Source organism: Amblyomma americanum, chromosome 7, assembly GCF_052857255.1.
Source record: "Amblyomma americanum isolate KBUSLIRL-KWMA chromosome 7, ASM5285725v1, whole genome shotgun sequence".
In the NCBI taxonomy this organism is placed as follows: domain Eukaryota; kingdom Metazoa; phylum Arthropoda; class Arachnida; order Ixodida; family Ixodidae; genus Amblyomma; species Amblyomma americanum.
The window spans coordinates 30,772,951-30,915,519 of NC_135503.1; the positions used below are offsets into that span (position 1 = coordinate 30,772,951).

At 44.9% G+C, this 142,569-nt stretch overlaps 6 protein-coding genes and 1 non-coding gene across 7 annotated transcripts; 4 read left to right on the forward strand and 3 right to left on the reverse strand.

Annotated features, from left to right (window-relative positions):
- The first annotated feature begins 13,342 nt into the window (after window positions 1-13,342).
- Window positions 13,343-20,817, forward strand: Mic26-27 (MICOS complex subunit 26/27). The gene is made up of 9 exons (XM_077631656.1): window positions 13,343-13,446; window positions 13,835-13,971; window positions 14,259-14,384; window positions 17,323-17,377; window positions 17,443-17,538; window positions 19,538-19,684; window positions 20,274-20,362; window positions 20,541-20,575; window positions 20,704-20,817. The coding sequence occupies exons 2-8, from the start codon at window positions 13,864-13,866 to the stop codon at window positions 20,550-20,552; spliced, it is 633 nt and encodes a 210-aa protein (XP_077487782.1). The 5' UTR covers window positions 13,343-13,446; window positions 13,835-13,863; the 3' UTR covers window positions 20,553-20,575; window positions 20,704-20,817.
- A 1,102-nt stretch (window positions 20,818-21,919) lies between these two features.
- Tace (ADAM 17-like protease Tace) lies at window positions 21,920-46,481 on the forward strand. Its single transcript, XM_077631657.1, has 21 exons — window positions 21,920-22,069; window positions 22,275-22,416; window positions 22,493-22,626; window positions 22,749-22,941; window positions 24,680-24,923; window positions 25,798-25,992; window positions 31,328-31,466; window positions 33,383-33,493; window positions 34,681-34,799; window positions 35,367-35,436; window positions 35,545-35,677; window positions 35,914-36,015; window positions 37,168-37,230; window positions 37,704-37,777; window positions 38,529-38,644; window positions 39,103-39,181; window positions 39,605-39,693; window positions 39,763-39,819; window positions 40,439-40,704; window positions 43,700-45,819; window positions 45,978-46,481. The coding sequence occupies exons 1-20, from the start codon at window positions 22,003-22,005 to the stop codon at window positions 43,911-43,913; spliced, it is 2,607 nt and encodes an 868-aa protein (XP_077487783.1). The 5' UTR covers window positions 21,920-22,002; the 3' UTR covers window positions 43,914-45,819; window positions 45,978-46,481.
- Window positions 46,482-47,313: 832 nt separating this feature from the next.
- On the forward strand, window positions 47,314-60,275 carry LOC144098789 (dihydrolipoyl dehydrogenase, mitochondrial). Its single transcript, XM_077631659.1, has 14 exons — window positions 47,314-47,602; window positions 48,048-48,135; window positions 48,413-48,492; window positions 48,639-48,777; window positions 49,206-49,306; window positions 49,399-49,542; window positions 50,033-50,134; window positions 50,674-50,898; window positions 52,514-52,650; window positions 55,583-55,644; window positions 57,102-57,229; window positions 58,668-58,805; window positions 59,353-59,442; window positions 60,018-60,275. Exons 1-14 carry the CDS (start codon window positions 47,561-47,563, stop codon window positions 60,081-60,083), a joined length of 1,542 nt encoding a protein of 513 aa, XP_077487785.1. The 5' UTR covers window positions 47,314-47,560; the 3' UTR covers window positions 60,084-60,275.
- Window positions 53,880-53,955, forward strand: TRNAT-GGU (transfer RNA threonine (anticodon GGU)). Its single transcript has one exon. It is a non-coding gene; the product is annotated as a tRNA-Thr (tRNA).
- Window positions 60,276-66,844: 6,569 nt separating the features above from the next.
- Window positions 66,845-79,634, reverse strand: LOC144098788 (pelle-like serine/threonine-protein kinase pik-1). Its single transcript, XM_077631658.1, has 15 exons — window positions 79,294-79,634; window positions 78,726-78,911; window positions 78,156-78,286; window positions 77,468-77,592; window positions 76,763-76,995; window positions 75,726-75,889; window positions 75,071-75,144; window positions 74,849-74,963; window positions 73,844-73,968; window positions 72,311-72,500; window positions 71,600-71,662; window positions 71,206-71,361; window positions 71,086-71,128; window positions 69,344-69,506; window positions 66,845-68,042 (listed from the first exon to the last, which is right to left on the reverse strand). Exons 1-15 carry the CDS (start codon window positions 79,439-79,441, stop codon window positions 67,484-67,486), a joined length of 2,475 nt encoding a protein of 824 aa, XP_077487784.1. The 5' UTR covers window positions 79,442-79,634; the 3' UTR covers window positions 66,845-67,483.
- Window positions 79,635-83,531: 3,897 nt separating this feature from the next.
- On the reverse strand, window positions 83,532-86,605 carry LOC144098791 (protein kish-B-like). Its single transcript, XM_077631660.1, has 3 exons — window positions 86,471-86,605; window positions 85,917-86,048; window positions 83,532-84,347 (listed from the first exon to the last, which is right to left on the reverse strand). Exons 1-3 carry the CDS (start codon window positions 86,478-86,480, stop codon window positions 84,265-84,267), a joined length of 225 nt encoding a protein of 74 aa, XP_077487786.1. The 5' UTR covers window positions 86,481-86,605; the 3' UTR covers window positions 83,532-84,264.
- A 3,587-nt stretch (window positions 86,606-90,192) lies between these two features.
- Window positions 90,193-94,285, reverse strand: LOC144098792 (uncharacterized). The gene is made up of 3 exons (XM_077631661.1): window positions 94,005-94,285; window positions 93,093-93,176; window positions 90,193-90,525 (listed from the first exon to the last, which is right to left on the reverse strand). Exons 1-3 carry the CDS (start codon window positions 94,033-94,035, stop codon window positions 90,389-90,391), a joined length of 252 nt encoding a protein of 83 aa, XP_077487787.1. The 5' UTR covers window positions 94,036-94,285; the 3' UTR covers window positions 90,193-90,388.
- Window positions 94,286-142,569: the final 48,284 nt, after the last annotated feature.

The following is a 142,569-nucleotide window of genomic DNA, read 5'->3' on the forward strand; positions in this document are numbered from 1 at the left end:
GCTAAGGAGCGAAGTTAACTTTTCGAGGAAGTCCAACAACCGCGCGCCGCACGGGATATCTTTGTAGCCGACGAAGTTATCGCCTCAAATCCGCGCTGACACACCGCCGCCGTTCCGGCAATATTGATATCTAAAGTGCCTGCTTGGTGGGAACCAGTTCGCACTTCCGTTCTAATCGGTGCCTTTTCTGGCCGGGCGCGAAGCGAACGTCTTCGAGAAGGCGCGCTCATCCCTCGCGAGCCGGTCCATCTTGTTTCTTCTACGGCGGTCGGCGTAAAATTACTCTTCCTGTCTTCTTTGTTTTTTTTTGTTCTTCCATTCACTACACGGCCACTGCCAATCGTCCCTTTTACCGCTTTTTGTTGCTCATTTTCGACCTCACTTCTTATCTCGGATTAAACCTCCGTTCTTTTCATTCAACCAGTCCTTTCAGACTCCTTTTTATGCGTTTTGGGGCTTCCGCTCAGCTTATAGCGCAGTAAGTATGTATACATACTTGGGGTCCAGATAACGGGCAGACGTCGGTCGTTCTTGGGAATCGGTCTGCTCCTGCAAATGTCCACCGTCCGTCGACGCAGGAAGTACGCGTTAAGGCTGGCCCTGTTTCTTCTTAATGAACCGGGCTCGATCTGTTTTTTTCTTTTCCGGAAACTCGGCTCAGCAACGTACACGTTAGTATGTACGCAATAAATAAACCCTTAAACAAGCGCGTGTTATACACAAGCGGTGCCAGTTTGTAACGGTCGGAAGGAAAGGACGATCAGTGAAAAAAAAAAAAAAAAAACGGACGAGTTAAACGTGCGTTGAGGAAATCGGACAGCGTTCTTGTGCATGCCAGTTTTTGTAGCCGTGTGATTTCTGCTCTGTGGAATGTATTTACTACTCCTGGGGTGTCTCGGGTGAACGAGACATTAGAATACATAAAGAAAATAGTCAAATAAAAAGAAATAGAGTCTGCGAGCTATTTGTAGTCGAGGTGCGTAGCGTTGTTTGTTTTTCGCGAGCATAATTAATAATAATAATAATTGGTTTTTGGGGAAAAGAAATGGCGCAGTATGTCTCATATATCGTTGGACACCTGAACCGCGCCGTAAGGGAAGGGTAAGGAGGGAGTGAAAGAAGAAAGGAAGAGAGAGGTGCCGTAGTGGAGGGCTCCGGAATAATTTCGACCACCTGAGGATCTTTAACGTGCACTGACATCGCACAGCACACGGGCGCCTTAGCGTTTTTCCTCCATAAAAACGCAGCCGCCGCGGTCGAGTTCGAACCCGGGAACTCCGGATCACTAGTCGAGCGCCCTAACCACTGAGCCACCGCGGCGGGGCGCGAGCATAATTGCAAAACTATATATGTAATAATTGGTTTTTGGGGAAAGGTAATGGCGCAGTATCTGTCTCGTATATCGTTGGACACCTGAACCGCGCCGTAAGGGAAGGGATAAAGGTGGGAGTGAAAGAAGAAAGGAAGAAAGAGGTGCCGTAGTGGAGGACCCCGGAATAATTTCGACCACCTGGGGATCTTTTAACGTGGTCGAAATTATTCCCGATACGAAGGAATAGCCCGATACAAAGGGATAGCCATCGTCATCGTCATCATCACCGGCTTGAAACCGATTACAGTGTTTTTAGAAGGTTTTTGTAGTGGCAAAAGCGGCGCTCTCCCCGTGAGGCTTTAGAAGCGGTTGCCGCGGCGCGGCGCTGGCGTAGACTCCTGGAGCAGAAACAGCGCGTAGTCGCTACGCGCGCTGGGCGGCTGCGAGGGGCCGACAGGACAGTCGCGCTGTTTTTTATGGTGTTATCAAATCAGTATCCCATTTTTTTAACGCATCACCGCTTGGCTGCCAATGAAGATGCAAAAAACGAATGGATAATGATTTGTAACCTTTCAAAGGGAAATCAGTGGCTGTGTTTGAGTGACGGCGCCAACGGGAGGCAAGGGATGGCGGCCGCTACCTCGAAAATTTGCCCGGCGCTCCTTTCTGTCACTGGAGGAATTGACTTTGTTCGCTCACAAGAACCTAAGCGGCTTAATCTTTGCGCTGCGTTATGTGAAACCAATATATCGCTGTCTCAATGCCGCAATTTGTTCTTTTTATTTTGTCTTGAAGAGGAACAATGCCCAAAAATTAACTCCGCCTTCGACCTACGCTACCCCCTAGGATGTCCTAGGCAACCCTTGGAATGGTAAAACCATAACCTACAACTTTTGGCTGCAAGTTTGTTCTATTTGAAAAAATTCAACTGCCGATCTTGGTGTTCCCGGAGTTTTGTTTCGTTATTTTTTTTTCGAGAAGGTCAGGTGGAATATCATCCAGACAAAATAGGATAGCGCTGGAACGATGAGTCCGCAAGTGCCTTTTACTGTTTCGCTCACTCGTTGAGGTTCAGAACGCATGGCCCCGGATCCTTGATTTTTTTTTCCTATACAATAATTCACCACCGATCTGACTGTAGTTTTATTCGTGAAAATTTTATAATGCTATTAAAATATCATGCGCTTAAGGCGTTCTTATAACGCTACTAGGAGATTTTACAGTTACCCTTCCATAGTTGGACATTTCATGGCTGATGGAACGGGCGGATGTAGCATCAGCTGCATGGGAGTACGGCGCCCACTATTTAATGAAGTCCATTCACGCATTCCATCATGCAAATCGCCTTATAGTGCGCGATTTTCTACCCATGGTGTCATTGCTTATTCTTTGTTCAAGTTCATTTAAATTGGTTGCGCCATTAATTATAATGGCCAACGCATAGTGTTACTGGTTCTTCTAATACTCACTTCTCAGAGCTTTGTTTTTCAAATTAATGCAGGCCTTATAATTGAGTTCCATGTCGCTCCTGCCTAATCTTAGAAATGACTGTTTTCCACCGATATGTGTCCGCCGATATGCGAGACAGATACTGCGCCATTTCCTTTCCCCAAAAACCAAATTTCAATTTTTTCCATCTAGCGCTCATCATCCGCATTGACCGGAGCATCATTCGCCATTTAGACTTTTCGCTAATACATCGTTCCATAAACTTTTGGCGGTGGGTTTGCTTGGCAGGATACCCCAGGCAAAGACGATGGGGGCGGCAGCTGTACTAATTGCTTGATCGATCGCTCGATCGGCTTCACCATTGCGTGCGCACATCATGTGCGAGCAGCGCGGCTCGTTGCGTCGCCTCTCCATAAACATACTTACGTAAGTATGTTTCTCTATGGCCTCTCCCTCAAATGCGGTGAGAGTGCAGAGGCGAGATTCCCACGGTCGAGCTTGCTCCGTGCAAGTCTCACCGAGTGCGCGCTCTATCCGCATGGCGGCACTGGGGCGGCGCCGAGACGCGAAACCCGCCTCTTTCGCCGCGGCCTAGGCTTGGCGGGAAGGGGTTGCCGTCGAGTGAACCGGCGTTTCATTAGCGCCCACTTTTCGTGCACCGGATCGGGCGCCGATACACGAGCGGGCTGTGGTTCAACGCCCTCGGCGGGGGCCGTCTCCTTCCGGCTACTTTGTTGCACTGGCTCGCATTGCACCGGGCGCGCGGAGGGGCGGCGCGTGAGTGCGTGCTGAGGGTGCAGATGTGCACTGCAGTGCAGCGGGAAAGAAGGGGCGTTCTTCCTTATCTTCTCAGCTTGGCGCTCGCCTGGAGCGAATAACGTGTACGGGACACTGGCGCCATTCGGAAAAGAATCCGGGGTACTCGAGTAACGATCACGGATGGATTTAAGAAAAGTGTGCTTGTGTGGGATAAGGGGTGGAGGTGGGGGGACAAGAAGTTTTCCATGGGAAAACCTCCTTAGCCGTCAGTTTTTCGAGGAACAAGGTTGAAATACATTGTACAAGTTTACAAAAGCACTACTGATGTGGGAATAGAATCCCCTGATACAGTAAATGTATCTTTGGGCAGCCGCTTTCAAGTGTACTGGATCCCAAGATAACTTTTTAAGTTTCGCATAGCGCTGAGGGCAGCCACGCAAGCCTTCTAAAGATAGGTTTGGCGCGATTTTCGCGTGTCATTCAGTCGGTCGGTCGGTCGGTCGGTCCGTCGATCCGTCCGTCGGTCGGTCGGTCGGTCGGTCGGACGGTCGGTCGGTCGACTTTATTTCGGAGTCAGATCAAGATCACATGAGGTTGGTCGTCGCCTGTTCGGTTGGAGCCCGCGATTCCTCCACCTAACTGGACGTGTAGACTGCAAGCTCTCGTTCTTTTCAAATCCTTGAGACTGCTCCTTGTACACTCATGCAAAATGGTGCTTCTGGCCCTACCCATGAAAACATTGAAAATTGGTTCTTGAGGAAAGGAAATGGCGCAGTAATTCTTTCAGACATGTCGGTGGACACCGGAACTGCGCCGTAAGGGAAGGGAGGAAGGTGTGAGTGAAAGGAGAAAGAGGTGCCGCAGTGGAGGGCTCCCCTCTTTCCATGCTACAGAAACGTACCCTTTCCATGGTACGTTTCTGTAACTGGTACGATCCAACCCCGTTATGACGAAACGGCTTTTAACGAAATAATTGTTATAGGGAAGAAGTAGTGATTCCCCTTGGAAGCTCCCACGCATTTAGCATGTCGTTTTTGCGAAGATTTTCCTATATTGCATACAACGAACCTCCACTGAACCCCACTGGCCATTTAACGCCGAATACGTCAACATGTAACGGTGCCCAGGACTTCCGTACCGATTCGATGCGGCAAACTGCAGTCCTTGCGTCGTACCCCAACCTCCTCGCTCTCCTTCTCTTGTTCAATAATAATAATAATAATAATAATAATAATAATAATAATAATAATAATAATAATAATAATAATAATAATAATAATAATAATAATAAGTGGCATTTGGGGAAAGGAAATGGCGCAGTATCTGTCTCATATATCGTTGGACACCTGGACCGCGCCGTATGGGAAGGGATAAGGGAGGGAGTGAAAGAAAGGAAGGAAGAAATAGGTTCCGTAGTGGAGGGCTCCGGAATAATTTCGACCACCTGGGGACCTTTAACGTGCACTGACATCGCACAGCACACGGGCGCCTTAGCGTTTTTCCTCCATAAAGACGCAGCCTCCGCGGTCGGGTTCGAACCCGGGAACTCCGGCTCAGTAGTCGAGCGCCCTGTTTCCATGTGTACTTCCCGTTTTTGCAGCATGGTCACGTGGTTAAAAAAGCTTGGCAGTGCTCTTGGTGTGCGCCGTGGTATCGAAGACCCGTTGGTTTGTCGGGGAAAGCGGCGGAAAACGACAGCGTAAAACAATTTCCGTTGACCAGAAGGCGGCCGTCATCAAGGCCTTCGGTATGGCGTAGGCATCATCCACAAGCCTTTCCTGTCATGCGGAGAAGTGTTATTGCCCGCGTGGTCGGGAGCTGTGTGGCGAAGGCAGCCAAAACGGGCACTCGCGATGGAACCGCCGCTGCGCAGCTTCTTTCACAGCGGCCCGTATCTGCTTTTGCATGAAGAAAAATTTGAGAGAACATTTAAGATCCTCCTTAAGGGTATGACGTGATAGCGTACTGGTTAGGCTTTCCATTCTGAGCAGTTTGACACCTTTGAACGCATTTTTATTTTTTAATTGATCAATTACACACACTAAATTTTTTAATTAGCATAATCAAGCATTGGATTTTCATTTTGAGTACGTTTACAGCTTCGAACTCGCCTTTTTAAGAAAATTTCAATTCTTTAACTAACCAGTTAATTACAACTATTTCATTTACTCGTAATCGCCTGTCACACACACCAATCAATTATCAATCACTAGAACCGCAAATTACCATGATGCAATTTTTTTTTACGCAGCCCTCGATTATTTCCGACGCGCGGTGCCGGCTACTACGCCGACGGCTTTTCTACCGAACGAGCTGACACGCTGTCGCGTAAAACGCAGGCAAAATTCCGAGTCCGCTGACACTATTCCTCCGAGGCCCGTTTTCTAGGCTTCGAAGCCCATGCGGGTTGCGGAAGACACGGATGCGCGTCGGCAAGGCCGGGTGTTTCACCTAAAATGTTTTGCAAATTTTAAAAATAGGTTTTTGAGTTAGAAGAGCACTTTCTGGGCATAGCGCTGTCAGCATTGTAGCGCATCAGGATACAGCTAAGACATGATAACTGGTAGGCTGGTTAACTAATACTGAATAGTTAACTTCTTAGCTATTATTGTTAGGCTCCTTATCTATTGAGAGGCATGTAGCCCACCATAAGTTATATATATATATATATATATATATATATATATATATATATATATATATATATATATATATATATATATATATATATATATATATATATATATATATATATATATATATATATATATATATATATATATATCACTTTTCAGAACTTCGAAAACTCAGTTACGTTGCCCCTCCAGCGCACGTAACTCGTCAAAATTGCCGAAATTTGTTTGTCCACAGCGCCGAGGGTAACTACGTTTTCAAAATTCTAAAAACTGATAAGGATATTGCTTACGATGGGCTACACTCATCTCAATAAGTAAGAAGACTAACAGTAATATTTGCAAAGTCAGCTGTACAAAATATTATTTAACCAGCCTGCAAGTTAGCCCGCCTTGCAGTATTTTGATGCGCTACACCGCTGATAATGTTATGGCGAAAAAAGCGCGCTTCGAACTCCATAAGCCCATTTTTCAAAATTGCAAATTATCTTAAGTGAAACGCCCGGTATATTTTGGCGGCCGCAGCGTCAGACTGGCCTTGGCTTCACGTTTTTTTTTTTTTTTGCGTTTCACGCCTTGCGGGATAGCCGCGTCACCGTTGGGAGCATCGCACGTGGCTTTGCGCCACAAGAAGACTGCGATAACAACGGAATCAAGATTCAACTGTACGGCCGACGCCAGAAGGCGGACATGCGTTCTGCGAAGGCTCTATGAAGGGTGTGTGTTGGAGCGGCCAAGCATTCGATGCCAGCGGCATCGGGCTGGCCTTCACCTTACGGTTTTTGCACTTTAAGCCTTGCAGGTTGGGGAACATTGAACTTGTCTATGTGCTCTCATTTCATTCCTGGCGTTGCCGCGGATGTGTAACTTGCACTGATCTTGTGCGTACCTTTATTCCGAAGATATTCTTTTTATGTCGCTATGAGTGGTTAAAACGAATCAATTTGTACTGCTTGTTGCCAACAGCTTGTCGATGAGGATCAGCCAAAAGTTTGTATAAAATGTGGCAGGGGCTACCATGTAACGTGCTGTGGAGAAACAGCACCACAGCTTCGGTCGAAAAAAGAAACTTGGCGGAAAGTTTGGAACTGTCCCTCTTGTGAGGAAACTGCACCAGACGCTGGCCAGCCCCCAAAAATTTAATGTGAACGGCGACGTTCTCACAATACTGGCTTGGGATCAACGCAAAGCTGTAGATCTTAATTCATTTGCCACTGGTAGAGACGGTTTGCAACATTGAACAATCCATTGAGCTATTATCTACCAAATACGACGATGCGCTGAGACAGGTCTCTAGGCACGAGATCTATACAATCCGTAACGAAACGCCTCGAGGTTGTTGAATTGTCTGCCTCTGTAAAAAAGCTTAAACCCGAACTGAACGCACTTGAATCGCACAATCGCAAGCAAAATCTTAATCCATGGGATTCAGGAAACGGAATATGGGAATCTCCTTGCGAATTTTGATGAAGTTGCTTCGAAATTGTTGTTGCCGACCTCCAGGCCAGCGAAGTTGTCGCTTTACTCAGGCTTGCAGCGTAATAGGGAAAACAGCGTGACACAATCATTAGGTTCGCCAGCCAAGAAACTCGAGATAACTGGCTGAAGAATAAGAACAGTCTTAAAGAACCGGAATCAAACCTCTTTGTTGTCGAGAAGGGACGTGGCACAACAGCGACCTGCTATCAATGGCCAAAATGTGGGCAACTTAGCATGATTATCGGTACGCCTGGCACAGCGCCGGCCGCGTTTACATCAGGCGCCAAGATCGGGAACCGAAGCACGTTATCAAGCGTGAGGAGGACTTGCGAGCCCTTATCCGATCGTGCTTGGTCAATTACAATGTTTCAGTGGTTTTTCAGGCGCTATGGCTACAAAATGGTACAAAACTACGAGTTAGAAAATGATCGTTTTATCTGGAAGCTATTTTTGCTGTTTTCACCTGAATGTTAGATCTGCCGTGAATAAGGCTGCTGCTCTGGAGCGTATGTTCGCACGGCTAAATATGATACAAAATCTTTATGCTCACAGAAACGTGGTATGCTAATGAACAAGATGTGATTAAGATACAAAATTACGGCAAATAATTTGCAAACCGCGCAGCCAAGCGTGGTGGTGGTGTCTGCATTCTAGTAAGTAAAAATGTGGAGTGTGACCTGATGCGAAAGCTTGCTTTAGTAACACCGAACTATGAAATCGTTTGTTTGATATCCGATAGTACGGAATTTGCTGCCTGTTATCGTCCTCCTAACGGCTGTCTTGAGCACTTTTTTTGCCTTTTTTTTCGACTGCTTTCTGAACTTTATAAACAGGAATAAGTGTGATGTGGTTTTAGGAGACGAGTTTAACTTAAACCTGCTGGAATACGATGCGGCGGCTAGAAATTTTGTCTCATTTCCGCAATGGATGCGCAAATGCCGTTGACAAACCGGCCATCTTTAATTGACATTTTTGAGAGTGACCAATTCCTTTCAACAGTTTTTTGCTACGAGATCAGTGACAATCTTCCAATTCTGTTCGTGCTTAGAGCAAGTGTGAACAACGTCCCGTAATACCCTCGTATACGTTTCAAAGCATCACTGACAGAAGCCTTACAGCCTTCAAAGAAGCCATTGCTGATACGAACTGGCATGATGTTGTCAACTTTGACGATGCGGAAACGGCATACAATACATTTTTTTTATTCACATTTACGAAACACTTTCCAAGTAGGAAGCATGGTACAGCAAAGAAAATTCGAAAAGAATGGATTAGTCCAAAACTACTGCGTAAGATTGAAACAAAGAATAAGATTTTAAAACCTTTGTCGAAACACGTGAGCCAGATGTTTTGCAAAGTTTAAAACTTATAGAAACAAACTGAACAAGGAATTACGAGAGGCCAGGAATCGCTATTATGCCGCGTTTGAATCTTGTTGCGGGGATTCGAGTAAGACGTGGGAAAAAAATACTAATAATGTGCAAGAGCCATGACTCTTCTCCGGCTGAGATAGTCATATATAATAAAACTGTAGTGAGAAAGGACATGTGTGAAACGTTCAATGCATTTTTTTTTTGTGAAGCGAAACTTGAAATGCAGTTCATCTGTTCCGGAATGCACAAAAATTTCTCAATTCAGTCCATGTTCATGAACCCATCTACTTGTATTGAAGTGTTCTCAATTTTCATGGCTATGAAAAATTGCCGATCATGTTGACGCTGATAATGTTCAGATAAGACCTGTGAAATTTGTGATGGTTATTTTAGCTCCTGTTCTAGCTGACTGATATATACAACTTGTGCCGTCTAAACGGTGTTTATCGTCGGCGCATGCAAGCAGCTAAAGTTACTGCTCTATTTAAGAAATGAGATAAGAAATGTTTATCCAATTACAGATCAGTGTCTGTTTTGCCAATATTCTCGAAAGGACTTAAAAAAGTAATTCATAAACGAATGCCTGCATACTGTGAAACTCGTAATCTAATCTCTGACGCTCAATTCGGTTTCACAAAGAACAAATCCAGAGCTAGCATTGCTACATCTCAACCAACATATTTGACAGTTTTGAATATAGGGAAGTCATACTAGGAATATTGATCGATTTTACGCAGGCTTTTGAATGCATTAATCGTAGCCGGCTTTTGATTAAACTAGACGGATATGGTTTCCGGGGGCCCGTTCGCTCATTACTTGCCTCGTATCTTCCTTACCGCAGACAGTGTGTTACTGTAAAAACCAAAAACCAGCAATCTTCACTTAGACAGATAATGGCAGGTATCGCGCAAGGCAGCATCTTAAGACCTCTTCTTTTTAATTTGCATATTGTTGGGTAGGAGACAAGCACAAACCAAATTCTCGAATTGTAACTTCGAGCAATTGTCTACTTAAGGAAGAGAAGCGGAGAAAGAATAGAGTATCTATACTGTTTCTTGCTCAGCATAGTATGCGCGTGGAGTATAAAAATATATGAGCTGCGCTGTGCTTTAAGCAATAAGAATAATGGCAGTGTCAGCTGTGTTCGAAAAAATATGCTGCAAATCGAATATTTAAATGATTACCTGACTCCGTTCAACTCATAATTAATAAATTATCCGACCCTACTGAAAAATGCATATAGGTTTGAACGGGTCAGCAAATAGGATTATGGCACATTTGGTTTGGCTTTATAGGATGGACGTCCCAAAGCGGCTCAGTCTACGAGGGACGCCGTAGTGGAGGGCTCCGGATTATTTCGACCACCTGGGGTTCTTAACGGGCACTAAAAATGCACAGTACACGGAATTTTCACATTTTTCCTCCACCGAAGTGCTACTGTAGTGGGCGGGTTCAAACCCACGACTTGCATGCACTGGGTGATGTAAGTGCACGGTAATTAACCACGGGTAATCGTAGTTATACGGAGCCCTCCACTAAGGAGTCACTCAAAGGATGAATCGCTTTGGAAGCTTCATCCTATAATGTTAAACAAAATGTTCCATAATCCTATTTGTCTCCTATTCAAACCTGTACACATTTTTCAGTAGGGGAGACAACACACCAACACAATTCCTAAGCGTTGCGTGTACAGTGCTGAGCTCAAGAAGAACGAAGGGATGAAAAATTTTTGGCTCTGAGAAAAGTAATCTAATTGAGCTCGCACCCTCATATGCTATGGCATTGAAACTGGAAGAAGCAAGGTGACGACCGCAAAACATCAACGTATAGTTACTGCACAGTGCATACCATGCTCGTTAAAAGATGCTAGGAGAATAGAAGACAGGTTAACTACTAATTACGTGTTCTGGTGAACTGTGTATATAGAATCTCTGCTTTTCCAAAATTGAATTTTGGTTTAATCCGTGGACGATTTACTACTCAGTGCTGGGCAAATACAAGGCGAAAACACGCAGTACAAATGAATTGGAAAACTCGGAAAATTTTCCGAAATTTTTGTTTCCAGTAAGAGGTACACATAAAGCAGAGGCGTATCTAAAAGTTATTTGAAAGCTGTGCCTGAGAGACAATCTCTGCTTTGTCCCTGAACAACGACCGAGAAATGCGACAGCGCCTCCTCTATTGTAAAAAGAGAGGAGGCGATGACTGCGACAACCACTGACCGTGACGGTCTCTGGCCGTGTAGGCGCTTGCAGGGTGTTTATCGAAGAGGAAATGTGATTGAAGAAGCTCAAATGCTATTGATCTCTTAGATTACCTTCTTTTCTCCATAACGTCGCATTTTGATGGTTACCGTCAAACATTTAGCCATTCCGCGGACAAAATACAAGGCCAAACACCGATTTCGCTCGTACTCCCATCAAGAGGAATTTCCAAGCTTTGTGCTTTCCAGTGGGCTGAAGGAAGTCATAATACTTCCTTCGTCCCAGCAGTGTATTCCAGTCATTTTACGTCATTGTTTTTTTTTTACAACACCTGCAGCAGTGTCGTGTCAAGGGAGGGCACAGCGCTTGATTGAAGGGCGCGGACTGAGGCGCACCATGTTGACATGTCAAGCACAAAGAACACTGCATGTTTATCCCTTCCTTGTTTCCTTCTTTATACGGTCGAGTCTGGATCTATCGAACCTAATATTATTTCGAATTATTGCGTATATCGAACACACAAATTATCGATTTGAAAAGCTTGTGTAAGTGTATAGGAAAGTAGCGCTTTATCTAGGACTACAATTTCGCTGGTGGTTAAATATATCGAACAGCGCGCCGTCGACCTGCAGGTGGGAGTTCTCCTAACGGCGCTTTTCGATCAGTTTACGCGTGCGGAGATTGGTCGGCTGCACGGCCTTGGGCACCTGCTGGCAGGGCTGCGAAACCATGAACGTGAGGTGTGCTTTAGCTCGGCCTTCAGTCTCTTGTGTGCTCATTTTCCACACCATGTCGCTGTCATGTGGGGAAACCAACCTAACTAAATCCAGTGGCGGCTCTCGCGTGGCGTGTTTTGCTGCCAAAGGCGATGCGAAAACAAGCTGCGCCTTAATTTTACTAAGTTTATTCTGTTTATAGTGCACTGCATGGTAACAGGATGAGATACGTAGGCAGTGGATAGCTACAAAGCCCCGCCCACAGCTGCTTCGATGCAATACCTAACGAGCGGTGCGCTGCCAGCATGCCATCTGGCGGCACGTCGCTGCAAAAGGCGTGTCACTATCGCGTAGGTGCATTGCACGTATTCTTGCTTCTGTGTTACAGCTGAGCTTGTTAACTGTCATTTTTACGTCGCATTATCGCAATAACAAACTATATATTTCGCATAATATTCCCTTCGAGTTCTATGTACCCGGGTTCGGCAAGGTACGCTAGTGGGGGTGCGGTCATCAGCGTTCGCAGTCCCTTCTCCCCCTTTAAATCTGGCCCTGTCTCATGAGCACATGACCGCACATATGCATGTGCTCTCTTTCCCACACAAACACGCTGTGATGTCTCAAAGCTGCATCAAGCTCAATAGGCAGCTCATAAGCATGCCGTTCGAGGGCTCTAGTCTAAAATGTGTGAATGCAGGCTGCGCCTTTTCTTTTGCAAACCGGTGCCAAAATTGGCGCGTGGTTTTAAGCCGTCGTCTTTGAGCCGTCGTCTTTGAGGCCTCTGTGTGCGCCCACTGGGATGTAGGTAGGTGGCTGGTGGTCCACATAGGTCACGTGACCTTGTGACGTCACCACAGCCTGTCCACCCGATTGTGAGCAAACTGCTCGGAAAGCAACCTGGGTCTCTCAAGCTTCAGAGCTGGCAGCACCTGTGATCGCAGGGCAGTGGCACATCGCTTAAGCTCTGCACCACTGTGCCAAGAGTGGTATGAGCTTGAGTCTCAGCGACCTATGAATGTAAGTAGAGAATTACCAATTTCGCATATATGGGCATTAACGGCCATTAACGCTGTCGCGTCATGCCCTAAGGGGAGCCCTTAATAATTAAGCTAAACAGAGAACACCAACTAGGGCTAGCGCACGTTAGGTCTCATTTGGCCTAACCACATAATCGAGCTAGATCGTTTGTCATTTTTTCGTCGAGCGGTTCCAGCGCATTTGGCACTAACTACGCACATGCACCGGATCTTCTCGTGAAAACTCGACACTATTCGCTTCCCTTCATGCAGACTTATTTCTCCGTGTAAACCATCCAAATACGCTTGCTTTGTTTTGAAATAGCGCACGGTTTTTAGTTGTTATCGAAGAACCCCGCCTCCAACGTTCCCGCCTCTGCGAGCGCTCAACAACACGCTCCGCTAGCGCTATCGGCATCGCAGGCATCACCGTTTACGGCTTGTGCCATCCAGTCGCTCGTGGCGCGGCTTGCTAGCCTTCGTGCCTGCGTTGCCTTCGTCGCATGTAAGTGCAGGCGCAGTTTCGCTTCGCGTGCATTATATATTGACTCTGCTTATTGTTTATCATGGGTTTCTGCCTTAGATTGTTAGTGTAAGCTGATGGCAAAGCTGCGCTTGTCGTCTTTCGTCTTGGTCAGCGAAGTGACCTCTTTTTTAATTATATTTTAGCTAGAGGACAATCACCGATTGCCTTTCTCTAAAACTTTTTTTTACTCCCTGCCGTGTCTGTTTGCCTTCAGTGATCAATGTGTACACTTGCTTGACGTTGGTAACTCAGCGCTATCTAGCGAAAGGCCTGTTAGTGAAGGGGTTAAACTAAAGCGGTACGGTGCCCGTTTGCCCTTGAAGGCCCCTGTTTACATCCCACTGACCGGACTCTGTGTACTGCGCAGATTAATGTAAGGCTGTGCTTCCTAAAATCATGGACGTCACGCCCAAAGTCCATGCTCAAGCGGCAGCGCCTGCCGAGGAAAAGAAGCCTGCGTGTAAGCCGTGCTGCCGAGGAAAGAAACTGAAGAAGCCAAGCGAGGTATATATTTTTCTTCAGGTTGACGGATGCTTTTTCGTGTAGCATTTTTTGGTTTTATAGAGCTTATCTAAGGAGCTATTCATGCCGCTTAAAACCTTCGAGTTGCCCTTGAAGTTTCAACTTGTTTATTGAAAGCAGCAGCCTCTGTTCTAGCTTATTTGTGACCATTTTTTGCTGCTCTTTATACGTCACATTATGGCGTTAGTTGTGTTGGACACACTACCATCATGTAGTAGGTTGGACTTTCTTACTGAATCACTGCAGCCTTTCTGTTGCCTCTTTTGCAGCTGTCAATATACGACTGTGCTTCCGACAACGTTGAGTATGAATTGGTTGAGGAACCTCCTGGTCAAGTTGAAAATGGTGTTCATTATGTGAGGACAAGCCTGAGCCCGTACTACAGCGCTGTTGAGGTGAGAGTACTGTGAAGCATGAGTCAAGTCTCCAAGCTAAATCCAGGGTGTTTGCCACCTGATAAACAAGGAATTGTTGGGGAGTTTTTGGACAGCTGCGACATTTTCGGAATTCATGGAAGAAACCTCCACCAAGTTGTATCTTGGTGGACTGTCCAAAGCAAGCACCTGTAATACTGCATTCAGTAGTAACATGACATGTGCATGAAGCACCATGTTGTGCTTGAATGAGTCTCCATCTACTCAGTGTAACGGAGTTGACAGCCATTCAGAGTCATGGGAAGATGTTCATGGGAGTTTAAGTACCCCTAGAATGTACATGATAATATGCATTGTGTTCAGTTTCTATAGTTCTTACTTGAGTGCTGCTTGTTAAATTCCATTTTTAATGGTCATTGAAATTTATTGAAAAGAGCTACAAAAAACATGAAATGCCAGATAAACAGATGGTTTAGCAGGCATGGAATTTTTTTTTACTTTTTTATATAAATATACTGTCAATCCCCAGAGGGATTGTAACAGGGGTGGGTATAGAAAAACAATTTTACAGTATTATTAACAAAGAATTATACCAGAGAGAGCGGCACAATCGACTAGTTACATTAATACAGGACTTGTCAAGGGATATGTACAAGGAAGTCAAGAGGCAACACAGAAAACTTACTGTGTTTCAAAATACATAAATAACAATGGTAAGTACACAATTTGTAAAATTAGGATCATAAAATACATGCAAGTAATGCAGCACAAAACAATGAAAGCAAAAATGATCAATGTGATAACAACACAGATACCATACAATAGTTTTACTCTGCGTTTGGCCACAATAGTGCTTCTTCTACAAGCTGGGTAAACTTTTCAGGCGAGCTTTGTTGTGCAATTACTGGATCAAGTTTGTTCCACTCGCGCACTGCGAGAGGAAAAAAGGAGTAGAGAAAGGCGTTGTTTTTACACGAAAATTCCTTAAATGCATTCTGATAGAGCTTTGTGGAAGACATAAGCTCTTGTGGTGGTTTGAAGAGAGAACACATGTTGAAAGAAGGGGGAGAAAACTGATTGGCTGACCACGTTATTTCTGGCCCTATCGGCGGAGCAAGTCATGCTACTATGGTGACTTTATGCTAGTGTCAGAATGCTGCCACTGCTGATGATGCCTATGGATGCAGAACCTGAATGCGGCATGTGTGATTTGCTCTCTGAACACCTGCTTTGCTACTGTCACTAAATCTTTTGGTGCCCGAATTACTTAGAATATATTATCTCCATATGCCTGGCAATAAAAGGTGTCTCTTATAGCATTCAGTTAGGGCATCATTCTTTACGTAATTTTGAGCAAAGTTGTTTTTTAGTTGTTGCATTTTCACAAATTCTTGCATATATCTGCTGCAGTCATTATGTATGTTCTCTAGGAGGAAATCCTTAAATTTTCAGATTTTTGCAAAGAACATGCCTAGACAGCATACAAAAAAATTCAGCCTTCTCAGATGATCAGTGACACAATTTGTGGGGTCCTGGTATCTTTCTTCATGACTCTGCACTGTTTATAGGATGTCTGTTGCACTTCTTTTGATTCATTCCTCTAAGAAGTCATTGTGTACACAGTTCGCCTTTTTTAAGACTTTTGAAAACATATGTACGGATGCACATACATTCTGCAGCTGCACCGATGCTTGCTTGAAATGTAGGGATATGCATCCTAAAATTGGTTTTCTGCACTTACTTTGCATGCCTGGCTTAAGATGGTTCTGTGCAGCTTATTGCAGAGAGTCCGAATTATAAGCTGCAGACATTGGTGGCACATTTTATCCTAGCAGTAACAGTGGCAGACAAAAACAAGTTTCGTACACATTTCTGTACATCGTGACTGAAAGGGTTACAACCCTTAATGCTTAAATTATGAAGGAATCAAAGAAAAAAACTCGCAGGATGGTTAAGACTGTGTAATGCAAGGTTCAGCGATAGCTGCTTAGGCGTTTAGTTTTGGGGATATTTTGCTGACGGACTGGTGTAGTGGTCATGCGATGCACCCATGCACTGGCAGTTGGCTGTTCGAAACAGCCACCCTTAGGCTTATGCTACTCAAATTGACCGGCGCGACCGGTGACCGGTTATGCCGCTGGTGGACGACTACGATGCGAAAGTCAGGGACTGGCGCCTAACAGCCATCGCTGTAAAAATTGTTACCCGCACATTATGGTACCTTGATATACAAGCCCATATAAAAATTTTTTTACCACTGTTAAAAATTGAGAAATCAAAATGTCGGTGAAGCGACAAAATTAGCATTTGATTCATTTTCTGTAGCAAGTTCCAGTTGTATGAAAGGCCAAATGGATGTCATTGAACCAACTTTAAGGCACCAGATGTCCCACCAGATGTCTTGTTATTTTGCCCGCAACACTTGTCAGAAAATGAGACATGGAATGGTTGGACTCTGGCTTGAAGTCTCACATTTTCACCCGCTTTTTTTCTTCGCGCAGCTTGCTCACAGTGACATCAAACATTTTGGCCAAAAGGCGCTGTCTGCTGTAACTGTGTTGACATCAAATGGAAGCTCGGTGTAGTAATGAGTATGAGTGCAGATGTTATGTCACGAATTCGCTACACTGTGCAGTAAAGGGATAATGCTGGTGCTGCTGGCTGAAACAAGTTTTTTAGGTCCTGCTATATAAATGAACAAGCATGGAATCTGAAAACAGTGTGTAAGTTGAGTGCATAGAGGAGTGCAATTTCTTGGTAGTGGCTGTTTTATTCAGTGCTGACATGTCCGATGCATAGGAAATTGTATTTCCTGTATTTCTGGTAGACCTGGGAGCATTTACTTTGAGTTGTCATTTTTTTTTTCAGCCTCACATTTCTGTAAGCATTCTGCCCTCAGTTTAATTTTTCTGTATGGATTGAGCCAGACATTCATTATCTTTTTCATCTTTCCTTACAGTCAGCCAGTGAAAGGTTTGGAGATATCTACACAACAGCTGTCGAGCACTCTAAATGTGAGTCTCTCTTCATGTCCAAGACAGTTTACTGCCTGGAGTGCCTATGTTATTCTTACTTTCAGCGAGCTACGAGTATGTTACGAGGGAAGAAAACACGGTCGCAAGGGCCATGGCCATATCCTTGGGAGGCCTCGCAGGAATTATTCTTGGAGCCAGAGGTACGCTTTGCAAAGTGCTTCTGGGAATACCACCATGTATTTTTCTGTTTGTGTTTAGTGGTTTATTCTTTTGTACACCTTAATGGGTGCATAGTAAATCGTTGCTCTTGCCCGTGTACTCTGCATTGGAGTCATGGAGCAAAAATACTCAGGAGCAGAAATCTCGCTCTATGGAATGGTATGGAGCACCTCAGATGCACTGAGCGGCTTAGAGCTTACAACAGAGACGTTTACTTTTTTTATGGGTCTAATTCTTAATGCAGTAGATTTATTGTGTTGAAGGGTGCGCAGTTAGATACTTCGTAGAATGCCTGCTGGTGTGCTGCTCTTACTGCAAGAGTAGCCTCTGTTCTGTGCCCAGTGGGAGCATGTGCCTCCACCGGTATGTTTTTCTTTTGTGACATTATTTGACAGCTGGACTTAAAACGACGTGAACCCAGACTAGGTGCAAAATATGGGCAAGCACGGTGCTGATGCAATTCGTGGCGTTGTCTTGCACAGTATTCAGTTGAACATGTAGCAACTGTTTCAATGTCACTGTCATCCTATTCTACTGTGCCTATTCAGCTGGCAGCACTCTCACAAGTTTCCACTCTAGCATATCTGTGCTCCATGAATGGAGGGATGGCAAGGAAGTTGTAGTCTACTACTAGATGGGTCACTGTTATGTATAGATGAAGCTCGGAGCAACTCAGGTAAGCTCGGAGGAGTGTCGCACCAGCTGCAGCCGAGTAGAAGATGAAGAGTGAGAAACGGGGTTATGTTCACATGCAGATGTCAAAAATATGAGGTGAAGGATACGTTGCCGGACGAATGTGCAGTTCAGCAAACTGTAAATTATTGGTGAAGCCAGTCGTTAGACAGATTTTGAAGCTGAATGACATGGACATGCAGAGCGATCTGAACAGTAATACAAAACGAGAGTGGCGACATGAGTCAGCCAATCCAGTGGATATAGTTAGGCTGCAAGCCTGTGCAGAGCAGCGAAGACGGAGCGAAGCAGCGAAGAGAAGATGTTGCTAAACGACCTTTGGAAACAGGTAAAGAACCAAATGAATGTACGGTAGAGAGGCAATTAGAAGTGGCTTCAGAGATTGCCAAATACAGGGAACGACTATTTGAATTGCAGTGAGCAGCTCAGGCGACTTATCGTAAGAGGAAAGCCGAGGAACAACTGCAAGGAAATTTGGGTGCAACATGAATTTTCAAGTTTATAAAAAGCTAAACAAGGACAAACTTGCTAGTGCACCTAAGTCACATTTAGCTTAACCAAGTAAATCGGGGACTAGTTTTTTCTCATTTTAATTATTTCTGACCCTAGGTTCCAGCTGTGTGGCTTTGTTTGCCATGCAGTGATATAATATTTGAAAACGATTTGAAATTCCAATTTTTTAGATTACATGAACTGCATTGGTGGGCCTACTGGTTCCAGCATCCACCTGTTGTGAAGGGGGTGAGGGGTACGTTCCCAGTGCTGTTGGGCACCCACCCGTTTTCTAATTGGTACCAGCTTTCCCTATCCTTGTACGCTGCTTTCTCTGGGCTGGAATGCTTGGAAAAATGTCTTTTTGTCGATCATTGTGCAGACTAATACTCATTAGTCTTGGTGCTCTTTGGCCAAGGTTCTCATGTGCTAATATAAATCAAATCATCATGTACAGATGCCCACAAAAGTTTCAAAATATGAAAATTAGTCCATAGAATAATTGCTGGGCAGTCTAGGTATGCAACTATGGCCTAAAGGCTGTGGTTTGGACTTCCCTGTGGGACCTGCATAATCCATCGCTCAGGGCCTGGCCGTGCCTCTAGGGAGCGAAGAAATTTAAATTTTTCATGGTTTTGATGTTTCGAAGTATTGTCGGCAGGGATACATTGCATGGTTTACCAGGCAGTACCTGGAAATATTTATTCTTGTAAAAATGCATGATAAAGAAAACAACTTGTGGGGCTAACTTTGAGCGCGGATATGTGCTAATAGATGTTCGTCCCACTTTTTTAGGAGGCATGTTCAAGAAGCTGATTTATGGCACCGTGGGAGCTACTGCAGCTGCTGCAGCATGCTACCCCAAAGAAGCCAAGCAGTTCTCACAGGATTACCTTGTTGTTGCCCGGAATGAAATTGCTGCTGCTGTGAAACAGGCTACAGGCAAGCCAAATAATGGACTTACTTGTGATGAGTGTCATCTGTGAAAAGCTCATTATGGGCACCTAACTGCCTCTTTTATGGGCTTCATGCACGTGTGATCCATATGCTTCACTGCAATCATCATTGCGACATTTGGTTTTTCTGAGTGTAGTCAGCAGCCACTGGCTGCAAGTGGAGTACAACAGTGTTAGTAGTGTTAGTAGTGTTAGTGTCGAGAGGCTATGACCTGACGTGTAAATGAAAGAAAATACAACATGGTGCTGTTGAGTGCTGAATTTATTGGCTTTGCATGTCATGTGCAGAGCTGTGTTAACTTGTTGGTATCAGTGGTAGTTGACCTCTTATCTTCGGTAACTTATTGATCTTTGCTTTTCTGGCGATACTGTGTGCCATAGACATGGCAGCCTGTTCAGTGTGCATTGTTTGGTCATTCAAGGGTTTGCTAGTTTATTTGGAATGGATATATCTAAGCTCCTCTGAAGAGGGTTTCATGCGAGGCACTTTTCTCGTGATACAGTTTCCATAGGTGTTGCTCTCATTGTACAGTGGTTGCTTACAGTTCTTTTCCTTTTTGTGTGCTTTCCTACAGGCCATGACCTGAAGGACCTGTTTTCTAAGGTGCAGCTTCCTAAGCTGCCTGATTTTTCTCCGAAGACCATTGACCAAGTGGGGCAGCAAGTGAGTGACGTTCAGTATTATGGTTTCAGCCTGGCCGATCCTGAATCGGTAAATACTGTGCTCTAAATTTTGCAGCTTCTCTTTTTTGGTCTGTGATAAAATACAGACCATGCGTAAGTGTTGAAGAAATTATTGCCCCTTTGTGTAGTGTTTACATTGGCCTCTTAATTTTTTTCAGAAGAGCTCGTAGTGTTGCCATTGAGTGCACACAAGGCAAGTATGGGCTTAGTTCATTTGAAGTGTAATTTGACCAAAGCTTGCCTCTTTCTGGCATTGCTTATGGTTGCTTAGTTCGATATGCTATTGCTTTATTTTTACATATGCATTTCGCTTCTTTTCAGCTTTCTACCCAGGTAAAGCCTTCCCTGCCATCATCGTGGATGGATGTTTGGTGGATGCTGGCAATAAATTAAGCTGCTGCAATAAATCTGACTTAGATGCTTTGTTACCTTGTAGACTTGCTGTTGCCTGTCCTCTCATTGAGTGCTTTCTCATTTTAGTGGTAAATTGTGCTTCTAAATACACATGCAATTTGACTGTAGTGAGACATAGCTCATAAATAAACTAAGATGCAACAAGTTATTTTCGCATCTTGAAGGCTGCTCAGTCTAATGAGCACTTGCTTAAGATAGGTAGGAAAACGTGCAGAGTAGTAGCACAAATTGACCGGGTTAATGGGAGCGTTATGAAGAAGGAAAGGTGTGGTAGCACTTCGGTATCGATTGGAGGCCCGGTTTTCAAGGTCAAGCTGGCTTCAAACAAATATCGGCGAAATTGGCGTGATGCGACAGCGTTAATGCCCATATATGTGGAACTGGTTACTCTACGTTCATAGATCGCTGGGTGTGTTCATATTGCTCCTGGCGCAGTGGTTAAGCGATTCGCTACTGACATTGTGCTGCCGCCGGTGGGGCTTGTGAGACCCAGGTTGTTCTCCCGAGCAACCTCGCACGAAAGTAATTATAATTACCATTTTCATACACTATGCAAGTAAACATAACTGCAAACTGCCGCATGTTTGCACAGTGGGCAGTTTGCTCACAGACCAGTGGGCTGCACGTTATGGCGGCGTCAGAAGGTCGCGTCTTGTTTGTGATATTAATGTGTAGTGTTCTGTGTTTAGCTAGGGTGCCTCCATGGAGAATGGGTGCCTCGATGCGCGCGCGCGCGCCCCACTCCGCCTCTCCGTGGAGAGGACGCGCCTAAGGGGGCCACCTAGAGGGCCACTTAGGAAAAGGCTTGGGCGAAATATGAGATGGTGTGCTTAACCAAAACAAATGCGCTTATGGGCTAAAGCACGGTGGGCTAAAGATAATCGCTCCATGCATTGCATGAAGCACTACACGCTAGCGCTCCATCAGTTCTCGTGTCATCTGTAAGCTAACATGTAAACTGTTCGCCTTGTGATGTCTGATCATGCAGCCTGTCCTAACTTTTCAGATTTGGTTAAAATTTATTTTAGACACCTTTGCTTCGCAACCGCCAGCCACCACATAAAGCGCAAATCACGGCGCATCACCACGGTGTGGCGCACCCAGAGCAGCGCGTGACGATGACGTTCTTCCGGCAGCACCACTTGAGATATGTAAACTTCCTGGGAGTGTCTACTTTCGTGCTCCTCGATCAAAAGTGCAGGAAGTATGACTGTCTCCACATGGAGGGTTTTATCTGTGATATGCTACTTAATTGTAATAACTGCAAGCCAAGGTGAGCAGCACTCATTTCAGGCCGTAGCCGCAGTCCGTAGAAAATCGTCCTGAAAGTTTTGAACGTTGGAACGTTGCTCCCATTATTGCCGCGCTTTTCTCGGCCACTTGTGACATTGGGATTCAGATCGTGCAATTCAGTAAATTGCCAGAGAGGCGAATTGTTGTTTTTAGATTGTGTTCTGACATTTCAAATTCCTTTGCAGCCGCGAACATCTATGACCAGCTCAAATATTTTGAAACACTGAAGGTCAGCGATCTCAGTCATTCCATCACTAAACGCGGAACGCAACCAAGCAAGCATAAATTCAACACGATCAAAGAAGTCAGCTTCAGGGCACACGGAAGGTAGGCGGTGTTTATTGGTGCCTACTCTAGCTGAGTGTTTTCCCTGTAATTACCCGCCGTTTTTGTCACCGACCAGGGATTTTCGTCTGATCTTAAACCCGACCAAAGGGTTGTTGTCTGCTCATTTCAAAGCCTACACCGTGGATGGTTCTGGCAACAAGCGGCCCGTATGGGTAGACCAGAATCAGTTCTTCGAAGGTAGAGTGTTTGGTAAGTCATTTTTTTTTCTTCTTGAAACTCTTAATTAGTTAGAGATGCGATGTGTTCACTTATTTCGTCAAAACAGTGGTTTTGGAGGTTGTGCTTATTATGTCCTGACCGCCTGTCCTCAGGGGAACTGGTGTCCAACGTGAGCGCACACATAGATGAAGGTGTAATGACAGCGTCTATACGAATCAAGGACGACACGTTCGTAGTGGAACCGTCGTGGAGACATATACCCAATGACAATAATGCTACGATGATTGTCTACCGAGCGTCAGATGTGAAATACTCCTGGGACCCGACGCACGGAGCTCAGTCATTGTGAGTTTTTATTTCTCCTTATTTTAGTTTTCATTGCGACCTATGAATGCAGCTATAGAACAGCTTCCGTCAAAAGCCGTTAGTGACTTCGTTTTCAGTTTCTTAGAGACAGTCTTGTGCTACAGCAGTCCCTCAACTGTTTTTAGTAAATGCAACAGAATGTTTTAAAAGATGCCTAAAACTGACATTCTTGACTGCCGAATAAACAGAAATAATCTTGGTGGTGGGAAATAGTTAAATGTTCTATTAAATGCATGGTGAATTTTTTGGGTGTCGGTTGTAAAAACCTACTTGTTCCTTTGTGCTGAGCTTGAGCCTGAATGGTATGGTGGGGTGGTCTTATCGTATTTCACTTAATAATTAGCAACCCGTAGCCATGTTTTATTCAATACAGGGTTCGTATAAAAAGTTTTTAAAAAAATCATCGGAAAAATATTTATTAGAAATATTGGTACAATGCCTCGAAAGTTTTCAAAGTACATCCCTTGAGCATCGACACACTTTTGCCTGTGGCTTTTCAATGACTCGAAGGCTCCCCTATAGGTGGATTCCGGAAGGTCCTTAGGGTTCCGTGGTGATGTCCTTTGTGGGAGGATTTCACTTTTGGGAATAGGATATAGTCTGCTGATGCCAAGTCGGGTCTGTAGGGGGGTTGGGGAATCGTCGCGTTGCCGTTTTTCGTCAGGTAGTCGCTGACTTTGGTGCAGGTGCAGCTGGTTGCATTGTCGTGATGCAATTTCCAATTTCCATGTCCGGCGATGGCTGGCCTCGCCCGGTTGTCCTGTCTCTTCAGTCTTCTTAGTACTTCTAGTTAAAAAGCACCATTCACTGTCTGTCCCTCAGGTATAAATTCATAGTGGACCACCGTCTTTGCGTAAAAAAAAAAACGATGAGCGTGACTTTCACTCTGGATTTGCTCATTTGAGCGTTCTTTTAAATGACATAATACCGGAGTGTGCCCTTTGTAACTTTGACGCTTTGTTTCGTGGTCATATTTAAATATCCAAGTTTCGTCTCCCGTGATTACGTTGTCCAGAAAGCCGGGGTCTTCTTCTATGTGTTGAAGGTCTTCGCAAGCAGACACTCACCTCTGCTTTTGCTCGTCCATCAAGATCTTCGGCACGAGTTGAGTGCAGGTCTTTTGTATCGGCAAATTTTCAGTCATAATGCTGTGCGTTGTCATCTTACCAATGCCAATTTCACCTGTGACCATTCGCACACTTAAATGACTGTCTGAGTTCAGCACGACACGCACACGTTGCACGTTGTCGTCGGTTCTTGACGTCGACGGCCGTCCAGCACGGGGCTTGTCCTCCACACTGTCTAGGCCATCTTTGAAGAGCATGCGCCACTTAAAAACTGTAGTTTCTGACATGCTTTCATCCTTGAACACTTTGCAAATCATTCCCAATGTCTCCCGTGCCTGATTTCACCAGTCCAACACAAAATTTGATTGCGCATTGCTGTTCACTCGTTCGCTGCATTTTGCGCTTGCACCAAGTCGCTCAACAGGGGTCCACTAAAAACACGATCTAGCCTGAAAGAATGCTCACAGACAACTGGCGATTGGCGAGCCTTGAAGGTCACATCCTGTAACAACGCGCATGCGCGCTGCGACATACAGTCGTGTCAGGAAAAAATTGTTCCTGATACTTTTTATACAAACCCTGTATGTTTTATTTCATTACATTGTGTGGTCAAAGCTATTTGAAATGTGTGTGGCGCAAATTAATTGCAGAACCAAGTACTGTGGCTACGTCAAAGAAAATGGGAATGCAACTGAGGTTGCTGGAGATCTAACAGAGAATCTGAGCCACTGGAATGACGGCAGTAGCATCACATCTCATGTCCAAAAGCGGCAGGCTATGGAGCCTTACCACTGGGAACCTGTGCAGACCCGCTGCTCCCTGCTGCTTGTGGCCGACCACCGCTTTTATGAAAACATGGGGGGCCGTAACCTCAAGAGCACCATCAATTTTTTGGTGAGAAGCACTGATATGCACACTGAGCTTTGAAGGTTGTGGTAATATCTGTGTAGCATGCAGGCTGGTGCACTGAGTTTGCTTTTTGAGACCAGTATTTTCAATCCTTAGTTGGTGCATTTAGTTGGTGCGTGATTCTTTCAGCAAGCTATGTTCTCACCTTTAATTGTGTTTACTTGAAGAGTGCATGTAAAATTTGTTATGTAATCAACATTTTCGTTTTCTGAACAACATACAATTAACATTTTCTCATGAAAGAGGTAAGTAGGCAAGCTGTGGTCTCAGCTTAGTTACTTTTGCTAGGAGGATATATGCTTCATATATTATTTTTTATTTTAATAGCACCTCAGAAAGTACTCTGTGTTTAATTGTGGTTATGTCATGAAAGTGGTATCGCCATAAATAATTGCTTGGAAAAAGGCACTGAAATTATTGTCAGTATTGTGCATTGGCATAGGGTCCCAAAATTGTACACGCTGTTCTAAAGTCATCATCAGCCTGACTGCGCCCACTGCAGGGCAAAGGCCTCTCCCATGCCTCTCCAATTAACCTCGCCCAGTGCCAGCTGTGGCCATGTTATGCCCGCAGACTTAATCTCATCTGCCCACCTAACTTTCTGCCGCCCCCTGCTATGCTTGCCTTCTCTTGGAATCCATTCCGTTACCCTTAAGGACCAGGGGTTATCTTGCCTTTTTATTACCTGCCCTACCCAAGCCCGTCTCTTCCTCTTGATTTCAACTAGGATGTCATTAACCAGCGTTTGTTCCCTCACGTGTGATATTGTTAATTTGGTCCTTTGTCTCACCACTTCTTTTTATATTTGCATAATGACTTTACTTCTCTCTAAAACTTGCATGCATTACGCTGTGGACAGATAACCCTGATTGACCGTGTGAACAAAATCTTCCTGGACACGGAATGGCGGGACAGTGACCGTCACCCCGGTTTCCGTGGAATGGGCTTTGTCATTCAAGAGGTGATGGTGCACACGGAGCCAACACCCGTGCTTCGTAATGAAGTCCATTACAACATGGCAGGTGTAACTTGGAATGTCAGGGACCTGCTGGAGGTAAGTGCAGTGTCGTGTTGTCTAGAAAAAAAAACAGCTTCACCCCTGAGAGCCACCTTTAAATGACCATTTGTAGCGGTTGTCCGACAGGCTTGGTCTTTAGCATGAGCATATTTGTCGGGGCACACCTTCGAAAAGCAGTGACCAAAAGTGAGGAGGCAAAAGCCAGAATGAAATAATTCGGATAGGATCTTAACCACATAGGTGCAGCTCTTGTCATTTATGCTTTGTTTTGTTTTTGTCCCATTTTCATGCTTATTTCGAAGATGTACCCTACCCACATTTTGGGCCCAATTGTGTTGTGACTGTAAGGAGCTTGTTAGATGATGCACTCTTGAACTGTTTGTGTCCTGAGTGCATATGTTTTCTAACCAGCTTTTTACTGTTTTTTACACACACTGAATAGTCCTCGCAGATTTTGGTGTTGTATGAACGTGCTAGGCCTGCACTCTGAAGAGCAGCAGTTCAAGATTCTTCCGTATTAGCATTGCTGCATTCAAAATGGCAGTGCTCACCGAGATGCAATAAAGTCATGTTCAAGTTTATTAATGACCTTGTGTGATATGAAAATTAGTTTGTTTTCATAGCAGCAGTTCTGCATTTAAGATAGCAATACTCAGTTACCTACATTGAAGCACGTAATTTTATGATCACCTAGGCTTATTGGCTGTCAGGTGTGACATTTTGTAAGCCGTGTAAAGTTGAGACTTGAAATTCACATATGCAGTTTTTAAGAATATGAAACTGTGGTTGCATATCCCTTGAGAATACGTTAGTACTTAGTTATCAGTGCTCCTCATTATTGGTTATAAAGCATTTAATGGCTAGCATTTAGTACAGTGTTGAATAGAAAAGGAATATTCAAAAAGATGCTGCTGTGTTACAAATTGTGAAGGCTAGGTAGGCTGTGTACGGTTTTTGAGTACCTTGCTCACCTTGTTGAAAAAATGTTTTCAGTCAAAAGCAACATCTTACACCTTTCTAAATAGTCTACAAAAGGGAGTTTGAATCAGTGAATCAATGTTCACAGTGGAAATGGTATGTGGCCATGTTCACTTTGGTCAGATGTTATGCATGCAGAGAAATTAAAAATATAACACAAAAGATTGCGCATGCTTTCAATTGTTGGCAGTCATGTCTTTTAGTTCCTACTAGGTTAATTTAAGCCTTCTTGAACTTACATGTTTCTACTGTCCAACATAACTTGTGTCTGATGTCTTCAGAGCAGTCATGGACGTAGTAGCTGTTGTTTTGTTTTTGTTTTGCACATTCATACGGTCATGTTGTTCCTCAGCCTCTGATGTTTGTACCATTGTGAATGCATGCGCATGCCACTTCGCATGTTTGTCGCATGTTGGTTTCTCTGTTTTTGCAGGCATTTTCCACTAAGTGTAGAACCAGCACGTGCTTGTGCCACCTGTTCACAGACCAGTCATTCACTGATGATGGCAATGTGCTCGGGCTGGGATATGTGGCCTCTGCTAATCCTTTCTCCCCCGGTGGCATCTGTAGCCAAGGTTGTTGGGCACTACCCTTTCCTCCTCTTGTGTTATCCTTCTTTTGCTTGGCTTGCACTGCACCACGCCTGCCTTGTTTCACATGTGGCATTTAGTGCAGTGGAACTTAGTGTGTCTTTGTGACTGAACTTAATATATATGAAGTCAAAGACCTTTTGCTGTCCCTTAAAAAAGGCAGGGTTGCACCTGCATGCAATGAGACTTGGTACTGTGCACTCGTGTTAACTCAAACTCACTTCATTCCAACATCCGGTTTATTCATACTGAGGCTTTGGTCATGCAAAAATTAAATATGTAAAAAATGCTCCTGTTAATTCAAACTCCGCATAATTCGAACAGTTTTTCAGTCCTGACTGCTGAACAAATTTAGTTGTTCCCCCTTTTTTTTCAAATCTGTTTTAACTCTTTCCCTCCTGTGGAAAAAGGATCGATTTTTGTAGGTTTCAATAGTTCTTTTGTATTATAAAAGCTATTACATTTAAAGTTTTATGGAATGTATGACAACAAAGCTAAATAAATGCACTTTTTAGGCATATAAGTTTCAATAACAAATTAATTGTGCATTGCAATGCAATATTTTATTTGCCAAAAACAAGATTTCAGGAAAAAATTGCACTTGTAAAGGTATGCTTGTATCTAAAAGGATAAAAATTTAAAATTTTCTGAAATGTGCAAAATATTTTGCACTCTATCGGCCACTGTTTATGAAAAAATCAAAAGTTCTATCATGAATAGCCTTCTTGCTATCACACAATAACTGGAAATTCTGCCTTCGTTTCATTAACTTATCAATATATCTATCCTGTAGTTGGGCACCAGAGCGCGGCCGCCTGTGTTCCTAGCTGGTTTCTGCCGTTGTCACTGTCAGAGTTTAATTCCGATGGAAAGGCAGCATCTTCAGACTCGCTGCTGCTCAGGTCGTCGATAAAATCAATTGCAGACCGTGTGGAGTTCTGATATTTGGGAGGTTTGGAGTGCATGTCTTGTGTACAGAGGCTGCCAAGCAACTTTGATGGTACTGCGTCTTCAGAGCGCGTTCAAGAAAACACCCCCTTGTGTGGGAGAAGAAAAAAACTACATTGCATAACGAAACTTCAGTTGTGTGGCTAAAAGCCAGATGGACCTTTTTTAAAACTATGGAAGTCAGCTTCTCTGCATAGTGAAACCCCTTCGCAATGACTGCCAAACCTGATTTGGAGGCAGGATTACGGTGCAGCATTGAAGACATCTATTGTCAGATTAATGCCGCACTCCTTTCCTGCAAGATTCTACCCTTTGCTGCTGTCATAATAAAGTTATTAAGCCTCAAGTCATTGCTTTGCAGGTACAATTCACCCTCCCCGTGGCAGTCAGAAAGGAAGAGTGAAAGCAGCTCTATCAATCTACTGCTTGTCAGTGCATGCACAGCATAAGGCGTGAAGTAGAAGTACTTTCCACTGAACCCAAATTCTATCACTAGGACAGTTCGCTTCGCCATGGTAAAGGGGTTTTCACTGTGCAGGAAAGCTAAATTACAGAGTTTTGCAAAAGGTCTACAGGGTAGTGTGCCTGTAAACAGCATGGAAGGCTCCAAAGTTGACCAGCGAAGTCGTCGCTAGTGGGCAGTGGGCACAATACCGTGACTTCACGTCTATGCAGCATGCCAGTAAGCAATGCAGAAGGTTCTGGAATCTGCGTACAAGGTTATCATTTGCAGGCTAACGATGCTCAGTTGGCATGGTAGGGAGAGAGTTAAGGGCATGCACGCATCCTCTTTTTGAGCCAGCTGTTCTTTCTTTGATCACCTGTTCCAAGGTACGGCTCCAAAAGAACGTACAAGGTGATCATGACTGGAAGGAATAAAATCAGTCCAAGTACCTGTGCACAAATAGCTCTTTGTGCACAAAATATGTAAAAACGCAACGCAGAGAATTCAACACAAATAAGAAGAAAATAGCTAAAAAACCCAGTAGTGAGCTAGGCAAAGCACATAGTACTGCACTTATCCTATATTATCACATTTGTTATTTCTCAATGATGGCAAATAGTTGCTATTTAGCAAAAGCTGCTGAAATATGATGTTCCACTGTACTTGTGCTGATTGCGAGACTGTTCAGGTGTCTGTGATGTGGGTGCTCACTTGCTCTGTATTTCAATTTTCTGCATGCATGTGTCCTACAAGTGTCCTGTTTTTCTGCTCAAGTTATGTGTCCTCTATGTCTATTGCACTGCATCCCCTGCTTGCCTATAACAAAGAGTAGGAAGGGAAAGGAATATAATTTGAAAGAAAGTCCGTTTGAAAGAAAGTCCGTTTTCATACGAAAATTTCTCATGGCTCATTAGGTCGTTCGCTACCGCAAAAAATGACTAATTTTGATTGTTTTAAATTAAAGCTTATTTCTTCAAGCAATACCAATTGCACTGCGGATTGTAGTGCATCAAACTGTTGCTTATTACTTATACTTGCAAATGAAAAAAATGCTGAGTTGTGTGTGCAACACTTTTAGAAAAATTGTTGGTTAAATATGCTGGTAACACACGCAAAAAAACAAAACAAAAATAAGCCGCTGCACTGAGCCAGAAGGTGATTACAAAAAAATTGAAATATGCAAAACATTACATATATCCACAGCTACCATTCTTGACATCTTCAGCTGCATACATAATACGCCGCACTTTCGGTGGCCTTTCAACTGATTGCTGTGCCACTAGAAAAAGCAGTCTTGTGAGGATGTGAAGTGGAGATAGATCTGGAATGTGCTGCACAATCCAGATCCCAGTTCTGTTCTTGATTTTTGTAGCAAAGCTTCCAGTTCCCTCTTTTCTGTTTTTTTTTTTTCTGTTGATAGGGAATAGATTAAAATTGGGCGTGGCCTTCGTTGACGTCATCATATTCAAAATTCTGCTGGCGCAATCGGTGAAATATCTTGTCAGTATGTTGGGAAGGCCCTAAACCACCAAATAAGCCACTCTTATCATTTACAAATCAAGCACACTACATAAGGTACAATTTGAACAGTAGACCGAACCACATGCGAGCACGCGCTGATGTTCCGGGCCTCTGAGATGAAGTCTCACTATCTGAACTGAAATTCGATCATTCCGCGTCATTGTCTAACTCACTACTGCTGCTCTAAAACAAAAAAAAAAGGCGTCAGAGCCGATTACAGTCCTTGGTGCAGCCTTTCGCCTGTGAGGAGCGTGGCGAAACAGATGCCACGATCTCCAACCAGCGTACTTGTTCCGGTCAAAGTTGCATTTGAATTTTTGGCTGCAGTTTCAAAACATTGGTCATATATTGCTGATGGCTTATGGCATTGTAGCGAAAGAGTTAATGTTCCGTTGAAATTCAAGTGCTGTGTGGGCAACAAAGAGTGGCTTTATTAATCTTCTAATTAATCAAGCAACAGCTGTACACAACATGCGGCTGTGTAAGACCAGATGTCGTACAGAGTGGCATTCATTGTGCACAGATGCTTGAATGGTGGACTTTGCTGTTGTTATGTACACTCGCCAAAAGCAAATCAGCACTGTATGATTTAACTCTTCTTACGAAGTTGCATGCCACTACAGCTTGCCTGTCACAAAGAGTGTTAGGAAAACTCAGTGGCAGGCCAGGCCTGAGATATCTGAGCTTCTGTGAGCCTAACTATATTACTAACACAGTTGAATGTGTCAGTGAAATACTATTGCCATTATCATTATTGTATTGTCAGTGTGCACCAGTGCAGGACACCTTGGTGGCATTCTATAACTTCAGTACATATTGGGTGCCTGCGAGTAGCCATGCTGCTATGACTAACCTGAGGAATGCGGGCATGTTTATTGCCGCTGGGCAGGTCTTCTCTCGCAGCCTGAACCACCGCTGGTTCTGCCTGGCGCACTTGTTTACCGATCAGAAGTTTGAAGGGGGCATCCTGGGCCTTGCTTACGTGGGCTCCCCTCGCCGCAATTCCGTGGGCGGCATTTGCAGCCCCGGTATGAGCACGCCTTTCTCTTTTCTCTTTCATGATGCGCACCTCTCTGCTTCCCTCCACCTAACTGCTGAATTCGTGAACTTATGTAGTGACCTGTTTTCTTGCTCCTCTTTGCTGGCCGTGCCATTTATCGCAAAACTTCTTGGGCCAGCACACCCACGTTTGGGGCAGGCCTGCATGTGTTTTTGGCTAAACATCCACATTAACTGGATTTGTGACCAAGAATGCAATGCCAAAATTCCTCCTTGACACCTTTAATCGTATAAAAATGGGTGGTGACCATTTTGTTGCCATAAAGCCCTGTGCCTACTCCATTCAGCGATGCTTTGGCCTGGAAACTTTTGCCACAGATGGCACAGGCTGATAGATATTACTTTGTTTTTGTTTGTTACTTAGATGACTTCTTTGTCCTGGCAATCTGTACAAGGCTTCTCGTTCACCAACACATCAGGCAAATTAAAACAGAATTTCCCTCTATAGAATTACAAGGTGTTAGGCTGCTTTAAAGAAGATGAATTTGTGTATCGTTTTGAAATTATTTCAGGTCGAGAGTGTTCAGTGCAGATATATACAGCGTAATGGCTATTTTATTCATTGATTGCCCTACGACTGTGTAGTGGCCATACATAAGGTTCTGCCAAGGTAGAAGGGAGGGCAGTGATCAGTTGTGATGCCTTCTCAGTGCAGATGATCGCCTAGAATTGCATTCATTTTTGTTTGTTAGTCTTTATTGTTCTTCAAAATTTTTATGTGTGCCTACTAGAGCGATGATGTCAATTCGCAGTTAGCTGAAGCTACGGTGCAGTTTGCCTTGCACATCTTTGCCATTTTCTGGCTTATTCTTCTTTGCCCTATACATGAACTCTAGCGCGTTATTTTTTCTTTCTTACTTGTGACTGTCTTTATGCTGCGCTAATTTTTACCCAAGAGAATGAACCACCAACTAGCCCAGCAAAAAGTTTTACTCTGGAACGCTTGAGCTTGTGAAAATGGAACAATGGAAAACGTTCATCAAATCGATATAGTTGACAGTACAGTTAAACATTGTCACTTTGAAGTTATAGTTGCACTGAAATATGTTCATTATATCCACAATGACATTTTTTTTTGTTCAGAAGAATTAGTCTTAGCAAGATGTCATGCAAGATGCAGACGCCCCTAATCCTTGTATCAAATGAGTGCTGCAAAGCATTGATTATTATTTCAATCCAAATATCTAATTTGAAGTGACAAGTTGTTTCTTTCTTTTGAATAAAGAGGTTAGGCAAATTCATTGGCAGCAGATGGTTACATCGTTGAAGTAAGGTTCTGAATACACACGTCTTTGGTGAGTCTTTAGGGGCAGTTAGATTTCTTTCAGTGTTTCTGTTATCTTGTGGACCGCTTCATTGAAAGAGGATTTTACTGCACTGTAAAATTAATGAAAAATTGAATGTGCACAGTCATGTTACTAGATTATCAGTGCTGAGAGTAAGAACTAACAATGTTTGAGGACATGATAGAATACTTTGGGCTCTTATGCCTAGAATGCTCTGTACTGTGAAGTGGAATTTGGTGTGGTTTTTTTGGCATGTAATGCAAGCCACATCAAAATTTGTCAATACAAAGTACAGTGTCATAATTACGCATTTACTCTTGGAGAACTTGACTGTTAATATTATGACAACCCCAGTGAAGAACTTAATTGTCTGCCTAATGTTTTACAGTTATACCAGTGTTTTGCAGTTTAAGAACTCTCACAGGAGCGCATAGATATTATGCTTAAAATATACTTGTATCTACAGACAACAAATTCTAAAGCCTGAGGCATGATTTGGTGCAGAGTTGATTGAAAGTTGTATTTTATTGCATTAGACTTGAAGTAGTGTTTGTTGTCGCACATTTTTATGAAAAAATTCTTAAGAGTATTTCTGGCAGGTTATGTGAAAAATGGCTACACATTATACCTCAACTCTGGGCTCAGCACATCACGGAACCATTATGGGCAACGAGTGATCACCAGAGAGGCTGACCTTGTCACAGCACACGGTAGGAATAGTTTGATGTTTGGGTATTTTCGTACCTTTCATCAACATGAAATTTATCAAGTGTTGAAACGTGTGATGTGTGACATTTCTTGTTAGTAATCACGGAAATTAAGCACTTGTGTGTTCTGCTAGCAACTTATATTTCAAGCTGTCGTTTTCTGTAAAATTCTGCAGAATTGGCATTAAGACATCGGCTTTTTTTTTCAGTCGATCGTACAACATAATCTCTAATTTATTCTTCCTGCAATTCTGGCATTTTGTATGTATTCTCTTAGTATGTTCTGAATACCAGCAATTATTAGAAGTAGCTGCACGCGTTGAGTACCATGATAGTTGGCGAAATGCGTATTCACAGCTGCCACTGAATGTGTCTTGTCTATGCACTCAACGTTTGTTATTTTCCATCACTTGCTCATATTAAAATTTTTTGTTTAGCGTTTTCGTTAATGTTATGCATCTAACTTTTCCACTAATGCCATTCATATCAGAATGGCATTGAACTGGTGTATTTCATTGTTGAGACAAATTATTCATGTGCACTTCTCATTGCTGGTACTTATTCAACTAATTGCTTGTGATAGAAATCCACTGATTTGATATACTGGATAGACGATACTGATATTTAACTGTGACAACAATTTCTCAGATATGAAAGTGTATTGATGTAATTTGGTGAGAGATTCCCTAAGCCTTTCTTCTTTTGTTTCTGTGCCACTGTTTCATTGCATTTGCGGCTACATCTGCACCTGGAATTTAGAATTTGGTAAGTGCATCCTTTTTATGTGCTAACTTGCAATGTTCTTTTTGTGCATGTCTGAGCTAACTCTGTGATGTATTTGTTTTGAACCAGTTCTGATATTGATGGTGTATAGTAAAATATGCTAAACATAAATGTGCATGCCTTGTTCAGTTGCAGTTTTATTATGTCAGTATTTCTTATTAATGTAAAACTGCTTATGTGGGCCTGAAACATACGTTTTTTTGTTAAATGAAGTCATAGCAAGCCATTGCTTGGGACATTAACTTTTTTAAGAATTGAAAACGGGGTACTACAAAATGAACCCACGCACTTATATCCTGTAAAATATATGTTATGTATTGTGGATAGCATGTTGTGAGGAGTCAGTTTTTCAGTTCATCCACAAAATGTGCATAGGTCCATTCTGCTCCGCATTGTTCTATGTACAGGTCACAACTGGGGCAGTGAGCATGACCCTGACCTGCCTGAATGCTCTCCAGACTCCCAGCGAGGTGGATCGTATTTGATGTACACTTACTCCGTCAGTGGCTATGACCCGAACAATAAGGTTTGTCGTGCTTGAAGTTGGAATTAGCCCAGAATGTCCACCACAGGACAGACCTCTTCTGCTGGTCTCCAATTAACCCCATCCTGCACCACTAGCGGTGCCCAACCTGTCCCCGCAAACTCTCTAAACTCATCTGCCCACCTGACCCTGTGCCACACTGTTCTGCATTTACCTTCTTTTGGAATGGATGATGTTCCGTTTGGGGAAATTTCTCATTTTCAGGGAATTTTAGGAGTAAAATTTAGGAGAAAGAGAATGGACATTTTCTTTTCCTCCATCTCCCAAATTTTTGGATCTTCCAGACTGCTGCAGGGAAAAACAGCCAGAAATAGGAATTTTTGGGTCCAAATAAGGGAATTTTTGGTTGTGGCATGGAATGTCACTGCTTGAAATACACTGCATTACACCACTGAACCAGCCATCCATTATTTGATCTCTGTATTACATGTTGTGCCCGTGTCCATTTCCTCTTCCTGATTTCCTTGCATGTCTGCAGTAGCTGCGCACTACTTGTGACCGTAGCCCATTTGCAGCTTAACAGGTTGTCCCTCTTTTTGCGTGTTGCAGAAATTTTCCCCATGCAGTGTGCGGTCTATCAGGGCAGTTTTACTAGCCAAGGCAAGCAAGTGCTTTTCAAGTAAGTGCTTCCGTGAGACAGAGAACAAAAAAAGCCATGTAGATTTCTGCATATTTAGCTATTCGTGTCCCTACGAATGTGTTCTATTAATTGTTTTCCTGTTTCTAGAGCCTGAAGAGTCCTTCTGTGGGAATTCATTGGTGGAAGAAGGCGAGCAGTGTGATGCTGGACTCATTGGGAGTGAGGACAGTGATCCGTGTTGCGACGAGGAATGTCGGCTGAAACCGAATGCCAAGTGCAGGTATTGTGGCAGCCATTTACTTCTGGGCAGAGTAAATTTATGCCATATTATTGGCAGCGATATGGTTACCGCTATTTCTAGAGCACGATTGTCTAGTATATTACGGAGGTCTTTCAGTGATACAATAATTGCTCAAGAAGCAAATCACTAGGAGCCACTGTTGTGCAAACATAGCAGTTGTTGCCCTTCTAAAGGTTGCATTGCTCTTGTAAATTTCACCTTTTCTTTTTGTTTAGTGACAGGAATTCACCATGCTGCCGGAACTGTGACTACTCCCAAAATGGGGCGCTCTGTCGGGAGGCGCAGCCCAATGCCTGCAAAAATGAAGCCTACTGCACATATCCTTGACCAGAGTGCTTGAATGTTTGGGGTTTCTGCCCCCAGTATTTGAAAGTTTTTCTGCCCAGCCTCGCATGTTTCTGAGAAAAGCTTTCGAGTGCAGTTGCCGTGCCTGCCTCTTGCACGTTTCTTCATGCATCATCATAATCATCAGCCCAGCTATTTCTTCCGCAGGGCGTAGGCCTCTCCCATACGCCTCCTAGTCCTGCGTGAGCTGCAATCACCTAATTCCTGTAAATTTCCTTGTCTCGTCTGCCCACCAGACCTCTTGCTGCATTCGCCTTCTCTTTACTCATGGATTTTGTTGCTAACCCATTAGGGTGATATTTTGTTTGAACTGAATGCATTCCAGGCATGCCAGCTGCTGCATCCACAGGCAGTCGTGAAGAAAATGCAGCACAAGTTGAGTGTGGGCGGACAGCGGAAGAAAAGGGCGTGGCGTCATTGAGCTCTGAGAAGTGATAGCTCGCGATTAGCATCGCTTATTTTGAGCTAATTAGTGGCATGCTTTTTAATGGCTTCCACAGCGCTTTGTGACTGGTGCTTTGCCTGTTGTGGTGTTTTCCACTGAGATTGGAGAGCACGCACATTGTGACTTGCCATGTGCCCAGTTCTTATACGTAGGCAGCTTTGTGAAGTCAGCACTGGTTAGGTTGCAAAAATGCTGAACATTATTAATGAGACAGCAGTGGAAATCACTGTGAAAAAGGCAATGAAAAAAATTGCTGTCAGCAGGAGTTGGATTGGAAACCGCATTTTGCCTCTTAGAACAGTTCTTCATTCCTGAAGAGAGTGCTGACTAGGCTTTGTAGGGCTTATAAATAAGGTCTTTTATACTGTGTCCACTTCTGGTGGCATAAGTACATGTTGCTGTTACAATATATAAATTATATGAAGGTTTAATTCGCAGCCTACTTCAAGCGTTTCCTTTAGTTCAAACCTCTGATAATTCACTCACCATGTTAAATTATTATAAGTCAACTGTACTTGCTGAGTAGATGGTATATAAAGTTAAAATACAGGCTGTGCCTGAACAATACAATAAAGTAGTAACCAGCTTCATATACTGTCATGCACTTTTCTTCTGTGGTTACCGTATACGTAATGCCAAAACCTCAAGCTCAGTTTTTTTTTCTTAATGGTACATTCACTGGAAGGTCAGCGGAGTGTCCTCCATCACCACCCCAGCGGGATGACAGTCCGTGCTTGGACAAGTGAGTTACTCACTTATCTTGTGTGTGCACTTTTACGGAAAGCACTTATTGAGGGCACGGAAAATGATATTGTGTGGTGCAGACACGAGTCTAGCTGGTGGTTCAGCTTGACAGCTTGCAGTTATTTCACTTGGGCATTTATGAATGCTATGGGACAGGACACTGTGTTTATAGGAGAGTTGTTCTGCAGTCCTGGGAAGTGATTCACTAGCAGAGGTACTAGCAATGAGGCCTTTAGACTGCACACAGGAGCACTTGCATCATTTTGCCTCAACTAATTTTAAATGCTAACGGAGATGCTGATTGTGTGCTAATGCTTTGCTGAGAGTCAGCGTCTTTGAAAAAAGCAATGTGCAGGTGACTTTTGTTTGAAAAAAAAAAATGAAATTTATGGTGAGGCAGCAGTCTTCCATCCAAACTACATGTATGTGGTGTCTTGAAGTTTTTTCTAAAACCTCTTGCTCTCTCCCTAGGGGCAAGTGCCGGGCAGGAGAATGTATGCCATACTGTGAGACTAGGGGAGAAGTCTCCTGCATGTGTGACACAGGTGAGGGCACTGAAGTGAAGGCTGTCAGTGGGAGGAGGGGGCGGGGTGAAACATAAACTAAGGCAGAAACCTCAGAGGGCTGTCCTTTCTCCTGGGCATGCTGATATGCATGTCTTGTCATGGCTGTCCAGCAACAGCTGCGAGTAAGGCTGCGTGCACCAAAACTGTATTCCTGCATGTGCAACAGGACCAAGGGATGTGGCTCAAGGTTCTTTTTAAAACGATTATTGGAGGCGTAAAAAATTATTAAATGTTTTTGCTCATTTTTTTAGCCTCTCTTGCACAGGGAATGGTAATTTCTTTCAGAAGTAATGTGGTTACTTGGGTGAGCAGGGTCTTTTGACATCATTGTTTATGTTGCAACTGCTTTAGGCTTGCAAAAAATTAGTACAGATTCTGAGCAAAACACTTTAGAGTAGTACTGAGTAAAAGTGCTGCATAAGCATGCCTAGTAAAGATGGCAGGTAATTAGTACTGATACTACTGCACTGTCTGAGCAGTGAGTTGCTTGTTGAGAAATGATTGCTCAAGTGAAGTGTTAGTAGAGTGCAAGTGGTGCATACCGTAAAGGAACCTTGCACGAACAGTACTGAAGCTTGGTAAATCCGTGAATGTTATATAAACCATATTAGTATTGTGACTGTGCAAGTGACAGCAGTGAGAATTGCTCAGCAAGGTGCCATCATAGGCAAAGGAAGATGTGCTTGCAGGCAGTGAAACATGACCAATATTCTTTTTTTCATATTTTCAGAGGTGGATGCTTGCAAACGATGCTGTCGACCCTCACACAATGCTACATGCAAGCCTACTGAGCCAATGGAGATTCTAAGGGATGGGACACCATGCATACATGGCTATTGTGAAAAGGTCAGTTCTTCATTTGTTGCATTTATAATTTGCATAGCACGCTACCAAGAGTGTTGTGTGGTTGTTGGTGTGTGCAGCGTGTGAAAAACGGAATGGTAATTAATTTTTTATGTCAATTCCACAGGTGTTAATTTGCTACTGTACTGATTATCATACTTTTTACCATATAAGTGATAATATTGCATGGCTTATTCATATCTGTACATAGAGAACTAGCTTGAAAGAAGCCCTAGCTGGTACACATGTTCTGCTTGATGTGTGACCATATTTTTCTGTGTGGTCACACTTTGTAACTACTCGTATCACATGCATGAAAAGCATTTCAGTTTTGGCTAATAGATTTTTTTTCATTCTCTTTCTCTTGCCATTTGCATTGTGCTTATGATGGCATTTTATATATTTGCCTTAAGTAAAGGCCATTAAAAAAAAATTTGATGTTTGGTCTGTTTAAATTACAGGGAAGATGTGAAAAGACTGTTCAGGACATTGTCGAAAGGTTTTGGGATATTATTGAAGATATTGACATCAATACAGTCTGTGAGTTTGCTTGATATTACATGTGCTCTTTGCAACACAAAAATTTGCATGCTCAAGAAAGCATGTAGCCTTCTTTTATTTGTCTGTTTTTTTCCCCTTTTTTAGTTATGTTCTATTTTCTTTTTGAGCTTCACATTAGTATTGTCTTAATGCTGTAATTTTCTTGTCATGTGTTTGGAAGCCAGAGAAATAGGGTCTTCTTACAGATGAGAACACGAAACTAAATGTTGTAGCATCATTAAGACGAAGTTTTGCTCTAGTTCAACTATTGTTCAAATGTTAAGAACCAGAGGTCTCTAACTTTGTGAATTTGTGATGACCAGTTTGCAGTAATATTCATGCTTGGCTAGTGAATATTACAATAGAAAGGGTAGGCTGGTGGTACATATACAAAAAGTATATTGTGTGCTTTTTATCTTTCAGTGAAATTTCTCAATGACAACATTGTAGGAACTGTGATTGTCGTCTCCATGATTGTGTGGGTACCAGGAAGCTGTCTGATCAGCTATGTGGTGAGTATTCTGGTTTGTGATTGGCGCGTTGTATGAAACACATGTGCTTCTATTTCTTCTCTATTTCAGGACCACAAGAGGAGAGCAGAGTATGAAAAGGCCAAGAAGACATGCCGGAAACGTGATGTGAGTGCATCTTCTTTATTTTCATTGCCATGGGCATAGCGGTTGAAAAGTTGTACGGCCTCTCTTAAAAATTCTCTTTCTTGTAGATTCGTGTGATAGAGACAGAAGTTAGGTTAAAGGGGTTCCTTTATTTATTTTTCTCATTAATGAAATGCACTGTACTGTTTCTTCTTTTTATCTGGGCAACATCTCGGATAGCAGGTCGGTATACGTTTACAGGAGCTAATGTGGGTTTTGTCACACTTTGAAAGAATGCTTAATCGAAAGAGATCATATGCCTAATAGTAATTGCTATGCCGCCGCCACTTCATGTCTAAATCCTTGTTGTCAGCATTGCTATGGCATTCTTTTTAATCATGGCCATTTTCCAGTGTTACCCTTGGTTCGGTTGGCAAAAACCTTGTTAGTGTTTATATTTTGTTTCTGTATAAAATGGAGCTCATATTGTCCCTAAACTAGCTCTGCATTTTGACGTAGTTCCTTGCTGCATGCCAAATTTTATTTTTCACAACATTGCTGCTGGGTCTCCTGCACTTATTTATAGGAGCATAACTTTCATTTCTGTACCATCAGTCATGAACTGTAAGTGCTACTCTGCTTTCCTTTTCTCTCCCCGCAGAGTCTTCAGCCATTTCGTCCACCGTCAGACAGCAGTGTCAAGATTGTCCACATCGCACGGCGGCATCCACCTCCACAGCCAGAGCCACAGCCGCAGCCGCAACCACCACCACAACCGCAGCCACAGCCACAACCACGGACGCAACTACCCCTGCAGACAGCATCTGAAGATCCAGTTCTGGCTCCACCTCTACGGTTGTCAACCAGGGCTCCAGCGGGAGCTGACTATTGGCCCTCTTCAAGCCCCTACGCCAGCTCTGAACGGGGGTGAGCTTCCTGCCTTGTAAATGTTATTAAATGTTATCTTCAAATTAAATCTGCAGGAATTTGGGGCATTTATCTGTGTCATGAAGTCAATAATTAACGTTCTTAAAAAGAGTTTCTGAAATTAGAATAAATTTAGCCTAGACAGTACACTAAAAGGGAACAGTCATAGACATAAGCGGGTGCTGAATTCGCATTTACATTGCTTGTGTGCTATCTTGCCCATGTCGCTTGTGTGCCTTACTTGTCTGCTAGTCTTGTACACAAAAATTCTTTGCATTTCAATAATGTGCCAGCTAAGCCATGAACACCTCAGAGAACTAACTGTTCACTGCAGCTTGAATTTGTGTTACCTAGCACATAATTTGCATGTAGCGTGTCAGGCCCAGGGTGTTAATCTAAACACATTTGTCAATGGCTTGGATAGTAGTGTGCTGGACATGATTTATGGTCCTTACTAGCGACATGATATACCTTATTGCTCAGAGGTTTGGCATGGTGTAAGAGGGCAATGTTATGTTACATGCCTGTCAGATCTGTGTGCAGCGTTGTTTATGATGACAAATGCCATGGTCTAGTTACTTTAGGTTGGTTTCGTTGCATCAGTTTGATTTTACAGAACCATATGTAGTACCACTCAGCTGCCCATACCTGCCCACCTCTCTAGAATTGATGACACTGTTGAAGGAGTACTGAGGGAAATTCATGTTGGTTTGTAACAATAGATTATGGCATTCTAACAATGACGCTACTTTCACTGAAAGTGGAGATTTTATAAGCTTGAAAACGTAAAAAAAATGGTAAAAAAAGTTGGTAAAAAATTAGTTCTCGCAACTCTTCCATCTCTCCTATGTGGCTGCCGTTGTTACGACTGATGTCTGAAGTGGCAAAATGAATGCGGTATTCGATGGCCACCAGCTGCCTCTTGGCAGCAGTAATGCTAGCATTAATACCACTTTTGGTTTCTGTTGCCTTATTCCAATGCAACTGGGATGGGTGGCTAAGCTTGGACTGTAAGATCATCTGTGAGTAATTCAAATCTAAGTGGCTGTTGGTAGTGTAAAGCTTTTTGTTGCTGAACGCATGATTTGACAAGGCAGTCCATTGATGATGTACATGGTAACAGATCTGCTTGCTTGCTCCCCCATCTGCTAAGGCAAGCTAGCATGCCAAGTGCTGTGGTTCTGGCAGCAGTGTGTCCTCATGCTTCTATAGAATGAGTCACAATGCTGGACCCTATCAAGAGTAATAGTACCATATTTGTACAAATGTTTTGTAGCGTGAGCTACACTGGGCTACCAGTTGAGCATTTCGCGATGCATGGTTGAGGCCATTTGTGCGCATATGCCGTTATCGTGGCAACCGGAGGGTAGCAAGGTGCGGCGTGTGCTTCGGCATCACCGCGGCCCCGCGCCCGCTCCACCGACGGAGCCGAGCGTTACGTCACGCGGATGAGCAGTTGTGCGCATGCATTGATACCATGGTAACCAGAGGGAGTCCACAGCTGCGCCGCGTTCTTCGTCGCCGCTTCGCCGCACGCCGCTTCGCCGCACGCCGCTTTATCACCCGAACTGCGCGTCGCATGCGCCGGATTGCGTATAAAAGGCGGAGATGTAATGGTCGTCTGTATCACAACATTTGACATGCATGCAGAGAAGGAGAGTCCAGCCGCTGCTAAACAGCGGTATAAACAAGAGAAGATTAACCGTTCCGATCCTGAGGTTGTCGCCTGGCACTTGGCTACTCAACAAAGAGAGAATGAGTGTAAGAAGGCGAAGAGAGCAACGGAGACACCCGAACAGAGAGAAGAACGGCTTGCCAAACGGAGATGCCAGACTGCCGAGCGTAATAGACGGCGCATAGCCGCTGAGATGGAGCAAGAACCAACAGAAGAGGATGTGAAGGCCCGTCGTGTCACTGATCACACCATTCGAGCTTCCGAAAAACAAGCTCAGCCAGGGAAACGTACCTCCCGCTCTGTATATCCTGGCATAGCCGAGCTAAGCCACTGCCAATTTTCTTTTTCTCGAGTCATCTGGTTCAGAAAACATCTTGCTTTATATTTGGGACCAAAAATGCAAATATAGTGCCAATCTTTTTCGCTGTTCTTTCAGTTAACCCACAGCATACTCACTTCACTACGCTAGTGAGGTACGGGAAAAAGCCAACTTCACGACAACTGTGACCATTGAGACGAAACACGCGGGGGCTTTTTATGCAGAAGGCCGCATGCTTTAATGTGCGGGAGACTTTTCATGGAATATTGTAGATTCTTTATTCTCAGTTCATGGAAATTAAAATTCTCCATAGCAGAAAATTAGGAGCCTTAATCATGTCAGACTGGCATGTGACCTCAGAAGCATACCTTTGAAGCTTGCAATAAATGGCTGTGCTATGTGATCTAAAAAGGTTTGTGACTGAAAATTGAGACAGTGGAGGCTAGTTCTTTTTGGGAATGTATCATGTGAGCTGCAGTTGCAACCACAATGTCATTTCACCCTGCCAGGGTGGCTCAGTGGCTTTGACGTTTGGCTGCTGATCCCAAGGTCAGGGCACTGAATCCCGGCTGTGGTGGCCATATTCCAGGGAAGGCAGAACACAAAAACGCCTGTGTCCTGTCAGCCCGTGTTTAGGAACCCCAGGTGGTCTAAATTAATTCTGAGCCCTCCGCTATGGTGTCCTTCATAGCCCATGTGTCACCTTGGTACTTTAACGAAGACTAATGGAAAAGGGTTCAGTTCTCAAAAAAGCTGCTATTTGGCTTGCTGAAGGCGTTTTATTTTTTATTGCATGCCACTGTATACTGACCTGAAGTGTGCTTGCCTACCTGGTTTTGTTTTCTGAGCAGTGAAAGCACTGAAGGCAATATTTGCTAAAATTATTGGTTTACATTAAGGCCTGTGATCTACCATTCTTTGTGGTTTTGAATGGAGCCGCTGTTAAGCTGAGCCTAGCCAACTGAGTGTGATACAAGCTGTGGCATCTGTCTATTTCTTAGGGGCGTGCATGCACCAAGGTACGAGGGGCGCCTCTACGCACGACCAAGCAGCGTCGCTGAAGGGGGCAGCTATGGCAGGCACGACCCACCAGATTACTACCACCACCATCCACTTCACGCGCAGAGCTACGGACGACCGAGCACTGCATCTGTCTCGTCCGAGCGACCTGGCAGTCGTTCAAGGCAGCACATTGAGAACTACACAGCTCTTTAGCCAATAGCTCTTGCCATTCAATCGCACAGTTTTGCTTGTCAGTTTGTTCCTGTTTTTTAGGAAAGGCGGCAAGGATTGTTGTGATTTTGTCAAACAAGGGCATCTGGTGAGGTTAATGTAAACAGTAAATTTCAACCATCAACAGAGTTCAGATATGGCCAGCTAGTAGCCAGGCTTTATTTATAGTTTGGCCAGTGCTTGCTTGACCTGAGAATGTTTATGCCCTGTGTTACACATGCTGCTAACCCCCATTGTGTGTTATAACAAAGTGCTGGTGGTATTTCGTTAGCCGTAGCAGGTTTGTGGGGAAAAGGGCAAGAGCCTTAGTTTTCAAATCTTGCTAGGACTATCATGCATTTCTTTGCAAAAGCCTAAATTGTAAATGTGTGTAGTACAAAAAGTTCCATCATGCTGCACGCGTATGTGAGCAACCCATATTGATGAATCTACCGTGTGGCTTCTTGTTTTGGGAACCTGTATCCTGATTTTCTCATGTCAAGAGATGTTCTTGGTGCATGATTTTCATGACTGGTATTTGATAAAAGCTTGTTGATGCCATTCTAATACCAGGTACACTTTCGTTTTGTACATTGAAACGGGTATGAACAACTATCGGTCACATTCACTTGGAGCGATCACACGTCTGATGAGTTTCTGATCAGTGTATTAGCGATAGAAATCTAGAAGCATGAGCCCAAGTGCTTTAAACATAAACCAACAAGGGTTGCTATGTTAGCACTGATGCGTTTTGACATATGCCCTTTAACATTTAATGTCTTGTTCGGCAGGGGAATTACTTATCATATGATGTCATGCACATTTTCTTTGAATAGTAGCTGTTAGTCGGGAGGAGTCGAAGTAATTGTGTTAGTTGTCATTGGTGGTATGTTGTTTGTTTCATCCTATCTTCTGTTACAGTTGTTTGCATGTTTCCTATCTTCTTCTGTTGTGCCATCGGTGTAGAAACCATGTGAGGTTCCTTTTTCCTTTTATTATTACTTGGCTGGAGTTGTGAGCCATGGCAATCTAGCTGTAATTTTGAAATGGTACACTTTTGGTTGTGAATTTTTCAGACTGGTGTGCCAACATTGCCCAAAAGTCTGCCATTTTGTCTCTACTGAACGTTCCTAACACCCTTTTCGTTTTCTTTAAACAATAACGCAAGTTCTTTCCTTTTTCTTTTATCATACTGATGACTTTATTTTGAGATTTTGCACATGTTGATTTTACGATATGCTCTCAGAGCTGTGAAGAGTTGTGATTTTAATCCAACCCTGCTATGCTGTATGATGTTTTTGTTGTTACATGATTCTGCTTTGCTCAGTTTTGGTCAGACAATGCAGTATTTGTATCTATGGGGGACATCTTAATTTAATGATTGAGGACGTGACCGTGGCTTGGCCATTTCGTAGCGTACGCATTTTACCTGACGTCTCAGAAGCAGTGAGGAGTAACATAGCTTTTACCTAGGGTCGTCTTTTGCTCATTGGTTAATTCTGTATGTGTTGGAGTTTATGCCATTTCATATAAAAGGCTCAATGCTGTACCTTTCTTGGAATTAGGACTGCGTGCTCTTGTAGCATACTTCTCTGTTTGCAGTCATGAAAAGAGCCTTTGTGCCACTAATGCCGAATTGCTCATTTGTGTATTTCCAGTGTGTTTAGTATGCTACATGCTTTTCGTTTCATTGCATCCGTTGGTCTACAGTATTTATTGTCATCATCATGATGCAAGACTTTTGTTCCGATTTGGATTGTTCTAGTCACACTGAATTCCATAAAGGCAAATGTTTTGTCCTCTGGTAACTGCTTTGAAGCAAGAATAAAATTGTTTCTCTTTCCTCTGTTTTATTAATATCTCATTGGTGCTTGCCTGATCTGAGCATGTCAGCAAAAACAATGACACAGCAGGACACTTTAACAACACCTGCTGATGGGCTAGATGGTGCATTGTAGATTGACGGAATAATAAGCGCACAGGTCAACACACACAAGAGCAGCGCCAGTCCGTGTCTTCCTCTGCTCTTGTGTGTGTTGACCTGTGCGCTTATTATTCCGTCAACAGTAGGACACTTATATTTCTGTAGTTTCTTTTTATTTCTCCAAGTAGGTGAGCATGAAAATTATTTTGCTCAATGCACAGCGCAGCTGGCACTGCTGCTCCTTCGATACCTCAGTCAGACTGCTCATGACTCAGCAGGGTGTTTCTGTTGGCCTTGGTAAGGCCTACAGTAATACCCTACTGTGTTGCACCTGTCCAGTCTTTCTTGCTGTGTGTTGTCTGATTTGGTGCCAGTTTTTTCTGTTGAAATGCACCAAATAGACCCCTAATATGTTCTACTCAATTACCTTTCTTCTACAGTGGGCCCTTCACTGTGTTCTTTCAAGACCACCGCATCCTTGTGTGTTAATCACCCATATTGCCCTCATATCTTGCCGTGCAAGGGTGCTTTCCTTTTGTATCGGGAAAGGCCTGCATTCCCTTGCGTGCATGGGTCGGTCCTCCTTACCCTCTTGATGTTTCTTCTTATATTCAAGCGCCCACACTGTGAATAAACATTTACAAGTTGCTCCTGTCCAGTGTTTCTTGCTGTGTGTTGTCCGATTTTGCGCCAGTTTTTTCTGTTAGCCATAATGTTACAGGGCAACAGAATGGAACACGACACACTATATATGTGCGATGTATTGGCAGAAACAGTAATTGAGATGCTATTACAGTATCTATCGGAATCTCTAAACTTGACACATCAGCGTTTCATTGTAAAGAAACCTTGCATTCTCAGTTGAAGACTTGAAGCATTTTCTGTGCTTTGTCTGATTTGGGAAGTGATGGGGCCAGCTATCTTGCAGGAAAATGTCATGCTTATGGGTTCAGTAATTTTTTGTCATCATCAGGCGCTAAACTTGCAAAACCAATGCTCTAGGGAAATTTTGTGCTGGAAAAGTGTCTGCTTCCTAAACGCGATTTTCAGGTAACACACGTGAACAAAATAGATCAATTCATATATTCGTTTTAACTTATATTGTTCTACCGGAGGAAAGAGTGACACTAACAATTTTCTTTTTGTGATGTTACACGCACCGCAGCTGCATGGATATGATGCTGTCAAGTACCCAAGATAGCAGAAAGCAGAGCATTCGTCTCATTCAGCGCGTTCGGATTTTCCCCGATTTTGTTTTCCGTTTCGTGTGCATGCAGCTTCTGTATGTGTGATAGCAGTAGGTCTCCGTGGTTTCGCTTAAGAAGTAGCAACAAAATGACAACATAAATTTGAATAATGGCGATGCATATAATTATCACAACATGCTGTTTAAGACCGTGCGATGCAAGCGCAGGCAACGCGTTTCCAAAGTTTCGATTCTTTTTTTACCTGCGTTTCGCATCGCTCGCGACAGCAGTTGACAGCAGCGTCATCTTTGTTCGGGAACGTAACGTTTGCGAATCATGCAATGAAATAATATGACACCGATAGCTTTGTTTTGCTCAGCAAAAGCACAAAACAGTTAAAGTAAGTGAAAGTAAGTTAGTGAGGTATTTTTAATTAACTGTAGTGCAGTATACCGCAGTTAAGCGGCGCTGTAGCCAAAGTCGGTCGATTTTGCCGTCTGTTTGCCCTTCCCGCATAGAAAGACGTGCGAAAAGACAGCATGCAGTCAAACTTGTGGGCCAGGTTGATTCCAGCACTTAGGGTGAGTTCGAAAACCCGCTTTAAACGTCTCACAAAGCCGTGCTGAGTGTTACTGCTTACAAGAACAAGTCCCTTGAACACGGCATCGCATGCTCCTGTCCTTAAAGTAGCAGACCGAAAGCGCTGGAAACTTTGGCCGGCGTTTTTCGTGCCCGTGTAGGCTGTAAAAGTATATTATCGAGTGAATTGTGCCTAAGTGCAGCTTTCTTCGGCCCACACGTAACCTGTATTGTTTTGGCGCACAACAAATTGTTGTAGTAGTCTCCTTGTGTATCAAGGCTGTAACGCTAGTTTGGTCGTGCTGCTTTCCTGTGGACTGTGTCAACTCCTCAAAAAAAGATTATCAGCACTATCTTCGAGTCTGCCGCGACGTTTCTGTGTTCGTTCGTCTCTTGATGTGTCAGTGGCTGCATGTTCTTTGATTCCCGTGTTTGTCCGGAATGCAGGCTCCTACCTTGCAAAGGTCAGCCTGCACGGGCATCGTGGTACCTGGTGTCCAAACGTCCCATCATCGAAACTACTCTAGTAGTGCAGGTAAAATGTGTGATTGAATTCACAGATATGATGCCCTAGAACTGGCGGCGCACATACGGCATTGTGCGTCCGTTGTTTGTGTTGTGTTGGTTTCATTAGCGCTCGCCACTGGATGGGCATCATGCAATTACCCCTGTGACTTCCACTACTCTTTACCTTCCATATATATGCCGCTACTTTCTGAACTGTTAATGATAATCTGGATGTGTCGGAGATGATGAATTTGCTTGAAGGGGTGTGACTACAGTCGCGTTTTTTTTTTTTTTATACCTTTCAGAGGAACAAGACCTGGTTGTCATCGGTGGTGGCCCTGGAGGTTACGTTGCTGCTATTAAAGCTGCACAGTTAGGATTAAAGGTTAGTACTGCAAGTGTTTTTTTTAACAACTCGCTGATCACAGCCGATTTCATGGTCCCAGTAGTTTTCTTTTTTATTAAACTGAAAATCACTGCGATCTTGGCTACATTGAGTTTAATGCAGCAGTTTTCTTTGCTTCCACGCAGACAACGTGTATAGAAAAGAATGACACGCTGGGTGGGACCTGCCTCAATGTGGGCTGCATTCCTTCGAAGGCGTTACTGCACAACTCCCATCTTTACCACTTGGCCCATTCTAATGACTTCAAGAACCGAGGAATTGAAGGTAATGGCTGACTGTAAATATTGGCACTGTGCCTCTCTAAACGTATTGGACAGAAATAAATAACCAGAATTGCCTGAGGCTGTTTTCTTTCAATTATTATTGCAATTATTGCAGTGTAATTAAAGCAATTGTTTTGGCACCTGTTCCGTTTGGGGAACTTTTTTTTTTTTTTGGCACCTATTCTGTTTGGGGATCTTTTTTTTTCTTGCTTGCGTAAAACTGTTGATTGTGTCGTCTTGAGCAAAAGAGCTGCGTGTTATTGTTTTCGGTTGTTAGTGTTGTGACAGGTGGTTGTAGCACCCCACGCGAGAAAAGCCTGTGGCTTGGTCGTTTTGTTGGCTCACTGCAATTTGGTGCATTTACACAGGTGTGCATACGAGTGCTCTGTAGCGCACATAAATATCTTTTTCTGCTTTCTTGCTGTATAGTTGACAATGTACGCCTGAACCTCGAGAAACTGATGGAACAAAAGCGTTCAGCTGTAAAAGCCCTTACTGGTGGAATAGCACACCTTTTCAAGCAGAACAAGGTGAGTACTCCAGATTTATGTGCCTCAAAAAACTTGGCATACAGAAAACATTCTTGCCTGCTCAATATTTCTTTCCAACTCGTATGTTGCAGGTCACACATATCCAGGCTCACGGCAAGATCACTGGCAAAAATGAGGTTACAGCCCTTAAGCGCGACGGTTCATCAGAAGTAGTAAAGACCAAGAACATCTTAATCGCTACGGGATCAGAAGTAACGCCTTTTGCTGGAATTGAGGCGAGTATACTTCTTACACTTTTCTTGGAAGTCTTGCAGATTATATTCTTTTAGTTGCAGAAGCTTAACTGGTGATGAAACAAGTACAGTCAACTGTCTGTGCAGTAAAGGCCGAGTTTGGGCGAGTTGGTTTACCATGCTGAACGTAAAAGCGCAAAAAACGAGGACGAGAATAAGACGCACAACACGAGTGTGTCTTATTCTCGTCCTTGTTTTTTGCGCTTTTACGTTCAGCATGTCTGTGCAGTCAAATCTCAATAATTTGAACTTGAAAAGGACAGAAATTTGTTCAGGTTAAGTGGAATTCAAATTATTGCAAGCCTTACTGGTCACCCCTGATTTTGAAGGGACTGAAGTGTCTGTTTTAATGAACCTAGAGGTCGAATTGAGTGAGTTTGAATTGACTAGGCTCCATTGAACTATCTTCTATGCATAGCAGGCTGTTTTGTGCTGTTGTGTCACCAATGCAAAAAAATGATTTTTCTGACAGGTGGATGAAGACACCATTGTGAGCTCGACAGGTGCCCTGAGCCTCAAGAAAGTTCCAGAAAAGTTGGTTGTAATTGGTGCCGGCGTGATTGGACTAGAACTGGTGAGTGATACCAAGCCAGATCTCCTAGGTACATACCCAGAGAGCGAGTGTATGCTTGGAGTTTGCAGTGCTGATTGTGGTCTACTTCATTATTTTGTAGAGAATGCAGATTTCAGTGATGGACAAGTGAGGTGAAGCTTTACGTCAGAGAGCTTGTAATTTTACTTATAAAGTGGAGTGGCATCGTGTAACTCCATTGCCTGGGCATCAGTGCCCATCTAAAACTTTTTAACGAGCCTTTTCTCATTAGACTATATGGCTAATTGCTTATCAGTAAATCAGTAATACTGTACAATGCAGTCTATTGCAATTTCATCCTTGTTACCAGGACCTGAAAAGTACAGCATGAAAAGAAGAGCGAGTGTTGATTGAGGTTTATTGATTGCAACTGCTGCTGCTTTGCCAAATGGTTTTTAGTAATGAGCTGTCTTTACTTGATTGTTCATTGCTTGCCATTAGCAACCATTAGCACTGATTTTTGTAATAGTGCATTTTAAAGACACTTTTGCTGTCAGCTGAGGGTAACCTTCATACAACAGGGTTCAGTCTGGTCTCGACTGGGAGCCCATGTGACAGCGGTGGAGTTCTTGGGCCACATTGGTGGCATGGGCATCGACATGGAGATCTCCAAGAACTTCCAGCGCATCCTCACAAAACAGGGCCTGAAGTTCAAGCTGTCCACAAAGGTAACCGGAGCCACCCGGTCAGGCAGCACCATCAAAGTCAGCGTGGAGGATGTCAAAGACCCCTCTAAAAAGGAAGATGTAAGTCGTTCACCTCTTTGGCTTTTTTTTCGAGAGTATTGCTATTTTCAAGACAGCCATTGCAGCTCTTAGGTGCAGCAAAACCACTTCATACATTCAGCTTAAGTGCAGAATGGCTTGATAACTTGCACATACAGGAACTGTGTATAATGAGCTGCTTGGTGGTGTTTCTGCTCTCCAGGAAAAAAAAGAAAGTTTCATCATCTTTAACATCTGCCATGCTACTCGCGCTTAATTAATAGGAGCCTCCACATATGTGAAAATGGCCGTGCTCTTCCAAAGTTTGGTCATGCTGAACAAAAGACACCAGAGCCACATGAGGCAAAATAATCTATTTTATTAAGAACAAAAGCTGGATCGAGTTGTCCCTGGTATCCTTCTATCTGTATCTGGTACGTCTCTTCCCTCTTGTTTCTTTTGTTCAGCGGTGCCGTTGAGTGTTGGCTTTGAAAAGCCTTCCTCATTTGCATGGTTATTGGAGTTATTTTGTTGTACCGGTGTTTTGGTGTAGCATTTGCACAGCCAGTAGCCAGTTTGTGCCTGCATGATCTTTACTCAGCCCATCTGTTTTTGCCAGTAAGTAAAGGATTCAGCATGGTAGCGCTGCTCTTTGGGTGAGATTTTGTACCAGTTATTCTTTTTCTGTGGTATCCAGAGGGTGTGTGGAGTGCTAGTATAGATTCTAAAACCTGTACTAATGTCATACGTGCACCTTTTACATTTTCCTTTTACCTTATTTCCTTGTGTGTGTTTGTAGCTTGCATGTGCTTCCCTTCCACTTGCCTTTTTTTCCTAACATTAAGCCCCTCAGTACCATGCTACTTATCAATGGCAACCAAAAGTAATAACGATGGCCATGCTGTGACTATTGTTTCCAAGAGAAAAAATACTGTAGCTTTCATTGTTGTGTGCTTCCGAAAGGAGATGTCGTCCAAGCAAGCTGATGCTGCGCTGTGCAGTGTCAGTGCATGTTAAAGAACCCCAAGTAGTCTGAATTGATCTGGAGCCCTCTATTACAGCATCCCTTACAGCCCATATATCGCTTCAGGACGTTAAAGCTCCGCAGTTTATGATATATTTACCTGAGTGTGCGTGCTTGGCATCGATACTGCCATGTCTTACTGCTATTTAAGGCAGATTCACACGATGGACTGTCGGTCTGCGGTCCATGCATACATCACTACTATGCAAGGCGCACTCGGCTCGCGAATTGGTCAAGCAAGAAACGTAAGGTGGCTTTTCCCTAATGGAATTTAGTGGCAGGCCACTAAGCTGTGCGCGCTAGGTCTGGGAACCAGCCCACTCTTCCCAGCTGTAACGTTGGGACTTTAGGTGCTATTTCCTGCGTGCATACAATACATAGAACCCAGTGTGGCACAAGTACTTGGCTGAATTAGACGTGAGTGGTGATAGGCCAAAGTGTGCGTGTGTGCAGGAAACAGACAATTGCTCGTGCATGTACAGTTGAAATAGCAATAGGAAGTGCCGCTTCAGCAAAGATGAAGAGTTAAGAAACCTGTTTTTATAGCAGCCTTTAGGGCAGAACTTTTTGAAGAGTTGGTGCCAGTTGTAATCTTATTCTGGGATTTTTAATGGTATCTCCTCACCTTTTTAGCTGGAGTGCGATGTCCTTCTGGTGTGTGTGGGTCGGCGACCCTACACAGAGAACCTTGGTCTGGAAGAATTGGGCATCCCAAAGGACCAGCGTGGTCGCATCACTGTCAACTCTCGCTTCCAGACAAGCATCCCCAAGTAAGCTGTTGGGCTACATTGGAACCAGGCCTTGCTCCATCAAGCATTACAGTTTTTAAAATATTCATGAAAGGTTTTCATAGAGACACCACTGTGATTAGGGCTGGCCAATTTTGTTTAAATGAAATTGAGCATAGTTGCTTCAGCCTCGGAACTGAATGTCTATTAAAGTTAGAGTTAATGTTCTGTGGCAGGCTTCATTTACTGTGCTGGTATAAGGAGCATATCCCTGAAGGATGTGAATAAGGCTGTTGTGTCAGCAGCCACAACCAGGCAAAGAAACTTATGCTGCTGGCATTCTGTGTTTCTGGGCACATGTTTCAGGATTACAGTTATATTTGGATGTAACGAAACTCCATGTAGCGAATTCCTCGTTATGATGAAATTTCTCAATTCTCCAATGCCACGTTTTTGCAGGTTGTGTATTTGTGGACTATATGATTGAAAATGTTGCAGTGGTTAACCTTGATATAAAAACTTGCTGTGCCAACTATCTGTTAGCCAGTGCTGTATTGCTTGAAGTTTGGCTGAACCACCGGAAAGCTTGATGATGATTTACCGCAAGCTGCCTTGAAGTGGTGGTGGTGGAGAACCTTTACTGCCATTGCCCTTAATACAGGGCTGTACTGCCATAAGAGGAATGTCTAAAATCATAACAAGTGAATGCAGTTGACAGAGCGCACCATGATCGAATGGGATCAGTGTGTCTTCATAACAAACACAGCAATCTCTGCAGTTTTCACTTTTGTAGTGTCACACCAAGCAGCACTACAATAGTTCATGTTAAAAAGCAGTAAAAAAAAAGACATAGCAAAGAAGACAGAGGATGACAAGAAAGGTAGGCCCATTACTAGTGCTCGGTTGCTCGTGTGATTCCAGTGCCGATGGCAGGTGCGCAGCGGGAGCAGGGATAGTGGAAAGCACCAATGATGTGAGGAGAAGGCAATAAGGGAGTAATTACTCATAGACATCCACTCGAGCACAGCCACACGGCTACAAAGGAAAGCTTTCTCAGAAACTTCGTAGTTGAAGAAAAATTCGTCCTGGTCCGAGGTTGGAACCCAGGACCACCGCTTCACCGGAGCAGTCGCTCTACTAACTGAGCTAACCGGGATGGCAAGCTTATGGTAGGGCGAGAGCGAATTGATCAATAGCTCGAAGTTCCCATTAACTCGTGTTCCCACTTCGAGTTATTGATCAATTCTCTCTTGCCCTACCATAAGCTTGCCGTCCCGGTTAGCTCAGTTGGTAGAGCGACTGCTCCGGTGAAGCGGTGGTCCCGGGTTCGAACCCCGGGCCAGGACGAATTTTTCTTCAACTACGAAGTTTCTGAGAAAGCCGTATAGCTTTCCTTTGTAGCCGTATGGCTGTGCTCGGGTGGATGTCTATGAGTAATCACTTCCTTATTAGAAATCTACTCCACCTCTGTGGATTCCCCTAAACATTTCACCAACGAGGAGAAGGCAATAGTCTGTTTCTGAAGGCAGCGGCAGTCGGGCAGGCTGAAAGAGGAGATGTGCTGAAAGAGAGGGGAACTTCCAACTCCCCTGCCTCTACTCTGTTTTCCAGCATATTTTTGTCCCCCCCCCCCCCCCCTCCCACACTCTCCCCAACTTACACGTAGCTGTGTCGGGTGAGCTGCGGCAGAGATTGTGGTGGCTCCTGTCACACTCGCATCATCAGCGTGATTGTGAAACATTTCTCTGCGTTGTCGACTTCAAGCAACTGTGGTTTACTATGACCTGTTCCTCGATTCCTTTACCATTTTGTCTAGACTTATTTTTCATTTTGGTTTCTATTCTGCATTGTCCTTTCGAGCCTTCACGCAAAAACTGCATGTAACTAAAAATTGTGGACTTTTCTCAATTTTGTTAAATCCAGGATTATCGGTACTTCTTTCCTGATAATTTTGAAGGAAGGGAAAAAGAAAGAAATGATTACGGAAGAGAAAAGTTTACTCAAGCATAGGAGCCAGCTACTCCAATTCTAGTAAAACAGTTTCTAGTAAAACAGGGAATAATTTGGCAGCTAGAAATACTATAAGGGCCAGCCTCTTTCCACAGAAGAATGGCTCGAAAAGCTATGAGTTCCCTGAAAAGTTGCATCTAAATCATTGAATACCACTTTCCTCACAACACACAGCCAGCAAGAAACATTTTCCCAGCAGATACTTTACTGGTTAGCAGTTCTGTGGCAAGGTTTTTTTCTTGTGCTGTATGCTTCAGCTGGTGGCACATGAGTGTGGTAGAAATATGTGGTATAAAAGTAGTGTTTGGCCTGGTTGGCTTCAGAATCTTGCTCCACTGGCTAAATGTTAAACAGCCACACTAAATTTTTGGAAGTGCAATCCCCACTATACAGGCTCAACTTGGGATCTCAAACTTATCAAATATTCTTTGCTCAGTGCTTGTTTGTTTTCCTAATTGATTGTATCCTAGCTGAAATCAAGATAAGGCGGTAGACATGGGCGGGGCAAGTAATGCACAGAGCAGACAACCGAAGGCCCCTCTGGGTGGTGGAGGGGATTGCAAGGGAAGGTACATACAGCCTTTGTCAAAAAGTTTAAAGCTCAAGCTAGTTTGTTTCTCAGCCACGCCATGTGGCTTATTATGCATCTCGAGCATTCCAAATCTCTTAAACGCAAGAAGAGCTCTGGTCCTCTACCTTCCTTAAGTAGAACACCATAGATGCTACAAGAGCCCCATTTCGTGGCTTAGAAGCACTCCCACTGGGCTCTAAACGTGTTGTCGGGATTGTGGGTATTGTGGGGATTGGGTGGCTGCAGCTGGCGCAGGATAGGGTTAATGGGATGTTGATGGGTGAGGCCTTTGTCCTGGAGTGGACGTGGGCAGACTTACGGTGATAATGGCGGTGATTGTTTCTTACTTGTGAATTGACTGAGCTTGTTTAAACAAACGTTTCTTCCTCACAGCATCTATGCAATTGGTGATTGTGTGCCCGGCCCGATGCTGGCTCATAAAGCAGAGGATGAAGGTGGGTGGATTTATGCATGAATGACACACTAGGGATACTGTGTGCACGATAGTGTATGAGTCCCTTGGATGTCATGTGCATGTGTGTTGCATATCCTGTGCACTATAGTATTGGCTTAAATGTAAACTTTTGTTTTAGCAGGAGGCAAATATAATAAGCTACCGGATAAAATGTGTGGCCCTGATTTATAGAGGTTCAATAATGGTACAGTTCAAGCCATTGTCTAAGCACCATCAGCCAGAATTTTGCTGTTGTAGCATGCGCTTTTGAATTGCTTTCATCATGTTTTACTCTATCTGTATGCAATAATAGTTAAGGCTCCCAACTTTCTGCAGCGGAAAATTTTAAATTCCATGATTTGGAGCCATGATATGTATATAGCCTAAATTCTTTTCTTTTGACAGCACTAAAGTAGCTAATGCCACCTTAGCCGCCAAGCTTGATTGCTGCAAGGAGAAGCCAGCTTTTTAATAACCTTGGAACAAAGCGTGCAGTGTGAAAGTGCAAAGCAGAATGTGGCTAGAAAGGTGGTGCGGGTCATTGAGAAAGAGAAGGCCCTGAAAAAGTTGAGTGCAGTAGGAAAAGCAAATAAGGGCAAACGGGCACAGAACTGTACAGCTCGAAACACTGTAGTGGCACTAGGATGATGAAGGCGGCCGCTGCTGCGTGGGAGGCAGCATGAATGAAAGTTTCAGGGGCTCGGGTTTGCTTGATTGCGGCGCATGCATCTGTAAAGCATTGCCTTTTAAATAATGTCGACATATCCGCTGCATCCGGATTTTAGCAGGCTGTCTGCATTATTTGAGATTGCATTATAATCATAATAATATTTTTGTAATTTCTACCGAGTTCTCAGACTCCCCCCTCGTGTTATATTGGCACAGATGAGGTAAAAATTAATTTTTCCATAGTGCTGTCGTTTCTACTGATGTCCGTAACAACAGTATGACAAGAATTAATAGCATCAAAAAGAGCATGTGGCTGCTAACACTCAACTCTGTGAAAAATGCCTAAATTCATGATTTTTCACGGAATAGCTGAATCGTGTGAAACTATCGGCTTTAATAATGGTACATTTTTAACAGTGTGCTAATTGTTTTGCAGCTTGTGTTTTGAGAGACACTGCACATCCCTGGTTGAAAGTCTTCAGGTTACAGGGGTTTACTTTTGAAGCTATATGGTGGAGTGTTTATGGCACCTGTCATACTAGAAAAGTTCAAAAAGGTCAGGACAGGAGCCTTCGTTCCCTTCCATAGACTTGCATATTGTGGTGCTCCGTAAACACCCACTGTGACATGACTCAGTAGCACATACTGCGGCCTGAGGACTTTTGAACAGAGCTGCACACACCTTGTACACATTCTTTGTTGTGTCCTTACATCTGGGCCTGCTCAATCAGGAGGATGATGTAATGATGAGTGATAGCAGAAATGACAAATCACTCACCTCATGTGCAGGCATTGTCTGTGTTGAAGGCATCTTGGGAGGTCCTGTGCACATTGATTACAACTGTGTGCCTTCAGTCATCTACACCCATCCAGAAGTCGGTTTCATTGGCAAGACTGAAGAAGACCTCAAGTCACAAGTGAGAAGCAGATTTTTTTTTATTTTTTTTTACAGCACTTGCGGTTAGAGGAAAGCTCCCCGGTTTTGCTCGGTTTTGCTGGTTTGTCCGGGTCCATGTTTGCATTGGAGCTTTTGCGATCACGTGACCACCATCACAGGGGGAAGCAGGAGAGGATGAGCTTGAGGAGAGTACGAGGGAGAGAGCAGAAATTGCAACAGAGGTGGAGCAACAGTTGGAGACTTCATGGCAAATCAGCTGTGCTCCACAGGTGTCAGTGGCCAATCACAAGTGTTTGACGACTGCTCAGTGAGCAGGGTGTGGTTCGTGATTCATTGATGCGTCTGTTAAAAAACCTAAAGCACTGGCATGGCAGGCCTGCTCCTATTACAGCAGTGTGGTGGATGAGGCATAAGATCGTGCCCAGAACACACAATGTAAAGTGAAATGAATGCACTTGGAAGTGTGCGGCATCTGGAGACCAAAGGAAGAGCGTCCCTCATCAGCTCTTCAAAAGCCTGTAGAGCAAGGACATGACGTTCTTTGCAAATGCATGGCTCATCAGGCTCCTGAGGTTTAAGGAACCTAGGGTGTGTCAAGGCATGAACGTTCCGTGCCCTGTTTTGTTACAGTTTGATCTCATTGTAATATAACAAGCTGTGATCTCATCGTAATGTAACAAGCTGCTATGGAATACCACTAAAGATGGACATGACAAACCCTTTTCCTCCTGTCGTAGCTTCGTTTGACTGGTTTATCATGCTTTAGCCAGTATGCTATGAGTTTCACCAGTCCACTACATTCAAGCCTCGATAATTCAAACTCGAGGGGGACCAAAAGTTTGTTCAAATTGTGCAGAGCTGGAATAAAGGAAGCTTTGAATGAAGGCAGCTTTGAATGAATGGAATGAAGGAAGCTATGAAAATGTTGAGGATGGCAGGACACCTTTGTGTTGCTGTAAACATAGTTGTGCAGACATGTCATATTGTGCATTAGCTGCACCACTACTTAGAGTGCATGGGAATGGGGGCACCCTCATCATAGCTGCCACTGTTTAGAAGTTGCTGCTTCATTTGAGGAAGAATGGTGTGAGAAAATTCATGTGGATAGTGATTGTGAAGCCATCGATTCAGTGGAGCTTTATAGTCTTTAATTAAAAAAAATGAATATGTGCTCACATTTTCTTTTTTTCTGCATGAAATGTAAGCCAGGGCCATCAAAACTTCAATATGTGTGTAGTGTGTACTTGCGAAGAATAACAAGAGTGCACTTTAATTTTGATTAGTACAGAAAAATCTTCATGTTGGTAATTGATTTCCACGAATAGGAGAAGAGTAGTGACCAGGTTTTGGTTAGTACAGTAACATTGTAATATAGATTGCATCATGCAGCCTTGATGCTTCAACAGCAGTGTCATTCCGGTTGAGCGGTGTTGTAAGTGCACTGCCACTTCACGCAGGGCATCGAGTACAAGGTCGGCAAGTTTCCCCTGGCTGCGAACAGCCGTGCCAAAACCAACAATGAAACAGATGGTGTTGTGAAAATCCTGGCTGACAAGCAGACAGACAGGATATTGGGGTGCCATATGATTGGATCGGTGAGTTTCTTTGCACCCATTTTGCATGAAGTACAATGTGTGGAGTGCACTGTTTTTCACTTTTCTAGCGTTCGTTTTAGTACACATGCTAAAATTGAATTGCTTGTTTTTAACCTAAAGATTTGCGAAATTGTGCTGGTGTTCTTACAGTTGAGGTAAAACAGTACATCGCCTAGCTTTTAACTGAATACTAGTACGTGAGCATCAGACGTCATTGGTACTATGCGCTTGATCTTTTAGTCACCCCCATGGTGTGGCTTCATGAAATAAGCTGTAGTATGCCTGGAATTAAAGTGATTCTTTCTGCAGTCATGACATCAATAGCTGGTGCTAGTGAAATGCTTTGTGGCATGCAACAGGGTGCAGTGTTGGGCTAGTTGGTACACCTTCGTATTGCGAGATTAGTGCAAACACAACTACATAATCTTTTCATTTTGATCAGCATGGTTTCAACAGCACAGCATGTGTGCCCTCTTTCTATTTATTTTTTTGCTTTATGTTCAATGTTGTAAACAGTTTTCTGATGAGGTTCCTACGATGCCTGCAGTGTGCTGGTGAGATCATCAATGAAGCTGCCTTGGCAATGGAGTATGGAGCATCTGCTGAAGACGTTGCCAGGGTCTGCCATGCGCATCCTGTGAGTAGCATTTTCTGGGGACCCTGTTATTTTGATTTTATGTTGTGCCACGCTGTCATGGCAGTGAAGGTCACGGGGAACTTTTCGTTATGGCTGCTGTGTGGTTCAATCAGAGCATGATGCAAAAGCACCTGGGTGCTAGGGCTTTGGAGCATATTAAAGAAGACCAGGTGGATGAGATTTGTCAAAACATCTCCACTAAAGCATTTTTCATAGCACATGGTAAATACTTTGGATGTGTAAATACATCAAAAACATTACGCACAATCCCCCCACCCCCCGCCTTTTTTTTAAAAATCTTCAATGTAACGTTGATGTAGATTCTGTGTCGCATGCCTTCTAGGAGATATACACACGCTCTAATATAGTCAAGTAGCAGGCTTTATAACGTTATAGTATGGTTGAATTTATAAGTGAACTTGAACTGACTTTGACATGTGAAACCTGCATGAATTAAGTTAGGCCATTCCTGCCTTTTTTTTAGAAAATCTTTGGTGCCTAGTATGCTTGTGTCCATCAGGTTGTTTTTTGAAGCCTTGCCTACGAGTTGCAATGAAATCTTTTTTCCCTTTCAGACTGTTTCTGAAGCATTTCGGGAAGCAAATCTTGCTGCATACTGTGGCAAACCCATAAACTTTTGATGTGATCCAATTGGTCCCGATGACAGCAGTGTGGCATAACATTACCAGTCTGCTGGTATTTTGCCTGAGACAGGAGACAGGCACCATGTGCAACCAACTATAGAGGAGCCCGCGTGCATTGTATAGAGTCATGTTCTTAAAGGAAGCATTACAAAGTGCTCGAAAGTGTAATAAAGCCACTTCTAACACCTACTTGAAGCTTGGCAGTTGTTCAGAGTAGCTGATGGTTAGTTTTCGGACTTTTTTTCTTCTAAGCCTTCTAGAAACTCGTCTTTCATTCTTGCTTGAAATGTTAGCCTTGAAGTTTGTACTTTAGAAGTGCAATATCAGGACGAGAAGTTTGTAAAGTATATACATTTGACTCATGGTTCCATTACGAGTACAATATGACTGCAACTTCCAAGTTATGGTTTTATTTATATTCTAAATTTCACTGGCCCATTATGTACAGCTTGTATTTTTCTGCATTTGTCAAAAAACTAACTTGCATTTTGTTTTTCTAAAAAAAAATGGAGCCCAAAATAGCATGCGCATGAGCTTTGTAAAAGGCAAAGTAGTTGATACCATGCTTAAATGCAAGTATGGGTGCATGTTGGTATTATGTGAGTGTTGCGTTTCTTAGAGTGTAGCAAAACTTCATGAGCATCTCAGTCCATTCTGGTGATTTGAGTAACCTAAAGGTACCTGCCAGTTTTTAACATCTTTGCAAGAGTCTTTGCCAGGCTGCATGGTTTTGGCTGTAGAGTGAAGTACTTTTGCCACCCTTCAAGCTCTAATTCTCTAAGGTAAGGAGAGCCGTTGTCCTTACCTTTTGAGACCTTTTTTTTTATCATTAGGGAAGCCATAAGTGCTCCACTATACGAATGCGAAGCAAACCATGTAGCCTGGTTACTTTTGGCAAAGACTGTTCATTCTTGCACATGCATTATGGGTATCTCAGCCTTCTAGAGCTTACAAGGTTTAGAACAAGTCATTATCTATTCTTCTTGTGCTGAATTTGGAATTGAACGAATAAACATTTATTTTTGCACATGGTGCAGGGTACAGAAGCTGCTTGAAAGGTGACACTAATACGCATTGGTTTCTGGCATGTTTTAATATAAGATGGCTTATTATGTATCAATGCGCTCTGAAAAAGTAATTGTTTGCAAATATGAACAAACAATTCCTCGCAATTTTGTACCACATGAAAGCGGTGGATCAAGCATAGAACACTAATGGCATCATGCAGTCTTGGCTGCAAATCACTGCTGTAGGTGCTTTGCAGTTGTAGACTATGCCAAGTCATACTTGCCAGTATAGTTGTTTTGTCAAGGGCTGTAATCTGTGCAATAAACTGCAGTAAATATCCACCTAAGTAGAATATGTTGTGCCAGCCTGGGAAGCCAATCTTTTAACTTGCAGGCTTGATTTCTGGCAGTAGTGGCCTCATTTTGATGAACGTAAATTTCCAGATTTTTTATGTATTAAAAGGTTTGTAAACTAACAAAGGATGTGTTCAAGGTCTGGTCATGATTTGCACAGTATAAATGTAGAAAATGAAGTGTTTTCCCTTGAAGGGTAGCACGCGAGGTATTTCTGGCTGTGCCCAAAAACTAAGTTTCCAACGTGCAGTACTGTAGCCACCCAGCAAAAAGGCACATCTTAGTTTTTTTTCATCCTTTCTGGCCTATTCAGTTATCTGAAGACTACAGCAGAAACGTTTCAGAAATGCAAGCAAAACCAATTAAAGGCCCATTCACACTTGCAAGTTGCAGAGGTTGTGTTACTTGACTTGTGATTGTAATGCCATCATTGTGTGTGTGCATATTCTCATTTCTTTTCTCACCACATCATCATGTCACAACCTTCTTTCTTCCCCTTCCCCAGTGTAGAGTAGGAGGCCAGGTATTCCTCTTTCAGGCCAACCTCTCCTTCCATTCAATAAATTTGTTCACTCATTCATTATTGGTCAAAATGTAACAGTTGCAGACCAATTGCATGCTGTTCAGTTTTCTAGTTTTGGACTGCAAGTTACAAACCGCTAACCGATCAGCAGCACCTTGGAGGTGAACGGAAGCTTGTTCCACATCTGGCTTCTCGTTGGCGATAACAGTCAGGTCTTAAAACTCGTTCTGGACGATACCCTTCGGGGAGGCAACCTGCAGGTTGCCCTAGCAAGTGTGAACGTACTACTGTCTAGGTGTTCCCTGGTTGCTAGCGAAGGGTTGTAGCATGTCCTTCATGACTCGCAAATGTGAATGAGCCTTAGTCTTGCTCTTGCAAGTAGAAACGCATCACCCAAATTTTGGATTTGAAATTTTAGCCTTTAGTCTTCATAAGACCTTGTTTTTTTGTCGCTTGTGCTGGCTATCTATGCTGTTCATCTTATTTTGGTCAATTTCTGAGTATTAAGTTTTTGCACAGTTCAAAAACAGGAAAATAAGAGGCTAAAACTGCAAGCACTTGCCATTGAGAGCATGGTATCAAAGGAAGAGGTCCTATTTATGCAGCAAGGACTTTTAATTGAGAAAAAAACTACTGCTCAAACCTTTGAAAAAGTTTTTCTGTGTTAAAATTTTTAGGCCAAACTGCACATTTAAGATCGGTTTTATACTGTACAGCAAAAATTTACTCTTAAGGTACTTTCTGGACGTAAATTTTGTGGGGAAGATGAGGTAATTATCATGCGTAATTGTAAAGTTTTTGTGGCAAAAAGGTTAATTTTAAATAGCAGTGACACCAAAAAAATCGTTTGATTTAAAGTCGTGTGATGTTCAGAAGAATGTCATAAAATAACAATCACTTCTCCTTATCCTGAACAACGGGGTTTTCCTAGGCTCCCTGTGCCATAAAAGTGAACAAATTACAAGTATTTTTAGAATAACAACTGAGAACAACTGTCCCAACTGTTTTATTTGAACAACTTGTGATATATTGGCAGGGCTTTGTACACCAATGTTTGCTAAGAGTGAAAGTTTGGTTGTGCTTGCAAAGCGTTTTGTTTATGCCTCTGTCAGATTGTCTGGCTCTTTGCTCTCACAAGTGGGGGAGATGGAGTGCATACACTTTAGATGTATGAAATTTACGCAAGGCGATTCTGAGTTGACCTCATGGCATAACTTATAAATTTTCTTGGGCATGGCGAAACGGACCTGAGTCTATTTCTGTGTTGCTGAGGCAGTTCGCAACGCTAGAAACGGAGCTAGTTGGTTCTGCACGGCAGCTTGAATGCACTTAGGAACAATATACCTGTGGTCATTTCTTATCGCCATAGCAGTTAAGAAGACTGTAAGCAAGCACAATATGGTGGTTGTCTTCTCAGCTTCACAGAAATAGTCTGTGCACAAAGGGTGAACAAAAGTGTGAAATAAGAGTGGTGATGAGCCTTCTGGAGTGAAACACGCCTTGAAGCTTGTTAACTCTGAAGGACAAGGTGCATACAGCACCTTTTTTTTTTTTTACTTTGGAAGAACTGCCCACTTTAAATCTACAGCAAGATATTGCTCTTCAAATTTCGACATTGTGGTATTTATTGGAAGATGTCAGATGTATCAAAACAGTGTCAAGTATATCTGATGAATCGCTTGACCTCGTAATGTGTGCTGATTGACAGACACAGATATATCGGTCTTATCTTTTAGTCTTGATTGTAAACTGTAAGAGATTAGGAATTAAACGAATTCGCTGCCCTTCTTGACTCGGCCTTGTGTGGTGCTCAAATGGAAATCTTGGCTAAATGAAAGTGTTAGCAACAAGGAAATTGTCCCCAACAACTATATTTACTAATGGAAGCACCGAAACTGTCGCGGAGGAGGCCTTTATTCTCATCAACGAGGTGATTAACTCTAGAGTACTTGAAATAGATGTCAGTCAACGCGAGGCAGTCTGGGATTTCATTAGGCTTCAAAACGGCAAAACTGTTTCTTTGTGTTCGTTTTATCGCCCACCCTGTAGTACAGCTAATGTTTTGCATAAGACGAGTGATGCAACTGAGATTGTACAAACGAACTACATGATAATAGGCAATTTTAAGCTTCCTGAGGTGAACTAGGCTCATCAGGGGCTACATATAAGGTATAGAATGCGTCAACCAACGCAATCATAGAAATATGCTGCTCTTATGCTCTGACATAGTTTGTCCTGCAGCCTACATGTGGAACTAATATTTTAAATCTTTTATTCAGGAATACTCTCGCGGCTGTGAGGTTGTCAGTAGTACTCCCAGGCTTTAGCAACCATGATGCTGTCTCTTCTTTGTGAGATAAATTTGCAGTACGTAAAAATTGTAAATTGTACTTGATTGTGCATTTACAGCTATTGGAATGCCAGTACAAATGATTTACCACTTTCCTTAGATTTACATTGTGCTTTGAAACTCTAGCACAAACCGAGATGTGCATACATTGTGGGCCATATTCAAAAATAAACTTTTCAAGTTGCACAATCGATATGTGCCGTCATGTATAATGACGGCGCGACGCAGCAGATCTAAGATGTGGTGTACTAGGAAAGTACTCAGGATTACCAGAAGAGCAACTGCATACGCTGCATACAGAAAAACTTTCGCTGCATAAAAAAAAAAAAATTGAGGAAATACCTAAACACACGACAGGTATTCTAAAGCTAGAAGAAGACAAATTCTTGGAATCTTTTCATTCAAATATACAGAGGCGCCTTAAACAACTCTGCCAACTTATCAAATTGAATGGCAAAGATGCAGTGTCAATTTCACCGCTCGACAATAATGACAACTTGATTCATAATGCCCTTACAAAGGCAAAAACTCTTTGATACTTCAGCTTTGTGCTTGCTCATTGCCTCAGCAGACATGACTGTGAAGCGCATATAACACATGGAAGATAGTTTTTGATAAGCGGGGAATCCAGACATTGTTCAAGCAAATGAATGCTTCAAAAGCCACTCTTTCAAAAGGTTTACGATCTGCATTACTGTCTTCGTATGCATGCTCAGTATCAAAATACTTATATGTTACTTTCACTAAATCGCTACAAGAAAGTGTTTTGTCAGATGACTGGAAACTTGTGCATGTGTATTATTGTGTCGAATTACACCCGATATCACTTGCAAGTATTAGCTGTAAAGATATTGAGCATGTTTTTTTCGAAAACATAATGAGTCATTTGAATTCTTTTTCGTTACTAAGCCCCCTGCAATGCAGTTTATGCTCTGGTTTTCCTTGTGTTATGCAACTGAATGAATGTACATATGATCTGGCATCAGCCCTAGACAGCGGATTTGCTATTGACTATATTTAGACTTCAGGAAAGCATTTGACTTAGTCCCTCATTCGTTATTGCTTGAACTGAACTGTACAACTATTGCATGGATTAAAGATTCGTTTGAGATGCCAAATGGTTGTGTTAAATGGAACGCAGTCTGGTCAAGCAGATGTATTGTTTCGTGTACGACAGGGGTCAGTATTGGGGCCATTCCTCTTTTTCATCTATATATGAACGACATATGTTGCAGTATTTCCTCAAAAATGCGTTTATTTGCAGACTGCATTTTGCACAAGGTCATTCATACTGCAGACAAATCTCCGCAGAACACTTTGACATTGATTGCTAACTGATGCAATTCTTGGCACGTGGATATTAACATGAGAAAATCTGTGTACATTAGTTTTGCTAGAAACAAAAAGAGCGCTCATGGTTTTGAATACAGCATTAACGCAGAAACACTGTCAACAGTTTTCGAACATAAATGCCTCGGTGTTTACTGCCCAAAATTAATTTGGCATCGTCATATAGATTATTTTACAGGCAAGACAAGGTTCTCTTTGCAGAAATGCGAAGAATTTGCGCTCAATGCTCCAGAGCTCTTGCCTAAAACTAACATTAGACCTGTACTTGGATATGCTTGTTGTGCGTGGGACTCCTGGCTGCAAGTGGACATTCATTAGTTTGAAAGGGTAAAGAATTTGGCTTTGCGATTTGTGCGTGCCAATTATTTCAGGAATTTCAGTGCAAAAACCTAGGAGGGGAACCACTGCAGCAACAAAAAAATTATTGAGGCTAAAATTTCTTCACAGTATATATAACAGCAAGACTGCTATTAATTGGAAACATTATCTTTGCAATTTTCACTGCGTATCACTGCAGCTTGATCATGCTAATAAAATCAAAGCAACAAGATGCGAGATGAAATTCTTCAGGATGTCCTTTTTTTCCCCCGAACCAATTCGCAAATGGAATAAACTGCCACATGATATTGCTACCATTACTACCACTGATCCATCTTCATGGAACATGCATTGTAATTAAGCCCTTGTTCATTCATTGGTTGTAAATTCTGTTGCTTCCTTGCTTTTTTTGCTAGTTTTCGGCTGTGTCCTTATACCTCAGCCATTGGTTCAATGGTTGTATATTGTTGCTTGCTTCCTTTTAATTGCTTTACCTGCTTTTTATCAACTGTGTTATTTTTGCCTTGCCCCCCACTGTAATGCCTTATGGCGCTTGAGTACAGTAATAATTAAACAACTGCAAATTATTTTGTTGTAAAGCATAGTGATTCTAAACAGATTTTAACCTAAGAGCGATGTCTGGTCCAACAGCTTTTATTTGAAACCTAGAATTCATTGCAAAATCTGGGGACTGCTAAGCCTAATTGTGATTAATAGTTGCATGGATCTATTACGTGCTTAGGGGTGGTGAAAGTAGTTTTCATAGTGCTTGTTAGAGCGCCAGACACTTCAGTATTGAATGAACATAGGCAGGTGTGCATCTGGCGTAGACGTCTAGACATCAGTGATGCACCCATTGTTTTTGGCTGGTTTTTTTATTTAGGATGGCACTAAAAACTATACTACAGCAGGTCTGCTCCTATCACAATGGCAAACACAATACAATGAAACATACAAATGTGATGATAGTCACATGCATTGTACGAACACTTTCTATCTTTGCATTTGCTCTGCACATGTAATTGCTTTTGCATCCCAACAATAATGGAAGCTAAAATGTACTTGTATAAAATCTGCTTCTAAAAATAGCCATTTGCTTCTAATGTGAATACATTTACGTCATACTAAAATATCGCCGCGGTTGAACATGACTACACGGCAAAAAGTCTGACTAAAAAAGTGGGACTGCTTACTGCACCAAAATGTCTACTGCCAAAAGCTGTGGTTATTAGCACAAAGAAGGTGCACCCAAACTGAAGCATGAAACAGTGTATGAGCTGATAATACACATTTTCTTTTGACAGCACACTCATATCACAGTATACATAAGAAACAGAAATGTTGCACACTTGCCTATTCTCATATCTGTGGTGCACAACATTTCACTCTGAAGGTTCGCTGTGTGAAGTCCATGCAGGATATCGCTGAGCACTGCCAAAAAAAAGTGTAGGTACTTGTGCATGTGAAGCAAAACTCCTCCCGAATGTCACAGGTGTCACTGTCCTCGTGCATCCCTTGGAACTGCCTCACTTTTGCTCTCGGCACCAGTATACTGACTGTTGTAGTCCTCGTCGTCGTCCTCATCATCCAAGAGACCAGAGCTGGTCAAGTCCAACTCATCCAAGTCTGTCATTTTCAGCTCACCGCCGCGCAAATCACGGGTCACAATAATTGGCTCCCCCTTGAGCATTCCTGCAGGGCTGAGACCAGAGCAGCTCAAGTCCAGCTCATCCAAGTCTGGCAATTTCAGCTCACCGCCAGGCAAATCACGGGTCACAATAATTGGCTCCCTCTCGAGCAGTCCTGCAGGGCTGGCCGCAACCGCATTTGTTGCTCCCTCACTAACACTGCCTTCGCCCGAGTGACTAACTGCACCTTGAGTTACGCCAAGTATGGACACCATGGGAAGCTGGTTCTCCGGCGATGACACAGGCTGTTCCAGCATCACTGGAAGACAGGCTTCTGCTACAACTTCCTTTTCTATAACTGATGGCGCAGGAGGAGATGTTGAAGGCAGGACGGTCCGGGGCGGAAACGTGGGTGACATTTTGGGGCTGCAAATGGAGTGGCCTTTTGTTTAGGGCAGACATTATGTGCAACATGTGCTGCAAAGTACTGCTGGATCAGTCAAGGCACATTGATTTTGTTTATAACATTAAAAATGCAATGTCTACATTGAGATGAGACATGTTACCATGTCAGACTACGATGTCTCACTCCTGACGAATGAACCCACAAATTGTACAGCTTGGCTATATCCAAGAGCAATGGACACGTGAAACTTGGGAAGCTGATGCAATGCTTGACCCCCAGCATGTGACCATTTGAGTCACATTTCTTGCACAAATACTTTTGCAAAGCGGAATGCAAGCAACTTAATCATCTTTAAACATTCACGATTCTAGCCTACAATCCTCGCATAAAATTAAAAAAAATAAATGTGAGAATAAAAATTTTCTTGCTATCACAACAGAGACTGAAAATAAACTGAAGTTGGCCTGTAATGTGAAAGAATGAAATACGTCGCCACCGCCGGCCAATTTCACAAGTGTAAATTATGGTGCGTCAACAGTTTTTCGGGTGCGGATACCAGAGGCTTCGCTACACCACCATTCGCTTGAAAATGATGACACAGCCGTTTCGGTGTAGGCATTACGAATTTGAATCAAATGATGGGAAATATTTTAATACCATTCCTGAAGGAAGCATAGAATCAATTTTTACAAGGAACTAAAATTGCATGGAGATGTTCTCAGGGTCCCTTTACTGAGCTCTAGCCGCAAAATTAAACAAGAAGGGCTATAATGGCTGCTTCAAAAACTGCTATCAGGCTTGCGCCCACCCCGCAACTTTTCTGTTTTCACGGCGATTCTATAGCAGCTTGATGCAGCAGTGTCTGCATTTAAAGCCACTTAAAGTTAGAACTTTAATTTCTACTGTGTCATTTACATAACATGTTGGATTCGCACATATGTGTACTACATTACACATTTTTCAATCGTGTGTACCTACCTGTCTACCTGACCATGTTGTCGATGGTACAAAATTTCCTACGATTTGGCATACTTCAAACTAATTTACTGCACATAAAAGTAATTCATGATATTCTGCAATGTATATTCTGCATGATATTTTTTGCTGAACATTGGAAAGCTGCAACACCACTGTATAACTCCAAGAAAAATTTTAATAATTGCTTATGCGAGTGCACTGGGGTAGATATAACTGAAATAAAATTAGAAAATTAGTGATGGCAACAGTGCAAACACATGAACGCAGTCCTGCATTCCCTGTTACACATTAATGATTTTTCGAAACATGTAGAGAAATGTAACAGTGAGCAAAAGGCACTTGCCTTGCAGCCTGAGCATTGGTTGGTGTTGTGGGGAAGGCACTGTTTGGTGTCAGATTAGTGGGTTTGGTAGCCTGGCCTTGTCGAATGTCGTACCACCTCTGCAGGTCAAAAGGTGATGGGCTTCCAGGCGTGCTGGGGGGCACCAGTGCCCCCTGAGAGAGTCCTGTAGATATGAAAGATTGTGTGCGGCTGGCCGCTTAGCAGCTGCAGAAACTGTGTGGGGGCCCCAACTTCAAGGGGTACAAACACCAAATTTCTGGTTGCTTTTTCTCTTCTTTGGGGTAGTAAAGTATTAGTACGCATAAATCACCATGTGAAATTTGCCTCTACCAGGTAAATATTTTATAACTGAATTTCTTCTCATGTTTGTTTTGCTTTCAACAGCTAAACAGTGGCTATGACATCAAAGCTTGTTTCCGGTCATGCAGGCACAAAAAAAAGTGGTAGGGTTTTAATGGCGTTAAATCGAGTACAAGTGCAAAAGCATGTGTTTAGCCAGGTTGGCTCAAGGTTTTGCTTTGCGCTTAGTTTAACACAAGGTCCGATCGGCTATGGCGATAGCATAGAGCTCTCATGCAGTAGGCAGTGAAGAAGTTCACGCTGCCGCGGGTTTGAAATCCAGTCGCGGCAATATTTATTTCTCCAGGTTGGCCAAGCTCACCTTCAAGGTCGAGCTTCACGTAAGATTTTTGTTTGAAACCATGTTAAGTAGTGCTTTCATACTGAAAAACTGTAATATAACTGCTGCCTGGTCATTTTAATTCACTACAACTCTCATGCCAGTCCACGCCAATATCTGGTCGGAGCCACTGTTAGGCTCTTGAAACTGAAAGAACAGCAGGGAAGAAACAAGAGTAGTCACCACACGAAAGTGGATTTTACACTGAAATTTGTTCTCTCTCACACACACACACGCACGCACGCACTGATGTAATTTGCATCAATACAAAGGAAGCACAAAAATCTAAAGTTTGGTGTCTGTACTCCTTTTACCGTGTACTTCTGAGAGAAATGAATGAGTAGGGACCTGAAGAAATGCTGGTCAGTGCACACAAAGTAAAGAATGCTCATGCATACCAAGGTGAGAGTTATTTTCACCTCGACAGAAACACATCAACATGATCATGCTCAAAAGGAGGAATTGCAAGCTGTGCATTATTTCCTGGCCTGAAATTCAGAAAGAGCACAGGGGAATGGCAGTAAACATTATTTTGCGAAAAGCAAAATCTTTCTTGAGATTACGTTAATATAAAAACTGGTGCAAAAAGATTGGAGGGGACACTTAAGCTCTGCCTTAAAGGTATGACATGATAGCATTAATGAATTAAAGCCCATATATGCGGAACTGGTCAGTCCCGACTTTACACTCGTAGATCTCTGGGAGTCCTCCCACCGCTCCTGCAGGTGCAGTGGTGCAACAGTTAAGCGATGCGCCACTACACTGCGATGCGATGGCAGGTGCTACCACAGGTGGGGCTTGTGTGACCCAAGTTGCTCTTCCCGAGCAACCTCTCATGACCAATCATTAACTGCCACCTGCTGTGGCGGTCAGTTTGCTCACAATAGAGTGGGCAGGTCGTGACGATGCCACACGGTCACGTGACCTAGGTGGCCCGCCGAGGCTGCTTCTCTGGGGATTTTCCACTCCCAACGCCGCCGCCGACAGATTTTCTGCGGAACGGGAGCCTTAACACTAACGCGTTAAAATAATTCTCACTCTGTTTCTCATAAGCATCACTTACTCCGCACAGCTTCGTTGGGATTCTCCCGGAACTGCTGAAGCACCTGCATGTAGTGAAATTTTTGTGAAGTGACAACCTGAGCTGTGCCAATGCTGTATTCCTGTATGATAGAGTTGTCACCTGTTCCATCTCTGGTCGGTCCTTCCTGTCATAGCTTGAGCATTTTTGGCCCAAATGAATGAGCAAGCTGAAGATGACCTGGTTTTCATCGCCAGCATTTGTGTCTCTAAGGCTGTCTAACTGGTTACTCTGGGCACAGTCTTGTACAGTTTCAATCTGGAAATGACATGACAGCAAAGATTAATGGCTCGGTCTCTCAGTAAAACCACATTTTCCCAGTATGTCCATCCCAAGTAAATCTTGAATATGTAAACAGTGAGTACTAAAGGTGGGTTCAGTGGATATATCTGCCTCTTTCACCCAAAACTAAAATTTTTACAATGGAAAACCACACTGTGGAACAATGAGCCAAATAGAGTGAATCTGTATGAAAAAGATGGGATGGATAACTTGCCAACGTCCTTGTCTTCCGCCGCCTGTCATACACATGTTTACTAGTTGCAAGCTCCAGAAGGACCTGCGTGAAAAGGTTGGAGATGAAGACTAGGATGGGGTGAATCTCGCACTAGCAGGTTAGGATGGTCTATATTTTTAACATTCTGGTGCATTTGGCACATTACAGTGGGTTAAGTTGTCACCAAGTATAACCAGAGACTCCAGTCATGCAAATTGCAGTAAATTGGCTTATTGTAAAATTGCAAGGAGTTCATAATTAACATTGAAATGATTCTCATATCATTTTGTCTGCAACAATTAGCAACAAAATGAAGGACTCCGACAGTCTCTTGTACTAAATACAAAGCCTCTTCCTGTTAGTGCATAAATAGATCAAGGTACTAGCATAAAACAAACTCATAAATAAGGCCAGCAGTTATCTTTACCCCTGCTTATCTCATCAACCAGCGCTTATCTGTTATCTAAAAATTTAGAAATATTCATACTTTAAAGCATACATTTGATAAAACAACCTAAAAATGGACTGAAATATCACTGTCAAACATATTGCTTTGCACTGAAGCAATGAAATCAGTGCAGAGACTGTCTTCAGCCAACTATATATGTAAATAATGCTGGAGAAAGAGGTGCTCATACACCTTTTAACTGCACAGCAGCCCAAATAACGCCACTCTACAACAAATGACTTTGCAACAAGTAGTTTGCTTACAATTCCATAGCTGTAAATGTCCACCTTGGTTGACAGCTGCCTGCTTTTGAGGTATTCATGAGGAAGATAATATCGAGTGCCGTGCACATGAGACACCACTACCATGGACTGATCTGCTTCAGGCCCATACCGGGTCAAGCCAAAGTCTCCAATTTTTGGCTCCAAGTTAGAGTCCAGAAGGATGTTCGCACTAAAATAGAAACAATTCCATGTCAAAAAAAGGCTGTTTTGATTCAGACTACATTGCCACCACACCATGCTACCAAGCCGACAGGAAAAGCAGCAACCTGCAATAATGTCGTAAAAGTTGGCTATCTATGACAAGCTGAAAAGTTAAAAACTGCAATGGGTAAAGCCATAAGAATTTCAGCGATTCCTGTCCACCACCAGCACGACTGTATTAACCATACTCAGCAGGAAGATTAGTGCAAAATAATAATGAAAAGGGGTCATTACATATACTGCTGCCTTGTTTCAAGCGAAGTAAACATTTCAAATAAAATATAAGCAGAGATTCTCACTTCAAATGAAATACAAGCAGAGATTCTTACCAACAACCTTGGTCACATCGAAAGCAGATTTCTTGAGGTAAATGCAAAGAAGCCCTTAAAACAAATTTCACATCTTAAAAGCTAGGATACGGAAAACAACTCGACGCAATTTGTGTTCCCAGTAAAAATTGATTCTATAACTTTTTCTGGATATGTTGATGCTTGTATGACAGCAAAATAAGCATTTATAGCTGAGAAAATTCCATTTAAAATTTTTTCCCAACAGTCAATTCAAACCTGCTACATCTACGCAAAAAGGAGTCAGTCATCAACATTTTGAAGTGCATGGCAGTGGAGCCTAGCCTCTGAAATCCGAGGCCCAAAAAACTGTGTCGATGCATGCAGTTTACTTGCTAAATCAGCTGATGATGGCTATGCCTGTACTTCATTTTTTTTTGTGTGTGTTTCCTAGCTAGTGAAAGCTGTGCTTTCACAAAAAGTAGTGTCTTTGTCTTAAACACATTCATTACACCAGCAAAACATTTATCATATTGCATCCATTCTGACCCCTCCTGCCCCAGCTGCCCTGAACTCTATGCCGATCCAGCACTATCTCTCCTACTGTCCTGTCGCCCTTCAGCAACTTTCCTACTCTCCTCCCTCTTCCTCAGTTCTCTCCCGACATACCTGGCTGGATTCTTTGCATCAAGAGGATCAGCTTGGCCTAATGTGGCAAGCAAAGCACATTTTGAGCACTTGATTTGCATTCTTAAATAATGTGTTTTACTACTACTACTAATCTACTGACTCAGGCCAACCTGAATTAGGGCACGATGTCCCTTTGATTTTAAAGTAATACTCTAAGAAACCAAGAAGTGCACGCATTATTCGGGTAATGTTGCAGTTTAATCTGTCGTGACAGTTTGCTCGTAGAGACTGCTTATCAAAACGTGAAAAGACACTAAGCATCAGCAGCCTTACCAGCTCACTGCCTCTCATCACAAAGATTTTTTTTTTTCATTAGAAAGAAAATGTTTCAAACCTTTTAATGTCACCATGAATGAGGGGTTTCCCATCAACCAGACTGGTGTGAAGGAAATACAGTCCTCGGGCAACGCCTTTGGCAATCGTTCCTCGCTGTGTCCATATGAGGCTAGGTGTGTTGTGCTAAGAAGAACACACAAGAGACAAGCTTGCAAAAAAAAGAAAATGCAAGGTAGCACAAGCATTCCTACGTATCTTATTTCTTGTGATGTAAATATCCTGGCCCATAATGCACAAGTACTGGCCTTTAAGCCATACATGCTAGAAGGGGGGGTGGGGGGGGGGGGGACAAGTTAGCTGAAACCATGCTCTCTTTGGTGCACATAGCGGAGCTCCTCACAAATCAGTGAATTAGAAAAAATTTGAGATTCATAAAGGCCATCCAAAGTGGCAGTGGCAAATGGTCATTGCAATAAATATTAGCAAAACATTTCATACAGTACTCAGATCTGTGGTGTGGCTTCTAATAGGTCTTTCTTATCCAGAAAACTTTTTCCAACAAGCAAAATGCCTCGAACTTCTAACAGGCATTAAGCTGCAGTCAATGGCAAACACAGCTAGGTATGTCAAGTGCCTCTGCACTGCCCCCTCACGGGAAAAGGGAACAGCCATATCATCAACAAGTGACAGCTTATCAATGGGTTCCATGATATCTTGAAAGTAACCTTGATAAAAATAGAGAACCTAGAGAAAATAGAGAAAAATAGATGATGATGATTATGGGTTTTTATGGCGCAAGGGCATCTACGGCCAAAGAGCACCATGGTACAAGGTATTTTCCATTTTTCAAGGTGGGGTCAAAGACCCATTTCCCAAGCATTTCACCCTAAAGAAGCTGAGCACTAGACCAGGGGAAAGCTTGTACCCATTGTATCACCGGTGGGTACCCGGCGGCACTGGGGATCGAACCCTGCACCTCTCGCATGCGAGGCGGATGCTCAACGACTCGGCCACCGCTGAGGTCAGAGAAAAATAGAGAAAAAGAGAACACACACACACACACCTTGCAGCGAAGCCTGTCTTCAAGTGAGCCATTCTGCATAAACTGGTACACAATACATGGCTCCGGTCCATCGAGGGAAACACCATAAAGTGGCAGGATGTTGTCAATGCGGCAACTGCGTGCATGTCATTGTACAACATAAGTCACGAGATATTCACTTTCAATCAAAAAGAATTCGATTCACTGAAAAACTATCAAACATAAGCATGCAGTTACACATACCTTTGTAGCACCTTCATCTCAGTGAGCGACTGTTTAAAGCTTTGCTCCTGTCGTATGTCACCATCCTTTTCTTTCTGCATCAGGCCAAACCACCACAACCACATGCATCTGTCTCAACAACGAGAGCTTCTTAAACATGCTAACAATTACTGCAATTGTTCAGTAAAAAAATGGCTCCAAACAGTGCCATTTCAATGTTTTGTGCACTAGGAGCATAAAGCTCAGGCACTGTCGACCCCACTAGTAACAAGCACAATGGCATAAGAAAGTTTCGGTCCTACTGTTAAAGAACTGCATACCATTTGACTTCATATCCAGGCTTCATAGTTATTTTCATGCAGTGCTAATGTGCCAGTAATGCTAGAAAAAGCATGCAGTTTTGCTCTTTTGTTTCAATAAAAATCATTCGTGTTCACAAGAACTAACTTGCATGCACAAATCACCAAACGTGGTATTAGGGTACCAATTGTTTCTATGGGTACACCAGCAATGTATCTATTATTCTCATTCACAGCTACCACAATTGTTACAGCTGCTAGCCTGTGCATGCAGGAAGCGGTAGCAGCAAGTTCTTGTGTACAACTAAAGCAGTATGCTTACTAAATTTTATACAGAACTTCATGTTGTTGAGCAAAAAAAAAGAAGAAAGGCTCACCACATGAAGCCTTTTGACAGCAACTGTTGTGTCCTTCCAACATCCCTTGTAAACTGTTCCGAAGCCTCCTTTTCCTAGAATATTGGCATCGATAAAGCCTTCGGTGGCCTTTTTGAGCTCTTCATAAGGTATTGTATTGACGAGAGGCTGTGCTTCACTTGGCTCTGGAAAGTGGATATCCAATGAGCTTCACGCAGTCAAAAACTATTCAATGGCCTTTCTTTAGCAATGCACAGGGCAAAACGGCTTGTTATTTTTGAAAGAAGTATAGGGGACACTGCCTAGCACCAACATTGCACTGCATCTTCTTGAGTGTTGTGTGCATACCAGCTATGCGAACAATTAGTGTCGCAACCATGATGCTCAAATGAAACTATGTTTATTCTATGTCATGTCAGTAGTATTAAAATACTAATATGGCACAGTCACCACTTGATAAGTGTCACACAGACTAGAACCTTGAAAATAATAAGTGCAACATCACTGCTAGATTGTGGCTTATCTGGCTTTGCAATACTTGCAATCATTCAAGTGATTCACTTTCTTTACATAAAGAGATATTGATAGACTACTTAGCAAACCCAAAATTACACAACTACAGTACCTGTTGCCTCTGCCTTGGCCCAGATGTTTGGACTTTTGGCGCATGACACTAGCCTCGAAACATGAATGACTGCACTTGCCACATTTATTAAGACGATACCATTAAGGCTCCCGTTAAGTAGAAAATTCAGCGGCGGCATCGGCGTTGCGAGCGGAAAACTCCCAGGGATCCATGAATGTAAAGTCAAGAATGATCAATTCCGCATATATGGGCGTTAAACCACCAAAGTTATCACGTCATACCCTTAAGGCAGAGCTTAAGTGTCCCCTCCAATTTTTACATTGCACTCACACAGTACAACAAGGCAGAATGCAGGGTGCATTTGCCTGGCCTCCTGCATTTTGCTATCTGATGATATCAGGCATGCTTGCAGGAAAATTCCATCCGGAAATGTATATGACCATGGCTATCTATGAATCCAATACACACTTACCTTTTGCTGCACATGCTGCTCCCTGCTTGTTAGTTCTTCCCTCCGAACTCTGAGCCCTTTCAGGAGCCACATTCTGCACTTTTCCTTCAGTACTGCTCAGCTTCTGGTCTTCACTAGGCTGGAACTTCGGCAGCTGAGGGTACAAGTTGTTCCCATTCGCATAACAGTTATTAGTCACAGATGGAAAGGTGCTCTGGGGAGCTTGCACAGGGCTTCTGTTGCCTTGGCCTGGCCTGGAATCAAAACACAGTTTTTGGTAAAGTTGTAAAAAGTGTTTTACTGCATGCTACAATCAGCCACTCACTATAATCAACAACTTTTTTTTTGGCAATGAAGAGAAAGAAACAGGGGCGAAGCATATAGCTGTGCCATGCTACCAACCGGCCAGCCGCAAAATGGCTGCGCGGCACACTGCTCACTTGCAGTTGCTTTGCCCCACCGCTGGTTTAGATGGCATGCCATCTATGGAAGCTTAAAAATTTGTTGCTAATGGTTCTTGATGCAGCTCTGTAACGTTGAAAATATGGAGTTATATTAGAAATGTGCTTTAAATATGAGTATTGTCAATATAGTGCTGCGTATAGCTTGCGGTTTATATGATATATCACTAATATATTAGTGTTAACAATGTTGAGCACCGCTGAAAATCTCGTCACATTATGTTTACACATTATGCATGAGCTCTACACAGGAGTTGCAACTTACAACCCAGGATATACCATCTTGACCTTGGAGCTGTTGACTTTGGCCAGGGAGTGCCCTTTGTCCATGTTCATGTGACAGTCATCAGGGTAAAAGTTTTTGCTATAAGCAGTTGCACCCATAGCAGACTGCAAGGAAAGAGAATGAACACAAGTAATTGACAAAACATGCTATCAAAATAAAATGTGCAAAACTGGCTTTAAAGGAAGGCTAACAATGCGAGTATTCAGTAGTATTATTACACATCAGAGACCACCTTCATTCAAAAACTTGCAGAGAAAACCACCATTACACTTCTCTGTGACCTGCAAACTGTTTGCATTGGAGTGCTGCAGCAACATCTGCACATAGTATTTGATGAAAAGCCAAGGTTTTCCACAATGCCAAGAGCAAGCCATTATCTATAGAGAACTGCTCTCTCAGTACATAGCCCAGAGAAGAACAGAGCTATGCATAAATGCCTACAATGCACCTTGGGACACACGACATGCACACGACAGTAAAGTGCACATAAGGGCTGTACGTGCTCTAACATGCTGAACTCGCGACCAGCTTCACATTTTCACAAAACAGTAACGTCCAGGTATTTCAACCAATTATGCTGCCTAATTAAGAAATCCTGAATGCACTATCATGCACTAGGATCGTCAACAATGCAAAGCGACACCTCAGTATGAACAAAGCTTCATACATCAGGTGGTGGTGCAGTGCCTTTCAGCATTGGTGATGACTGAAGGTAGACATTGCTGTTGCTGTTCAGAAGAGCACTGTCCAGTTCAGTTGTCTGCTCCCTGTCGAGGAGGTGGTGGTACTTGGGGCTAACTGCAAAAGGAAGTTGACAAGAGCATGACAGGGTCATGCGCATGAATGCTAGTGCCAGATAAAGGAATTAAATTCATAGGTGTAGCATCGAGTTTTCATCCAGCAAACTGGATAATTTCGTTCTTTAAAATGACCAGTTAGAGCCCATGCCAACATACACTGCAAAGCTGTTTTGTTCAGTTAAACATGCTAAAAGGAGGTGTTATTACCTTAAGTGAGTATTTTAACAGTTAATAAGAATCAATCGACAAACTTCCTGCCCCTTTTTACTGGCTACACTAGCCAAGATCAAAATGTCCCTCTACCATACATTGGATTATTGAATACCAGTGTTGATTCATATACAACATTTACAAGCTTCACGGTAGTTACAAGACCCTCATTTTAAGGTTTCTTCGCCAACGCACACCTTAACAGGCCATACAGCCCGGAAACTCACCGAAGTCCTTGATAATAAGCATTGCCTGCATGTGCTTCATTTTGTACAAATAAACAAACAACTGGTTCACTGTGCCATTCTTTTCACCCCATTTGTGCAAAAGTTCGTCAGTCGGGCTTTCTTTTCGGAGGATCGCTTGTTCCATGAGGCTGATACTTATGTGGTCCATGTGCATGAAATTGAAACCTGCGACGACAGAAAAGCACATATTTTTAAAATAAGTATGTAGCCTGCAGCAGCTACGCGCGCTTATGCATGCCACTTCCAGTAAAACGCTACCAGCTTTAAAACAATACGCTACAAAAGTCACTGTTGCGGAAGCTGAGTAGCGACGCGCTTCGCAGGGCACGACGGCTGCCGCGCCAAAAGATCTCCCTTTGCGAGTTATCCTGTTCGAAATACGAAACCGTTCTAGATCGTTAACTTGAGAACTATGTCAAAGTTTCAAGACAGTTACTTTTTTCTCGCACTTCGTTCCAAAACGTCAACGTATACTGCGGCGGCGCTTCGCCGCTACAGTGCAAAGTAAAAGCAGACACTGTAACACTGAATTAGAAGAAACTCTTACCTAATTCCTTCCACCGTCCACCAGCGTCCAACAGCCTACACAGTTTGTTACGCTGACCGTAGGGTAGCTCGTATATATATTTCACCTGTTGATTGCTTGCAGACGCCATTCCGCGCTTTGCGCAGCTCAGTGAGCGATACGAACTCATACTTCTGTCAGCGGCTGTTCCAGTAAAGCCGACAGTGTTCCGACACGCGCCACTCAGCCCTGATCCATAAGACCGAGATAACACGGTGCATCGGGGCGTCACTATTCCTTATTTACGCACACCGATTGCGAAATAATGTGAAACGTCTCCGGGCAGGTAACTTTTCTACCGAAAGTTTCCTCCTCATGATGATGATGATGATGCTGGCTACCCCTTGCACAGGGAAATCAACGGCACGAAAAACTGGATCAAGTCAAGAAGGTAACAAAAAATAAAAATTAAGAACTCCTAACACACGTCCGTGGCATGTTTTGGGGCTCCCTGAGCCTTCAAGGAGCGTGACCAGCGTGACCGTGCCACGTGCGCCACTAAATAGACAAGCGTCATGTTTGTAAACAAAGGTGGCGCTGCGGTCGGCAGCGACGCGGGGTGTAGGCAAAACGCAGCGCGCCTACACTGCGCCATGCGACGCTGCCTTCGAAATCAACTGGTGTATGCGAATATTTAAAAGCGTTAGCGTCGCTTGTGGTCAGAAACAGTTTTGCTGATGCTCGAAGAGCTGCACTTTTTCAGCCTGTTTGCCAGACGGAATTAGTAGGCGGAGCGCTGTATCGGGTGCTTCTCCGCGCCTAGTTGGCGACAAGTAACAGCGCAGCGCCACGGCGGGTGAAAGCGCGGGGTATGGGGAGGAACTAATCGTCCACAGTTCTCAACTTATGGGCCGATAAAGCATATCCGATTGCTAGTGCAAGATAGGACGACGTGATACACGACGCGAATCAGCTTTCTCGCACGACGAACCTTGTAATGTGCTTCCTATTTTCATCGAGCCGCTTCACTCCGGAGACCTTGGAAATGAATGAGCACTATATATAGCTGCATTAAATAAGGCAAATGCGATCCGAGAGCTCCACGAGCGCATGCATAGACGTTTCCCTCGAGCTCCAAACGAAATTTACGCTCTCTGCTATGCTATAAAATGTTGCTTCTTATTCTAGAATTTATTCATGTGTGTGCATTCTGCTTGATCGGAGTGGCTTTTGGCGTTGAATTTGCTGCGTTCGCCAGGTTCTGACCGACCTACAACGTGAAAATTCAAATAATTTGCAAAATAATACTGCGCGGCTTTGTCGAGGTCATAGCGTCGTTGGACCGGCGTTGAAACGACACACTTGTTGAAATTCGCGAAAATGAAAACAGAGGAAAAACCGCCGTGAAAACAGAGAAAAACCCGATCGAGTCCGGTGCTTCTTCAAGCGCGGCACGGTGTGAATGCTGAAGGCGACTGGCGGCAGCTTTTTGTCTTTTCTTTTTTTGCGAGAAGTGATCCTCGGGACGTTGTCCGGGTAATAAACATTTGAAAATGGCCCCCTGCGTTCAACTTACGATCCTGAGCACACGGAATATCGCACCTAAACTTATGGCGAGAGCACGACAGAATGAGAACGAGTTGCAGGCGTTACTTGATTTTTGCACTGTTCACCACGCGACCGAACATCAACGATGCGAAGTTAGAGACACGAACCAACTTATTAGATTTGAATGCAGAAACGCAATATAATAACCCAAGGGGCGAAACGAGCTCAGCGGTAATAATTAGCCGTGAAGCCGAACTTGTCTTGCTCCTCGGCCCCTGCCCGTAGCTTTCGCGCCTATCTGAGTGCCATAAACTTGTGGCAACCTATGCCACTTCCTTTCTTCCCCATTGTGGCTCAACCAACTGCACCACAATTTGTCGGCACACCGTGAATTGTGCCCAGAAACCCGCAAGCGTGGCGCACCCAATGCGGAAGGTCCCGCTTTTTGCCTACACAACGAAAGTCACTGCTGACGCCAGCGCCGCCGCATCTCTTTGACGTCACGACCTGACGCTTGTCCATGGAGTGTATATTATGTGGTCCATGTCACTGTATCCATGTGCATGAAATTAAAACCTGCGACGACAGACAAGCATATATTTTTAAATAAGTATATAGCCTGTGGCAGGCGCGCTTATGCACGCCAATTCCAGTAAGACGCTACAGCATGGAGGAAAAAAAACTTAAGAGGGAGCGCGAAGCCAAGCGGCCAGCCTTCGCAAGCCAAGCGCTCGTGAAGCCGCTCTCTCCCCCGTTTTTTTCGCTCTCCCAGTCAGTCCTTAGTTAGCCACCTTACCTTAGTATTTTGGTGTTGGTATGCTTTAGTGCGCGCGTCTGCGCGGCCCGTGGCGCGGTCGTCTAGAGCAAGGAGGTTGATCTACAGTCAGTCTGCCGCGCTACGCTATCACGTGGCGTGACCACGGGGGTACCGACTTGAAGCTGATAGACATATGTGGCACAGAGGGAGATAGATTAGGTTTCAAGTTTAGTAAAAAAAAAAATCTGCAGTCATGATATTTAATGATGAGGGCGGCGAGCATAGAATACAGGAGTTCACGTTAGAGGTAGTGGATGAGTACAAATATCTTGGGGTGTGAATAAATAACGGTGCTGAGTATCTGACAGAGCATGAAAAATATGTAATGAATAAAGCTGGTAGGAATGCAGCTGTCATGAAAAATAGGGCACTGTGGAATTACAATAGGTATGAAGTGGTAAGAGGGATCTGGAAATGGGTGATGGTCCCTAGCCTGACTTTCGGTAATGCGGTCCTGTGCATGAGACCAGATGTTGAAGCAAGGTTAGAAATTATCAACATGGCGTAGGGAGGCTAGCTTTGGGAGCACATGGCAATACGCCAAATCAGGGGATACAGGGTGATATGGGATGGGCGTCTTTCGAGAGCAGAGAGGCTAGCAATAAGATAGCATTTGAGGCGCGATTGAGAAAAATGAGGAAAAGCAGTGGGCTAGGAAAGTTTTCAGATACCTGTATATAAAGAATGTTGACACGAAATGAACAAAGCGAACTAGAAAATTGACAAGCAAATATCTGGACAGCAGTAAGGGGGCAAATCAGCAATTACCGGTTAAAAAGGGTAAAGAAACAGAGAGCTCTGTGGAAAACAGGGATGCTGACGAAATCGGCACTGGGAACATACAGGATCTTTAAGCAGGAAATTGCCAAAGAAAATATCCATGATAATTATAGGGGAAGCTCTTTGCTGTTTGAGGACAGGACTCGAGTTTTGCGGACTAGGACACCTAGATTCAGGTACCACCAGATAGACACGTTGCGCATTGCGTGCGGAGAGGAGGAGGAAATGACTGAACACTTGATACTTTTCTGTAAAGGGCTTCACCCTACAGTGGAAAGCAGCGGGGCTGATTTACCCAAGGCATTGGGGTTTAAGGACAGTGAAGAGAAAGTAGATTTTACGCGGGTAGAAGTAACCAAGCAAAGGTTGTATGATTGGTGGCTAAAAGCAAGACGAGTATAATTCCATAAGTCATGGCTAGGTGGCTTGAGCCATCACCCGATTTAAAGGGTTCAGCCGTATCCAGCCATACATCCATCCATCCATCCGACTCTCTTCTTTTTAATGCATTTTTACTTTTTACGACTAGGCTTCAAGTCTCTCGCCGGATGCTCCCAGAGGAGCCAGAGGAACATTGCGCGCTGGCTGCATTTAGTCGGCATTTGTCGGGCGGGACGCTCGGCGCCTGTCCACATCGTACACTATAATAGCAAGATTGCCGCTCAAAAATGCAAACAACAGCAGCCCCGCTGATGCAGAACTGTCGTGGATGCAAGATAACTTATAGTCAGATACAACTCAAGAACGAAGCGGCAAATGCCCCTGAGAGGAGCCCCTCCCGCCAATGGCGTGGACCGATTTTCATGGCGTCGCGGTTAATCCAATGAAGCCATGGCGATTCCCCATTCACCTGCCACCCCTTGCAATTTCACATTAGCAGGTCCAAAGGGATTGGTGCAGGGGGAGAATCAGTCGGCTCCATTGGTTGGAAGGCCTCCTCTGAGGAGAATTAGACTCTTCGTTCTTGGGTAGTGTCCGACGATAGTTAAATTTTCTCATATCCAACAAGCCCTGTTGCTGCAAATTTCCAGTCATTAGCCTAACATAACGAGCAGCTGGAATCCAGCGATCGAGACAAACGCAATCTGCAGAAGACGGGAATCCCTCACCGTAATTTATGACAAAAAGACCCAGATAAGAAACGACCTTTATTTATTAGACTTTTTGTTATATCCAGAATAATTCCATGCAAAAGAACAAAGCAAAGCCAACATCCATGGTCAAATGCCCTCACCCTAAAAGGCAAGTCGTAAACAAAACATTGTAATGATCACTTTTCATTGCCAGAGCGTTCTTACAAAACCAGATCTATTGAGGAATGCACGACTATAATATGCAGCCTCTCGTGCTTGAAACTGCACAGATAGGCCACTGCATTTGGCTCTCGTCTCCTGAACAATATGATTGGTGAGGCTTTATTGGTTTTGCTTAATGTAGCAAGAAGAAGTCTTGAAACTGAAACCATAGTGATTCTACGTGCAAACAGCTTTTAACCCAAGGAAAAAAAGAATGGCCGCTCAGTCTCTCCACTGATGCCCACACTGAAGGTTACAGCACTTGTAGAAAGTGGTCATGGGTTCATCCGCTGATCGTGTTTGAATCTGCATGAAATAGGCCCGCTCATGGCTGCACTTAGGGCATTTTTCTTCTGTTGAATCAACATTCTCCCACGCAGCAGCACCTCCAAGCACGTCATCAACGTCCTTCAGCCGTGGATACTTGCGGCTTGACATCTTCCGCTTGACGTTGAACACATATGGGCACGTGTTGCAGGCAAAACGATAGCATTCAATGCCCTCTTCTACTATCAGAATGTTGGAGCACGTTGGGCAGAACAAAAGCATCTTGACCAATTTATTTCTTGCCGATCACTTTATGAAAAGCAAGTAACAGCCAGCCAGTACGCAGCTCACAGAAACAAAAAAGTGCAGCCGTGTGCCTATAACAGATGCTGTAAAACAGGAAGAACAAATTAAATCAATAAGAATAGGTTTCAATAAGCTTCTGTAACACATGTCATTGGCATAAAATTTTTTATATTACTGCCACTGCCGGTTGGTAACATTGCATGAAACCATACACTGGTATCCCAAGCAGTAAGATGAAAAGCCAAGGAATAATTTCAGTCAATTTTCTAGCAGTGTTAAAAAATTTCCCAACAATTTCAGCTTCTTTGGTTGTGTCAGTTCAGCTGACCACGGCGTTAAAGGGGTACACACAAAATTTTAAATGCAAACAAATGATATTGTTACGTGGTCCAGGCGGGAACGACGCGAGAACGCCCGGGCACAGCACACAGGTCAAGAGCACAGGGCGGCCCGCACAGAGCACCAGGCACAGAATCCAGAGCACGCGCGCCTCCGAGAGTCTTCATTCATCTCTTCTTCTATCCGTTGCAATATCATGTGTTTCATGGGCTTAAGGAGATATCGTCTAGCACGTTTCAGTTGCAGGCATTGAGTTGGATACAATTTAGGTTAATTCTGAATGTTTTCCAAGAAGCCGCTCGGCATTTCCACCCGAACTGACCGGCGTCAAGGTGCACTTTATTGTGACATCATTGAACCCAGTAGTTGTTCACACGAACAACCAGTGTTTGCCGGCAACGCAGTCGTTATTGGAATTGCGGTAGTCCAGGTTGGCCGGTAAACCGCGAGTCAAGGTGCACTTCAACACTGCTGCCGACCGAAACTGCCAGTACAAAATTGCTTGCAGTTTATCACACTGTTCACTGGTGTTTTGAGCTCAGCTTCACGATTACTAGGTCTGTACGCCTCTTTAAAGGCAAAAACACCGACACCCCAAAACTTTGTTTCTGTACCCTTTTAACCCATGGTAGATTTACAGCTGCAAATCCTTTCGGGCTCACAATAAAAGAAGCCAAACGTCGAGTACTGCATTTTGCTTATGCCTCTTTCTTTGTTTTCAAAGCTGCTAAATCCTCTACTTCCCAAGAATAATATGAATGGCTCAAAAACTAATTATGCACACTTCCACACTCAGGAAACTTCAGCCCTATTCTTGAACACACCCATTTGCGACCAACAAATTATTTTCTTTATCGTTCAAAACAGCTTCCACAACGAAAAATCAGCTGCGGTGTCCTTTGTTAAAATATTCCACCGCGTCAGGGAAAACAGTTACAGCACCAAACAGCACTTCCCATGTGCACTGCAGATCTTCGCTACCTCCCTCTTTATTTCATCGAAAAATCAGCTGCTGTGTCCTTTGGTAAAATATTCCACCGCGTCAGGGAAAGCAGTTCCAGTACCAGACAACACTTCCTATGTGCACTGTAGATCTTCGCTACCTCCCTCTTTATTTCATGAACGGGAATCTTTTTAATACACGAAATGACTCAACCATTTTGTCCGGCAGGGATCTCAAATGTTGCCGGCATCATTAACTTCGAGAAAACAGCTGTAGACGCATGGAAAAGTTTGAAAGACGCCGTGTTCCGAAGGTTTAGAGAGCAATCCAGAACAAAAACATAGCTTATTCAAGTTCATTTCATTCTTACCTTTGTAAAACACTCCCCAAAATCCCTTCTTTTCAGAGAGAAACCACTGCTTCAGCCGGGGAACTCTGCGCATGTAAGCACAGGTGCAGATCACCAAGAGTCCAAACACCACCAGGCCATCAAAGGTGTACGCTGCAAGAACGAATGCATAAAAATTTAAAGATCCCGACTCAGAATATAAGCGGTTTTGTATTCGCGACAACAGCGACGCGTGTCAATCATTGCAGCTGGCAAGAGAAATATGCATTCTATGACAACGAAGTGAAAATGCAACAGTTACTCGACTGGCGCTGATACCAAGCTGAAAAGCTGTTAGTAGCAACAGTTTTCTTCCTTAATGTACTATATAGATGAGGCTTGATTTCATCTACTGGAGTTCAGTGTGACTGATTTCGTAGGCGACATGCCAGCACGACGCAAAACGCTCCTAACCAAATACGCGTCGCTTCGACTGTCACAATGTTCACGAATCGCTAGGCATACCAGTGCTTTAAAGCAGTTTTCTTCAAATAGCGTTATACGCACCAACAATATGCGGAAAATACTATACTAACCATTCGTCATTATTTAGCACGAAAACATGAGCACAACACCACCTCACCCAACAACAACCATTGCATTGAGCAGAAACATTTCGGATTTGGCTTAGGCTTACGTTAACTTCTACTCGTGCTATTGATTTTGATGGCGATAGTACTGCTGCGAAAGTGGGGTTTATGGCAGGGCACCCAGGGTTCTGCACAGATACCACGGAGTTTACTGCTAAGGACACAAATTTGTGGGATGGCGGCTTACGGAAAAAAAAAAATCTTTTCTGTGCGGTCGAGCAAAGCAGGTTAATGAAAGAGCTGAATCGCCGAATTTTCAACCTACAGGGTGCAGGGTACTATCCGCTCTATGGTACGATCAGTGCAGTGAACTAGAATATTCTAGTTCACTGTACTATCAGCATCCTATCTTTCATCCTTTCCTCTCCTTCCCCCTTCTTTCTTATATTGTGCATCTCTATCGTGAAGATTGCTAAAAAATTTTCCGCCTCAACCACTGGCTCATTTGTGGTAAATCTGTGCACAGAGTTTGGGGATTGTTTTCGCTTTTGTTTCGTAGCAAGTTTGACAGCTGTATTTACTTGGTTCAGCTTCTCGGGCGTGCGCAGCACCACTAAACCACTACTCAACCTACTAAACTAAACAATCAGACTCAGACTGGCATCAGCATTTTGCACAAGCGCAGCTGTGGCTGAAATTCACGTTTTCACCAGACTAAACGTCTTGTGAAAGTTTGGCTCTCGTTCTAAGGCTGCCACAAATAAATAATAGTTTTAAATAAATTATTCATTAAATAGATAATAAGTGAGTTTTTGTTTTGTATGATACTTTGTGTACTTCCCCTATTTTTGTTCCATGACGCATATAGTTCTTTTGTACTTCATATAACTTCTTGTGAATAACAATATCTTGTTTTCTGAGCTCACTTGTTTTTGGTCTGTCTTGCTGCCCTTTTAATATGTTTTTGATTTTGAACTTTTCTTTACACGAACCTTTGTATTTGACCTCCTCACACAATGCCTCTCTTGAGTAATGTAAAGTATCTGTAAGTAAAAAATACACAAATATACTCTCCATTCGGCAGGTAGAAAAGCTCCTTGGATTACTTCATAATTAGTAAGAGAACCGAATTGGCTTCACGGGGGGGGGGGGGGGGGGGGGGGGTCGGCAATATGCATGCTTCTGACATTTCTAGAATGAAACAAGCGTCATTCGGAAGAGAGACACTCATATTTGTTCAAAAAAGAATAATTAAGCTATCTGTCCAAGGCATGGTTTGCAAAAAGTAAGAAAAAATAGGCGACTGTCCAGTCTTTCAGCTTCGATGACTGTTTTAACGTAGGCACCAAACAAGCTAGAAAATAAAATAAGGCGGGGGGGGGGGGGGGGGCGGGCACTTAATTAAAGGAGTATAAACACTTAATTTTTGGGTGCGTGTTTTCTTGTTTGTAATGATGCGTAAGGCATTATTGTACACGGATTAGCACCTGGTAATTTCCTACGACCGCTAAATAATTTATTATCGCATCTCTTTCTCGTGCTATTTCGGTTTCAACAGCCAAATGAGGACTGTGACGTCAACGTGTGCTTACAGGTCACGTGATACATGAAAAAAACTGCAATATAATCGCTGCTTCCACATTTGTTGTCATTCCGGCTCTTGGGGAAGGCTAGTTTCAGTACTGCAGTGAATTAAAACGATGAAGCAGCGATTATATAGACGTTTTTCCATGCCTCACGTGCCACAAAAGCACTCTGACGTCACAACCATCGTTCGGTTGTTGAAACCGAAACAGCATGACAAAAAATTCGATCATGAATTATTTAGCTATCGCAGGGGAATATCACATGGTGATTTAGTCAAGAGTTTGACGAAACGTCGTCTGGTCAGGTAGAGGCATAATAAAAACAGTGAACAAGTTCACTGTGGAAGAGGAGGCGAATGGCTGCATCTCTTTTCTGGACACCCGTGTGACGCGAAAACCCACGAGCCTGGAGTTCACCGTGTACAGAAAGCCTACGCACACAGGCCGTTATCTTGACTTTTATTCTGTCCACCCGATGGCACACAAGCGCTCTGTCGTCTGCTCTTTAGTCGAAAGAGCAATAAACACGTGCTCGAACGAGCAGTCCCTGCTCGAACAGAGCTAAAGACTGTTGAAAGGAATTTGGCGAGAAATGGCTATCCAAGAAGTTTTGTGGCAAACACAAAAAAGAAACTACTGGAGCGACCGCCACCTTCTGACGTCGCCAATGCTTCTAAGCCAAAACGCGCATCCATCCCCTACATGCCACATATCAGTGAAGCACTTGTTCGGGTATTCCGAAAGTACGGCGTGCAAGTTGCCCACGTTCCAACAAGCAAGCTTAGAAACGAGCTCGTCAATGTGAAAGACCCGCTTCCCCCTGACAGATATCCTGGGGTCGTGTACAAGATTCCGTGTGAAGATTGCGACCGGAATTATATCGGGGAATCCGGAAACTGGTGCAGACGGATCCAGCAGCACAAAAATGACGTGGCGAAAGGACGCAGTGCTGCTAACGCTCTTGCCGAACACGTGCAAGAGACTGGACATGTCATCAATTGGGACGGGGCACGTGTGCTTGCCAGAGAACGAATCACTTCTAGACGCCTGTATCTAGAGTCCTTGATGATACAAACCACTCCCGGTACACTAAATCGGACGCAAGGAAATCTGCCTGCTGACTACGCAAGATCATTACGACGCATTTTTGAATAAGATATAAACGCATGCTTTTGCCTGGTTTCACCCATTGTGAACAAGGAAGTCGTAGGGCTTCCGAAACGGCAATACGTTTCTTTAAAATTTTGACTTGGTCAGTGACCCTATGTTTTTATTACACATGGTGATTCATGCGTAGTAGTGTCTACCGCATCGCTGTAGAGAAGAAAACATGCGACCAAAATTACGTGTCTATACTCCTTAAAGCTCCCTTTAAGGGTATGACGCGCAGCGGTTCGCCTTGTCCACGCAGATACGGACACTGTTTCTTCTTTCACATTCATTATGTGGAAGACCACAGGACATACATATAGAGCCCCGCTTTAACTAAGCCGTACAAACGTTCCTGCGTGGCCTAGTGGTAGCATGTCTGGCTCGCAACGCGAGGGTCGGGGGTTTCGCCGATGTACGCCGATGGTGTGGCTGGCGCCATCTATGAGAGCCTCTTGTAACAGCCACCTTTCGACCCGTCCGGACTTTCCAGTCACGCCGACGGCAGTGCCGACACTGGATTTTCTGCGACACACGGCTTTCACTCTTACGTGTAAAACGAGTCCTTCTGTTAAGGCGGGGGAACTAGCCAGTCCCGCATGACGGTAGGGAGGCAGATTCAGTAGATGTACGTGGGATGTTAAGACAGTCGCCACAATGAAGACATTTGGAAGATCCTCCAGCTCCGGCGAAGAGTTTTGTAAATTATATGATGGTAGGGTATTTGAGCTGGCCGCATGATGGTAGGTAGCATCATTTCTACAGATGGAAGCTGTAGTTGGTGGCAGCGTTCGTCTTGAGAGGCATCTTTGCTCGTGTTTGCGTGATGCGGGCTCTGGGGTTGATAAATGTTTGATCATCAGAAGGATATTTAAGCACCGAGTACACACGCGCGCATGTCTGCAGATAACGAGCAGCAACATATATTTGTCCAGAGTGCTCCGCAAACATTCGGCTGTTTCACTTCAAGGTCAGTTTACATCCAAACATAAAAAAGAGATAATAAACGGAGCTTTATTTTCAAGGCGAGTTACATATCTTTCCCTGGCTGGTATGGGTGAAAGAGGAAGAAGAGAGAGAGAGAGAGGGAAAAAAGAAAGACTAGGCGGTTCACGGATGATCAGCACATAGTATGGTAGATGCTTCTGTTCAGCTATGTACACGCAAGGATGTCCCCTCACACAACGGCTCAGTATCTGGGCAGGGCGAGGTTCTCCTTGTTCTTCTTGTAGACGTAGTAGCAGAAAAACATGGACACGACCGTGGCTCCGAGGCAGGCGACGACCACCATCGATATCCCGGCCACTTGCAGCGGCGATAGCTGGCCTGCACGTGCCATAAGCACACACAAAGGGAAGTATTGCATTCAGCAGCAAGAATTACGCTGCCAACTTAGATTCCCACACCCGCAGTTTTAGTGGCATCCTGCCATCTCGTTATGCTTGTTAGTTCAGTTAGCATATCTTTAGTTTCCATGGCATCTATGGCTCAATGTCACCTGCTTCTGACTTTTCGTGTTAGGGTGACTGCTCTGGGACAACGATGAGCTTACGTGCAACTCTAAAAGGCTGGATGTTTGAAGATGTGTGGTTTCAATTCATCGACATGACCACCCTTTTGTACAGCACAATAAAAAAGTATTATCTTTAGTTTCCATGGCATCTATGGCTCAATGTCACCTGCTTCTGACTTTTCGTGTTAGGGTGACTGCTCTGGGACAACGATGAGCTTACGTGCAACTCTAAAAGGCTGGATGTTTGAAGATGTGTGGTATCAATTCATCGACATGACCACCCTTTTGTACAGCACAATAAAAAAGTATTATCTTTAGTTTCCATGGCATCTATGGCTCAATGTCACCTGCTTCTGACTTTTCGTGTTAGGGTGACTTCCCTGGGACAACGATGAGCTTACGTGCAACACTAAAATGCTGGATGCTTGAAGATGTGTGGTATCAATTCATCGACATGACAACCATTTTGTACAGCACAATAAAAAAGTATTTCCTTTTGAGAGTGCTCCTAAAAGAACATGACACCGCACTTATTGTTGTTTGTCTATGATTTGCACATTGAAGCGGACGAGGAAACCATGGACCTTGGTACCGATATGATCGTGTCCGAAGCGCAAGCAAATGATGTTCAGTTCTGTTCCTTGTCCTCGCCCGTGTGGGGTTCACATATCGTAGCCTTTATCAAAAAAGAGTGATACGCGGCACTGATCTCAATCCCAAGGCTCTCGTTTGGAGGGGCAGGTGCGGAGGAATCTCATTTCATGTTGTACTTCTACTGGTTTGGTCGCGATGTGTCTCCTCCTCTACATAGTCGCACACACAGCGGACGAGGGGGATTTGATTTATGGAGGCTTAACGTTCCAAAGCGACTCGGGCTATGAAGGACGCCGTAGTTAAGGGCTCCGGGAATTTCAACCACCTGGGGTTCTTTAACGTGCACTGAAATTGCACAGTACACGGGCCTCTAGAATTTCGCCTCCATCGCCGCGGCCGTGATCGAAACCGCGTATTTCGGGCCAGCAGACGATCGAGCGCCATGACCACTGCGCCACTTCGGCGGCTGGGGGCGGGGGAGAGGAGAGTGGACTAATTCTATTAATAGTCATGGAGAAGGGGGCGCAAGTTTTTTTCTAGTCTTTTCTGCTGTCCACAATACATGAACAGGCACTGTAACCGCCTTGACCCCCCCCCCCCCCCCACCGCCCCCCCCCCCCCCCCCCCCCCCCCCCCCCAACATTATGGAGCGGCCTGTGCACGTCTACGCTCGTCTACGAGTGGCTTTCATGTCACCGGCAGCAGGAAAAGCGCACATATGATGCAAGTCGTATACAGTGGATGGGGACTAAACACATGCAGCCAAGCCGTTTAAGTGTCGCGTTGCAACTTTACGCGTTTCATGTTGAACAAGAACATCCAAAGAATGCCCGAGAAACGTAAGGGGGAAATCCGCCACAAAGATCTTTCACAGCTTTTCTGCTCTTGCCCGGACGTGTAGTCGCTCGTGCCCACTAGGCTGCGCCTAATTTTTTTTGATGCATAGAGTTCCAAACAGTGAATGCGTCCTTACGTAAGGCTTCTACAGCAGAGGTGCTCACGCGAAAAGGCATGTGACGTTCGCATCCTTCAAGAAGACAAGAACCCGCCACAGTGCCGTTCAGGACATTGTCTACCCGAGTGGAAACCAGACATACAGAAGGGAGGCTGCACGCCTTCTTTTAACATTTCTGCAGGACACGGATCTTGTTTCTAAATGGTGACAGCAGGAACGGACTGTGGCCTACTGTGAGTGAATGTGTGCGTAGATGGTGTCTTCCGGAGTGGACTACGTTAGATTGTGAGTGAATGTGTGTATGGATTGTGGCACTACAATGGCCTATGTTCTACTGTGACTGAATATGTGCATAGATGGTGACTTCTGGAGTGGACTGTGGGGATTGATTGTAGGTATAGATGGTGACTGCGGGAGAGAATGTGTGCTATTATAAGAGACTGTGCGCATAGCGGGGTAGATGCGACAGGCTTTAGGACATTGCTAATATAGAAGGGACGCTACGGTGGAGCAATTGCCGGCAGATAAAGCAAGGCTAACCCCACCTGTAGCATTCAACACCTCAACAACTCAACTCAAGACTCGGCTCTCAATATTACTTAAACTAACTTCCCGTCCTATCCGGTACATTCTCGCTGCACACTGTTATTTCCACTTGACGGCGTAGGAATAGAAGTCTGGAAAAGCAGCGTTTTTATTCTCTGTATGCCAAGCTATGAGAATGAGGCCCATAGTGTGGTCCAGGCAAGCGCAAGTAAAGACTGCAAGCACACATACACTAACAAAAAGAGAGAAATGAAAACCAGTACAACGCAGGGTGCTGAAACCCACCGATAAGCTGTCCTTCGCTCTGGGCGTTGAAATCGTAACCGCCGGCACCCTGAGCAGCGACTTCAGTGACCACAGCAATTAAGCCTGAAAAGGAAGGGAAGGAAATGCTACAGAACGCTGCAACCACGCCGGAGGAAGCGTGACTCACATTGCAAGAAGCCATGTACGTACATACGCGCCTGAATCCTTATCTCAGGTATTGTGAGTAAACGCTTCCGCCATGTTCCGCTCGCTTTTCTTTTTAGTTTTTATAATTTTAGGCAGTTTTCGCAAATGACGGCGAGAAAATAGCATTATTTCCTCGAAGAATGAACGTTTGAGCTTTAACGGCGAAAGCGGCATTTAGTGCTCTGTAAAAAAAGAAATATATTCGCCCAGCCTTATAGTCGACAAATCGTATGCAGTACGCATCGGCAGCATGTCGTTCGTGAGCCATAGCTGCACAAATTAAGCCAATCTGACTTCTATACCTTACCCCATGAACCCAAAAAACATAAGCGCTTCTAACTATACACTGCTGCGAAATATAAACACGATGCAGGGTGCGCGGTTGGCTCTCATCTTGACACCTTGAGTGAAAAAAAAAGATACAGAATATGAGATTTTTTCTCTCATTTGTGTAAAGCACACAAGTTATGCTATCTTCGATTACTGTAATTAAATACGAAGTACCTTGTTCAGGTTTAAATTGTTAGGAACTGGCAGGGCTGTGTTATCTGGTCGATCCTTTAGGGTGTAGGCGATCATATAGTATCCTGGCCCTACCATCTACCGACGGCTACAGCCGACGTTTCTGTGCTACAAATGCAGCGCTGCAATGCTATGCAGCTGTCTCCCGTTCACCCACAGGACGGTAACAATGGCGCCCAACGCTAATCTAGGGCGTCGTCTCCCCGCCAGAACACTACTTACCCAGCAACGCACTCAGTAGAAGCAGACCCATGGCGAAGCACTGACACTCCAAAAAGGATCCGACGCCTCCCTAACACACTTCACTGGCTAGTCCTGTCGTGATGGTGACCCACGGCAAGCTTGGTCCTGCTTGGTTTTCCAGGCCACAGCGAGCGAAACAATCCCGATGGTGTCAAGAATCTCCGCAAAGAACGCAGCTCGCGAGGTCTTATCGCGGGCCTGAGGCGGGGCGCCGCAACGGTCGAGTCTCCGTTGACTAAGACCTTTGGAACTCTCCTCTCCCACCTCCTCCTCGTCGCCTTCTTTTATTGGTTCTCTTTAGGCGACGTTAGCGCAAACAACGCCGTCACTGAGCTGCGTCGGCCCTTGCTCGTTGCATGCCGAGCAGAGAGGCATCCGGCTGAGCCCGATAACGGTCCCACCTGGGCAGGCCACAGTGCCCAGCTTGGGCACGAGCGGGCGCTCATGTCTGCGCTCCGATTGCGTTCACCGCGGAGCTGCCGTCGAGCCGCGTGCAGCGTATTGCAGCTCGACAGGCATTACCACTAGATCACGTAGCCATCACTAACGACTGCTCCCTAAGTATACAAGTTTCAACAGCTCTGCTCGGCGAGCGCAATTAGGATTCATTTGGCACCGACAATAAGAGTTTCGCCTGTTGACAAAAAAAAAAAAACAACTAGGAGCCCCTTTTGTTTGCCTGCGTTGTATACCTGGAGGCAGACCACGAAGCCCTCTACTACAGCGTCCCTCATAGACCATTTGTCGTTTCGGGAAGTTAAATCCGACGTATTGTTATTACTATAATTGCTTCGAATCATCCATTTTAGATCCCAAATTTCAAGCGCCCAAACAGACCTTGTTGAAAGGTTAGAGTAGTCTCTGCTGCACAACGACCTTAATAAACTGTTGTAATGGCGCTGGTGTTTATCTAGTTTGTCTAAACATACGGTTTCGCTTTAGTGGAACCCTGTGGGGGCTAATTCCCTGAGAGACGTCTGTTTAAACGTAGCACTACAAAGAGTTTACGCAACTAGGTATCATAAACCATGCTGGCTTATCATAAAAGCTGGAAGGAGGTCCAACCACCGAACGGCTTTAATCGCTTTCTGCAGAGAAGAGCAAAGGGCAGTAACGATATGTGCAGTACGGCAGTCAGGAGAGTAATGTGAAAACTGACGTTGGTCACGTGACTGTCGTCTCTCTTTTCCGCGCGACATTCGAAAAGCTCAACGTGCCAGGTATGTCTTGACTTTCCATCGGTCCTTTCCTGTCACGTGAACACCGAGAATTACGTCTCTCATGAGTCGCAAGGCACATGGTTAATTTTATTTTCACACTGCCAGCTTCTCTTCTTCACGTCTCGCCGATCGGACAAGCTCGCTTGATCGCTTTTGACAACGTCTTTTCTCCTTTGTTCACATTAGGAATATGCACCAACCCGACCAGCTTTTTCGATTCTATTACATGGACTGTGACGTATGTGTTATCATGCCCACCTGCAGAGTCATTCATGTGCTGTCTGTCCGCTTCACGTTAGGTCATAACGGATTACCTTTAGCTTCTACGTTAATAGTTGCCGTTTTTTTTTTCATTCAGTAGCGTGTTCTTGAGACATAACTGCAGCGCAACAAACACATTCAGAAAAGGAAGAAAAAAAACATGCACACACGGACGAGCGCTCCTCCGTTCCTCCGTGTGCGTCCGTGTGCATTTGTGTGTTTCTTTTCTTTTGTGAATGTGATTTTTGCGTTGCCGTTATGCCCTAAGAATGCAACCAACTCTCCCAAAAGCTCATTTTACAGTACGGTGCATGTTCATTCCACCTGTGCATAAAACACGTCCGACAGGACTGCCATCAACAGTTTTACCACTTTTGTAATAGTTGCGGCGATGAATCTAAGGAAGAATCAGGCAGCGGTGACTGAAGTAATGCGCTTTATTTAAAGTAGCCTCATAGCGGACAGCAGTGAATACTGAAAAAAAGTGTGGGGAGGAGAAAGAGGGGGTGGGGTCATTGATATTTTGATGGCACAACCACGGCACATGTATGTGTCTCCGGCTCCATGAAAAGTGTCTGTGGTGCAGAAGCGTCGTGTTGCGCTGCGGCCAGGACTTTTTCGTAGTCGGCCCCCAAAAGATGTTTCCCGAATGCTTCCCCATTCAACTCGTGTTTGCCGAATCACCTGTCATCCTGAGCACCTGACAGCCTTGGGAAACGATGTAGAGCGATAACAGCGTGTTCAGTGCATGTATGCCCTACCGAAGAGTGGCATTCGGGTGCCAGTCTGAATTAAAACACCTGGAATTCTCCTTTGCCATAACTGACAGCACGGCTGCAACGTCAAACTCGATCTGTAATGGGACGTTGTCAACCTGCACTGTAAACATGATAGAGCATGCGTGGCTGAAACACCGGCATTCAAATGAAGTTCATACTACGTTCCGACCAGCCTACTACGAGAATATTTTTTCACTGTCAAGTTCGACCCACATAAAACATTTCAATGTACGACTTCCCGTGAAACTTGTAGCTAGTGGCTGAAAAACGATATAAGTCCCCAAATTCAGTTCTGAAAATTCTGCTTCAATATTTGTTTCAAACAGGTTAGCATCCATGGCATGTATACCACGGCTATTTAGTCGGAGTTCCACCGAGTCAAAGGAGAATATTAACAAAGTACGCCAGCCAGGGGTGTGTTGAGATGGTGGTACATTTGGATTAAGAAGCACAGTCATGCGTTTGAGGCATTGTTAAGCTGACGCTCAGGAGTATAGAGGCTTTCACAGGTATACATGCCTGTGAAAGGCACACGTGCATTAAAGAACCTGCGCACAAAAAAAAAAAAAAAATGCGCATGCGTTATTTGTAGAAACTTTCGAACACTAAAGTAAAATATTTCAACTTTTGTAAATCTTTTAGTGAGACCTACTTTTGCACTTTTCTAAGAAACTAAAAAGGCTGTCACATGACCAGAAAAGTTTTCCCCGAAAATTATTAAGGGTAATTACTTTAGACGGTTTAATAAAGAGCCGCAAATTTTATGGAAAGATCGGAGGTGGTCGAGCGCGAACTCCGGTTCGTTTGGCATGGAATGACCTTTTATTGGGCTGACTTGCGCTCACAAAGAACTGAATTACTTGGCGGCTGCAATGGCAACAAGTGTGCTCGGTGGACGTCGAGCAGAATGCCCGCTGCTCTCGGCCGTGCTCCATTTAAAGCTGACAACAAACTGTCTCGAAATACAGCATGCAAACTAACCACAACAGTCTCGAACAACGCAGCATTGGTTCCGCCTAGGTGCGATCATTCGATATAAATCTGGTATCATTTTGAAGCGAAAGCTGCACTACGCTAGGTGAAGCCGATTTCGCCGCGTGTTGCCAGTTGACATTCAAGTGAGCCAGATGTAAAGTGTGGCTACAGGCCTTATCATATGTGGTCCACCATGGTGTCACACCACTTGACCTTTGACCTTTCGATTCGCCGGTAGAGGGCGGCAGAATAGGCCGCAGCGTTCATTGTGTGACAAACCTCTCGCGATGAAACATTAATTTAACTGCCACCTGCCAGGTTGGCGGGGTGGGCGCGCTGCCTATCCGGTGTGCGGAACGCACTCAACGTTACAGACGCCAAGCCGAGTCTACTTGCCCGATACACCAAAGCTCTAACCACCAAAGCTCTAACTCTCTAACCAGGTTCGGCGGTAGTTAAACCGCAGCAAATTTTTTGCGTCACAAACGCAACGATAAAGCCGCGTGCCGGCGGCACTGTGCATGAGCGAAGTTACGAAGCTTTGCGGCGATATTCAATGCGAGTACGAACGGTTGTAGAATAGCGGTGCCGTTGCTCGAGTCTACGAAGCTACGAAGTGCACCGATGCGAGCTTCCCTTTCATACGCCATACATACGCGCCCGTGGCATACCTCCCTGGTGTTTCCAATGACAATGCGCGTTCGTAGGCTTTCTGGAAAGTCAACGCCTTATCTTCACGGTACCAGTGCCGCTGTGTATCGACTCGTTGAAGCTCGCAGTCGTGTTGCAATCCATTCAATGAGCCACTGAAATCGCAAATCTGAGCAGGTCGTCTTATTACGACCGATAACTATGACATGGCATCAGTTTTTTTGCCGTGACCATTCGCCATTAACCGAATGCATTGGAGACAAGTGGTTGCAAAGCAGCGTTGCTAGCGTTCGAAATGTATTGGACCAAGGATTTGCCGGAGGAGACAGTCACTTCGAAGTGATGTAAGTTTTCGAAGCGGCGGAAACTTTATTCAGTGAAAACATGAGCTGAAGCGTAGCTTATGCTTAATTTAAAGTTACCCCAGTGTCGTACTTTACGATCGAATATAAGCGTGGTATACGGTATATCGTGTCGTTGAGGGCTTTGAGTAGGCGTACCAAAAGGCCACTTGTCTGCAAATCACAGGCCGATCTTCCGCGATGGCTTGCGTTATGAAGCCCTGAATATAATGGTGAAACTTTGAAACTTTCAGATCAGTACTTGGAAATTGGACTAGGAAGCAAAAGGGGGCGTCAGACTTGTCGGCGCGCTTAAGGCGACAGCGGGAAGAGCAGGGTGCCAAGGCAGCGTTGCATAGCGGCCGAAGCGGAAAAGAAGCAATGATTCAGTGGTGCGACGAGCCGAATTGGCAGCAATGCTTAGAAAACACGAAACAGAAGCGGAGGCGATAGGGTTGACACCCTGCTGTCGGCTGTTAGTTTTTTTTAAAGCGAAAAGCTTCCCTACTCTAGGTAAAGCAGTCGTCGCGTAGGCCGGAGAATGACCTTGAACGACCTTCAGCCCAACCTCGTTAGCCGTGCATGACCATATGTGGTACAGTTATGGTGTCGAACCCTTGACCCCTGACCTTTAGTTGCCCTTTGACATTGGGCGACCGTCGGGTTGCAACCTCTTACCTTTGACCTTAAGAACATCCGATGGGGTGATGTGAAACCACGTGATGACATCCGATGGGAGTGTCGTAAGACAGTGTGATACCACGTCATAGCCACGTGGTCGTGTAGGTATATATATAGAACGGCTGTCGCGAGTGTGTAGCGGAGCTGCCATGGACGAGCCTCAGACGCTTAAAACGTGCTTGCTTTTCGCTGGATTCCAGGGTTAGCCAAGTTAAGCCACTGCCAGTTTTTTTTTAATTGCGCGTTCCGATTAGATTACTCTTTGTAGATGGCATAAAAAGAAAGGTGACGTCCTGAGAGTTTTTGAAAGGTCATTGGTGAAATCAATGACTTATAGGCGCTTTCATTGAATCTCAAAGTATGGTGTGGATTTTCTCTCTGGCAACACAGTATTTTTGGTTTGTGTAGTCCACGGGCCTTCCACGACCAGTTAATGCTCCGCTGTGTCTTGAGAGAAACTTCCGAATGTCCTTTAAAATAAAAAGTGGAAGTGACAAAGAACTCAGTTTTGTCACGGACTTGAATACTTCTAGACAGATTGAATAAATAGGCGATTAAAACTTCTAAAGAGTCACGGAATTGACAGTTTGGTTTCCTGAACGTTTCACTTCAAATATGATAATGACGAGAAAATAGGCAGACACTATAGCACATGTTGTCATGTGGTACAAAATGACTTTCGACAGTTACGTTACAAAATTACTGCAGACATAAAGCTGACCAAGGAGTGCTCTCAGCTGAGTCAGTTTCAGCCTTCCGCATGGATAGAAGAAAAAAATGACAAGACTAATTCCTACTTTTGCTGTGCATTCAATGGATATAACAGCACCGGTAGCCGCCCGTTCATAGCATGCTGAGTCGATGCTTCTACGCTACCCTCCTAAGCGTGTTTGTATGCTTGGGCTCGAGCCTTGTGATTAATCTCCCTTGCTTTACAACAGGAGCACAAGCACAATCCGCAATCGGTTTGCGCAGTTTGCAGTTCTGGGACCTATGCGCCGTAGCAACAACGACACGACGGCGTGACAATGAGGCACCCAGTTACTGCGCTGTTCATTGTACGCCTTGAATGCTATGAACCCATCTTTTTTTTTTGCGCGAATTCGTTCCTTAGCATAAATTAAAGAAGATGTACTGACTCGTTTCGTTAATGGACGCCAACAGGGCGCGACGTCGTGAGGTTCATGTGCCCAAATGCGTGTGTCTGGCGGGTGGCTTGGATGAACCACTTTACTTGATTCGACCTCTGTCCCAGTATTTTTGGAGTGCTTATCAAGGACCAACAGGGCTGCGGAATTATCAGACCCATCTCCGTAATTTGCGTTCCATTCTGTTTGTGATGCTTCAGTGTGACTTAAATCTTTCACTTGCCTTTGCCGCAACCTAACTAGCAACCGGCAACTAGCAACCTATGGCATTCCGCAAACCTGATTCCTAAGATGTTATATTCACTTCCGGACGCATAAATAATCACGCCATCGAACGCGCGCATTTCCTGTACTCCTCGTCGTCACTCTAATTCACTCCGTTTCCTTTGTTTTTGGCTCTCCCCATTCCCGGCTTGATCACCTCGCGAATTTTGTTGCTGGTCGCATCCGTCGCCCACCGACAAATGACGGGCCTTTCCGGCACAACCCACGCCACATCTGCACGGTTCGCGTTGACCCCCACTTTGCACGCGGAATTGGAAATAAAGCAGTTGCTGCTGTCGTTACCATCACGCCCAAGCAAAGGGACCTCCGCTGTCGCTGCTCCGGACGCGCGAGCCTCCTTGGAAAATATTCATTGGCGTGGCTGGCAGGCGCCACTTGCACCCGGCTAATCAGGGCGACCAGCAGCTCGTTAGAATTTCTGACGAGCTCCGGGCCCTGCCGCATCGGCGGCGCCTAAACGAAGCATGCGCCACTGTAACACCCCCTCTCCTAAACCCTTTTCCCCTCAAGCCCTTTTCATTCCCGGCTCTCCCCTGCTTCGAGAATCGAGCTGCGTCGTCGTCAAGGCGCAGCTGACGCCAAGATTCCCCCCCCCCCCCCCCCCACACACACACACACACACAAAGCGCCGATACGCTGAAGGCGGCGAACGGGGGGATATAGTGTCGCGACCTAGTTTTTTGTTCTTTCGCTCACTGCAACGATTCTTTTCCTGCGTTTATTACTCGGTATAGACACACCTTCCGATCCCGTCAGCGAGGAGTGGGACAGGGAACACGTCAACTTTTGATCACTGTCTTTGAGGTGATCACCGAATCAATATGCAAACGCAGTGCTTGCTGTCATGGTTTTTGATCGGGCGCCCCTGCTGGCACTGGTATGCTTTCGCACGCTTGCTGCAGTAATTTTTATCTTGCTGTGGGTTTAACTTAACAAGGTTGCATTAAGTAAGCTTCTAAACTGGCAACACTGTTCGGAGGAAGCATAAGCTATCGCAGTGTCCTACAGGGAAGTGGCTAAGTCTGAAATCTTCTTCGGTCATTACTTGTTGTTTCGAGGTTCGTTGTTCTATTGAATGCCATTTTTCAGTTGATTTGTCTCTAGCGGCCGTGAAAATGAACAAAAAAAAAATTGACCAGCACGCGTGTATCATATTTCTTGCCAAATTTAGCGACACAACGCCAGAAAGAAAAAAAAATTACTTTGATAACCATCTGGAGGTCATGATTAGTAGAAAGCTGGAATTTGTCGGTGTGATTCGGAAACAAGAACGGTGGGAAAGTTCACTGCTTTGGTGTTAGAAGAGTGAACGATTCTGGCAAGATAAGTATAGATGTCAAATTTGTTTTCGTTTATCAGTCCTAGAGTATTTCTCATTAATTTGACCCCCAAAAAGGTGTGACTAAATACCTCTGGGTATATCATCTGATGTTATGAAATAGCCCCGCCGCGGTGGCTCAGTGGTTAGGGCGCTCGACTACTGATCCGGAGTTCCCGGGTTCGAACCCGACCGCGGCGGCTGCGTTTTTATGGAGGAAAAACGCTAACGCGCCCGTGTGCTGTGCGATGTCAGTGCACGTTAAAGATCCCCAGGTGGTTGAAATTATTCCGGAGCCCTCCACTACGGACCTATTCGCTCCTATCTTCTTTCACTCCCTCCTTTATCCCTTCCTTTACGGCGCGGTTCAGGTGTCCAACGATATATGAGACAGATACTGCGCCATTTCCATTCCACCAAAAACCAATTATTATTATTATTATTATGTTATGAAATAAGATTTAATACTCAGAATAATTTGAGTATACAAATATCCAAATAGTAATCATGCATCGCAGTTTAGCGAAGTGTGGTCTCGTTATGTACCGCGCCTGAATTAAAATGTTCGCTTTAAACTCTGTGCGATCCGGGAAGGGGGGGGGGGGGGGCGGGTATACGCTTCATAAAACAGGATATAACGTGCAGTTCGCGCCACGTCAGCGGGCTCGTCCCCGGCCGCACTGCGTCATCTCAAAGTCGTCGCGTTCGTTTCCTCACTACGCATTTTACTTTTATGTGTGTATAGTTTTTCGGGCAAAAGCAATTCTTGGAAATAATAATAAAAAAAGGCGGTGAACGTGCTAATAGCAGAAAAATTGTAATGCGCGACACTTCAGCATGCTCGACAAGGCGTGATTTCGGACCCAGACATAAGGCGAGAATAATGTGTTTCGAAAGGCGCGGGTTGGAGAATGGCGATCTGCTTTCAGCCCATGCTTAGAGGCGGGAAACGTATTTATGTTTTATACTTCTACATCGATACAGTAAGCGAAACAGAAAATAAAGAAAAAGTGGCGAAAAGGAAATGGTCGCAAACTATCACCGAGTTCGTAAATGGAGCGATCAGATGATTCAGCTGCAGCAGCTAGACAAAACACCGGCTTGTTTTTGTTTTTTTTGTCCCTCTAAAGCACTAGAAGAAGCAAAAGTGGATGAAGGCGAAGCATCGATAACGTGCACGGGGACTCAAATAAAACATTGACTGCTTCTAAAATAAATAAATCACACACAAAAAAAAAACATCAACGACATAATGATTACCGTTTAATCGTGTGTCCAGGAACGAGTGGCGAACTAAGAAATTACGCCAAGATTTAAAAATAGCAACTAACAACAGGCTGCAAACAAATACAAGTGAAACGCCACAACAATAGAATGAAAAGCCCGTGGGTTTAGTTTAGGTAGAAATTGACTACACAAATATAAATGCACTTTATATCATGTATGTCGTCTCCATTCCCTTGTCTGCTGGACGTTAGGCACGTTAAGCATTAGTGGGACTCTGATACGGTTTTTGCATTGGTTGTACTTAGTCAACGGGGCCCTGATGCCTTTCAGATTATACGGACGACTGCCGCGTCTAAGTGGGAGACCACCATTCTAGGAATGGTGAGCAGATGATCAGCCATTAAGTCCTGCTGCTTACTTCCTTGCGTCCTGTTGCTGTTCACGAAGTCGTGGGTTCGAACCCGTATTTGGTGCCCGCGTATTTCCGGAGGCGAATTGTAAAAGCCTGCAGAGTAGTTTAAGTCACGTATGAACTGCAGTATGGTATTCTTTTATTCAATGAGATGCCTTTCGTTGTACTTTCCTTATTTTTTAGGCAGTTGTCATGGAGACCCGCGTATTCGTCAAGGCCTTCGTCTGCTTCTCCTTCCTATTCTTTAACTTATTCTTCCAAGTTCTCCTAGGTAACGTGGATAACCTAGTATTGTGCCTACGCGGTCATGTGCGCAGCGTACCGTACACGTGGCTGTGTGTAAAGCGCTCGCCGGTAAATAGATGAGTGCTCATTTGATATCCAGGTGAGGTTGAACGTGGTTCATTCTCAAGATATACAACATGCGGACACTGGAAAGTGAAATTGTAGGCGTGTAATGCATTTCATGCAGTAAAAGAAAGCAAACAAGCTCTGGACGGGAGACTGCGGTAGTGTTTCAAACAGTGAAATAAGCTCCACAAGAAAACTTGCTCCCAAGTACACTGTAGACATTGCCTCCAGATTTACGCTAGCCTGGTTACAAAATTGACTGGTGGCCACGCTTACGAAGGCCATGACAAATGACCCGAGAAACGCGCAACAAAAAGGTATAAAAGCGCGCAAAACCAACGAAACTGACGCACGTGATATCCATGTCTGACCGAGGACAATGCTTGACATTACGGTACGGCAGTACTGAGAACAGATAGTGCGGATTTACGCGTACGCCAAGTATACTGGCGAACACGCCCTGTTTCCTTAAAAGCTATTTTGGACCGGACATGTGGGGAACAGAACACGCAGAAGCGGAACATGTTTGAAGAAATTACGGAGGGCACTTAAGACTAGAAGGGTTGATGCCCGGGCTTGTTGATTCATGATTCAGAGAAAACGTAGCGCAAACGTGTGTGTTCGTATTTCTCAGTGCTTGCCCTTTCCCCTTGCGCTGCGTTTTTTTTTCCCGGACTTAAGACTACTTACGTGCTTTGGTGCGAAAGCAATGTTTTATTATTTTTATTTCGCTTTATTTTTTATTTATTAAAAAAATTCTTGAGTGGTTTGGTGCGAAAGCATTGTTCTTATTATTTTTATTTCCCGTTAAATTTTTTATTAAAAATTTTGTTTTCCTTTTAAATGACACAACTACTCATTAGCAAGGCGACGCAGTTACTAGGTTTACCTTAATCCGCCAAGAAGAAACGTGGGTTTGAGGCCTACGGTTTGCGCGCTCGCCACGCGATCTGAGAGTCCTGGTTCTATTCCTTGCACTTTCTGGAAAAATTTTATTTTTCTTTGATACCACGTACGGTGACGTCGTCTGTGATTTTTGAGACCACTGCTGCCGGTTAACGCCGAAGACGGGTCTTGTTGCCGACAAGCCATATAATGCCTTCGCATTGAAAGCGGTGTTCATAATGCAACGTTTAGCACGCAGTAAGCTGCCGGTTAAGACTGCTAACAGCTGCATCTCTACATACTGTTTGCAGTTTGAATGCAAGTAGAGGCTCTTTCGCAGCACTCCTATTTATGCAAAGGAGCACGCTTTACAGGCATAAATAACACTGCGGGATGGGTCCGGCTAGTCATTACCCTCATTACGCAAATGATCACACGGGTAAATTTATCAGCATATCGTATTTCATCACCATTATCGCCACCATAACCACCAGCGTCACCACGACGCCCGGCAAAGTGAGGTCTGCTTTCCTCTACAAGAGTATTGCTAACAAAAGCCGCTCATTGCACAAGGATTTCCGGCAAATATGTCGCTTCATTTCACCTGTGGGACAAAATAAATTTCGTATTTAATGAGGGACAACTGTCTTGCGTCACTGTGACGAAGTTGTTTAATGTGTCGCAAGTAACGCACTTCGCACTACTAATGACAAAAAAATTCTGAACTTAATCAAGGAAGCGACAAATTGTGGAGTTTGGCAAGACTTTTTTTTTCTTCTTTTTTTAGCACCGTTGGTGAAGATAAAGCTTAATAATCAAGCGATTGCTAAGAACTCTACAGCTTTGAATATTTTCGACAGAAACATAAGAGCGCCGTACCTTTTCTCCGATCAATAGTCAACACCACGTTACGAATCACAGTGAAAAGAACAACGAACAAGCCTGTGCGCGCAATGACACACGAATCGTATGACATCACAAGTCTTCGTATCCTGAGGCCGTTTTTGTAATTATTTATTTCATGTTTCGTTTAATTTGATCCTGACGTCAGTTATGACAACAGAAAGACGAAGCGGGAACGCAAAAGGCTAACCACATGGCTACATATGCTCCGATTTATTTTTCTTTTCATATTTTTGACACATGTCAAACGCGCAGTCGTGCTCGATCGCTCAGCGGCGTCGACGCATTTCGGCCATCCCCCCCAAAAATAAAATAAATAAAAACTGTTACTGCAGCCCGTGTCCGCAGCCTGAATGGCGTCGCAGTTATCATTGTTCTGAAAGCGCTGTCAACTGGAAGGCTCCTTTTTTTATCACCATGCATACTAAAGCGGCAGCATAGACAAGTATATGCAAATAAATGACAGCATGGGTGGAGTTTATGAAAATAAATGACAGCATGGGCGTGTTTCTGTCATGCCCAGCGTGACGTCATTCGCCGCGGTGTACATGACCGGCAAGCTGCGGCCTATCACAGAGGACTAGATGAATTGAAAAATTGAAACGAATCTTTATGAAATACGGCTCCTGGCATTTTTTTTTGAGAGCGAAAGCTTCTCTCATTTTGTTGATGCTTGAGATTAGCATCATTGTTATGCTGCTTTGAGTTTTTCTTTAAAAACTTCGTGGACGCTGTGGCGACTAGAAGCAGTAGCCGAAATAAAAAAAAATACAAGGACGGAAGGAACAATTTAAATGAGCCGCGGTGTACAAATGCCTAAGATATAGAGTTGTTTATCGGCGGCCGATTCAAGCACAAGAAGGGCCGTCGTGCTGTGCGCCCGGAGCCTACAGGGCAGACAATGCTTTGAGAGCATAGACATATTCGGTCCTGTTTCGGTGTTCTATTTGTAGCACGGCGCTTACCAAGTGACTAGCCTATGTTCACATGGCAATTTTAGAAAGATTGCAAGAGTAGAGGGGAGTATTATCTCCTTTTTTTTTTTCTCTGGCTGCGAGGTTTTTCCTTATTTCTCGGCACTGCTAGCGCTCTCGAAGCTGCAGGGACAATCTTAGCGTACCACATGAATTTGACACGATGCTTCGTCAACTATGCCATAACGTGCCACCCTTCTCGGGTTTGTTTTTAATTCTTGTTCGCAGGGCTCGTGAGCGTGCTGTGCTCTCTTTTTGAGTGAGGAGGCCGGTCTTTGGCGTACCTCTGAGCGCGGTTACTTTTCAGGCGCATCTATAAAGCTTGGGGAGAATGTCTTCAAAAGAACGCTTTTCACAACCACGAGTACAGCCTGGCAAAGTGCGCGAAATCGAGCCCACGGCGTTCCAGGGGGCGGGGGGGTCATCTGCCTGGCTACGAGGGAAGAGGAGATCGTGGCGGTGGACCGCAATTTAAGTCTCACCGCAGAGACGCAGAAAGAGGAGGAGGAGAAGGAAGGGAGAGGATAGCCCCAAGATTGCCTCCCAGCAATCAGGCCTAGTGACGCCGGCCGCCGCACCTCCCCTGGGGAGCACCTCCCCAACCGCGGTCGTAGTCTTCAACTTCCGCGCTTAGATTCCCGGCCGCGGCGGAAACCATGGCTTCCGGGAAGCGGGTAAGGGAAGATCGGGAAAGTGCGCTCGAATAAAGCCTCGTGATCCGTCTTTCCAGTTGCGTGCACAACGACAGAGGCCGCCATCTCGTCTGTATAAAACACAGGCACGGTAACATTGCGTGGCAGCAGCTCAGCCTGTCTGCGGGTTCACATTATACAAAGGAGGAACGCGAGAGTAGCACGGAATTCCGCGGGTTCGAGTCAGTGAGATTAGTTACCGAGGTATAAAACACCGCGTCAGTTATTTTCACAAAATGGGAATTGAATGACTGAGCACTCAAACTTTCGCTCAGGAATTCAAGAGCGCACGAGACTACAATGCACCACTTATCCAGTATAACCCGTGAATTTTGAAGCCAGCCTACTTCTCTGCGATACAGTAGCTAAAAATGTATATTTATGTAATGTTTAATGTTTCTGTATGCTGTAAACAACATTTTTTTATGATATACACATGTTATTGCGTTACTTTTAGTGTTCCACCTTTGTAATGCTTTTGGTACTGAAGGTTAAAACAAATAAAATATTCCGGAATGCGGTGTTGCAGTGTGTCGTGGCGAAAGCGCGGATGCCCCGTTTTCAGATAGCTTGGACTCTGCCGTGCTGCACCGATTTAGTGATGCGCTGTGTTTGCGAAACGGTTTCGACTGGGGAGCGGGAGCCGCTTCCTCCGTGCATATGGCCCGGCAGTGCGAGAACCCGATCCCCGCTACTCGCCGTCCGGGGAACTCGGCGAACTGAACCGGTCGGGGAACGCGGCAGAGGAGGGAAGCTGTGCCGCCTTGTGCATAGCGGCACAGTGCGACTACCTCTTAGAAAGGCAGCGAAGATGGCGAGAGCAGTGATCAGCATGTTGGCAGACGCGTAGTTAGGTGTAGAATGAGCACCACTATGGATTTCGCGTATAAGTTTAAAGCAGCATGCATTTAAGGGTTGAATTCAAATGCATTCATTGTATTTGATTTCTCCAACCTGGGGTTGTCGAATTAATAGAGATCACTCCACCGTGGCGCTTCATTCTTTTTCTTCCTTCTTTCACTCCTTCATTCATACCTTTCCTCAAGGCGCAGTTGAGGTGTATTGAGACAGTTAGCGCGCCTATTCTCTTCTCATAGCCAGCTGTCAACTTATTACGTAAACTGGACACTACAGTTCAACAGATGGTATAATGTTCATCTCATGGAAAATATTAAAACGAAAGAGAGAGTTAGATTAAATAAATGGAACTGAACTTGAACTAGAAAAACACTAGATTTCTATCAGTAAGTGTTTACGTGCCGATCTTATGACCAATGGAATAACGAGGTTAAACAACAAAAGCTACAACAACAAACTAGAATCAACGCAAACGACGAAATAGAAATAGCCTCATGAGTTGGGTGGAACGTTGGCGCTAATAACGAGGGATCGGCGTTCGTGAATTTTAGTGTTCCCGTGTTTACCCCTTGTCTGGTGAGATTCGTGGGTACGAAGAAGCCGGGCAAACAGCACATTCAGGTTTTTGTGTGGTTCTGGTAAGTTTACCATGGCTGCCGTCGCCCGTTACGCGATACCGGTTTCGTTAGCTTGCCAGTAATTCTTGTGGCATTAGTATTTTAGACACGTGAGCTGATGGTAACCACTCTGCTTAGGCGCCCGAACGCACTGAAGAAGAAGACCGGCTTCATTACAGAGATCTAAGTTGTTCCGGACAAGACAGAGAAATCCTTTCAAATAACCCCGTCGTGCCGGAGTGTCCCATCCGCAAGGAAATCACTTTTGACAAAGTGTTTCTGCGCGAAGTGAGGCAGGTGAGCTCGTAACTGGGACATGAATGTTTTTGTTCTCGCTTCATGCAGCGCCTCTCCTTGACGCACTGACTCCGGCTTGATACTCTTTTTCTTTCTTGTAGATCGTCGTGTACCGGGCAGTCATGGGGCTCACCATATATAGCCGAGGCCATGATGTGCTTAAACTGCACTGTGTTCGCGTGAGTGTAGTGCAATATGCAGCTGCATGCTCTTGCAAGCGTTTTTCAGTTACACGGGACTAGGCATCTCTATGTGGTTTGTCAAGACAACAGTGGTTACGATAAAGACCCCCCCCCCCCGCGCACACGCACACACGCACGAAATCACGCAATTACGCACGCACGCTAGTTATGTGCAGTATAGGCTTAACAGGGTATGGTTGCTTTGAGTTCAAGCATATTTACTTGAACTAACTTTTTCCCCTGAAATAATGACATCAATGGCAAGGAGTTGTGGATATCTTGATTTCACGTGCACGCAATTATTCAAGGTCTAACGTTTATGCTGCAGTGGCAGCACAACAGGCGCAGCTATTAAACTAACATTTTTGGTTGCACTGTGTCGACTGTATGGTTCATGTTTTCCTTTGGTTGGACATACCAGAGCTAAGCAAACAAATGGTGCAGTTGAATGGTGCACTTAGTGAGGCCTTTATATTGAGTACAAAGTTGTTGCCGATAGCTAAGCTTCGTTTTTGACCAGGGTTTCTATTTCAGCCATATTCGCTGTCAGATTTGTCATCAGTTATGTGCAGTATAGGCTTGCAATAATTATCCGGATATACTTCTAGTTTACTCATATCTTAGCTGCTTCACTGCCATCCCCTCTCAGATGACGATGCACTAGGAGGAAGAGGTGTTCTTCATCCTTTAGAGCGATGCCGCTAAACGCCAGACTGCGGCTACGTTGCTAAACGCAACCTCGTCACGCAGCCGCGCGGTCTTTGCAGTCAGGGTTCACATTCCTTAAATGACTGATGACTGCGAAGACGTGGTCGAAAATTGGAAAGCTCAGCCTAGTAACAGGTGAAGTATTTCAGTCCGCAGTGACTGTTGTTGTCACTGACATTTGTAATGAACATTATTTCCTTGGCTGTTTTGCCAAACGGCATTATACATACAGCGGACATTGTCAGGGACGCTGCTGGCGGCCGTTTGATCGCTGCATTGCACTGAAATCACGAAAATCGTCTTTTCGCTGCACAGGTCCACTGCTCTTGCGATTAACGGAAATACTATATTGTTTCCTCAACTTTCTCCTCACCGCTCAGATTCGCCCTCTTTTGGCTTCAAGTTCGTTATCTTCTGCATCTTCAAAGAGTTTAGCGCTAAGCTTTGGCTGCGTGCGGTACTTTAGTCGAACTTAGTGAAAGCGCAGCGAGCTAGTTAGGCCTGCCCCACCTTTTGGGCCAACTTCTTTATTTCACCGTCCCGCTCCTTGGGTGACTTGGGTGTTACATCAAAGATATCTATCTCTCACTCGAGCCCTCTTCTGCCACCTAAAGTTTTTGTTAACTTGACAGCGGTTCGCCCTCTAGCACGCGCGAACCACTGTGGTCTCTGAAATAGCGCGCGCCAGACCCTCCTTCTGTAGATAATGCATACGCTGGCTTGAGAGGCGTACTTTTCTTCCAACGTTGACTTTAGGCGGCACGCCTCTTCGCGCAGGCTAGTGTGGGACTTTTCTCCTCTGGGATGACGCTTTCACCGTTGCCCAGCAAGCTTCCTGAACCCCTTGGGACCGAGGCCTGCAGTACCCGGCTGCCCGCCTGTGTGGTCGCCTTCCATGGCCATGCTGCGCGCCGTGACGCCAAGCTTATCGCAACCTCCCTATTCGCTGTCTATCGCTGCAAGCGCTCAATGGCTTGCCTAGTGAAGAGCTTCAAACTTTTCGCCTCTAAGGAATATCTTGGGGTGTTTAGCTTCATCGTGCTTTCTAAGAAGCAATGCGGAAGTTATTTGAAGAGAATATGTTTTCTTTTTGAAGTATTCGCTCGGGGGGAAATACCCTCTGGCCACTGTAGCACCGAGGGGGCGTACATAATTTAGTGCGGTTTTCTTTTCCTGACTGGTTACATCAGGTTGCAGGGTTGTTGTATTGTTTGCGTCGACCTTTTTAAGGTTTTTAAAAACATTTTATAGCCAATTTTAAAAGAAAATACATTTTTGTTTAAACGGTCTTATTTTTTTTTCTCGAATGAAGAAACGTGATTACCTGTATGCAAACTATTTAACGATTTTTGAATAATACCGTTAGAAAATATGAAATTGGGAGCTTCTACTTTAGTAGTATGTAACCTCATGTATGCCACTGGATCAGCACTTTCAAATTCCATCAGGGGTGCGCATTGTTGCTTTACCTTGTTCTTTCATTGCTGCGGTGTACTCCTTGCGGCAGCTTTTCATTTTTTAATCGCCATAACGGCATTGATTGCCGACCGAAACTTGAAGAGGTTTCGTAGAGCATGACTCCTCACCAGACAACGACGCAGAGCGGCTACAGCTTTCGGTTATAAGTGAGAGAACGCGCCAAGTAAGCGGGTGCCCGCTCCGGTTCGCACACCAGCTCCCAGATGGCGGCAGCAGCTACGGCGCCAGTCAACTTTGCGGAGTCTCGAAGACGTGAATTGGAGCGGAGTGCTGAAAAAACAAAATGAAGGAAAAATCTCAGTATCTGATGAAAGACAAGGGATAGGACATGCAGGATAACTTCAGACCACGCGCTACGTGACAACGCTGAGCGCTTTGCGTAAAATATCACGATATTTTAGTTTGTCTACCGAGCTGCCAACTTACGCAGGCATTTTGTATTATCAACTGAGGGCACACGCAGAAGATATAAATACGTGACCCAGCTGGTAAGAGTCTAGATATGGTGAAATGTGAAATTTGCTGTCACGGGCTTTCACAATAAAACATGTGTGCCGGTAGCGCTTATGAGCAACGCAATTGCACACAATGTTTTCCCGCTTTCGCAAGAAATCATGAAAGGAATTAACCTAACGGGTCTTTGTAGCCACTATATATAAACACGATTCGATTACATCAAAGGAGTATGGACCCCTAATTTCAAGTGATGCGTTAGGTATGAGAACACTTGTATCACCGCGTGGTATTTACCTACGCCCGGTAAATATTTTATAATTGAATTTCTTCTCTCATGCTGTTTCGGTTCAGGTTTCCCCAACCGAACGATGGTTGTGACGATGGCTGTGCCCGGCAGTTTAAACTCTGATAAGTAGTTTTGATTCGCTACAACACCTAAACCAGCCTGCTTCAAGAGACGGGATGACAACGAACGACGTATCAGCAGTTATATTGGCGTTTTTTTTTTTTTAGTGCCTCACTTGACCTAAAGGTGAGCTACACGTCACAGCCATCGCTAGGTTGATGAAACCGAAACAGCGTCATGAAGAAACTTAATTATAAATTATTTAGCGGTCGTAGGCGAATATCACACGGGGATCCATGCATATTAATATATAGCGCATCATTCGAAATAATATAACTTGCAAGCAAAAACCTGATGTCTGTAATGCTTTAAAGGAGGCGAAAGACAACCTTACTATAGCCAGCGAGTGCTGTGACAAGGAGTATAGGGCAGAATGAGGCGAAACATGGCATGGTTATAAACGGCTTTAGAAATCGAACCTGTTTCTTGTGTTTCAATAACCATAAGTGTATTGAATGCCTAGGGCTTCCTCTTTTAAATTATAATTGGATTAAGCCTGTTGTACGTTAGTGGTGCAGACAGGGGCTTATTATTTTTCATTCTTTTAGGTTGCCTTCCCTACTGAATGTTTCAGGAACTAATTTTGCGTTATGCAGTGACACTTTGTACTGCAAATAGACGGATGCACTAGAAGGACGCTTGACCGTCAACTATATTAACGCATCTCTGCTAGAACGTTTGCAGAGCGGTGCTTATTCTGCAGTGTTCTGTTCTCCGAAGCTTTGGTTGCAAAACCGACTTCAAGAAAAATAAAAGGGGAGGATTCGGGAGAGGGGCTCGCCAGTTAGCTTCGTGTAAAGCGAACCCTGATGAAGGCGATTATGAGAACCAGAGTAATTTAAATTTAAAAAAAATTGCCAAATCACCCAACAAGTGATCTTAAAAGATGCCCTAATTACGTTTGCTGCAATGCCAAGATATTAGTGCGCTGAGAGAATAAAAAGAAAACCGAAGGACACATCGTCAAAAGTGCCATTATATGAGGTTAACAACGACGACAACAACCTGCTACTGAGACAGCGGGGAGCCTGTGCAAGCGATTCTTGCGAGTAATGGATCAAGGTGGACCCAACTGAGAATTTAGAACACTGGCTGGTCCTGGCGTGGACGAGGGCGTTTCTTCATGAAGAGCCGAGGTGTTATTTAGTTATGTAAGCACTTTGTTAAGAAACCCTTCTTTCGGAGCAGATAAATCAACATTAAAATTAATTCGTATTTATCGCCAGCAGTATTCATAAAGACCAAGGTATGTACTGAGAAATGAATGCATACAGTTTTGCAATACAGTATCAAAAAGTTAAGCTTACAACATGTAGTATGCGTGTAAAAGCAGTCAAAAGAATGAACATGCACCCGCGAGCTTAGGTCGACACAGTCTCCAGCTAAAACCCTGCAAGCATTGCAATAGTGAAATAGGACACTGAGACGCCCCGTCTTGCGTACAGTTACGCGGACCTCACTGAACAAGTTAAGCACGGAAAATGACACCACAAGCAAAGTATATGCTCAACTCATCGGCAAAGAATAGACAGGCTACCGAGGTCGGACAAGGTTCATTTGAATCCACTTTCCTGCCTGTTTCTTCTTCGTAGTGTTGTTCAGCTTAACAGATTTTATGGCTTTCAAAATCCGCGCAAATTCAAGTGTTTCTAGACAGGGAGCAAGTTCTGTTATGGTTGTTTTACCCTGCTATATCTTCGGCCGCTACAGATTGGGGCATTGCAGCTGATTGTTAGCTAGCTATATAAGTCATCGCTTGTGTTGTCAAAGCTGGTGCTGGCCGTTTCGAGGAAGCAAAATTATTAATAAAACAAAACGAATTCCTGAGACTTTGAGCCCCAGATCTCTAATATAAGCCGATGTATACCATGCTCAGCTTTCAGTCCTCATGTATATTCTGATAGCCTTGAATTGATTAAAACCCCCTCAAGGTGCTATTCGTGGTGCCTTATTGGAGCAATTCTCGTTTTTCCTTTATTCTTTCTTTTCACCCTTTCCTCACTCATGCGGGTAATCGTCCGCGCTGCGAAGCCCACTCACAATGGCGTCTCGAGAGCCTCGCGCCGCCCAGACCCAGACGAGCCGCTTCAAGCCGCCGCCTTTCTTGTCGCTGATCTGATTAAGATTTCCCTTTTTTTTCGTTCCTCACCGTTGAGAGGAAGAACGTCCCCTTCCCCTCGATCGCTGCTTCCGACCGTCCCCGCAGCGTGCGCGCGTGCGCAAAGGATGAGCGGCTTTGTAGCGCACGCCTAATTAAATCTTTGCCGAGGGCGCAATGCCGCGGCGGCAGCCCGCACCGGGGGAGATAATGCGGCTCCGAATATGCGCGGCCGCCGCCACGACTCCCCTTCGTCCCGCAGCGTGGCGCCCGCTTCCACCCTCACGACGTCGTGGTGAGGGTGCGCGACCGTGGTTCCAGCCTGGGTGCGATCCGAGACCAAGCTGGCTCACGTCCAGCCGAGTGTCCGCCGTTACAAAGTGACGCGGAACGCGGAGGTTGCGAGATGACGCGGACAACGTGCGGCGGATGACGATTGCGATGAATCTGTCCCTTTGCGTCGTCCTCTTACAGCGGTGGGTAGGCTGGGTGAGGGTTGCTGGAACAAATTGGCAAAATGAATCGTCTCAGAAGTGGTTGTCACATTTGAAGTGGATAGAAACGGAGACAACGCTCGTTAACGTTAAACTTTAAAAACTCGTTTGAGTGAGCTCGTGTCTGCAATCGAAAACACAATAGCACCGATCGATTGATCAATGTGTGTCTCGTATACCGCACTGTATCGCATCCACTCCATAGAGACAGGTTAGGACCGTCGGAATGCCTTTGGTGTCATCGGCGTATATTGGATGAAGAAAGGCCGACTACTGTCAACTGCTGAAGGCATCGAAGTGTACGCGTAAACATTAATTTGAAGCCTGCATCGTGCCAAAACATTCAAAGGAAATCCTACAGTCTGCTACAGGCAGAGCAAAATGTGCGTTCTGTCTGAGTTTCCTTCTCATGTTACAGGTCAGGCAATCAGCGAATGCAGTGTCTGGAAGTCGCCGCGCGCAAGCGTTTTATTAGTTCTTTGTCCGTTCCTCGCACAGACATATTGCCAAGATATGCGGCTAGCTTACCCTTTACTAACTTCTCTGCTTTCTTTGAAACGGTTGGCCCTGGATTTATCACTACATGACCGGGATGAGTTGATTGCCCGGGTAATCCATTGCCGTGTTAATCAGATCAATATTTTGTATTAATACTTTAGTGCACTTGCACTAAGGCTTCCAATCTCGAAAAAGCCCGTTATCTGAGTGTATGAAGCCATCTGGATCTGCAGAAAAATAATAATTACGGCCGCGACTGTTCCGCGCCTGTGTTCTGAACCCGTGGAAGCGCGAACAGATCAGCTTCGCTGGCCACTGCACGGGAGCACTATGCTATCGCCGCAGTCGACCAGCCCTCGCGTTGTTGTTGTTGTTGTTGTTGTTGTTGTTGTTGTTGTTGTTGTTGTTGTTGTTGTTGTTGTTGTTGTTGTTGTTGTTGTTGTTGTTGTTGTTGTTGTTGTTGTTGTTTTTGTTGTTGTTGTTGTTGTTACCCTCACACAATCAATGGCACATGCCCCCGCGTTTAACTGGCACTCTCTCGCGCTGTGCATTGCACGTCGTCGTCAACTTCCATCCGTGCGCCCTGGATCCATCCGGAACACACCGGTATCGCACTTTCCTCTTAGGGCGCGTTGAGAGGCCCCAACATTTTATAACGCGCTACCACTAAGGTCCCCAGTCACCGAGTTTGCCGATCACTGCCTGAATCCTCACCTTGAAACCCTAGCCTCGAACCGAAATCGAAATGAAACGCGACGTGCTAGTGGACATACTTCGCATTTCACCAAGTAAGCTAAATCGGGTGTAATTTTTTAAAGATATGTATTTGAGGGCTTTTTGCGTGCGCAATAGATATACTTGAAGTCAAATGTACTGCTGTTCAATGCGCCGAGACCATTCAACATGCCTCAGATTTAGATAACATTTCGAAGAGAAGAGTTAATTTGCGATGATTAGCTTGCGCGTAGTTCTTCGGGGTATTTCCCGACGTTAATTTGCGCTGACGTATTCAACTATCCTCCAAAAGACCTGTGCGCCATTGACGACCTGTGCTCTAACGTGCACATGGACGGCGAACTGCTTATGGCTACCCCTGTACTCAGGTACATTCGGTTGCATTCAAAGGTTGTGCCGTGCTCGTTTTCACTGCACATAGAGGTTGTATCAAAAAGTTTCCAGACTTGCTCTGTTTAAAAGCAAGCGTTTTATTTATCTTCGTTTACACGCTATCAACTTAAAAAAATAATCCCCTTGTAAAGCAGTACAGCGCTCTCAGCGTTCCTGACAGTGCTGGAATATGTTCTCGTTTACGAAGCGCGTCTACACAGTCTACTATTCGCGCTATATCTCCGCATTGCTGTCAAGACCACAACCTTTGAGCTGAATCTCTATCTTTGGGAAGAGAGAGAAGTGCACAGGAGCTAAATGTGGCGAATAGGGTGGGTGCGGAAGTGATATGATGTTTTTTTCGTGCGGTGAATAGTTTCAGGCAGAATTTCCAGAATTTCTAACATGCTGTTAACGATGAAATCGCAGACACGGTGACGCACGGGGTCAGAATAACGTGAACTGCACAGCTGCTGACGTACACAGAAAGGTGATTTTTGACAACTTGACTTATACCCGCCGCGGTGGCTCAATGGTTAGGGCGCTCGACTACTGATCCGGAGTTCCCGGGCTCGAACCCGACCGCAGCGGCTGCGTTTTTATGGAGGAAAAACGCTCAGGCGCCGGTGTGCTGTGCGATGTCAGTGCACGTTAAAGATCCCCAGGTGGTCGAAATTATTCCGGAGCCCTCCACTACGGCACCTCTTTCATCCTTTCTTCTTTCACTCCCTCCTTTATCCCTTCCCTTACGGCGCGGTTCAGGTGTCCAACGATATATGAGACAGATACTGCGCCCTTTCATTTCCCCAAAAACCAATTATTATTATATTATTATTGACTTATCGAGGTTAGCTCTTCCTCTCACTGTGCGTGCAGCCGTATGCTGCGCCCTTTGTTGGCGTTCTGCAAAACTTGTCTCTATTGTTTGTGATACCACTTATACCAGGTGATACTTTTTAACGTTAACAGATTTTTATTTTAAAAGTTCTGAGAGATACCTCGGTACGGTCTGTGCAGGTGGGTGATAAAGCAAGGCGAACATTATGTCTGTGATAGAGCGTAATGATTCGATGATTAATTAACTAAAATGAATTAATCACTTTTTAGTTTGAGGGGGAATATCGCGAAATTGAAGGCCGTCAACATCGAAGTTGAGTATAGTTTTTAAACTTTCCTAATAGACAACATAGTCCGAAATATCGAACGCCAGAAATACGCATTTCAAAGCTTGTGTAGACGGCTTTCTCGCATTGCATATTTCAAAAAGTCCGTCGCTGCTCCTGGTATTGTCGCCAAAATCGTCATCTTCTTCTTCGAAATAGTCAAATACACAAACAGAATCATTATTTGATGCATAATAAATGCAAACAACTACAGTTTGCAGATAGGCATTGCGGGAAAGCCAACCCAACGAGCTTTCAAATACCTATATTTGGAGTTCGATATTTCGAGCCATGTTGCCGATTAAGAAAATTTTTGCGCGGAAGCACTACTCCAGGCGTACCAAACCCGAGCAAGAATCTCACCATCTTCTATTGTTTTGTGCTCCGAACTACACTGAACTTACCCGAGTTACTCTGGTAAGTTCGAATTGGTTCGGTAAGGCATCGCTTAAGCGCCGCGCCACTGCGCTGGTAGTGGTACAACGACTCGTCGCGATCTATGAATTTTAGTAGAGAATTACCAATTCTGCGTGCATGGGCACTGACCCACTAAAGCTATCGCGTTATACCCATAAAGCCTAGCTTAAGTGCCCCCTCCAATTGAAGAATGAACACGTGCTTTCGCAGTCTACTCGGTTTAACCACGTTAAGCTCTTACCACTTTTACAAGGGGGTACACCTTTGATGTTGACGGCCCACAATTTCGCAATATGCTATTGCCCCTTAAAATCAAATAAAAGTTGATTATTTAATTTCAGTTAATTATTCGTCTAACCATTAAGCTCTATCATGTACATTATGCCCACCTTGCTGTTCAAACCACCTGCACAGGCCGGACAGAGGTATCTCTCGTAGTTTTTAAAATACAAATCTGTAAACGTTTGAAAAAATCTCCCCGTAGAATATATACAACCTTTGTCCGTAAAGTTCCGGGACTGAGCACATTAAAAAAATGCGTTTAACATTGATATCATTTGTGCAGCACCCCTTCGAAATAGCCTCCCTTACAGTCTATACACAGCTTCCAACGCTTCTTGTGGTCTTGGAAACAATTGAAAAACGCTTCTTATGGCAGGGCTGCTAGCTCTTTTGTCGCGGCGACTTGAATGGCCTCCACGCTCCCCAACCAGCGACCTTTTAGGGCTCTCTTCACACAAGGAAACAGGAAAAAATCGCATGGGGGGAGGTCAGGCGAGTATGGCGGATCGGGAAGGACAGTAATGCTGTGCTTGGCGAGAAATTTTGTCGCGCTGAGAGCAGTGTGCGGCCTTGCGTTATAGTGGCGAAGGTTCCATTGTCCAGATAGCCATAAGTCGGGGCGACAGCGTCGCAGTGCATCACGCATGTGTTGGAGCACCCGAATATAAAACTCCTGATTCGCTGTCTGACCTTGTGGGAAGAACTCGTGGTGTATGACACCTCTGGCATCGAAAAAAAAAACTGTCAGCATCGTCCTTGTTTTGGTCTTCTGTCGCCGCATCTTTCCAGACGCCGGAGAGCTTGTCGACCGCCATTCGGCGCTCTGCCTCTTTGTTTGAGGATCGTATTGAAAACACCATGTTTCGTCTTCAGCAACGATGCTGTCGACGAATGCAGCATCTTTCTCTGCCCCGGAGAGCAAATCAGCGCTCACTGATGCCCGCGTGTCCTTCCGGTCCTGTGTGAGGGAATGCGACACAAGTGTGGCATTCAGCTTTCGTTTCCTCAAGTTCTCACGCAAAATTTGGTGGCATGTTGTCCTACTAATGTCGAGAGCACCTGCTAGCATGCTGACTGTAATGGTGCGGTCTTGCTGTACGATTTACCTGATCCGAGCCACGTTGTTTTCATTCCGTGAGGTTGAAGGGCGCCACTGCCTTGTGTCGTCTTCCACCGACGTTCTCCCCGAAACTACCCTCTTGTGCCACTCGCAAACTTGCGCTAGCGATAAGGTCTCGTTGCCGTAAGCGTCAAGAAGGAGCTCATACGTCTGTCTTGCCAAGCTTCACACAGAATTTTATGTTTACACGCTGTTCGATGTGGATGTCCATCTCTCCACATTCACTCACAGTAGAATGCGCAGACGACTAGTGACAGCATATTTTTCTACATGTAGTGCCATCTAGCGGCTGCCACAAAAATTAACATAAATAGCTGAGGTTAGCCCGAAAAAATAGCGATACACATACGCACCAACATTTTTTTGGGAATCATTTATAGAGAATAAAGTAAATCAGTCTCGAAACTTTACGGACAAAGGTTTATATAGAGCATAAGTTATAGATTTACAGATTTAGCCCACGAGGAATTAGGTCCGAAGGGGGAGAGTTCTCTCCCCCCACTCTGCCACCTGGCAACCGAAGCTTCACATGGACTGACGAACGGTCGAACAGACTTTTTCCGACGTGGGTGTTCCAATGGAAAAGAGTTAAAAAGAAACGATACTGCCGAGCTACCACAGGGTTGGCGGAAATTCTTTATATCCTCTCGAAACGACACGTGACGACGTTCCGTTTCTGGGCTGCAAGAATAGAAGGTCGCATGATGTACCTTAAGGCTTTGTGCGTAGCTTGGCAAAAGATTTGAATGAAGAGGACCAAATATCTGATTTACCCACGCAGCTCTATATTTATACAATAGCCGGGAATTCAAATTGCAGCATGACGAGTGCGTAGACATAATTTACTTACTTACATATTGACTTATGCTTGCTCTCGTAAGCGTCGCACAGGAGATATTACTGCTCTTGTCGGAGCAGCGAATAAGCCGTTTCTGCAGAGAGAGAGATAAGCCTAAGAAAACGAATAATTTTTCGGCTTAGGTGCCCGGAAACGCAATATCGCTGTCGCGAGGACGGATAAAAGAGACGAGAGACAGGCATTGAGCAGGCTGAGAGCGGTTGCATTTCGGAGCTTTTCAGGGCGCTCGCGCTGGGCAATCGAGCCTGCCATCCTGAAGTTCGCATCCGACTCTTAATGTCGAGCAATCGCAAAGAAAACGGCCTCATTTAAATCACTTCCAGAGGTCTCTCTCCTTTTCATTTTCTTCATGCGAGGCGCGCGTGCACAACAACAATGCGGCTCCCGAAATCCTTGCCGTACACTCTCTCCACAGCACCTCCTTCCCTAGTAGCATTATTTCCTTCTCTCTCTCTCTCTCCTCGTCTTAGTCACGCGAGAATCTTGGCAAAAAAAAATCAATCTCGCCTGCAGACGAGGAGATTCAGAGCTTGCGCCGGGGGGGGGGGGGGGGGGTGCTAGCTGGATGCCCGACTCGTTGTGCTGTCTCGTGTGGGAGAGGAAGGCCGGCTTCTAATAGTCAACGGTGCGAGCGCCGTATACACATAAGCAGCCTCTTGTCGCCGGCTGAGTGAATGAGCGCTGGAATCGGGCCGGAAAGAAGGGAGGATAGGCAGGCAGCAGGGGTTGGATGGGGAAAGGCATCTGAGAGAGAGGGAAAGGCTGGCGCTCCGGTACGGCTCCCAGGATAAAGAAGCGTGAGAGCGTTAATATTGCGCCGGCATCGTCTTACCTCCACTGGCATCGCGACGGAAGAGCGCGTAATCGGCCAGCTCCACGCATGCTTTCTAGGGAACAAGCTGAATACCCCCCCCTCGTTCACTCCACTGGCAGCTAGCCAGGAAAAAAGAGGGCAGGAAAGAAGGGCGTCCGAGCGCAGCGCACAAAGGCAGTTCGTCCCCGCATCGGCTTTCGCAGGCCACGGCCGCCGCTTTCACTGTATGTCGATGGCATGCGCGTGCAACCTGCTCTGTCGATTGTCGTCGGCCTCTCACCGCCTCCCACCACTGGTGCTTACGATGTATATATATATATTCTGTAGGGGGAAAAGCGACGGCCGTCTCAGCAGCAGAGAACCTTAATAAGCATTGACGAATTCCTTCGCGCACGTGTGGGGAAGCATGCGCCGTGTTCGCTCCCGCCTACCTTCCTCCTCCTCCGGTGAACCCCCTCCTCTTTGCGCTCATGTTTAGCGCGCACGTGTGTGCGTTCGCCTTCTTTCGGTTTCGCCGGCATTCTATCTGTTCTTCTTTTTATTCCCCCGTGTCTGTCTCTTTCGGCAGCGTCGGCGAGTTGCAACCCGAGAAGAGGCGTGGAGGCACGCAATATTCCTCTGACACACGCACAGGCGCTCCAAAGGAACTCCTCGGCTGCTTTATCTCTGCACGGCCACGGGCTCTCCTTTTCAGAGCGCACAGTAATCGATTCCGGTCGTCTGCATTATGAAAATGTATCGAACTGTCTACGCGCTGCCTAGCGCTGCTTCGGTGTTTTCTCTTTGGTTCGCTTGCTTCGCGGGGGAAATTTGCAGCTCATTTAGAGGCGACAGGGGGGGGGGGGGGGGTGCTGTTACTCTGTGCTGTGTGGAAAGGGCGCGTCAAAGTGAGAACCGGGACTAGTTAGTTTCACATTTCGAACAGAAGAGCTCGAAAATAGCATGGCCCAGAAAGCGAGAACGCATGCGCAGGCTAACAGCTGAAAATGTTAAAATTTTCAGCTGCAAATAATCTTTTTTTTTTATTTTTCGTTCCTGACTGCCATATTCTTTTTTAATGCAAAGAATTAAAAATTCTAAGGGGCTAAAATGTGCCGCCAGTCGAAAAATTCGCCCATTGGCCGAAGTGACATCGCCAGGCCGGAGCATTTCCTTTGGCGTGACGTCACCAGATGGGAGCGTTCCGACTGGCTGGAAGGAAGTTATCACCAGAGAGGATGTGACGTCACTTTCGGCAAAGGCACCAACAGATGCTAATGTCTCATTGTGAACACATTATTGAATATGGCGTCCCCAAGAATTTTTAGTGCGAAAGCAGTTCTCCCGACGTACTAACACCTAGCAAGAATCTTTCTTGTCTTGTGCTCTCGGAGTAACTCAGGTAAGCTCGGGTGGGTTCGTAGAAGCGTCGCGCAACTTTAATTACTTTTGCTTTATTTTATTTATTATTTATTTATTTACCACGATCAACGCAAGGCCGCTCTTTAACCAAGCCTCACGAACGTTGCTCAGTGGCCACTACCGAAACGGCAGCGGCTCGTGTCCCGGATCGACCATTTTTCTTTTCAGAGCAATTTCTTTTCTTTTCTTCAGCGGCACTACGTATGGTACTGCATGGAATGACCTCACGACCCTGTAGACAAATGAGAAATTGTGTATTGACGTCCTCCTCATTGTAGTACTGTGATCGTTGTGGGATGTTTGAATTACCCACGCGATGTCGTGTAGTTTTGACGCCATGATCTCTAGACTCATCCCGATTTTTTCAACACGCCGACGCTAACTACGACAATTTCACCGCTGACCGCCATCGCGTTCTCTATTATTCCTCTATAATATTATCTCTGTATTAACGCGATAGCGTTAATACAGAGATAATATTATAGAGGAATAATATGAAGCTCTGTACAATAAAGCTCTGTATAATAAGCTCTGTATTAAATAAAGAGCTTTAGAATAGGGGTTAGAATAGGTGAAATAAGGGAACAGGGAGGCGCCATTGCGCATGCGCAGGACATTAGCACCCCTCGGGTTATGGTCTTGCGTATGCGGACTGGTGCCCCGCTATTCCCCTATTCCCCTAACCGATAGGGTACCCCTATTCTAAAGCTCCCTAGTACTGCCAAAACGTGAAAGGCAAGGATTGCATTGTGACTATTTTTGGTTTGTAGAGATGCCGTGCGATTTGTTCGACGACGCAAACCCAGGACGGATGGAAACTGTCGCTGCATCCCGGCAACAACAGTAAGCATGCCGGTTCGGCCCGTCACGATTGAAGCGAAAAATGACGGCGAAGTAATCGGTAGGGCGAGGCGGCGGCGCTGAAGCAGCCGTGCACCGTTGCCATGCGCAGTGCCTCATCTTCCACCGTCCCCGCTTCAAGCCGAGGAAGTGGACGCTGCAGAAAATGAAGCAGGTGAGGGGGCGTTTCGCCATACCTTCAGCACCTCGAGTTGCTGTGACGGTTTCACGGGCGTCTTGCGGTTCGGGCGTTGGCTTATCGACCCTTGCTTTTACTGTACATACACTTAAAGAGGAAATATTTTCTTCCAGGGGTTCCCGTGCACAGTGATAGGCCCGTGAGCGATATCAGCGTCCCAAAGAAAAAATGGCTGCGGCTTTAGGACTGTCTGCACGCTACACGTACTGAAAAGGAACTTCTTGAAATGTCAGCATTCTCTGAGAAGTTGTGAACAAGAGGTAAGCTTTACTACGCAGGAATGGTGAACTTCACTGTGCTGCTTGCAGTGTGCAAGATGTTAAAAAAACAGTGTCTTATGGCCTCAACAGCAGTCAAAGTTTCAGGTGTTTGTGCTTTCTGTAACGAAAATCAAGCTGAGAGCGCCGACCTTTCCTTCAAGTTTAATGTCTCTAAAGAACCCGTCTCGCGGATTTTTGGTAAGTGGCTCCACGTGGCGTAGTGACGGCTGAGATATCAAAACATACAGCCTAAGCGAAGGGCACGGCAGCGCGCCATGCCATATGCATTCCATGACTCCTTTGGGGACGATGCTGCTGTCATCACTGCTTCGCGATCGATATCGAAAGGCCATCGTCGAATTTGACCAGAAGCGAAACATGGTCAAATGTTCGTATGGTCTACCTATACGGGGGCCGCAAAAGTGCAGAATATTTGATCGGAATGGCCCCACAGGGTGTAGTGACATTCATTTCTGAGCTCTAGCGGAGGCCGTGAAAGTGACAGGCGCTTTACTGAGCGCTGTGAACTGCTGGACAGCTCGCATCCTGGCGACGTTGCGCTCGCGGATCGAGGATTCAACATCGCAGACTCGCCTACGCCCACCAACATACACAAAAGGCAATAAGCAGCTATCGACAGCTCAAGAAGTCTCACAATTGCGAAAATCCGCGCGGAGTGAGTGATCGGGGCGAGTAATGTGGCGTGCAAACAGGCTGATGGAGTGAGAAAGCACTCCACTGGACGGAATTGTGACTGCGTATTGTGTGTTGCAAAATTTGTGCAGTTCTATTGTTTCAGCGCTGAACGGGGCAGAGCATGGGCCCTTGTGTGCAGATGATGGACGTTCTTCATAGTTCGTAACTCAGGACTGCATAGGTGTTCGAGTGCAAATGTATAGTTTCTTGTAGTCCAGAGGGAGCCAAAATAATAGCAAATATTTTTATTAAATATGTAATGCACCTGATATCACCCGTGATCCAGAGGGTAGAACTATGAATAATTTTATTTCTGCTCACATAACACAATTAACTGATAACGTACTTGAAGAAGCAGTATTTTCCAGCACACAGTCCAACCTGGATACTCAGAATAGTGGTAATTCGGGTTTGTTGGTAGCTCATAATGAGGAAGAAAAAACGCAAAAGCACAATGACGACAGAAGAGCAGAGGACAAGCGCTACTTTTCAACAGGAGATTTATTGTACATGGATCCTAGCTGGAAAACTGCACAGGCGCTGAGCCCATCTGCTTCACAGTCATGCTGATCTTTAAAAACTTCAAGGAGAGAGTGGAGGAACCGAGGAAAAATGGTTCTGATTAGCGCGAAACAATCTGCGACGTCAAAAAAAGATGTTCTTTCTGGGTGATAACACCACGACTATGCGGTATACCTTTTACCGAATCTGGCTAGCAACTGATTGTGCACTTCAGTTCGCGCGACGACTGCGCTCTTACTATCAAGCTTTGACAGCGCCACAAGCCTGCTCGTCGGTGACTCGCAGAAGAGCGATAAGGCAGCGATAAGGAGCGATAAGAAAGAGCGATAAAATGAGCTCGGCCTACGGCCGCCGCGCCATATACCGTTCGTGTACCGCCGACGGCGCTCGCCCGCTCTGCCGCCGCCGGGTTTGAGCACAAGTTCGCTCAGTAAAAAGTTTTCTTAGCGAGGTGCCTGTGCCTCTGTCCACACGTGGCAGTATGGACTGAGAGCGTACTAACGCATCGGTCGCTCCGAGAAATCTTTGCTGCTTCAAACAGCTAACGCTCGAACCTTCCTGCGAGCCTGCCAGTTGCCAGTGTTAGGCAGCGGAGGGTAACATTTGCAGTCATTACAATGGGGTGGAAGACTGGAACCGCAACTGTTATCTACGGACTTGGCATGCTCCCTCATTAATGCGAAAGCATTTCTAGGCTATGTCGACGGAGTCGTGTCACCAAAGCGTGTCACCAAAACGTGTCCGCAGCGATTGTGACGTTCTCCAAAGAGGTAGCATCAAACAAATAGTTGTGATCGATAGAGGACAATTTGAGGATGATTCGCAAAAAAAAAATTATGTCAATATAATGTTTAGTTAATTAATTAGAGCCAATGATGTACAAAAACGTCCAAATAGCGCGGAGGTCGATATAGTGGGTGGACGGGAAAACAGCCGTGGATGGCAACATAGTGGAAAAATAGGCAAATAAGTGAAATCAATGTTTGTAATAGATTTAAATGTGTTTGATGAGTGATAATTAATCGAACAAAAAGTTTGATTAAAATAGTTATTAATTAGAAGGAAACGTCAAAGGACCCAAAGAGGAGCAAAGAGAGGCGACGAGTGTCGAGGAGGCGTCAATGCTTTCGCATCCCTCCAATGCGGGTAGCCGCAGTGATCTCTAACGATTTTCTGTCGTTTAGGCAGCGGCCTGTCTGGCGGATGTAGTCTTGAGGACAGCTCAGAGGGATGTTATAAATGACTCCCTCGGTGCACGGAACAAATCTTTCTTCCCGCTTCTTGCTGCCACCAGATTTCTTTTGATTCTTCCCTGTAACCATGCGGCAAAGCTTCGAAAGTTTGTGCGACGCATCTTCGGTGTAGACGTCACGAGTTTTGAATCAACGCAAATTTGTCAGAAATTAATGTTACACTTTTGTTGCCAAACCAAGCCCAGCATAATTAGAAAGAAGGATAGAATGAATTTTTGCTAGGAACGAAAATTGGCTAGAGTCGTCTCCAGTGTCTTTTTAAACGCCGAGAGTTTCTGAGACCGCGGCTTCTACGCCCAATGGCGCAGCTGCGCAAGCAATGCGATTTCTGCGTCAAGTGCGCCGACCGACGAGCTCTAGCATGATGGAGTTGTGTGATTCGTTTAAAAGTGGCGCAACAGGGGGAGTTTTTCGAGGCCTAAGAGTCGCATTCATGACGCTAGAGTACACGGTTTGCAATTAGGCGATTAGACGGCTGCTTCAGGGATGTAAAATATTGTGAAACACATCGAAACAAAGTGTGGAATGTAACGGAAGGCTTTTTCGTTTTTGGTGAGTTTGCTTTTTATAACAGGGCTCGTTAAAACAGACAGAGAGGCATTTTCTAGTTAGGAACGAAGAGAGAAACGTTGCTAGAAAAAAAAAGATGTCTTCACAAGATATATTATCTCCTCATGACAGTTTTGTAACGCCACGCTTCCCGCATGCCGGCTGGTTTGAGTCTTATGAAGCAACTGTTTTCCATTTGCTTTTACCCTGATGAAAAAAAAGGGGAGGGGCGCGGGGATGTTTACCCTACCGTCTAATCAACCTGATCAAGGCAGCACAAAAAACAGGTGGTGCGGACCAAATAAAATTGACTGATAAATCCCTTTTTTTTTATCTTGTGTACCCTGGGAGTGCAGAACATAAATTTGTCACATAGATTTATAGTTTTTAAAGCTCTCAGTATATTGCGAGCGTTTTCTGCCCACGTGAGGAGAAAGCTGAAGTAGAGTAAGAAGAGTAGTCTTTAGTGAAACGGATAAGTGACTGATTGAGCAAATAATCGAACGGTCTATCTCCTGTGCCCTTTGCTAAACACAACGCATGCAGCTCTACCAAAACATGCATTTTAACATAGGTAGGAAGGAGTTTGTTGGAGTCGACAAAAAATGTTCTGTATGCTGCTGAGCACGATGGTGAAAGCCTGCCATTTGTGTTGGCAACCACCGCAACTTGAAATAGCGGTGAAGTGGTGTTGTTTCAATCACAGTGGTGAGCCTGTCTCCTCGTCCCTTCTGTCACTGAGTTTACAGGAGCACAACATAAGTCTGCCAAACAAAAAAGTACAGTCAGTAGGTTGGGGTGACCTAGAAGAATGAAAAATAATAAGCCCCTACCTGCACCACTTACGTGCAACAGGCTCAACAATGAAGTACAGAAAAAAAAGAGACTGACCAGGTCAATTCTATTGGCACCGTCTCTACCCAATTTTTACAGTGTGCTGCCGCCTGAGCGAGCGCCGCCGGCCCAAAGTCGGACTCGCAGCAGCCTCAAAATCTGGGGCAGATTTATTTTTTGACCATCGAGTATCGTAAAAATACACGGTACACCTGAATTGTGCTCTCGATTCCGATACTTCGATACCTACGTTTTTGATACGTGATACCAGTACCGATACACAAAACGTATCGAAAGATAGTATCGAAGATACATGTATCTTCGATACTGCCCATGAATGTAGAGTAGTAACATGAGAGACGCAAATAATATGTTTCTAATTTATCAGTTGATCTATGATCGATCAGTAGACTCGATGAATTGGTCAGTGACTAATCGATTAATTTGCTTGGTTGAATTACTGATAGACTAATTAATATGGTTGCTTCATTGATTTATATATGCTTTAAACACCGTGAGTAGTGTTCCTGTGACCAAGTTAATATAAGAATAAGAAACAGAATGACGTCTTTGTTCATTTAGACTACAATTCGTAAGAGGCGCTGCTGAAATCACAGTTCATTAGCTGAAAAGACCAATACAATCATCCCACTCTCCGATAAGTGTTGGATGCATCCTCACTGTGGCCCTAAGAGCAGGCAAGCCGCTACTGCACGCAACGCTACTCATTACCGAACAAAGTCGCATACCGACAGTTCACCGAGCACGCTTCGTTCATTCGCTCCAAGACGCCGTCAGGTGCGCATTCTCTTCTTAGCATGTCTCGAGCCATTAGCGCTTCGACGAAGCAGGCGTTTGCTAATGGCCTCTAATCCCACCTTCGCCGCCGCGGTGATGAAGCGGCCGAAGCACCGCGCACCGCATCTTCCTGACGCTAATAAAGATTGGCTGGAGGCAGCGCCGCGCACAGTACTCGCCTTCTTCTAGTGGGGAAGACAGCGCGTGCTCAAGCCGCCCCCCCCCCCCCCCTCCCCGCCCTCAATAAAAGGGACAGAACAAAAAAAAAATTGGGACCGGTGCAATAACCGTATCACGCGAAAATGTGCATGCCATCCACGAGCGTATTGGGCATCACTGGTGCAGTTGTACGTTGTTGTGGGTGAATGGGGGTGAGGTAGGGTAGTGTAGAAGCGCGGAGCGGCTCGAAGTTCCAGGGGTATACTTGTTGCGTTTCTCCCACCATCTCTTCCTCTTTCCTCATTTCCCAGCACGCTTCGACAGCTGGTTCAAAGACCAGGCTTACGATCGCGCGAGCCCAAACAGTGAAAAACAATAGGACGGCCAAGCAGCGCCGCTGGTGCTGTGGAGCGAACTCTTCAAACAACAAAAGGCAAAGCGCGCATCCGCGGATACGGCGGCCCGCTGCAAAAGCGCCGCGTGTAGCGAACAGCGAGAGCTGCCGCAGCGTTCGGGGAGTGGGGTGGAGTAATGGCGACAAACCGTCGCCCCACGCGTGTGGGGGGGGGGGGGGGGGGGGGGGGGGTGCATCGACGTCGGCTGGCGCCGCGCGCCGGCCGGGAGCGGAGGCTCAATCGCCATGGCGACGAGGTGCAACAGGAGGGAAGGAGCCGTTGCCAGGCAACGCCAACTGTTGCCCGTCGGATTAGTCGTCGGCGCGCAGAATGTTTCAAGGTGCGCGCCCGGCAGCATTCCCGGGAGAGAAGGCGCTCCCCCCCCCCCCCCCCCCCCCTTCTCCTTCCCCCACCTCCCTAGCTACTTAAATATGGATCAAGCTTTATATATGCCAGCGTGCGGTGCTTTGTTAAGGATTTATATTCCTCTTTGGGGATCCCGCGCAGCGTGAAGTCTCTCCCTCTTTTCTCCCTCGCTTCCCGCAAGAAAGGTGCGCCGCCGCCGCCATGGCTACAGCCGTGGGAGCGCGCTCGAGAGACGGCGAAAATGTTTCGAGTGCTGCGCGACAGGGTTTGTTATTTCGCTCCGATGACTCCATCCATTGGTGCGTGGCGTGCAGGCGGCGCGCTTCGCGGAGAGAGAGAGAGAGCTCCTTGTCTCGTGGGGGACCGAGGGTTCGCATCTCTCGTCCTCACCCTCCCTCTTCTCCCTATACGCCGTGTACGCTTCCTCGAAGCGCGGTGTCTCGCGAGAGACGCGAGCCTCCCTCGCGTGCTACATGGCGGTCGTGAGATGGCGGGAGTCGATGCGCTTTGTTTTACCCGCACCCGCTTGACGCTTTCCTTGGCGGGAAGCGCTGTTACGGCTGCTCCTTTTCTTTCCGTATTTTCCTTTTCCCTATGTTCCCCACCGGTCTTCCCTGCCGCGCTTCTAATATTGGAAGCCACGGACAACACCGATCACTGCGGTTTCTTACCATGTGCCAAGACTCTTTAGTGAAGAAGTGAGATCTGGAACGTTCCTATGTTTTCCCTATTTTCCCGCTTTCTGTCTTTTTATTGTCTTCCGATTCGATGCGGCTTTGGGTGAAGAGGATATCTTATACACAAGCCAGAGAGGCTCCCAGCACTGGCCGTTCGGGCTTCGAGAGCTCTCTCGACTCGTCACAGGCCCGTCCCAGCTCGGCCACACTCTTGAGTGTGGAGTGCTGTTTACAGCACTCAACACACAGGATTTTATGGCTTTCTCGGGAAGCCCACATTAAATCGAACAAAGCATAAGCCATTATCTTTACAGACGCACGCATCATTCCGTAAACCTGCTTTGGAAGCTACCTTTGTGGCAGACAAAATCTTGCCAAAGCGGTGTGGCTGCTGGAAAAAAAAAATATTAGGATTTGCATTTCTAACTATATTTTAGCCAGCTGACAAGTTGTGTTATGAACCTGTGGAGTGCGTGTTTAATATCATAACAGGTGATCTCATGGAGGCAGGGGAAAAACATGATTACATATGAGCGCGTCAGAGAGGCGTGAGAGATTTGTGGAAATGCGCTTTTGCTGGAGCAGTGACAGCCGTCACTGCAGGGCATCCGGAAGACTAGCACGAGCGAAGTTGTTCATTTGGATTAGAGGAGACAAGATAGGCGAAAGTGAACACTAGAATAGCGGTGGAAACTAAATGCTTGCATTTTTTTATATTTTCAGTACCTCATTTGTGAGGATTAGGACATGTATAACGACTGAGCACGAACACAAAGAAAATGAAGGAGAAAAAATGGCCATTGTTATTATTTTCATTTCCTGGTCTCATATGTTTACTGACGAGCACAATAAAATTTAATCTGCCGGCCAGCGAATGCGCTGTCTCACTTCCTTGTTTTATAATTTCCGGTTTAGTAATGGCGTTCGCACTCAACCACACGCGTCTAAGCCGCTAAAAATGTATCGTTAGCTATGGCATACAGTCCGCGCCCACTATATAGTTCGCAGGTTTCAATTTCTGCAGAAGAAATTTTTTTCTTTAAATTGTACCTACCGGTTACATACATTCAGCACGTGGTGTATAGCAAGCAGCCGGTGCATAGAACCGCATTCGGTTATATTTACTGAAAAAGAAAATGCTCTATAGTACGCTCCTTTAGATAGTCAGTCATTACATGTATAGCCTGCGGATTATGCACAGAAATTTACGATATGTCTAGCAAACCAAGACTCTACATTTTATTACGCCCGCTGTCACGGCCATCCGCACAAATGTGAGTTCCAAACTATGCAACTTCAGGGAATTACACTGCTGACAAATCTCGACACTGCAGCGAAACAGTTCTGAAAAAGAGAACGTGTTGTTTAATCCGCTCTCTGGCAACGAACACGGGGATTTTCGGTAACGGCTGCGCTCTGTAATCCTTGAAAGAAATGTTTTGGATCTCGCTTGCGACGTCACGTATGGCTCATTGAGCGCGTTAAGCTTTCTTTCAGAGCACGTGTCTCTGATTTCTCGCTAGTGCGGCAATAAGAGCTCGTACATGCCTGAAAAAAGAAAGAAAAAATACCATTTTCAAACAGAAGCAACGATACACGAAAATTTTCATTGAGCAGCGTCTTTACAACTGCTTTTCTTCAAACAAATCAGCGCTCGGCACAACTTTCTCTCACGTGCTTCGTCTAAGGCGATCGAGATTGTTTTCATAGATTGTTGTTCTTTTCATAGAGAAGTTCGCTCAACTGCTCCAAGATTCCAGACTTTTCGCCTTTTCCAAGGCTGCGAACCGATAGCAATAGCCTTGGAACAGATATTATTCAGTACTGATGTGAGTCGGTAATTTCTGTAGCTTGATCGCTGGCGGTTGGGCGAGTTCGAAAGCGCTCACAGCAGTCAACATGCGTGCGAAGAATGAAAAAAAAAAGCAGCAAGGAAGAGCACGATTTGCTGTGTTTTCTTCTCTGCGCCCCCCCCCCCCCCCTCTTATTAATTGCTTTGTTTCTACTAATAACTAGTTAACTACTGCACGAGCCTTATTCAGCGGATAAATCGACCCCTCCCCTCTGCTTGCCAGTTTCTTGGCCTAGACATGGGAGAGGCCTTTGTTCTGCATTGGGCATAGTCAGGCTGATGACAATGGTGGTGGTGATGGTGGTGACGATGATGATGATAATGATGATGATTTGCGGTGGTCCCGGCGCGGAAAATTTTTTTTCAATTCCTTTTTATGCCCCACTACATTTGATCCTTGCCTCCCATGACGTAAAGGCTCGCAGCTAGTAAGCAGTCCCCCTTCACTGCGAAGGTGTCACTGTCGCAGCTCACCAGTGATCAAAGGGAAAAAGAAAGAACAAGGAACAGAATTGCCGCAGTAAATGCAGCCCCACGAGTGATTATTACGACCTGCATTAATCGCACACCTCTTCTCCGTCTCCATCCCATCGTTATGGTAAACGATAAATGAATTACCTCGATGCGTGCCTCTCTGAGATGTTATTTACCGCTTCATAGTAGCGGGTACCCAAGTGAATGGGTTGTTTTCAATGAAAATGCTGGCGTGGAAGAGTTAGTGTACTTCATGTTCTTGGGTAATATGAATGGCGCTAAACAGATGGGACGAACAGGGGTCACATGAGACCGGGAGCTACTACAAACATGTGTTAATCCACGTGGAATGCACACATTGGTAGCCGAAGCCATCACTGCGTGTGCAGAACAACAACAAAACATACGAAGGCAGGTCATCCCGATCTTCTCTTTTCCCTACGCTTGTCTGTTTATGAACAAAAAAACAGGAAGTTGTACTGTGCTGCATGAACGGAAGCGCTATATTTGGGAGTGAGAGCAAAGAACTAAGTGTTTTTGGTACCATCCCAAATTCAACTTAGGTGTGTTTGTCAGCTCCTGCTTTTTCTGTGACGGCTCGTCTTTTCCTGCCTTTCCCTGCTAGTTTTCTTGATGTTCACTTCACAACAAAGGTTGTAGTGGCAAGTTCTCGTTAGAGGTTTCTCTGTAATTATTTTTAGCACGCGGTACAGTTAGCTGTTGCGGTTGATCTTGTCGAAGTTGTTGATATCAACTTCAGCTATAAATTTCTGCTGACAGGCGCCAGTCCTGTCTTGCGTGTTCCTCATTCGATCGTTCCGTGTTTCTCGCGTTGTTCCAAAAATAACTCCGGTTCATTTCCCGGCGACAACAGGTTTCGCCTCTTGGCTTGCATCTCGCCAGTTTCTTCATTCATTTGACGGAGTATCTCCCACAGAGGAAGCTCTGAGACAGGGAAATCAGTCTCTCTTAACCTCGAGTCATCTTCTTACAAGCTGTATACATTGCTGCTTCTTGTGCGCAAGTTTGAGGCATTTCCTTGCGTTTCGCTGCGGGGAGCCTTTAAGAGGACAGCCTTCACTGACTCGTTTGTTAGGCGCCGTCCTTCAAAAAGCCTTGTTTCGGCACTCCCGCACCCGCGGCCACTGCATCGTGCTGTGTCCCGTATCCGCAGTGCTGTATCCGCGGAGCATCCTTCGACTCCCAGAAGCAAAAAGATATAACTAAAGAAAGCGATACACTACGTAGGTCACTCCTCGGTAATTGGGTTCGCTTGCTCGGGGTTTTAGCCGCGCACGCTTCGACGCTGCCCCGTCTTGCCTCCTCTTTCTACCCCCCCCCCCCCCCCCCGCGCCCCCTCGCTATCTCTCATCTTGGTCGGCTCCCTCAGAGTCCTAGACGCTAGTCTTTCTGGCTGGTGTAGCCGTTCGTATAAGAAATGGCCGAAAGGAAACGCGAGCGAAAGGACATGAAGATGAAAGAATGCCGAGGGATCTGTCTGAAGGCCTTGAGTAACGCTTTGCCATTTGTCGCTGAGAGCTGCTGCTGCTGTTGCCTTAAGCGTGCTGTCCACGGTCGTGGCTGGAGATGGCCTCATTCTCTGCTTTTGACACTTGTAGCAACGGTGGAGGAAGCAGTATACTAGTGACAGTAAAACCTTTATACTATCAACACAGAAAATAAAAGGGGTCTTCGAGCCTGGCAGCGGCGAAGAAAGGGCTTATTATGTTGTCCTGAGTAAAAGGGTTGTGTCCTATCATACGTCTTCAGAGCAGTGTGTTTTGGATAGCCCATTGTTCCGCAGCTGAAAATACTTCTCTGGAAAACGAAACAAAGTCCGCACCTAATTACCCAGAAAATAAGCAGGAGACTGCAATGTTCAGTTCTTTTACTTCTTTCAATAAGGAGCTGCAGCATTAAGCACCTTGGCGACGGTGATTAATCTTTATGACGCAGTTAAGCGCATGCTAATAAAGTGCAATTTATGGGCTTTCTGCTCTTTGCTAAGCGAAGTATCGTTTTTCTTATAAAGAAACACAGCCGTAAGAATTGGCACATTAGGTTGATTCCAGGTTTGAGCATCGTGTATTTATTACAAATTACCTCGCGATTCTTGCGCAATCTCCACTTTGCCTCTTAGTAAAGTTTTATGTTTTGGCTCTGCAGGACGACGAAATAAAGGTTTATCCTCCTCCTCGGTCACGTTTTTTTTTCGAAGTCGAGTTTTTGCTAGTTTGTTTTAGTTTAGTATAGTATTCGAAGTCAATTTTGTTTTAGTACGGGCTGGTGGGTGCTCACGTTTTTTTTCTTCCTTGGAAAAAAAGAATCAAATATGCAAGAAAGGTTACATGCACGGCAGATTATAATATAATGGTTAGAATATAATAAACAGTCGTCCACACGTCTTTCAAATTGCTCGTCACTGCTGCGAAATATCACCACTTCAACTAAAAAATTTCTGGTGGTTTAGCTCTGGCTAACTCCGGTCGAAAGCGAAAAGCTGCACCTCCCTGGCTACGTCTAAGGTCGAGCGACTGGCGGTTTTCATAGAGAAACTGACACACACACAACAGTAGGCATTTTTTTTATTTGTTAAACTTCTTGCTTTATTCGAAACGCCATTAAAGGAACCAACACAAGACAGTATTTATTTAATATAGTTTCGGTGAAATTTACAACTGTATTATTGCTCACTGAATGCGGAGATATGGAAACCAAATCCGGCTCCAAACGACGCGCAAACCCTGCAGATAAAAAGGCAAATTGAAAGGTAAGGTAAGTGGTTTTATTAAAATAACAATAAAAAGGAAGGAAAAGATTTTTGCTAGCCCCGGCGTCTGCCATTGATACTGAAGCACCTGAGCTGGGGCAGCGGTAATAAATGATAATAAAGGAGAAAAATAAGGTGAAATGTGAGACAGGCGTCATTTTCTTCTCTAAAACCATCATTCATTTCACGTTTCTTCCCTTACAGCGCGGTTCGGGTGTCCACCGAGTTATGTGAGACAGGCGTCATTTCCTTTTCTTGAAACCAACTTTATTTCACACAGCACATGCGCGCCTTTGCGCGATAATCACGGCTACTGATCCGGAGTATTCGGGTTTGAACCCGACCGCGGCGGCAACGACTCGATGGCGGCGAAACGCAAAGGCGCCGTGTGCTGTGCGAAGTCTGTGCACGTTAAAGATCACCAGGTGGTCGAAATTATTCCGGAGCCCTCCAGTACGGCACCTCTTTTTTCCTTTCTTCTTTCACTCCCACCTTTATCCCTTCCCTCAAGGCGCGGTTCAGGTGTCAGCCGAGATGTGAGACAGATACTGTGCCAATTCCTTTCCTCAACAACCCATTTTCAACTTTGCTTTCCTTACGGGCGCGGTTCGGGTGTCCACCTAGACATGTGAGACAGGCATAATTTCCTTTCCTTAAAACCAATTTTCATTTCTTTTTCCTTCCCTTACGGGCGCGTTTCGGGTGTTGGTCTCCACGGCAGGCGTCGCATCGATCACACCTAGCGTTCCGCTGAAAGCATCAAAGTGCACCGGCGTTTTATGCAGGACCCACATTCATGATCTGCGCATGCGATGCCGGCAGACGCTTTCCCGCTTGATTGGAGGTCAAGGTCAGAAGTCAATGTCAAAGATGAAAGGTCAAAGGTAAAACGTCGAAGGTCAAAGGTCAAATGTCAAAGGTCGAAGGTCACCGGTCAAAGTTGAGATGGTGTAACTGCCGTTGGTGTCGCTGCTGTAGCTGACGTCATGTGTCGAACCTGACTACCACCAGTTATGCTGATGGTTTGACCTCTACCTACATTCAAGGTGAAACTTGCGGCCACAGTGACCTCTAGCTACATTCAGGCTCAAACTTGCGGCCCCGCTGGCGGCTCGAAAAGCTGGCGTAGTGAAGCTTTTCGCTTCAAAACAGCAAGATAGGCGGATTGGTAGGGCTCTGGCGTATAGGAAAACTGGAGGGGACAGCTCTGCTTCAAGGGTATGACGCGATAGCTTTATTGGGTTAATGCCCATATATGTAGAATTAGTCATTCTATGCTTTCATACATCGCTGGTAGTTCTCACACCACTCCTGGTGCAGTGGTGCAGCGGTTAAGCGAGGGGCCTCTGCCTCGGCAGGCGGCTGTTTTGAACACAGCCACCAGTGGAGCTTATGAGACCCAGGTCGCGCTTCCCGAGCAACCTCTCGCGACCAATCATTTACTTAACTGCGTCCCACCACAGTGGGATGTTTGCTCACAATTCGATGGACGGGTAGTTATGTCGTCATAAGGTCACATGGCCTAGGTCGACCACCTAGGTTTCTTCTCTGGACATTTTTCACTCCTGTCGCCACCGCAGCCGACGAAGGCATCGAGTTTTCCGCTCGACCGGATCCTTAACTCTCTCGCGTTAACACAATTTGAAGAGACTCAAGCTCACCATAGAAACTAATAATAATAATAATTGGCTTTGGGGGAAAGGAAATAGCGCGGCATCTGTCTCGTATATCGTTGGACACCTGAACCACGCCGTAAGGGAAGGGATAAAGGAGGGATAGAAGCTAAGAATACGTATTTCCTGCTTTTTATCTCGAGTTCGTTTCTTTTTGCGCTGCTGGAGGATGGCCAGCTCAAGCTAAAGAAGATTGTATATTTTTGGCTTTATTTTATAAGGTTTGACGTTCCAGAGCGACTCAGGCTATGAGGGCTCCGGATAATCTCGGCCAACCTGGGTTCTGTAACATGCACTGGCATCGCGCAATACTTGGGCCTCTAGCATTTCTCCATCGCAGTGAGACCGCCGCGAACACGAGTTTGCCTATCTTTGTCGACCAACTGCTCAACTAGCACGTGCATACAGAGAAGACCATATGTATTATGGAGTCGTCTCTGCGTGAATCCATTACTAGAAGCACGTGCCTGTCATCGTTTTCCGCTTCTTTGCGTCGCATCTTGTTTCGGAGTTCCGCGTTCAGCACTGCATATCGTTGCTGAAGTGCCTCGTTTGGTGAAGCGCTTCGCTCCAAGTGCGAAAAAAAAAATAAAGAAAACAGTTCCAACCGATAAGGAACGTCCTGTGTCTCTTCAGCGACCTTCGTGTGTCCGGGGCTGGAACCCGGGAAACGCGCTCACCGGGGCCTCAGAGACGCTTCGCAATCGACTGCGTCAGTGAGCGCTCCGCTGCGTTCGTTTTTTGCCATCGGTCTCGACGGGCAGGCTCCGTCGTACACGAGGCGGAGACGAACGCTTCGGAGTCTAGCGAGACAGACTGAGCGTTGAGGGAAGCGGCACGCCCGGGTTTGGGGAGCGAGGGGATGTCGGGAGCAACCGTATGGGGAGACATCACGGAGCGAGACACAAAGGGACCGAATCGGGGCTAACACGAGTCGGGGGATATCAAAGTCGGAACAACGTATATCTGTGAGAGCACGGTCGGGCTGGCAGACATAACTAAGTTGAACGAGGCGGGACCGGGCGAAAGAGGAAAAGCCACGCGTAAGTGGAAGCAGGAGGAAGACTCGGAGCATGGCCCCCTCCATGGAGGCTTGCGGCACTCATGGAGCAGCAGGCTTCCCTGCAGTGTTTTTTGTATCCCGCTCCGTGCGACACTCCCGCTTTCCAGTCCTTGTTTCGCTCGCCTCAGCTCAAGAAAGAAACATCGCAAATACATTCCGCGGAAGCTTTACAACTCCAGGCATTCGTGCGCGGAATGAAGCATATCTATCGGGAAGCACAGAGTTGATTTTGACTGCGTCGGCCAGCTCTAGGTTCATTGAAGCTTGAGGAAACCACAATTTTTGTATCGATAGCTACATTACGGTAGCATTTCTAGCCTGTCAAGGGGTTGGTCACGTGGCGCGGAGCAGCTGCCGGCGGCGCAACGCCGTGGTTGGTCACGTGGTTCGTCATGTGTTGAAGTTCCACTCTGCCAGCTGTAGCTATCGCGACACTCCAGGTTTAACCAGAGCTAAACAACCGCCAATTTTTTTTTCATTTCTTGTTCAAAACTCAGCCGGCCCGATATCGCCCGAATTAGGAATCGTTATACCCAGATTAGCATCGGCAGGTCTTATCCGGTGGTGCCTGTGCCGAGCAAAGCCGTTCTCTTCTTTTGGCGTAGCCAACAACAGTACCGTGTGGACTCATTATACCGCGTTTATGTGTTGTGAACGATATATTACCTTGAACTGTAAGGGTACAGAAGCCCTGTTAGGCACCCTGTCTTCACGGTGGTTACATTAGAAAGGTTATGAAGAGGACACAGAAAGGAACGAGCAAACAGACATGGACGAAGTTTCACCAAAACGTTCTTGATGCATCGTGGGAATATGCGGGCCCGGCAGTTGAAGAAGGTAAATTGATGACACAATTGTTGCGGGTCTAACTGATGCAGGTAACAAGTAGGAAGGCTAAGAGTGTGGAAACGAAGGTTGAAGGGGTGTCCAATTGAGCGTTTTGGTGCATTTTCGTCCATGTCTGTTTGCTCGTTCCATTCTGTGTATTCGTCATAACCTTTCTGCTGCAACCACCATGAAGTATAAACCAACTAGTTGAGATCAACACCCTTTTAGGGATCCTGTCTTTATCGTTGCCTCTGCATGGAGATAATCCATGAAACAATAATCTTCGAACTTCAAACCAAAATCATCAACAATTAAAAGAATTCTTTAAAAAGCTTTTTTTTTCTGTCAAAAATGACTCCCGTAAACATTTGCACTGGCAGAGTTAAAGCCCAAGGACACGTCAAGAGGTCTTATAGTTCTGTACAAAGTTTACCCTGCCGCTAAAATATTTCGTTACAGATAAGTTTCGAGTTTCTGCGACCAGCAAGAAAAAGTGTGCACTGAATTTTCTTCTATAAGGCATTCGCCAAGTTTAGGTCAAAGCAGAGTCCCGCTGCACGCAACTTAACAGCGTGGTTTCGCTATCCGCTGCATCTGACGTCGCATTTTGACAGCTCTGATTAGTGCTAAGGACATTTATAGGCGCGCAGACGTCACAGGCAGAACCCTCTACATAACGGCCATTCGGAGAACGACGACAGCTGTGCCATTTGGAAGGAATCGCCGAGCAGCTCCCATTCCACATCTCCGACGTTCGCTTCCATTTAAGGCAGGAACAACGCGAACAGCTAGCAAGCATGCATGCACACAAAGAGAAGTCGACAGAGGTCCCACTCAGATAAAAAAAAGAAAACATAAGGAACACGAAAGGGAAGAACGGTCGCGCTGTGCAGGGGTCTCTTGGGAAACGGGCCCTCTTTGAAATGGATCTCTCAACAAAAAGGAAATACTGGTTCCCAAGCGAGACACCGGGTGGAAAGGTACACGCCATTTCTCTAACCTCCGAACCTCTACCCCCCCGCGCTATCCTTCTCCGTGACTTCAATGCCCTCTTTGGCCTTCTTAGCGTCCCGATGTCGCCGTAGGTTGACTGCAGAGCAGAGGGCGCTCATGTCGCCAAGCCCGACGCCAGCGTCTGCCTAATATTTAATGTGGCAGGCCCCGTGCTAGACCATGTTGACATCTTCGACCAGGCTCGCTTGTCTTCCCTTCCTTTCGAGGCGGCGGCCGCGCTCGCAGCCAATAGCCGCCACAGCGCCCTCATTGCCCCCCCCCCCCCCCCCCTTACAATATATCTGGCTCTTGGGGTATTTGTTCGTTTATCTTGTGCTTATGTGTTTGGAAACAAGAGGGGGGGTTGGCGATAGAACTTTTAGAGGAAGGAGAAGAAGCAGTGGAACTTATTTTGTTCTTTATCACGTTTGGTGAGCCACTTTTATTACTTCACAGAGTGTGGTGCCTCCGAGACGTGCACACAATCTACAAGTGATGGATGCCGAGTGGTTTCTTTCTATCTCGGATAGAACATCAAAGATTACGTGAACTGAGCGAGAAGAGCAGTGGAGTTCGCGATGTAGCTAACTGCTAATCTCTGGAGAATAATAATAATAATAATTGGTTTTTTGGGGAAAGGAAATGGCGCAGTATCTGTCTCATATATCGTTGGACACCTGAACCGCGCCGTAAGGGAAGGGATAAGGAAGGGAGTGAAAGAAGAAAGGAAGAAGGAGGTGCCGTAGTGGAGGGCTTCGGAATAATTTCGACCACCTGGGGATTTTTAACGTGCACTGACATCGCACAGCACACGGGCGCCTTAGAGTTTTTCCTCCATAAAAACGCAGCCGCCGCGGTCGGGTTCGAACCCGGGAACTCCGGATCAGTATCTGGAGAATATGAGAAGCGACATTTTGTGCTACCAGTGCACAGACCCACGTACGATGTACAGACCCAGTGTACAAACAGAACTTGGTGTCTTTGACTGTTATTGACACGACCTTGTATTATTCTCCCAGGAACAACCACTATAGATCATTCCTCCTCAGAATGAGAAATTCATCTGTACTTTAGAGCCTTCATAAAACTTTACGCTTATGATTCACTTTCTGTACCATTCCGTCGTGCCTCAGGTCTGTGTTTTTCCCCGCTTTTTTTTTCAGGAGCCCCCTTTTTTTTGTTCGCAAACAGTTTTAACAGTTCCACGCAATACGCTTCTTAGGAATCAAACATGCTTCTTCTTTTTGTCACATTTTTGTTTTGGGGGGGGGGGCGTGGGGGGAGAAGGGAGGGGGTGGGGGGAGTGCGCCCTGCTGCAAATCTGCAGTACCTAAATACCCGCCGAATCCGTGGCGCTCAATGTAGTATTTATTTCTCATGGCATGGAAAGAAATTTCATACTGAGTGTATTTTGTATGGCTTGCAATGCCCGAAGAAAGTAGGTTTATTAAGATCGCGCCTGAGAGTAGGTCATTGACGCAGGTCTAAGACTGGGACTATAGCAGATGTCATTAAGAAGCGGCCATACAGGCACCTTAATGATGAAGCATCTGATCATATCTACTAAATGCATAGAAATGCAGCTGCACAACGTGCGGTCAATTTTAATGTACTTTAGGGGATATAAGATATTTGCGGTCTTTCATAAATCCAGTAAAAATGCTGTTAATTTGTTGCTGCTCTTATCGGGCATGTTTGCATCCTCTTGTATTATGCCTGCGACCCTGATGTGTTTCTTGAAAATCGCTTGAACGGGTCGTACTCATCGGAAAGAGAGAAGAGACGCTAAAGGGAACAAATACGCATTTTATTAAATTGCTAAGCAAAAATGAAATCAAGAAGGAGATTCCATGAGCACTCATAGAAAGTTAAAAAAAATAATTTTTGTCTTAATTTCAGTAGTGCTGAATAAACACTTACACAGCACTGATAACACTTTCACTGCAGTGGTAAATTTCTCTCTCAAAAGATACCGCGGACGTGTCCAGGCACGTCCGTCTTCATGGATTGAAACAAACGTCGCAGTTTCAGACTCTACCATAATATTCGCTTAAATCAAAATTAAAAATTTCAAATTTTTTGTGTTATCTTCTAGATTTCTAGCTATTGCTTTTGTTTTGAAAATCGTGGTACCGTTTTACGATCAACCATCTCGACTATTTTTATTTTTGCACTGACACAATGACGTGTTCACGGGAAGGATCAATGTTGGTCAGTTAGGCTTCTAACCTGCCCTAAGAAGCTTCGTATAAAACGAAGAATTGCGATTGAATACTGTCCTTCAAATCTTTTTCGAAGGCTTATAATTTCAAGATGTGTCGTTCAGCACCGCCTAAACCACGCCAGTTTTTTAGACGGTCTGCGACATTGAGACATTTTTAAAACGCGGGCTGCATTTTTGCTACAATTTCAAATCAAGCAAGTGAAAAAAATATTCTTGCGCGAGGCCTTATTTATTGCACGGCACTTTAAATAATAGAAAACCGCTGCCCTGCGCTGTCAATTTAGGATAATGACACGTTCTGCACTTGCACGGAGGGCAATTTTGATGATGAATCGTTCGACCCTTCACGCACGGCCTCTCGAAGGAGGGCAGCGTGCTTTAAATTAATTAGCATTCGCCGAGTAGCAAACAAACGCAATTAATCATCGCAGAAACAGCCTAAATACGATCGTTTATCTTTGTACCGTTGTTAGAGCGCACTGGAGTGCCGGAGAGGCTGCTGCGGGTCACGATGAGGAGCCTGACACAACTCCTGTTTTTCTTTCCTTGCATTGCTGTTTTTGTGCACATGAGATTCCAGAGTTCATGCTAGGATTCATGCCAGGGGTAATTGGTAAACCGGAAAGATTAACATTTCTAGCTGCACGTGTTGCTGCCCATTGGAATGTCTCTCCTAATGTTTCAAGTTGACAAAGCCAGATTGAGTTCTACCCTGGCCATCGCAGGTGTGTATACATAATGGCTCTGCATGAGCTCGGCT

Excerpts from the sequence above, each read along its gene's own strand:
- Mic26-27 (XM_077631656.1), top strand. The coding sequence starts at position 13,864 with ATGGACGTCACGCCCAAAGTCCATGCTCAAGCGGCAGCGCCTGCCGAG. Across the intron at positions 17,378-17,442 it reads AGCTGTCGAGCACTCTAAAT|CGAGCTACGAGTATGTTACG; the intron begins GTGAGTCTCTCT and ends TCTTACTTTCAG. Across the intron at positions 17,539-19,537 it reads AATTATTCTTGGAGCCAGAG|GAGGCATGTTCAAGAAGCTG; the intron begins GTACGCTTTGCA and ends CCACTTTTTTAG.
- Tace (XM_077631657.1), top strand. The coding sequence starts at position 22,003 with ATGACTGTCTCCACATGGAGGGTTTTATCTGTGATATGCTACTTAATT. Across the intron at positions 25,993-31,327 it reads ATGTCAGGGACCTGCTGGAG|GTCTTCTCTCGCAGCCTGAA; the intron begins GTAAGTGCAGTG and ends GCCGCTGGGCAG. Across the intron at positions 39,182-39,604 it reads TATTGACATCAATACAGTCT|TGAAATTTCTCAATGACAAC; the intron begins GTGAGTTTGCTT and ends TTTATCTTTCAG.
- LOC144098789 (XM_077631659.1), top strand. The coding sequence starts at position 47,561 with ATGCAGTCAAACTTGTGGGCCAGGTTGATTCCAGCACTTAGG. Across the intron at positions 48,136-48,412 it reads AAACTACTCTAGTAGTGCAG|AGGAACAAGACCTGGTTGTC; the intron begins GTAAAATGTGTG and ends TATACCTTTCAG. Across the intron at positions 57,230-58,667 it reads AAGAAGACCTCAAGTCACAA|GGCATCGAGTACAAGGTCGG; the intron begins GTGAGAAGCAGA and ends CACTTCACGCAG.
- LOC144098788 (XM_077631658.1), bottom strand. The coding sequence starts at position 79,441 with ATGAGTTCGTATCGCTCACTGAGCTGCGCAAAGCGCGGAATGGCGTCT. Across the intron at positions 71,663-72,310 it reads ACATTTACAGCTATGGAATT|GTCCTTCTGGAGCTTGCAAC; the intron begins GTAAGCAAACTA and ends CTTTTCACGCAG. Across the intron at positions 68,043-69,343 it reads ACCAATGCTCAGGCTGCAAG|CCCCAAAATGTCACCCACGT; the intron begins GCAAGTGCCTTT and ends CTCCATTTGCAG.
- LOC144098791 (XM_077631660.1), bottom strand. Across the intron at positions 84,348-85,916 it reads TTGGGGAGTGTTTTACAAAG|CATCTGTTATAGGCACACGG; the intron begins GTAAGAATGAAA and ends CCTGTTTTACAG.
- LOC144098792 (XM_077631661.1), bottom strand. The coding sequence starts at position 94,035 with ATGGGTCTGCTTCTACTGAGTGCGTTGCTGG. Across the intron at positions 93,177-94,004 it reads TCTACTGAGTGCGTTGCTGG|GCTTAATTGCTGTGGTCACT; the intron begins GTAAGTAGTGTT and ends CTTCCTTTTCAG. Across the intron at positions 90,526-93,092 it reads GAGCGAAGGACAGCTTATCG|GCCAGCTATCGCCGCTGCAA; the intron begins GTGGGTTTCAGC and ends TGGCACGTGCAG.